The 144,179-nt window shown below is 46.3% G+C and overlaps 1 protein-coding gene across 1 annotated transcript; it reads right to left on the bottom strand.

Annotated features, from left to right (window-relative positions):
- Nucleotides 1–28,213: 28,213 nt before the first annotated feature.
- LOC137643212 (transmembrane protein 256 homolog) lies at nucleotides 28,214–141,493 on the bottom strand. Its single transcript, XM_068376062.1, has 4 exons — nucleotides 141,322–141,493; nucleotides 94,666–94,813; nucleotides 59,730–59,848; nucleotides 28,214–28,834 (listed from the first exon to the last, which is right to left on the bottom strand). Exons 1-4 carry the CDS (start codon nucleotides 141,394–141,396, stop codon nucleotides 28,691–28,693), a joined length of 486 nt encoding a protein of 161 aa, XP_068232163.1. The 5' UTR covers nucleotides 141,397–141,493; the 3' UTR covers nucleotides 28,214–28,690.
- Between the last annotated feature and the right edge of the window lie 2,686 nt (nucleotides 141,494–144,179).

Raw genomic sequence — 144,179 nt, 5'->3', positions numbered from 1 at the left:
ATTTGCTAAGGAAAGATGTTGAGCTTTTTAGTGAAAAAACGACTATGAAATGTAAAGAAGACTTTAATAGTATGAATCACCTAAAGGAAATTCCAGCAAGTGCACTGTACAACAGAGAGCAAGAGTTATTAGTAGAAATATGCCTGACTAGTATTATTTTCACAACAGTAGATTGTGAATTTGAAAAAGAAAATGAGGACATAATAGACACGAGAGGATTACTTATTAATGAGATAGGGGAAGACAAGAAATTGATACCCGAAGTAATAGAAGAAGAATCTCTTCGTTATATTGGAAGTTATGTTGTGAAGTTTTCATGAAAATATCTAATTTTAGAAGTTAGGCCTCAGATGCAAACGAACAAATGTCATGGCTTTGCACAATCAACAGAGGTTGATTTCGTGCCCCCTCTGATCATTTCATGTCTCGGTTATCAATCTTGAGAGATTTTCATAACTGCTCATGGTGAAACATAAAGAGAAGGCAAAGACTGCATAAAGTCTCTGATTTCAGAAATGGAATTATCAGAAGTTGATGTTCCCAAAGATGTGATAGCATTTTTTGCTAAAATTTCTGTTCTTTAGGATTAAACATCTGAATAAAGCTATTGCTTTATTCAGATGGAGTAAAGGCTTCGTCTCACTGACCAGACGAATACTACAGAGGGAACTATCCTCCATTCCCGAGTCACCTCAGAATTCAAACCCATTCCAACATTCTGATGGAAGATTAAGACACCGGCCAGAGCTTGAGGCTGAAGTGGCACAGTCAGGTGCATCTAACCTGAACGCTACAACACTGTTTCGGTCGACCGAAGCACAACTTTGCCCTGAGTCATCGCCTGATTTTTCGGGATTTTTATTGTTCTCTTCCGAGTCTACGGATTCTGTTTCTGGTTCACTTCAGAGAATGTCGATAACCCACAAATACCAACTGTTATGCGAGGTTATCGTTCGATTAAAGACACCCAGCTTGTACCTGGAGTCGCCGGCTTAGCCCGTCTCTGGTGCGGCGAGAAATTAATATGGCTCGCCAGCAAAGTTTTTACAGTAATTACTTTTTTTTATTAGTCATGTTCTGATTTCCACATTGGGGTAGTTAAAAGGCTGTAGAATGAGACAAATTGTGTGAAAAAATCTTTATTTATTCACGGTTTGTGTAATTGTTGTAGATTGACCTTGACTGTGACAGAGGTATGTTAGATTCAGTAAACTTTTATTGTTCTGTAAAACCTGTAGTCCAGGGTCAATAAGTTTTGTATTCTTTTAAATTGATTTTGGACTGCAATTGTTTTTTCTGGATAGTTTCATGACGGTGTATACCTGTAATACTGAAATGTTTCCTGTAAATATTTTAATTTATTATATTGTATGGTTATTGGAGCATTGTTGGAAGGAATGGATGATAATCTAATTTTCAGTTGTAATGTACTGTATATCCACTGTGTTTCATGGTTTATCGTCTATTCTTATCACATTTTTATCATGAAACTGTCAAATAATGTACCTAATGTAATATATATAATTTGATAAGTAGCTGAAGGGACAGATGATGAATTAAATTTTTTTAGTTGATCATCCTACCTTTCTATTAAATTTATTTTTGTGATGTAAAATTTATTCACTTGAATGTACAAAGTTTGTGTGGAGTGGGAAGGTCTACCATAGGACCGAGATATCATGGCCCTATGGAAGAGAGAATCGTTGGATGATTTCCTCCATCGCTCAGCAGCCCTCTCTATCTCTTCCGGAACAAAGAGAGAAAAGCCCTCGAGGGTGCAGTTCTTCAACCGAGAGACCACTTTTGGCACCTGCTTAAGGAACCTTCCTATGACAGTATCCCTCCTCTTGAGTATGGTATTCGCCCACAAGTTGACTACGTGGTGCCATAGGAACTCAAGAGTCCAGGTACCTGACAGTAGGAAGGACTCTAACGTCTTCCTAGCCGACTCCTTCGACAAGGAGTCGGCCTAACCATAGGTGCAGCCATGAAGCAGCCTGCATGGCATGCTTCGTGCCTCTCTCTATGTTTACGATCTCAAGCGCCGACAGTGAAGCTATCAGAAAGGAGAGGGTCTGAGTGAAGACACCCTTCATTAGGGACTCTATCGAAGGGTTGAGGGACATGGTGGAGTGTGGTTCCCCTTCAATCTCCTAATACTTCCTTTAAACACAAATAGGAGTGGTAGAGACCGAGAGGAGGAACCTGCCCTCAAGGAACTGGATGTTCTGGCTATCTGAGAGATAGCCTTCCTCTTGGCAGCTGTCAGGCCTTTGGACCAGGACAAGGCTGCAATGGACCAGGCAGGCTTCTGGGGTCTCGAAAATCTTGTCCAGCACCACATCCTTCCCTTCCTGGGTGGTTGAACTATGAGTAGATAGCTTGTTAATTGCCCTCATACAGGCGAGGACCTGCCAAATGGTATGTTCCGACTCTGTGCCTCAGCCTTCCTAGCTTCCCTTGCCACAGAGTTTTTTGGTTTCGTCTAAGAGTCAGACTCCCTTCACGTGGTACGTTCCTCTGCGATCTTAGGTGGAACCTGCGAGGCCTTTAAGGACTTAGATGAAACCTTGGCCTGAGGAGCTGGGGGCTCTTCCTCTGGAAGAGGAACAGAAACCGGACACTGGTTCGGGGGTACTACCTCGATGTTCTGAGGATTAAAGGGATGGATTGCGATCTCCCTGGGCGAACCTAAGTCCTTATTCGTCCTAGGATGGATGATATCAGAGTGAGGTGGAATCAGGCCTCTCATCCGTCTCCTCTGCTTCTTCGTAATGACCTCCTTTGCTTTCACTGGCATGAAAGGCAAGTTAGTCATGTACGAATCAGCAGGGGCTAGGCCTTCAGCACGTGATCAGGGTGAAGGTGATCTGCGCACTTTCTCTGCCGTCGATTTCCGTCTAGGGTCCTGACTCCCAATTGATGAACTTGACGAGGGTTCCAATGGTATCCTAGGGGTAGCCCTGTATAGAACAGTCGGTGATTGGGGCACTGCAGGTGCCAACTTCAGAGCCTTCAGGATATCAGCCATGAAGTCGATGCCCACCTTAGATCCACCTTGGAGGTCCCTAGACGAGTGTCTTCAGGATGAAACCCTAGCAGGATGTCCAGCCGACGGAGGAACTAACCTCTGAGGCAGAGGAATACGTTCCTTTGGGCGCGGATTAAGGTCCGGTCTAATAGGAATGTTTGCGAAACTTATTCGGTGGCTCCTTAAACTCTTCTTGGAAGTGTGTTGGTCTTCCGGCGGAGGTGGAAGACGTAAAAGGGCGAGAGGAAGGTGTTGGATTCGCACTTGCTCATGATCCCGACACATCGTCTCTCGAAATGCTCGCGAAGTTCGCTGGTTTGATAGAGATATCACAAGATTCACGCACAAACTCGCGAACTCCACGCGTCAACGGATGCGTTTCGCGAGCAAAAGTGCTTGCAACAGGACCACTAGGAGCCATCCAGGAAGAGGAAGGTCTCACGACTTTCTACTGCCCCAGAGGAGCATCTACGTCCAACGAAGTCAGTAGAGGAGGCCTCTGAGTAGGAACTACTCTTGAAGGAGAACGTGCCACATCGGGACGCCTCTCCAAGCGTCGCGTAGGCAAGCGCTTAACTAAGACTCCCCAGGCTGTGAAAGGCACTGAGAGTATAGCTGGATGCCTGTCTGAGGAGTGTTCAAGCTCATCATCAGGTTCGGTTCGAGTTCGTTTGGAACGTCTGGTTGAGGGGATATGAGCTGATTGACTGCGCGTACGCTTACCCCCTACCTCTAGACAAGGAACGTCTACACCTTGATCGCGAACACGCGGTTCGTGATCTTGATCTTCGTGAACGCGAGCGTCTAGCTCTCGTTCGAGAACGGCATGAACGTCGCGAATGCCTATCTTGCAAACGTGAGCGTCGGTCTCGCGAACGAGCACGTCTTTCTCATAAACGATACCCTCGCGAACACCGCCCATGTGATTGTGAACGTCGTCTTCGCGAGCGAGAGTACTGTCCTCGTGATCTAGATCGGGACGATCTAGAACGCAAGTGTCTGGACTTAGGTCTAGACCTGTCTCGTGATCGTGAAGATCGCAATCACGAGACTCATCCTTGTGAAGAGAGGAACGCTTCCTAGGAGAGCATTAAGACCTAGTCTCGTGAGCACGAAGTTCTAGAGCGAGAGCATCTTCTAGGCGAAGAGTGCTCGGATCATTACGATCTTCCCAGAAGGGTGAGACGATGGCGATGCTCGACCTCTGGAGCTGCTGATGGAATGCGCGCTATTCCCCGGAAGATCATCACCTGCAACCTGGAGGTTCCTGTGGGAAGAAACAGAGGGTTGAGGATTAAGGAACGACGAGGTTCCTAGGATGGAGAGAGGGTTCGTCGTCAGTAGAGGGTCGTTGGAGAGGCAAACGCAAACGATCACCTCGTCCACGCAGGGAATAACCAGAGAGTCAGGTGTCGACGGCTCCGGAGAAGGTTCTCTCGGGGCACCATGCTGAAGAAGGCGCTGCAGCTCCTCCTTCAAAGGGGGTCCCAAAATCCCCAAGGACGACCACACCTGAAATAAATCTGCAAGGGAAAAAGGCTTGCCAGCAGCTGGAGGAGAAGATGCTCCTCTAAAGGAAGCAACCTCACCCAGTACCCCGGGGTTGCCTTCAAGATGAGCGATCTGCGCTCCTGCTCACTCGTCCCTCGTGAGAGCGCGTGCTAGAAGGAGCTTTTGAAAGCGATTTGAGGGTGAGGGAAGGAGAACAACGGGTCCCGCTCGCCCCTGAGGGAGAACGATCCCGCTTAGCCTTCTTCTTCCTGCGCCTTCCAAATCTCTCTCAGTGGGAGGCAGACCACTCCCTACACACTACGCAGGGCGAGCCCTGCTAGCAACGATGCCCTCGACACGTAGGACATAGAGAATGCGGGTCGGTCTCCAACGACAACATGAAGGTCCCGCACGCGGTACCCTCTCGCCATGGACACGTTCGCATGATGAAGGCGATCGTAGGACTAGCACACCTGAAAAGAGAAAGCAAACAAATTAAAGAGACCAATGACAGTCAGGAGGAGAGCAGACACGTCCAATCTCTACTGAGTCAAAAGAAAAAGTGACGTCTCTCACAGCTGTGTCAGGATATATAAAGGCGGCCAGCCACCCCCTGCCTACCCGCTAAGCGGTTAAGCAGGGTTGCTACCTTGCATTTAAAGTCTAATGGCTACCTCCGGCTGCCGCTGAAAGAATATCCACATAAATAACGGAAAATTTGTTAGTATGGGAACAATTATAGTTTATGAAGCTGTACTCTAGTAACCTCTGATTTTGTGGTTCCCGTTCCTTTTAGAGACTGCCTTTAAAAGGCTGCAGCAATTATTGTAGGTGCAAAACCTTAAAACATTGCATTCAATTGAATCAACTCAGATAGACTAGTTTAAGCAGACATTATTGCATTCTAAAAAATCAAGACTAAAAAGATAATTGTGCTTCATTAAAGTATTTTTGTACTCCTTGTTTTCAATTGCAGGTGCATTTCAACCATCAATTATTAATGACTTTTTTTTACTCTCCTGTATCATTGAGTATTGTTAGATACGAAAATGTGTTTTGTGTTAGCTTATATGAAGCAAGGTGTGGCAATGACTTTCGTTTTATGAGTCATTTTACCTCATAATAAGCTGAACAATTATCCCTAAAAAATAGTATGTACTATAAAACCATTGATAGAAAGCCCTGAAAAGAATGTATTGCTTTACTGTACAGTGAGTTACTTAGTGCATTAGTCAACCACAAGGAGGCAATGGTCAGTGAGTTGGTAGGTTGTGAGTTTATCCACCCTAAAGCAGCAAGTATTCATGGATTCTCGTTCTTCACGCTTGTCTTTGTCACATAACCCCCACGAATATCGAGACCCAACTGTACCTATTTTAAGGTGAAGTTTACACTTATGCAATCCATGACTTGGCCTACTTGAGCTATCTTCTCTAATAAATATTCTTTCTAGAAAATACTGATTCTTGGATACCTATGCTTAGTTTAAACAAATTTGAGATACTCGGACATCTGTGCATTAAATAAACTAGAAGACTCGGGGCATCGGTAGTCTAAGTCATAAACATCTTTCTGGCATGGAGAACAACGGAAATGAGAATCTAAAGTACAGTAACATGCATATCAGACAAAACCTGGGTTTATTAAATGAAGACATAAATGATTTGCCTTGCTACTGGTATCCACAAAAAAAGAAAGTTTTAGAAAATTAACATTTGTAGATATTAAAACAGATCTTCACTTTACAACAACTGTAATTAAGCTTATAATTTTTGGCTGACTTTGTTTTGTATATAATCATGCTCTTGCTACAGTATGCTTGTTATTTTTTGTTGCAGGATCTGTCTTAGAGTTTTTGAAGGAGAAATGGGAAGGTGCGGGAAAAATATTTCCTTTTTTATGATTCAAAGGCAATTATGGTAATGGTATATTTTAGCATCAAAATACTGTTACTAAGACTTAAATTTTCATGAGTCTAATTCTGGTTCAGAAAAATATTTAACGAGAGCATTGTCTTATGTATGGGAATACGAGTATAATTTGGTATTTAGTTACCAAACAAGCCACTGGGTCTGCATGGTTGTATCTTCTCTAAAAGAACTTTAAATATCCTGGTTTCATTTTCATGTACTTTCTCTAAAGTCTGATTTATGGGTACTGTATCTTACAGTTTATGCAAGTTTGTTACGTGGCTTCCAATTGCAGTTAAAAAAAAAAAAACTGCCCTATTCTATTTTAAAAACTAAATAGTTCTAGCACGGTATAAGAATTATAATGTCGTAGTCCCATTTTATTTATTTTTATTTGAATCTTCCTCCTTACCATGGCCAGCATATCTGTAATAGACTGAACTGAACAACCAAATTCCAAGCACAAAGTTTGACTTAGTCAGGTACTTATATACAGTACCTGTTAAGTCTACAGAGCTAATCTTGATCTGGTAGCACTGTATGTTGCCAGATCCATGCCTATGGTTTTTACAACATTGCTACTCATTCGGATTTCGGAATCCCAAAAGGGAAAATCGAAACTAGTTTCTTCTAAAGTGCCTCACGGAAACTTCCCTCAGAGGAAGAGAAATAAGATAAAATAGTTTGCCTGAATGTACCCTCAAACAAGAGAACTCTATCCTAAAACAGTGGAAGACCATGGTAGAGAGGCTATGGCACTACTCAAGACAAGTGAACAATGGTTTGATTTTGGAGTCCTCCTAGAAGAGCTGCTTACCATAGCTAAAGAGTCTCCTCTTCCCGTGCCAAGAGGAAAGTAGCCCAGAACAATTTCATTGCAGTAGTTAACCCCTTGAGTGAAGAAGAATAACTTTATGCCTAACTTCATGGTCTATACTTAGACACTTGGAACTTATATTGGTAGTTGGAAAATCAGAAAATGAGTGAAATCATTATCTCACCCATATTTTGATATAAAAAGGTCAAGAGAAGTAGTTTTATGCCAAATGAGATTTGGTCAAACCAGATTGACGCACACATTTTTGATGATTGGAGAATAGGAACCATTTTGTGAACATTGCTTGATGCCATTGACTGTTAACATATATTGACTGAATTTCAAGTTTCTTGACCAAGAGGATATGCCATTTCATAATTGTAAGGATAGCAATGGCATTTACATGGTATTATTGAATATTTTGGGATTGAAGGCAAAGTGGATTATCCTTTTAAATTTCTTGAGTAAATCAACTTATCTAATTTAGGCATTGTTGACATAAGGAGTATAATATTATTTTTGGGCTCGGCCATGTCGTCCTGATGGAAGATTCCTTTAGGTAGCTTTCTAAGGGATATTTGCTACAGTAATACTCTCAGAGAATTAATCATAGGTCTCCAGAATTCTAACTCCTGGTGCGAGTATCCTTAATATATCTTAAAGGATATCGCATAAAATCAGGGGACGTATTTTTTGATATGACACATAGCAATCTTCACCCCGAATAGATTTAACTCTTTGAGGGGGAAGAGTGGCGAATGAAAGGGGAGCCGTTATCAAGGTACCCGGTGGACCCCCTCCCTGTACTACTACGGCCCATCATTCCTTTCAACTGTAGCATTTAAGCCAAGTGCGCTCCCACGTTTCTCTTGGTGTTGTTATGGTTTGTTGGATTATTATGCAATCTCCAGCATCTTCATCCTCTGAAAAGTTGAGTATTTGATCTTTCCTGTGTATATTTTATAGCTCCCTTCTCACAGTTGAATTTGCATAATTTAAGTGTGTTAAGTGGTGCGCAGCCAACTCCGGAGGTGGCCATTTTGTGACCGCTGCCGCACGCCATAAATGCAAATTATTTAGTTAGTAGTGCAACGCTCCCGGTATTTAGCTATAAAGAAACTTTCAGCTAGTTAGGCAAATTATACTACTGTAGTGAAGATTGCATACATATAATATTTCCTCTTCCGATATGTAACGTTACTTTTGTATACGACGAGGACCCCGGTGGTATCAATCGTAGCCACGGTCCCCACCCGAGTTAGGCTAGACTAAACCATTCTGTATACCTTAGTAATATAAATCCCATTGTTTAACCTCTTGTATCATTTCTTATTAATTCGGTTGGGGATATATATCCCCTAGAATTTATTGGTATAATTCGATATGTTTCTCTTTTAGAGAAAAGAGGATAAACCCTTTCTCCCCCCTGAGCGCTGCCATCCCAAACGGCAACCCTATCTTTCGTCATCACCACCGAGTAGTTAACTCCGGCTTGACTTAGATAGTTTTACCGTCGATCTTCTTTGCCGCTGAGTATCCCGGCTTCGAAGTATGACGGTAACTCAAGGTGTATTGTCTTGCAGCCGACAGGGGAATCATGATTCCTCTGCTGTCCACGACGTTGTTGGCATGGGAAGCTATGCTTCCCTAGTTTACAACCGAAAGTAGGCGGCATAGCTGCCGCCGCCTTTCTCCCTTGTAGACTATAAGACATGTCTTATAGCCGACAGGGGAATTCTTATTCCTCTGCCGACCACGATGGCGTCGGCAGAGGAAGCCATGCTTCCTTGGTTTACAGCTGAAAGTAGATGGCATGCCTGCCGCTGCCTTTCTCCCCTGTAAACTATAAGACCCTTTTCCCTCCCCCCTCTGTCCTTTAGTGTCGGCCTAGCCGTCACAACATTCTTTCGGCCAGTATTCTACAATCATCCCGGCTTGCCGGGTTGACTAAATTGCCGGTCGGGACCCTACCAGCGGCGGTTAGGTTGCCGCCTCGGCCAACTCCCCATTATGTCCTTCCTTCACCGGAAGCGAATGCCCCGGGGGAAAGACTGAGCCGGCCCTGATGGCTGCCGGTGGGAAACCCATTATACTGTTGAGAATTCTTCAGTCCTCTCTTGGACTGCCATCCACAAACCTCGCAACCGGCAGTACAGCCGGCAGCAAAATTTGTGGCTGGATGGGAGCTAGAATCAGATGCATTCCTCCCCTTCCATTAGAACTCTCATTCTGGCAAGGAGACAGTGGGCGACAGTAGCCCTCCTACACTTCCAATTATTGTGCTAAACCATAATAATAGGAAATCCTCCTTTCCATTCTTTCTCCCCATCAGTGTGCCGCCAGGCACTGGCCTAACCCCGGTAGTATACCGGTAAAACTACAGTATACAACAATATAGTAGCCAGTATAACTACAGTATATAACAATACAGTAGTTAGAAAACTACAGTATACAACAATAGAGTAGTACAAGTATTTCTAACATATTCTGTGTATCCTTTCACAGTCTATTGTTGGGACCGTATAATATGTTGAGGTGAAGTATTCCCTCAACACCCTGATGAATCCTTTGATTATCGAGACACTTATAAATCACCGTTCAGTATTAATATTCTACAGGTGGAGGAGTTAGTGTAAATATTCACTGACTCCGGCTCTACGTACTGGAGTTATTCCACTCTGTATTTTTCCTTATAAGGAAATTAAATATTGACGGAGGTCACAGCAATTGTCTGGGAGAGGAAACACAGATATGTGTCTCCTATTTCCTTTCTAGCTTACTATCCTAAGCTAATAAATATAATAGTAAGTATTACTATTTGATAAGTATGCATTTATATCAATGATATAAACAACTCAATACTCATTTCACCTTTTCTTTCCTTACAGGAGGAGCCAATGGTGAAGTGTGCAGTCGTGTTCTGCAATCACAAGAGCAAGGACTTTTGTGAGCATACGATGTGTAGGTCTCATGCCCCCTGCTGCATCGTATCTGGATCCCTGAGGTATTGGGACCCGAAGGGTTGCTCCATCTGCTCGGCCCTTATGACCGAAGGCTTTGGAGAAGAGATCCCTGACACTACGGAGTCTAGGGATACAGCAAGAGAAACTCTTTGGAGGTGGGTAAGAGGGTTCCAGAAGAACTCTCTGGGACCTTACCTACCTAAAGAATCTTTAAAGTGCCTTCTGTTCCCTAAGGCTCAATCCAGTGTGATTGTGCCCCAGGTACAAATCAAGCCTCCCTTCATCCAACTGACAGTGGACGCGGACATTAACAAGGCACTGGAAGGCATGGACATCCACCAAGAATGGATGTCGGAGGTGTCTACCGACATCAAAAAGGACCTTCTACAAGAAGACCTTGAAGGAGATGTGGTTCAACCACTTACGGAGGAAGATGGATCCGTTTCGACGGTAACTGAGGACCCTCAGTTCACCATGACGGCATATCAACCTGTGCCGTCAACCACTTCAGCTCCAACTCCCCAACCGGATGTGCAGGTCGGCACTAGAGTCGATCCAGCAGATGTTGGTAGTGTTCCGGAAGGAACAGCAGGAGATAAAACGAGATCTCAAAGAGACGAAGAGAGAGGTAAGGGAAGGGAAACGCTCTGGCGCTTCCAGATGCTAAGCCCCTTAGAGTATCTGACCTACCTCACTGCTCCAAAACCAACACCTGGAGGTACACGAAGCACATGCCCAAGATGAATGGGATGCGCTATATCTCCGAGAAGTTGGGGGCCAAACCCCTTGAAGATCTCCAATTCTGGCCCAGCTTTTCAGCATACCCAGATTGTTACGTCAGACTGCGGGATGAACCAGCATCCCGTGAGGAGATGGTACCGAAGGAAGTCATTGTCTTCGAGCATGACAAGGCACAGGCTATCCTATCCAAGACCCTAAAAGGAGCCGGATGTACCAACTCCAAAGTCTCAGCATTGAGCAAGAGGCATCCAACCTTCATTGCTCCTTCCTCCAGAGCTTCCCCCTTTTCGGTGAAAGCCCTTGACTGTATCATGAGAGCAGTCGATGAGGGCAAATCATGCCCAGTCCTAGAGGAATGTAAACCATTATCTCTAGCCATGCCTACCTGCGAGGAGATGTGGAATGAAGTTCATCTAACCTTCTCCGTCTCTAAGTTGGATCCGGAGATAGCAGGTCAGCAGTTCAATGAGAACCTACCAAAGCTCCCGGAGCATCTTTTGAGAAGGGAACAGGAGACAAAAGAGATACTAGCCGCCTCTGTCTCATCAGAACTGCCTGGAAATGTCTGCAGGCCTTACCAACGCCCCAGACATGTATATGGTCTTTCCACATGGGTACCCTTGTGAAGGACTTGTATGCCTTCATCAGGTCCAGGAGGGCCTGTAGAGAGCATGTGTTTGCCGCAGCAACGGTCAAATACGAACCCAGGAAGCTAATCACTTCATGTATCGGGGGCAAAGACCTCTTCCCACAAGATGTGGTTCAGGAGGTTATCGCCAAAGCTGCCACGGAGAATAGGAACCTTCTCCAAAAGTGGGGCATGTCTTCCAAGACGAAATCATCCTCAGACAGTGGTCCCCAACCTAAGAACAGGAAGACAAAAAAAAACCACACAGACCTGCACAACTTCCGACCGTGACCATGGCCACAGTGCCTCAAATGGTAACTCAGTCGCAAACCACCTTCCAGATGGTCCCTCAGCAGCTAGTAGCCCAATCATTTGTGTTCAACCCAGGTTTTGAGAGGCACACAACTACCTTTCAACCCTACAAAGGTAGAGGGTCAAAAAGAGGCTCCTTGAGAAACCCCTCAAGGGGTAGAGGAGGACGCGGTCACGGAAACAAGTCCTCAGGAACCTCTCAGCAATGAGAGGCTCCAGGTAGGAGGGAGACTCTTCCACTTTCGGGATCATTGGACCTTCAATCCCTGGGCCCACAGCCTAATCAAGAATGGACTCGGTTGGAAATGGAACAAAATTCCACCCCCTTTTCCAGAATTCTTCCAACACCCCTTGTTGGAAGATTATACCTCAGAACGCTTGAACAAAAAGGTAATAAAAAAAGCGAAGTCCATCAAATTCCAGGGAAGGCTGTTTTGTGTTCCCAAGAAAGACTCGGACAAACTCAGAGTCATTCTAGACTTGTCTCCACTCGGCAAGTTCATCGAGAACAACAAGTTCCGGATGCTTACCTTACAACACATAAGGATCCTTTTACCAAAAGGGGCGTACACAGTCTCAATAGCCCTGGCAGATGCTTACTGGCACCTATCAGTCAGCTGCCCCCTTCTCCTCCTACCTAAGATTCAGGATATAGAAGACAAAGTATGTCTTCACAGCCATGCCCCCAAGGATATTCACAAAACTTGCGGATACAATCGTCCAACAACTACGCTCAGAAGGAATTCAGGTAGTAGCATAACTTGACGATTGGCTGGTGTGGGCAGCATCCAAGACGACTTGTCTACAAGCAGCCAGAAAGGTGAGCCAGTTCCTGGAGTACCTAGGCTTCAAGATCAACCGCAAGAAGTCTCGCCTTTCTCCAGCTCAGAAGTTTCAATGGTTAGGAATCCATTGGAACTTACAGTCACACCGTCTCTCCATTCCACTGAAGAAGAGGAGAGAGATAGCGGGATCTGTCAAGAGACTAATGAAACACAAGAGGATTTCAAGACGCCAACAGGAAAGAGTATTGGGTTCTCTCCAGTTCGCAGCAGTGACAGACCCAGTGTTAAAAGCACAGTTGAAGGATGCGTCAGGAGTCTGGAGAAGATACGCATCAAACGCTCGAAGAGATCAACAAAGGTTGACACCGACCCGATTGCGCACGCTACTAAGGCCATGGTCAAGAGCCTAGTGTGAACAATTCCCTTACAACCACCTCAACCATCAGTGGTAATACACACAGATGCCTCCCTAGAAGGATGGAGAGGCCATTCACAAGGAAGGAAAGTGCAGGGGAATTGGTCGCACCAGTTCAAAACCTTTGACATCAACATCTTGGGAGGCTATGGCAGTCTCCCTGAGGTTGAAGAAACTATCCCCTAGCAGGTCAGTCGACATCAGACTGGTCTTGGACAACGAGGTGATAGTTAGATGTCTAAACCGACAAGGCTCGAGATCACCTCTCAACAATCACATGATGTTGGCCATCTTCTACCTGGCAAGGAAGAGAAGATGGCATTTATCAGCAGTTCACCTGCAAGGGTTCCGCAATGTGACGGCGGATGCTCTATCCAGGCGAAAGCTGATAGAGACGGATTGGTCCCAAGACACACTCATTCTGCTTTCATCCTGGAAAAAGTCCCAGAACTGCAGATCGACCTCTTCGCATCGAGCGACAACAAGAAACTACCTTGTTATGTAAGCCCCTTACGAGGACCCTCAAGCAGAAGAAACAGACGCCATGTCTCTCGATTGGAACAGATGGAATCGAATCTACCTGTTCCCACCAACCAATCTCCTACTGAAAGTCCTCAACAAGCTAAGATCCCTCAGAGGAACAGCGGCAGTAGTGGCCCCCAAATGGCCCAGAAGCAATTGGTTCCCTCTAGTTCTAGAATTGAAACTGAAGCAGGTTCCTCTGCCAAACCCAGTCTTATCCCAACTGGTTCAGAAGTTGACTGTCTACGTTTCATCCTTGAGAACCAACAACCTACATCTCATGATTTTCTCACCCTAGCAGCCAAGGAAAGGTTTGGGATCTCAAAAGACAAGATCGACTTCATCGAAGAATACAAGTCAAGTTCAACTAGGAGACAATATGAATCGTCTTGGAAGAAGTGGGTTTCCTTTGTGAAAGCAAGGAAACTGACGGAAATATTAATACTGTAGATTTCTCTTTCTCCTTCTTCATCCACCTACATGAAAAAGGTCTTGCTTCCACCACAATAACTGCGTGTGTTGGCTTTGACTAGACCTCTTCTTTACGCCTTTCAGGTGGACCTTTCAGGTGAAATCATCAATAAGATACCAAAAGCATGTGCTAGACTCAAACCAGAACCCTTCCAAAGCCCATATCATGGTCATTGAACAAAAAGGATCTAACACAGAAAGTGATTTTTCTGTTTGCTATAGCCTCAGGGGCTAGAGTTAGTGAAATAGTGGCCTTATCCAGGAATGAAGGCCATATTCAGTTCACGGAAACTGAATCTTTTCCCTGATCCTACCTTTCTCGCCAAAAACGAGCTGCCCACAAAAAAGGTGGGGTCCTTGGAGAATCTGCCCTCTGAAGGAAGATGTCTCTCTATGCCCAGTAGTGTGTGTTAAGGTCTATCTTCGAAGAACTTCAGACTTCAAGGAGGGACAGCTCTTCCGAGGCAAAACCTCAGGATCAAACTTATCCCCAAGACAACTGACGGCAAAACTCACCTACTTTATTCGCAGAGCGGATCCTGACAGCACACCCGCAGGTCACGATCCAAGAAAAGTTGCTTCTTCGTTGAACTTCTTTCAACTCGTGGACTTTGAGAGGCTCTGCTCATATACAAGGTGGAAATCATCCAGAGTCTTCTATAAACATTATGCGAAGCAAGTGCACAAGATAAAACAATTTGTGGTGGTGGCAGGTAGCGTCATGAAACCTGTTGTCTAGTGCTGTGATGAACAGTGGACTGTTTTGGGACTCAACAGTGTATCGGGTGACTAGGTGTTAACACCCTCGAGTGTAATACCTTCTAGTGAAAATCACTATGGTGATTAATGGACTGTTCTATACAGGTGCAGAATCTAACCGATAACACCAGTGCCGTGTGAACATTTGAACACAGTGTTGAAGCATATCCAACATCTAAGTGAAACTAAGCAAAATTAGCTTCACATTTATTGAGTGGCATTTTAACAAATGAATTAACATATGTATATTCTTCCCTTACTGGTCAAAAATATATATATTACCATGATGTTCACATATGCAAGGCCAGATTCCTTCTCATGATACATTATTATTATTATTTTATTTTGCTTATGAAAATAAAAAAGAAAAATGTATCTGCGTCTTCTTTTATCCTCAGTATTACAATAAAAGATTCCAGAGTTTTTCTATTTTTCCTTAAATAGATACAGTATCTTGATAGTATTGATTTCCAAAGTACAACTAAGTAATCTCAAGAGGTTTCCCTTATGTCCTTACGGAAATACAAACTTTGAATCCTTATAGTTGAAGTCGACAATTTCCCTGCAGGGGGAAGGATGCCCTAAGCTAGTTCCAGGGCACCAGCCACCCGTTGAGATACTACCGCTAGAGAGTTATGAGGTCTTTTGACTGGCCAGACAGTACTACATTGGATCCTCCTCTCTGGTTACGGTTCATTTTCCCTTTGCCTACATACACACTGAATAGTCTGGCATATTCTTTACATATTCTCCTCTATCCTCATACACCTGACAACACAGATTACCAAACAATTCTTCATCACCCAAGGGGTTATTGCACTGTAATTGTTCAGTGCCACTTTCCTCTTGGTAAGGGTAGAAGAGACTCTTTAGCTATGGTAAGCAGCTCTTCTAGGAGAAGGACACTCCAAAATCAAACCACTGTTCTCTAGTCTTGGGTAGTGCCATAGCCTCTGTACCATGGCCTTTCACTGTCTTGGGTTAGAGTTCTCTTGCTTGAGGGTACACTCGAGCACACTCTCCTATCTTATTTCTCTTCCTCTTGTTTTGTTAAAGTTTTTATAGTTTATATAGGAGATATTTATTGTTGTTACTCTTCTTAGAATATTTTATTTTCCTTTTTTCCTTTCCGCACTGAGCTATTTTCCCTGTTGGAGCCCCTGGGCTTATAGCATACTGCTTTTCCAACTAGGGTTGTAGCTTAGTAAGTAATAATAATAATAATAATAATATATAAGGGTCTAGGAGACCATATAAGGAACTCATTCAAAGTAAAGGCCCTTATACAAACCCACAGATATAGTACAGTGGAACCTCTACACACGATTGTCTTTACATACGATTGTTCCAACATCCGAAGTAAAATTCCATCAAATTTTTGTCTCGACACCCGAAGTAATGCTCCAACATCCAATGTAGATCTTGTTTACGCCGGTAGATGGCAGAACGTAAGAGGGACGCTATTGAGCGTCGAGTGCTCTGTTCTCTGTTCTTGTGTGTATCGTGTGGTTGTCCTCTGTTTGGTCTGTTATTAACAGTGCTTATTTTCTTCCTTTTCTCACATTTCCTTTTTGATTTTACCTACAATCATGGTGCCTAAGAAGCTAAGTTTCAGTACAGGTAGTGGTGAGAAAAGGAATAAGGCAATTCTTTCATTAGAATTGAAGCAAGAAATTATAGAAAAACATGAGACCAGTGTGCATGTGAGTGATATGGCTAAACAATATGGCCGGAATGGGCCTATGATTTCGACGATCATCAAGCAGAAGGCAGCCATTAAAGCAGATAAACCATCGAAGGGGATCACCATTATTACAAGACATGGTAGCAATACCTTTGAAGTGATAGAATGCCCGTTTGTTGATAGGGATAAAGGACAAAGAGATTGTTGGCAACGATCATTTGTGAGAAGGGCCAGCGTGATGAACAGAAAGAAAGAAAAAAGTGAATCAAAGAAAACCAAGATAGCATTAACAAGCTCTTTTAAAAAAGTCCTCTCTCTATTTCTGTTTCTCTCTAAACATAGCATTAACATGTTCTTTAAATAAAATCTCTCTCTCTCTCTCTCTCTCTCTTGTTCTTCTTTGCTGTTATAGTGTTAGAGACTTCTATTATTTTTTTTCCGAGAGAGAGAGAGATTAAACAAAAATGTGTTTAGAGTACATATGATTTTTAACAGCGTCAACGAGTTGAAAGACAATTAAATGTAACTAAGAAAGTAATAACAGCAAATCTGAATTCCTTTATTAACTAAAACATATGCTGTTACAAACACACTCGTGTGCGTATGCACAAACACGCACACACAGGTGCAGGAATTGCCACGCAGTAAGAGAGACGGTTGGGGAGGAGGTAGAGATGGTGACTGCGATAACATACCGTAACTCGTCACTGAAAGTGATGAAAATTAAAAATCAAAAGAAAAAAAAATGTAAAAAATATGAAATATAAAAATAAAAAAAAAAATAAGTAAGCTACGTTAGATTAACCCTGGAAAGGTATGATGGGTCGTTTGCGACCCCTTCAGCATTTTCAAAACCTGTTTTTTCCCCATAAATCATCAGCTGTCTCGAATATGGAAGTGATCGACCTGCAAGGGGTGACTAGTCTACATGCCATTGTCTGCTTTAGGACTGATTTTCGTCTAACTTCCCTCCTTCCCCGTTTTTTTACCCCCCCAGGGGTCGACCTCGACCCTGACATACCTTTATAGGGGTAAGTGATCAAACAGCAAAGTTATTACATAATTATAAATTGTCGAACAGTGTTGATACTTGTTGGGTTCTTTATAGTTGGAAAGTGTGGATGGATGGTGTGTCTACCACTTGCATGACATTGGTTTTGGCTTAGATGCCATATATTGCCATGAGGTCCATTTTCCCTCAAATGCTAATTTCTGAATTTTTCTTATTTTTTTGCAAATTTGATTTTTTTTCTATTTATTTTGATTTTATCTTCAATAATGGCCAGCAGGCAGTATTCCCTCGGCATGGATGTCATCAACACACTTCTAATGGAGTTAAAAAGAGATGTTGATGATAATATGGAGCTTGCAACCCCATTCTTCATTTCAAGTGGTAGATTGGGCTGTAAGAGTTGTTGCGGTCTGCGGCCATTTTGTTGACATACCCGAAAGGTAAGTTAGCATATCTCTATATATTCTTGTTCTGTATAGAATTCGTGATATTTTGGTATATTTTAATGCATAAATATCATATTTTATAGGAGATACAATGATTTTCATAAGAAATTTACATTGTGAAACTAGGCCGTCAAAAATGACCTTTAAATTTCGCCCCTGTTATAACAGTAAATTACATCTTAGTGCACATTTTATTATGTATTTCTGTTCTAAGATAATATGAGTTTATTCTATAAAAAAATTAGCCTCTTCCTATTTCATTTGGGTACCCAATAAAATTCATGAAATTTGGACAAATTGTTTTAGCCAAAAAAAAGTTACCCTTTTTTTCTCATTTCAAATCTTGACTTCTATGGGTCCAACTCATTTACAGCAATTACACGCTGTTGCTTTGCCATCTAAGAAGGTGTCCCTAGAGGGATTTATGTGTATATGTATATTTCTATTTTTTGTGAATATTTACGTCTTTTTTTTTGTATACTTAAATTTCTAATATATTTCCAATAAATAGTTATTTTGTAGATGGGTATCATTTATATTTTCAGTAGTTTTTAGCATTCTTTGAAGTATTTTTAGCAAGTCAAACAATACAGATTGATGCATAACTAAATTTTTCCTGAATTTTTTTCGGAGTCGGGGTCGTGCGCGACCGAGTATACCCTTAAAGGGGTGTCCGAGGAGCGTACCTATCCAGGGTTAAAGTTTCCGTAGTGTAAGTTACGGTACATTATCGCAGTCACCATCTCTACCTCCTCGCCGATCGTGTCTCCTCCTGCGTAGGAATTCGTACACCTGTGTGTGTGTTTGTGCATACGCACACGAGTGTGTTTGTATCAATATTAATTTTAGTTAATAAAGGAATTCAGATTCGCTGATATTGCTTTTTTAGTGACATTTAATTGTCTTTCAACTCGTTGACGCTGTTAAAATCATATGTACACAACACATTTTTGTTTAATCTCTCTCTCTCTCTTTCTCAGAAAAATCAATAGATGTCTCTAACACTAACAGTGAAGAAGAACAAAAAAAGAGAGAGAGAGAGAGAGAGAGAGAGAGAGAGAGAGAGAGAGAGAGAGAGAGAGAGAGAGAGAGAGAGAGAGAGAGAGAGAGAGAGAGAGAGAGAGAGTATATTTATTTAAAGAACATGTTAACACCATGTCTACCTTCTCGCCGATCGTCCGTCTCCTCCTGGCGTAGCAAATCCTACACCTGCGTTGGCCTGTCTCTAAGGTAAAGTGACAATAAAAACACATTTTTTAGTTATTATTTCTTTATAATTATCTTTTTTACATCCTTCTTTCATATTATGCAATTATGTTATTGTTATGTGTAATTATATGTAGTAATTTATTAAGGTGTTATCAATGGATTTTTAGCAAAGTGAAAAATCTATTTTTGGGTGAGATAGCCATGTCGTCCTGATGGACCCACCCTTCTGTCTTAAAATGACCCCACCTGAAACTACTCTATCTGCGGCTATGCCTGCTTAAATGCAACTAGGAATGATGGGCCGTAGTAGTACAGGGAGGGGATCCACCGGGTACCCTTGATAATGGCTCCCCTTTCGTTCGCCATTCTTCCCCCTCAGAGAGTTAAATCTATTCGGGGAGAAGATTGCTATATGTCGTATCAAAAAATACGTCCTCTGATTTTATGTGATATCCTTAAAGATATATTAAGGATACTCGCGCCAGGAGTTAGAATTCTGGAGACCTATGGTTAATTCTCTGGGAGTATCACTGTAGCAAATATCCCTTAGAAAGCTACCTAAAGGAACCTTCCATCAGAACGACATGGCTATCTCACCCAAAAATAGATTTTTCACTTTGCTCAAAATCCGTTTTTTAGCTAAATCTAGAGGCATCAAAGGCCTTCACTGTAGTGATGCCAGATATCTAATAATCAATTAATCATTCCTTCCACACATCATTGTCTGGTAACAATGTTTACCAATCAGACATTGCCAGGTAGTGTGTATGCACTTGCAAGTTCCTAAGATCTTCTGTCTCTTCTGAAACCTGTCCATGTACCACAGCACGGTGGTCATCTTTGCCATTTGTCCTAATCATACATTAAAACCTTTTGAAATTCTACAATCTATTAATATTTTGTCAATCTAAGTATTTCTTGTTACAATACTGTACATTAGACACAGTATATATAATTCATTTAATCCCTACTATTCTACCACAATATCCCCTTGCCCATTTTCCTGACTGTAGTTTCTTCATTAACTCTTATTTCCCTTTAAGATACGTATCCATTTTAGTTAGGGTAATATGGATTTGATAAAAATAATAAGATTTACACCTTTAATAAAAAATGACAAATTCGAAGATAATTTGTATTTTTCCTAACCATACAAACCTTAGCTATTTACATTGGGTTTACCTTTTAGCGTAGCTGAAATGGCGAGCCATTAGAATTTAACGAGGGTGTATTACCCCCGCGCTAGTTAGTGGGGGGGTAGGGGAGTGGTAGCTAGCTACCCCTCCCCCCCTTACACACCAGTGAATGCTCCACTTTCACTTAGAGGTAGGACTTGTCTTGGGGGGGAACAGGGCTGGCGGGCAAATATATGTAAATAGCTAAGGTTTGTATGGTTAGGAAAAATACAAATTATCTTCGAATTTGTCATTTGTTCCATAACCGAAATACAAACCACGCTATTTACATTGGGTGACTTACCCTTAGGAAGTGTGGAAAGTCCCCAGCCATACTGGCTTTGGCTTTACCCGGGGACTCAGAATCCGAGTGAGTCGCACTCGAGAAAAGGAGTCCCTGCACCTCACAAGTTCCATGCTCCGCAAGGAACCGTGTGGCCTACATAAGCTTGTGTGTGAAGGAAGAAGTGTGACCCGTCCTAGGCAGTTGACCTGGAGTTCCAGAGGGAACTCTGGGTTAGGACGTTCCCAATACCACCTCGTCAGGGTATGGGGGACGCGACAGTATTGACTCAATACTCGGAACACAAGGAAGCATGGTTTACCTGCAGAGGTTCGAGGTCAGCTATGCAGAGACCAGGATGCTGCTTCCCAGTAGAGGGGATAATGAAGAAAGAAGTAAGGGCCAGACATACTTCTTTCGTTCATGCAGACTAAAACCTGATAACAATGCCCTCAACCTTCTGCTACCTGTCCAAAAATGAGCCTGAGGTTAGACCAGCTGTTGTGTAGCCACCACAGAGCGATAGAAACGTATCGAAACTCCTGTGGGTCACGCCCTGCAGGAAGTGGGCTGCGAAGGTCATTAGACGCTTCCAGACTCCAGCTTGTACCACCTGCGTCACAGAGTAGTATTACTCGAAAGCGAGGGACGTTGCGATGTATCCGACATCGTGTTGTAGGGCAACGTGACGGGGGAGGGTCTGGATTCAGGTCGAGATGAATGTCCTTGAGTACGAGCTGAAGAGGTATACTGGTGACTCTCCCCCGTGTCCTTCTTGTGCTCCCAACCCGGCTGCACGTGAGGACAAACTGCAGCTGTTCCCAAAGCTAACCTCTCGATTCCTTTACTGGCAAGAAGGAGAAGGTTTTGGGACATCAGATACAGAATGGTGACTCGAAATCTTGAAGGAATTGGACCGAAGGGCCGGGACCCCAAGATTCTGAGTCTAGCCAACAACTCAGGAGCGAACCTGAATGTTGCCTTCCCCCATTCCTTAGAAAGGGCGGAGTCGTACGAGACCAAGAAGATTGCTTACACACTGGCCGCGGACAGAGTGAGCAGGAGACCCAAGACGGCATACGATCAGAGGCCTGACGTAAAGGGTCTTGAGAAGATCTCTTAAGGGACTAAAAAGTCCGAGCCATGCTCCATGTTGGAGGTCTCACTCCGACTAGGGCAGGGACGTTCGCAGCTTCGCATGAGCGAGGAAAGGTCCAGCGGGAAGGAAAAAGTTATTCCTTTAAGCCTGAAGGTCAGGGAAAGGCTGAGCGACAGGCTTCATTGCCGAGAGCGGAAAGGAGTTTCCCCCCGCCGAAAGGCAATAAGTTCGTTATTGCTGGAGAAGAGGCCTCAAGGGAAGAGGTATATCTCCCACGACACCAACCACCGAAGACTCCCCACTTCACCTGGAAGACCCCTGCGGATGACTATGACGCGACCTCCGCCCCGCGACTGTAGCGGGTTGTCTCTTCTTGAGGAGGAGGCGTAGTGTCTCCAGGCATGAAGCCGAAGCGACGCCCCGGCTCGTGAAAGATGTTGCAGTGTGGTTGTTTGAGTAGCCTGTGCCGTGGGAGAAGCTCTCCCGGGAGTTCCGTCAGGGGAAGCAGAGGGTCTGGAAACCATTCTGCGTATAGTCCCAGTGGAGCTCTCCGGGCCATTGAAAGGTTGACAGACAACCTGGTCTTGTTGAGACCCATTCTCAACAGACAACAAAGGAGGGAAGACGCATGCGTCAATGTTGTCCCACCATCACCGGAATGCATCTTGCCAGAGTCTCGGGGTCTGAGACTGGGGGGAAGAACAGCGGAAGCTTGAGGTTCCAAGCTGTCGCGATCAGGTCCCCCAGGCCAGGACTTGCTGGTTACTCAAGGCCAAAGACCCCAAGGAACACTCTCTCTACGAGGCTCTGCTCGGATAGTCGGAGAGAACATTCCTCTGCCCAGAATGAGAGAGCCGAAGGTGGTATTGAGAGGATCTCAAATCATCTCAGTATCTCTACTACAAGATGCGAAGGTATGAAAATGCGTCCCTTGCTGGTTAGAACACGCCAGTACCATGAAGTCGACGCGCACGGAGCGACTCGGCAGGATCTGTAGGATCTGTAGAGGGGCCAGACTACGGCCCCTAAGCCTGCCTGAATGATGGAGAGGTATCCTTCAGGTCCTGACCATAGGCCTGGACCGGAACATGCTCCCCCTCCTTCTTTTCTTTGACGAGTCCGAGAACAGCATCAAAAATGTGGGGAAAGGACGAGAAAATCCACTCCCATCAAGAGGTTCCATAGGTCAACACCCATTGCAGGTCTAATCGTTCCGCTGGTCCCATAGGGGCCAGAAAGTCCGGTTAATCGTTGCTTTGAAACCACCGGAACTTGGGCCACCCCACAAGGAACTTATCCTGAGGCGACCGTTCGGAACTTTAGACGAGTCAATGAGGAAAAGAGACCTAGGAAACGTTCCAAGGTAGGGCTGAAAGCTCTGCTTGACTGAGAACAGGTACTGCAACTCTCCTCAGCCTTGCCACAGTCAACTGAAGGGAAGGCTCGGAGGAGGCGGCAACAGAATCTGGCGTCCCCAGGCGGTCACCCATCCAAGTACCGACCAGACCCGACGTTGCTTAACCTCGCTGGACGGACAAAAAGCGGGGTTTCCAACGTGGTAAGGCCGTTAACTCAATATCATGGCTAGATACTCCAGATGTTGAGGCAGAAGAAGAGAAGGCTCCTAGCAAAATACCATGAAACCCCACTCATGGTAAGGATCCGGAAGCTTGTCCCGGCGCTGAAGAAGGTCGAACCCGAGCCTACCGGAGTTGACCAGACCTCCAAAAGGCAAAGGAGGCGGAAGCCTGCACCTGAGCGGCCATGAGGAAAGCAGGGAGAGTTCTCTAGGGAAAAACCTGCGATGCCACGGCGGGATCGCCACACTGCATCTTAAGCAGGAATACCTGTAGTCTAGGCTGAATTCCACGAGCTTCCTGGAAGATGGATGGAATGGAAACTGAAAGTACCCGTCCTTCCGATCCAGGGCCTAAGGAGTCCTGTCGCCTCGTTACCAGTCTGATTGATTCTGCTGTTCCACGCTGGACGAAGTTTGTTCGACAAACTTGATCAGAGCTGAGAGGTCGACTACGGAATTCCCGTCTCAGATACTTCCTTACGAGAAAGGATCGACTGAAGAAGCCGTGGGGTGAAGCCGTCGACGATCCTATGGAGGACTTTCTCCTAAGGCATGGATCATTCTGCCCAAACGGGAAAACTCTTGCCGACCCTATGGCATAGAGGTTCAGAGACACTGAATTCACTGACAGAGACGGCAGGCGCGATATCCTTGGCTGATCACGGAGATCGTGCAGGAATAGGCATCGGGAAGCTGTCATCCGGATGAGTAACCTTAGGCATCCTCCCAGCATGAAACCTGCAAGGGGGGGTGCCAATCCTAGAGTTCGTGAACTCTGCCGCTCCCTCTAGGACTATGCCCCCCCCCCGGGAAAGCCTCCCGTGCCACGTGTTCCTGACAGGAGGGAACTGCTATTAGACACCTTGTCTCAGTTGTCGTAGCCGGTCCGATAACTTAGGCCGACATGGCTGAAAAAAAGAGGCGCTGGAGCCCTGCAGGGTCTGGAAGAAAGCGCCTTGGAAGAGTGAAAACGGAAGTCGACTTCCTCCGCACAACCGCTGTCTATATCTCTGTCCTTGGGCACAAACAAACTCTTCCCAAGGATGGAAGGGTGTCTGAGGCTATCGACATCCACGGATGAGACACCCGAAAGGAAGCCCTCGGTCATTGCGTCCAGATGGTCCAATGTCGAGCTTGCCCGCGAGTTCGAAACTTGATGACGAAACGCCAAGGTGCTTGAGCCCGAGAGGAGGAAAGTACCCATGACCTTCCAGTAGCTTCCTTGAACAAAACCTCGGGTCGCAACCGAGGAGGGAAAGGACCTGGTAAGCCCCTTTCACGAGATGGAGAAGAGGAGGGGGTAAACCAGTCACCCCTTGGCCGATGGAGAAATCTCGAACGGAAAGCCCCCTGGCAAAACCCTTCCAGGGAATGACGGGGAAGGGCTAACCCAGGTTCTGGAAAGAAGAATGTTGCTCAGACCTCCCTGAAGATTCTTCCTGCTCTTGCATGTGCCATGCTCTGCGTTTACGGGGTGAGGCCGTGTTCTGGAAATACGCTCCAAAAGACTCGCCAGGCTGGCCAGCTGCGAAACCCCAACGGGAATCGCGGTTGCAATCGCCCTGGTGCTCGCGCGATGGTAAATCAATGGTTTGCGCGTGGCCGAACGTGGAAGCGCCCATGCGCGGGCACGCAGGAACGCAAACGAAGGTGCGCGAAGGAGGGCGAGCGTGGTAGGAAGGGCGAGAGCTGGAGGTCGGCGAGCGGTAACCCATAGGCGAGCAATGGATACTGCAAGAATTAAGCCGACGTTCGCGCGATGAAACACCGTCGGTTCGCGCGATGGAACACCGTCGGTTCGCGCCACGGAACACCGTCGGTCCGCGCCACGGAACACCGTCCGTCCGCGCCACGGAACACCGTCCGTCCGCGCCACGGAACACCGTCCGTCCGCGCCACGGAACACCGTCCGTCCGCGCCACGGAACACCGTCCGTCCGCGCCACGGAACACCGTCCGTCCGCGCCACGGAACACCGTCCGTCCGCGCCACGGAACACCGTCCGTCCGCGCCACGGAACACCGTCCGTCCGCGCCACGGAACACCGTCCGTCCGCGCCACGGAACACCGTCCGTCCGCGCGATTTAATACTGTTGGTTTGCGCGCGGGGCGAACATTGGAGAGCATGTGCGCGGTCGCGCATAAGCGTAGGCGTGCAGGCACGTGGGCGTGCGGTCGCGCGGGCACGTGGACGCGCAGGCGGTCGGGAGACCTTAGACGCGTAGGCGGGCGATGGCGCGTTCTGGCGAGCGATAGCCCGTAGGAGAGTGAAGGCGCGTTGGCAAGCGATGGCGCGTCGGCAAGTGACAGCGCGTTGGCGAGCGGTGATGCGTTAACAAAACGCTAGCGCGCAGGTGAAGAATCGCGCGGGCGCGTAGGCGATTGCCAACGCGAGAGAGACTAGTGATGGTTAGTGCGCATCGCGCTAACAGAAGGCGCGCAGGTGCATCAGGAAGGTGAGCGCTGAGGCAAGCTGTTAATCAGGCGATCCTAGACGGTCAGAAAACCGTTGGCGCCCATTGGTGCGTGGCAAAAAAGGGGGCGCAGATGTGCGCTGGCGATTGAAGAAAGCTGGCGCACAGAAGGACAGAAGTAAAGGTGAGCGCTGGCGAGCAGGAGGAAGATCTACGGCAAGACTCAGCTACCGGAGATCGTGGTCCACAGCAGGCGAGTGCTAGATCGCTACTGATGATGTCCAGGGGAACTGACACGCGTGGCAGATCGATGGCGATCGTTGACGCATAGGAGATCGCTGACGAGCAGGTGAACGTTGACGCGTCTATGGTCGCTGGCGAGCAGAAGGCAACGCGTGGAAGTCTGTGCATAGAAGAAGAGTCCTTGTCCATGACCTGAACCGAAGTTCTAGATCGCGAGGGCGAACGTGGGCGCACAGGGCGCGTAACAGGAACCAACAGGAACACAAGAGATGATCATCATGAGAGCGCTGGCGATCAGGAAAGCGCTGATGAACAGAAGAGCGCCTGTGCGCTAACACTGAGCAGGAGCAGGAGAGCGCCTGTGCGCTAACACTGAGCAGGAGCAGGAGAGCGCCTGTGCGCTAACACTGAGCAGGAGCAGGAGAGCGCCTGTGCGCTAACACTGAGCAGGAGAGAACACAGCAGAAGGGCGATCAGGGGAACCCTGATACGCAAGGGAAGAACCCCTGTGGGAGGCAACCCTTTGCCCCGAAGGGATCGTTGTCCGTCGGGAGACTGATGTCCGTCGGAAGACCGTTGTCTGTCCGCCGGGAGACTGATGTCCGTCGGAAGACCGTTGTCCGTCGGGAAGACCGTTGCCCGTCGGAAGACGAGGTCAGACTGCTGTCCATCTGCACCAGGGGCGGAAGATCAAGACGAAGGAGTTGAAGGCTGCATATGGAGATTCAAAAAGGCGCCTCTTAGCACCCTTATAGGGAGATGGGAGGCCCTTACGACGAGGCGGACGGTGAGCCTTACGGCGAAGGAGGCCAACAGCAACAACAGCAGAAGAATCCTCCAAAGAGGAGTCTCTATGAGTGTACTCTCTCGCGAACGAAAGAGAAACACTTCGTAGAAGAGACTGGTCAGCCAGTGACCTAAAAGGAGCAATCCTCCGAAAAGGGGCTCCTGCAGTTGCCCAGCCCCTTGAGCGAAACTGCAGGTGCGACCGCTCAGCACCAAGAGCATAGTCGCACGAAAAAAAGGCAAGAGAAGAACCCCCCAAAAGGGGAAAAACTCAAGCCTGGACAAGAAAAAACTTCCCTCGGAAGAAAAGTTCTCCACCCAAGGAGGCGAGCCTCCTGAGAGTTCTAAAAATGAACTGGAGAGCTGTCAATCGTCACGGGAGTACTTCCAGAAGAAGGAGACACGCCCCTGACGAAAATCCATAGGGGAGGCAGCAACAGCCGAATCCCCAGGCCTCAACAAGACAGCTCACACCGTTGCCATATTACAGAAACGAACTAGATCGGTAACTGTAAAAAAAAAAAAAAAAAAAAAAAAAAAAAAATCATTAGTACACATTCATTCCCCCGGGAAGGCTCCGAAGAGGAATCCCGAGGGAAAGGAACACAAGAATTACACAACAGGCACGTGCCCTCACAACCACTTACACTCACGGAAGGAGAGCTGTAACCAACACAGAATTATAACAATTATAATTATGTAACTATGTAATTATGTAAATTAAAAAAGAATGAACACTAAAGAAAGAACGAAAACCCCGAAAGGAATCGTTCTACAAAGCTGAAAAATCAACAAATACAATTAGATTCATAAACTAATTGAGACAAAACGTACGGCGTAGCAACCCCCCCACACGGGAAGGAAGCTCCAAAAGGCGTAGTAACGTAGTAAAAGGGTGAACGACCTCAAGAGATAGAGAGAGAAAGACCGAAGTCAAACTCGATCGCGACTCATAAAATTACACCATGGTGGCCTAAACTGCCGAGGGCTCCACGGAGATATCGTACACTACACACACAAGCACAAACTCTGAAAAGGAAACTTACTGATTTCTATACTCAAATATATACATAAACATAAGAAAAAGTTCACATATATATTGAGTAAAAGAAAAGTAAGTGATTAAGTAATGACAAAACAAACAATGGCTGCCAATCGAGGACAAAGACAGAGACATCTATCCATGTCCGAGCCAAAAGTGAAAGTGGAGCATTCACCGGTGTGTGAGGGGGGGGAGGGGTAGCTAGCTACCACTCCCCTACCCCCCCCCCCCCACTAACTAGCGCGGGGGTATTACACCCTCGTTAAATTCTAATGGCTCGCCATTTCAGCTACGCTAAAAGGTAAACCCAATGTAAATAGCGTGGTTTGTATTTCGGTTACGCAACAAATTAAAATTCTAAAAGTTTCTTATTAAAAACGAGAAATTATAAACAAAGCAAGATAAAATATGATTTATTGAAACATAGCTTGCTTCTTACATAATTAGATATTACTTAAAAATCATTATCACTATGACCTATATACACAATTGTACATATAAATCAAAAGAAATCATAATGCAATAACAAATGGATCATAGGAAATTTAATTGAATCAGTCTACATAAAAAGCATGCAATGTATACTGTAATTAAATCTAAATATGCAAGATTCAAAAAATAGCATTTCACTTCTTGATTGTTATAGAAAAGATAACGTATACAATTCACTATACAATAGCCCAAATATAATTATGTACATAAAATGTGGTAGTTGAGGAAGTTGAATCAAAATTAAATTCTATTAAACTTTATGATAGACCAAAAAAGATCAACACTCAAGAGATTAACTTAAAGTATTAAATAAAATAAGATAATGCTTTTTAACTTTAAAAGTCCTCAACCACATACTGTAATTAAAGTTTAATTATAATATCTATAAGATCATAGATAACCATCCAATAATGAGTAGCATCCCTCCATATGGCGTGTACTGCCGAACATTCTTTGATCCCGTCAGGGCATAGTAATAACAAGTACCACAGAAAATAGCAGTGCCAGTTACAATAAGAGTTCCAGCCTGAGGAAAAAACAATAATTATTATAAAATAATATAAAAGTTGTAAAAAAACTACATGATCTCTATAATAACATTTGCATAGGAACTGGACTGTACCTTTATATTTTTACAAGAAAAGTAAGTCAATATCTGAAAAGTCAAATCTGATACAGTATAGTAAAAAAGAAATCATTCTTATGATTCCCTAGAAACTTGATTTTCATAAACATTTTAACCATTATGAAAAATCTGCAATAAACTACTGTTGTGATACTTAATATGCAGTGAACAAATAGCTATTGCAAACATTTTAGAGTTGTGGTGGCCGATGTGGTAATGTCCCTGACTGGTGAACGCCAGACTGGGGTTTGAGTCCTTCTCAAACTCTTTAAACTCTGGTCACTGCAACCTCACCATCCTTGTGAGCTAAGGATGGGGGGATTTGGGGGATCCTATAGGTCTATCTGCTGAGTCATCAGCAGCCATTGCCTGGCCCTCCTTGGTTCTAGCTTGGGTGGAAATGGGGCTTGGGTGCTGATCATATGTATATATGGTCAGTCTCTAGGGCATTGCCCTGCCTGATAGGCAATGTCACTGTTCCTTGCCTCTGCCATTCATGAGCAGCCTTTAAACCTTTAAATAAGTATAATGAATGCTATAAGAAAACTAAATACAATAAAAGACACTTTTTTTTATGCTCAAATAGATTTTAAGGGGATACTGTACCAATGAAATCAAGATCCATATATAGAGAACAATGCTCTCATCAAAAGCTTGTCCCACAGACCCAAATAAAAGCAATCTATGGGTCATAAGTTCAAGGCCCACTTTTGGCCCAATGTATTATAACAGCTAACTCCACGACTTTCTATCCCTGTGACCAATGGGTATTGGGGTTGGTATGTCCCATAGGTTTACAGGACTACTTATCATGTATTGGCTGTAGCCATTACAAGCCATTCCTGATTCTGACACTTACTCTCATATGAAGAACTCTTAGGAGCGCCACTTACAAGAAATCCCATCAAATTTCTCTTTCATGGGTGAGGGCAACCATATTCACCTGGTAATTGCTACTTTCATAGTCGGTTGGATAGAGCGTTAGCGATGTGCGCCAGGTACCACTAGCAGGTGAATGATCTCGCCTGAGAAAAAGTAACGGCACCATTGTCCAGATGAAAGTGGAATATGTGCGTCCACCCTCTCTATTCCCTTTTGGACATTGGAGAAGTAACTGTGTTTTCCCCATTTCTTGGCCAAAGATGACATGACATAACAAATTTCTTGATGGGATGAGTAGTCTTGTGCATAACCATTCCCTAGTCCGCCATGGTTCCAATCATTGAGCTGGGCTGGATACCTACACCTTGTCACGACAGTGAAGGGAACACGGAACCTCTTCTGTAACTGCGTTTACCTACAGTGACATGAAAAGTCCACTGTCAGCCTCTTGAGTACAAGTTCCAGGATCTCTCCTCAAATCCAAGCGTTTATATTTTAGGGGAGAGAACAGTCCCCAAATTGGATTGAGGGGCCTTCATTTGTTTAGAGAATTTCTTGGCCTAAAAGGACCAGACTCCAATCAGGTACCTGCAGAATCCTTGAATGATGGAAGGACCTTTTGATTTGCAGAGCGCTCAATGAAGATCAACCTATTTTCTAAACAAGAGGCTCACAGTATTTTTGGTCCCTCATCCTGGTTCCATAGGCAGTATTCAATCAAGTTTTTCAAAACCCAAGGGGATAACCTGGATGCCTACAAATTTCCTTGATTGGACCTGATTCGGCATCTGATTAATCAAGCGTTGATCTCATTGGGTCTCAAAAGGACCCTGATGACACCAGGATGGTCCCAGATTGAGTGGTATCCAATCTTCCTGCTTTTCTAGTCAAGATCCCAAGCGATACCATAGTGACCGACTCTTCTATCAGCTATACATCAAGGGCTAACACAAAATGACAATTTGTCCTAAATTGTATTTTTCCTAGCCATACAAACCCGTAAACATTTAATATAGGAATTCGCTTCAGCGCAGCTGAAACAGCCGAAGAGAAAGAAAACCAAGCAGTTGTGCTAATTGGTTGGCTGGCGGTAACTAAGCTCGGCCCCCTCACCGCCAGCCCACTTTCCTCATTCAAACGCTTTAGGCTCAATGTGGATAATGAGAGGGGTGGTAGAGGCGGGCATTTATATTAAATGATTACGGGTTTGTATAGCTAGGAAAAATACAATTTAGGTCAAATTGTCATTTGTTCCGATGCGATATACAAACCTCGTAATCATTTAATGTAGGAAGACTCACTGGTTGGTGGGAGGTCTGCCTTTGCTGCTTGTGAACAGCTAACTGCCCGAATATAGACCTGGTCTCGAATGAGAGCAGAGGACCAAATCCACCTACCCGTTTCTCGACCCGACATGATGATGGTGGGGTCTGAGAGACTGGGAGCCAGGTCGCGTGATGGGTAAGAACATTGCGCGACCTGAGAGCGTGAATGTAAGAAAAACTCGACCCTACGGTCGCAGTGACTGGAAGAACCTCCATCACCAAAGGCAAAGGGTTTATACATCCACCGTCTTCCCTGTCTAGCAGAAGACGGGGGGAGAATACCTGTAAACAAACTCTAACAATCTTACCTGGGAAGACTTGTCTTGATGTATGGGACTCCAAGGGAGGAGACTGAGAGAAAGGCGGAGCACAAGCACACTGCTTTCACACTATCAAACATACCATAAAAATCAACACCAGAGACTTCTCTGTCCCGGAAGAACTGAAGAGGTCAGACAATAGCTTGAGCCGCTACCACAAGGCCAAGAACAAAGGTGTCCAAGGACAGTAGACCCGCCATACGACATTAATCCGTTCTGGAGTTGGTATTGTATGGTGAAAATGTAATATGGCGGGCAATAGAATAGCTAATGCGTGCAAAACCCCAGGTAAAAACATTGAAAATTAGTACGTAACAAAATAGTACAGTAAGCACTGTACTACAGTATACTTATACTGTATATAATATACATGTACTGTACAGTACGTGTATATAATTAAAAAAACATTACAGGTATAAATAAAAATTAGATACTGTACTGTAAAGGAAAAATTAAATTTTATTTACCTTTGGAGTGACGTGACTTGAGCTGGTAGTGGGTGGAGGCAGAGGGGGGAGGAGACGGTAGATATAAAAACGTATCAATGCTCATTATGTTATGTACACTTAATAATAAATTTATTCTTACTATTACTGTAAACACTTAAAATTAAAAGCGTTTTTTGTTATTATTTTTGTCTTTTAAATTTTTTTTTTTTTTAGAACTTGAAAAATTACTCTTTTTTAGCTTTTTTAATAGAATCACTTATATCATCTTTGCTTTCTGACACTTCTCTTTTGGAGAAACATCTATCCAAAGAAACCTGTTTCTGACGATTCCTCAACATATTTCTAAAATGACTCATACACTTGTCATTACTGTAACACACTCCATAAGACGACCTGTTCAAACAAAGTATTAACATGTGTGCGCTCTCTCTCTCTCTCTCTCTCTCTCTCTCTCTCTCTCTCTCAGTGTTAGAGACATATTTTTTCTGAGAGAGAGAGAGAGAGAGAGAGAGAGAGAGAGAGAGAGAGAGATTAAACAAAAATGTGTTGTGTACATATAATTCTTAACAGTGTCAACAAGTTGAAGGACAATTAAATGAATCTAAAAAAGCAATATCAGCAAATCTGAATTCCTTTATTAACTAAAACAAATAAACAGTATATACAAATACACTTGTGTGCGTATGCACTAACACACACACACAGGTGTAGGAATTCCTACGCAGGAGGAGACACGATCGGCGAGGAGGTAGAGATGGTGACTGCGATAACGTACCGTAACTTACACTACGGAAACTTTAATCTAACTTGGCTTATTTATTTTTTTTTTCATTTTTATATTTCATATTTTTTACTATTTTTTCATTTGATTTTTAATTTTCATCACTGAGTTACGGTACGTTATTGCAGTCACCAATCTCTCCCTCCTCCCCGACCGTCTGCGTAGCAATTCATACACCTGTGTGTGTGTGTGTGTTTGTGCATACACACGAGTGTGTTTGTATCAATACAGTACAGACGCTCCCCAACTTACGAACGAGTTACGTTCCGAACGATCGTTCGTAAGTTGCTTCAGTGCTATATTTTGTATTATAATTTATGTTTAAGGCCTATATAATTATATTGAAGGTTTATATAAGTATGTTTAAGGCTTGTATAAGTAACCTGTATTGGTTTGTACTGAAAAAAACATTTAATAAAATGGAGAGAATACATACAGTACTGTACTACGTATGTTAGAGAGAGAGAGAGAGAGAGAGAGAGAGAGAGAGAGAGAGACACACACAGTATGTACATGTACGTAATAAGATAAATAAAATGAAGTTTAACTTACTTTTGGAAGATGTACTCGATGCTTAAGGAGATGATGGAGGAGGAGGAGGAGGCAGAGGAGGATTTTATATCATGAGAGGGTCTTCGTCGTCGCTGGAATGGGCTTCAAAAGTTACTTCCTCCTCCGTAACTTCAATGTAGGAAGAAGTTGAGGGTCGAGGAGAAGAAGATGAGTGTTGATGAGTATCTTCCTTGGAGGATTTACTAGAAACTGGCCGAAAGAAGCGATCTAACGACGATTGCACAGTTTTCTTCTTTTTTTCATCATAAATGATGCGGTAGCACTGTATGGCATCATTCAATTGATTTGCAACCTTTGTGCAACGTTCAATATCTGGGTCTTGCTGCTCGAAGAGTGCGATGGCTTTATCTATGAGCGAAAACCCCTCGGCCAAGAGTTTCGTCTCGAATTTCTTCATGGGGACAGGCGTTTCTTCCTCCTCCTCCTCCTCGACACGTTGCTGAGCCTCCAACTCCATGAGGTCTTGGTTACTCATTTCCTCCCCATGGGACTCAAGCAATTCCTCGAAGTCCTCCTCCTGCAGGTCAAGCTCGAGTTTGTCACTTAGGCCGACAAGAGTGCTGAGAATTTCTTTATTGATGCCCTCCTGATCAAAGCCACGGAAGTCGTTGACGAACTGAGGGCATAGAGGCCTCCACACGGCGTTGAGGTTGACCTCGGTAACCTCACGCCATGATGCATCAATGTTTTTTACGCAGTTAAAGATGTTATACGACTTCCAGTAGTTCCGTAAGGTCATCTCAGGGTCAGAATCCACTGCTTTCAAGGCCATCCTGTACGTACATCGGGTGTAATATTTCTTGAAATTGGCGATAACGCCCTGGTCCATCGGCTGCAGAAGTGAAGTTGTATTTGGCGGCAGGTACACAACTTTGACATCAGGATGAAAATCATCCAAGTGCGGGGGGTGGCCAGGGGCATTGTCCACCACCAGCAGGATCTTGAATGGAATTTACATTTTCCCGGCAATACAACTTCACTTCTGGGATGAAATGGTGGAAGAACCAGTCCTCAAATACAGCGAGTGTCACCCATGCCTTCATGTTTGACATCCATATAACGGGGAGAGAGCTTTTCGTCACGTTCTTCAGGGCTCGAGGGTTAGCTGCCCGGTAAACTAGCAGCGGCTTCAGCTTGTAGCTCCCTTCAGCATTCGCCCCAAGCATTAAGGTTAGGCGGTCTTTAGCCGCTTTATATCCGGGCATCGTCTTCTCCTCATGGCTAATGTAGGTCTTCTCTGGCATTTTCTTCCAAAAAAGACCCGTTTCGTCGACATTGAAGATCTGCTTAGCCAAATAGCCACCCTCCTCAATGATCTCCTTCAACACTTGGGGGAATCGCTCGGCAGCCTCTTTGTCCGCAGATGCTGCCTCTCCGGACACGGACACATGGTGGAGATTAGCCCTCTTCTTGAAACGGGAAAACCACCCGTGGCTGGCAGAAAACATTTCTTCGGCAGCGCTTTCCCCAGCCTTAGCCTTGACACCCTCAAAGATAGATTTGGCCTTCTCCTGAATGAGCATAAGGCTCAGAGGAATACGACGCTGCTGCTGATCCTCGAGCCAAATGGTGAGAAGTTTCTCCATCTCTTCTATGATTTTCCCTTTTCTTTTGCTAATGATCATCGATTGCATCGGCACTGCACCTTTCACGTGTTCCATTATACGATCTTTCTGTTTATAAATGGTACCGACGGTCGAACGATTCAAGTTGTATGCCCGTGCAACGCTCACCATTTTCTCACCCGTATCAAGCTTCTTTATTATTGCCACTTTCGTTTCAAATGAAATGGCTTGCCTCTTCTTTGCACTACCACTCTCACTAGAAGCCTTTCGCTTTTCACCAACCATATTGAATAATGGATGCACAAGATATTTAATGATAAAAATGAAAAAAGTTCTTTGCGCACTGGAGATACGTTCACGCACTTACGCACTGCAATGAACTGGGCAGAGGAAGGTGGATGCTGGGTGAGCTCTCACAGCGCCAAGCGTCGGTATTAGCGGCGGAAAGAAGCACTACTCGGGAAAAGGCGCACAATACAAAATCTAACTTACAGCATCTCTTTCCGAACATTTTTCGACACGCGCAGACATGTTCGTATGTACCGTTGTTCGCAACTCGAATGTTCGTAAGTAGGGGAGCGACTGTATTTGTTTTAGCTAATAAAGGAATTCAGATTCGCTGATATTACTTTCTTGGTTATATTTAATTGTCTTTCAACTCGTTGACACTGTTAAAAATTATATGTACTCTAAACACATTTTTGTTTAATCTCTCTCTCTCAAAAAAAAAATAAAAAAAATAATAGACGTCTCTAAAACTCTAACGCGAAGAAGAACAAAAGAGAGAGAGAGAGAGAGAGAGAGAGAGAGAGAGAGAGAAAGAGAGAGATTTTATTCAAAGAACATGTTAATGCTGTTTAGAGAGAAACAGAAATAGAGGGGACTTTTTTAAAAGAGCTTGTTAATGCTATCTTAGTTTTCTTTGCTTCACTTTTTCTTTCTTTCTGATCATCACGCTGGCCCTTCTCACAAATGATCGTTGCCAACAATCTCTTTGTCCTTTATCCCTATCAACAAAAGGCATTCCATCTCTTCCAGGGTATTGCTACGATGTCTTGTAATAATAGTGACGTATGCAGTGACGTATGAGCGTGGTGGTAGGCTAGTGACTCGCACAGTCGTACGCGTAAAAACTGCCAAGTTTGCATTTTGGAATTCGATGCCGTAAGGTGAGGAAAATTTTGTAACGAGGGGACGAAAAAAACTCTGTATTCCACTCCGTAACGTGAAAAAAACGTAAGCAGGGGACGCCGTATCCCAGGGGTCTACTGTAACACGTGCATAACGAACGACAGCGCCCATGGCGCCTCCGGTGACAGGCCTAGCTCCCTAACACAAAAATTTTCTCTAATTTCACTGTGAAGCAGGAGCTGAAAATTATACACTGTAAAAAATAAATATGACAAATTCGTAGATAAATTGTATTTTTCCTAACTATACAAACCTTAGCTATTTAAAGTGGGTAATTACTTTCGCGTAGCTGAAAGGACGAGCCATAAAATTTTAACAAGGGATTAATACCCCACCGCTAGTTAGCGGGGGGTAGGGAGGGTAGCTTACTACACTCCCCCCTCACACACCTGTGTTGTAGCTCCACTTTTGCTTAGAGGTAGGACTTCATGGGGGACAGAGCTGGCGGGCAAGTTTGATTAAATAGCTAAGGTGAGTATACAGTGAACCCTCGTTTATCGCGGTAGATAGGTTCCAGACCCGACCGCGATAGGTGAAAATCCGCGAAGTAGTGACACCATATTTGCCTATTTATTTAACATGTATATTCAGACTTTTAAAACCTTCCCTTGTACGTAGTACTGTTAACAAACTACCCTTTAATGTACAGAACGTACTACAGTACCCTAAACTAAAACAGGCACAAATATTAAAGGTGACTTTATATCATGCGTTTCCTAAACACGCCAAAAAGCACAATAAAAAATGGCAACCAATGTTTTGTTTATGTTTATCTCTGATCATAATGAAGAAACAAACGCATTTACACATCTGTGTATAGGTTAGTTTTTGCATCGATTATATTGATTATTCAGTACAGTATGTTGATTTTGTTATTACTAATGTTTTACTTAATTTTTCTTAGGACTTCCAAATGAAATGTTTTTCTTTATGACGCCGCCTGAAACGACGGCATCATAAAGTACGCTCAGTAAACAAACGAAGGCATTTAACGCGCATGATGAAAGTGATAAATAATGATATTACAGTAAAAGCTTTTATAAAATATGTTATTACAAATATTATTTACCGTATCTATATAAAATCATACATACGTAGCAAAGCAGGAAAACAATTTACGAGAGAGAGAGAGAGAGAGAGAGAGAGAGAGAGAGAGAGAGAGTTGTTTTACATACGTAAATGTAAATTTTAAACAAAAAAAAAAGCCCCATTTCATATAAAATAGATTACAAATATTTTACTTTATCATATTACAGTAGTCTGTATAATACTGTAAAGTTCAGTACAGTATGTTGTTGTTATAGTCGTGGCGATGAAATTCTCACGAAACAAAAACACGCCATTTGATTACAACAGCTGATTTATTCTCTCTCTCTCTCTCTCTCTCTCTCTCTCTCTCTCTTCGTGTTATACAATACTTACATTTAGATGAAGAAACTAAAATTAGTTTTCTTAGTGTCAATTAAATACGAAACGAAAAAATTATGCCGAGTCTACATCCATTTCAATCATAGCTAAAAATATGGCATCCGATTTCATCAGCAAACCACTATTTTTTGGGAAATATCATCTTATTCTAGAAAATTGCTACTCTTTAAATAGTTAATTGCACATTAAGAAAGCGTGTACTTTTGTTTTTAAATTTCGGGTGTGTTTTAAAAATCGAGTATTGTTGCCTTCTTTTTGTTTTACTTTTGGCTGTGATTAGATCAGCTGACATCTAGCTGCTGCTCGAGAGTGTACGAATACACTAACAAAGTATCGTTTATACCATTTCTTAACTTATTCAAACTGTCTATACAGTTGATATTACATAAGCACCAATGTGTTATAACCTATCAAATTTTTTTGTTTATTACATTTAAATCTCTCTCTCTCTCTCTCTCTCTCTCTCTCTCTCTCTCTCTCTCTCTCTCTCTCTCTCTAACAAATGATATCTTTGTTGCTCCTCAAAGTTTCATTTATATGGAAAATCAATCATGATTCAATTTTCCTTACTTTCTCCAATCTCGCACCATCGGTCACATCGCGGTATTTTCGAAATTTCCGGATAATCCGCGATATATGTATATACATGGGTTATGAAAAAAATCTGCGAAGTGGTGAATCCGCGATGGTCGAACCGCGAAGTAGCGAGGGCTCACTGTAGTTAGGAAAAATACAAATTATCTACGAATTTGTCATTTGTTCCGTAACTGGAATACAAACCATGCTATTTAAAGTGGGTGGCTTATCCCTTAGGAAGGGTGGAACAAGTCCCAGCCATACTGGCTTTTGGCTTTGCCCAGGGACTCATTATCTGAGTGTGTCAGCACTCAACAATAAAGAGTCCCTGCACCTCGCTCGCACCTTGCTATGCAAGGGCTGCGGCCTACGTAAGATATGTGTGAAGGAATATGTGTGACTCGTCCTAGGAAGTTGACCTGAAGTTCTTTAGATGGAAACTTAAGGCTAGGACTCTCCCAATACCACCTCGTCAGGGTATGGGGGCGCGACTGTATTAACCTAATACTAGGAACACAAGGGAACATGGTTTACCTGCAGAGGTTTAAGGTCAGCTGTGCAGAGAACCCAGGATGCTGCTTTCCCCAAGAGAGGGGAGGATAAAGAAAAGAATAAGGGCCAGGCATACCTTTTCATTCATGCAGACTAAAACCGGGTAACAATGACCTCAACCCTCTGCTAATTGTCCATTAAGGAGCCTGAGGTTTAAACCAGCTGTTGTGCAGCCACCACAGGGCCGATAGAGAACGTATCGAGCCTCCTGTGGGTCACGTCTTGCAGGTAGTGGGCTGTGAAGGTCGTCTGACGCTTCCAGACCCCTGCTTGCAGAACCTGCGTCACTGAGAAGTTTTTCTTGAAGGCCAGGGAGGTAGCTACTCCCCTGACATCATGAGCTCTAGGGCGACGTGACGGAGGAGGATCAGGATTCAGGGACAGATGAATGGCCTTGCGAATCCATGCTGAGATGGTGTTCTTGGTAACCCTCCTCTTCGTTCTCCCAGTGCTGACAAACAAAGCCCGCACTTGGGGACGAACTGCATCTGTTCTTTTCAGGTATAGCCTCAGACTCCTTACTGGGCACAGTAGGAGATGGTCTGGGTCATCTGTTACGGAACGAAGACTCGAAATCCGGAAGGAGTCGAAGCGAGGGTCCTGCACTCCCGGATTCTGAGTCTTAGCAATAACCTCAGGGACGAAGCTCTTGAATGGGCGATGTCATACAAGAGACCATGAAGTTCGCTAACTCGCTTGGCTGACGCCAAAGCTAGTAGAAACACCATCTTCCAAGTCAGGTGGCGATCTGAAGCCTGACGTAATGGTTCGTAGGGAGGTCTCTTAAGAGACCTGAGGACTCGAACCACGTTCCATGGAGGAGGTCTCACTTCCGACTGAGTGCAGGTAAGTTCATAACTACGTATGAGTAAGGAAAGTTCTAGCGAAGAAGAAATGTCCACTCCTTTGAGCCTGAAGGCAAGACTTGAGGCTGAGCGATAGCCTTTCACTGCCGAGACTGAAAGGCGCATTTCTTCTCGCAAATACACGAAGAACTCTGCTATAGCTGGAATAGTGGCATTGAGTGGAGAGATACCCCTTCCACGACACCAACCACAGAAAACTCTCCACTTCGCCTGGGAGACTCCTGCGGATGACTTCCGCAGGTGTCCAGACATCCTTTCTGCAACTTGTTGCGAAAATCCTCTCTCTGCGAGGAGATGCTGGATAGTCTCCAGGCGTGAAGCCGAAGCGAAGCTACGGCTTTGTGAAAGATGTTGGCGTGTGGTTGTTTGAGTAGCTCGTGTCGTGGAGGGAGTTCTCTCGGAGGCTCCGTAAGGAGTTGCAGAAGGTCCGGGAACCATTCCGCGTGATGCCACAGCGGAGCTATGAGAGTCATCGAGAGGTTGACCGATAGTCTGGTCTTGTTGAGTACCCTCTTCATCAGACAGAACGGGGGAAAGGAGTATACGTCGATGTTGTCCCACCGTTGTTGGAAAGCATCTTGCCAGAGAGCCTTGGGGTCCGGGACTGGGGAACAGTACATCGGCAGTTTGAAATTCAACGCTGTCGCGAAGAGATCCACAATCGGGGAACCCCACAAAGTCAGGACTTTGTTGGCTACTTGACCATCCAAAGACCACTCAGTACTCACTATCTGAGACGCTCTGCTCAGACTGTCGGCGAGCACATTCCTTTTGCCCGGAATGAAGTGAGCCAAAAGTGGAATCGAGTGGACTTCGGTCCATCTCGGTATCTCTACTGCAAGATGGGATAGCTGTTCTGAAAAGGTACCTCCCTGCTTGTTGATGTAAGCCACTACTGTGGTGTTGTCGCTCATCACCACCACAGAGTGACCCGCCAGGTGCTGTTGGAACTGTTGAAGGGCCAGAAAAACGGCCTTCATTTCTAGCAGATTTATATGGAGGCACTTTTTTGATTCTGACCACAGGCCTGAGATCCTGTGGTTCAGAACGTGGGCCCCCCACCCTTTCTTTGAGGCGTCCGAAAACAGCATCAACTCCGGGGGGAGGACGAGAAGATCCACTCCCTTTCGTAGGTTCTCGTCTGCCACCCACCACTGTAGGTCCGTCTGTTCCGCGAGACCCATAGGGATCAAGACGTCCGGGGAATCGTGTCCTTGACTCCACCGGGACTTGAGTCGCCATTGCAGAGATCTCATTCTGAGGCGACCGTTGGGAACTAGACAGACCAAGGATGAGAGATGGCCGAGGAGACGTAACCACAATTGGGCTGGGAGTTCGTCTCGTCTGAGGAAAGGACTTGCGACCTTCCTCAGCCTTGCTATCCTGTCGTCTGATGGGAAGGCTCTGTGGAGATTGGTGTCCAATATCATGCCTAGATATACCAGTCTTTGGGAAGGAAGCAGAGAAGACTTCTCGAGATTTACCATGATCCCTAGATCTTGGCAAATTCCCAGAAGTTTGTCTCGGTGTCGAAGAAGGGTTGACTCCGAGTCTGCTAAGATCAGCCAGTCGTCCAGATAACGGAGGAGACGGATGCCGATCTTGTGTGCCCACGAAGATATCAGGGTGAACACTCTGGTGAAAACCTGAGGTGCTGTGGAGAGACCGAAGCACAGCACCTTGAACTGGTAGATCTTATTGTCCACGCTGAATCTTAAGTACTTCCTTGAAGACGTATGGATTGGGATCTGGAAGTACGCGTCCTTCAGATCCAGTGTGCACATGAAGTCTCGCGGTCTCACTGCGAGTCTGACCGTGTCTGCCGTCTCCATGCTGAACGGGGTCTGCTTGACAAACCTGTTCAGAGCTGAGAGGTCGATGACTGGTCTCCAGCCTCCAGACGCCTTCTTTACAAGAAAGAGTCAACTGTAGAAGTCTGGGGACCCGTCGACGACCTGTTGGAGAGCGTCCTTCTTCAACATGGTCTTGACTTCTGCCCAAAGGGCTTGCCCTCTTGCCGATCACATGGCAAGAGAGCTCAACAACACTGGATTCGCTGTCAGGGGAGGAAGAGATGTTATGAACGGGACGCGATATCCTTGGCTGATCACGAAGATCGTCCAGGAATCGGCCCCGAGTTGCTGCCACCTGGAGGACTTCTTGCCTCTCCTGTCCTTGATGGGAAAGGGCTGTTTGGACACCGCTGCCTTTGCTGCTATTGCTGGTTTTGTCGTCTTTGCAGGGCGAGGTTGTTGGGGTGCTGGAGGCTTATAGGGCTTTGATGTTAAAGCCCTCTGGAGGAGGGAGTCTTGGTTGGACTTCCTCCACCTCTCAGCTGCCTGCTCTACATCTTTCGGCTCAAACAGGCTACTCCCCAAAAGGGAGGAATGTCTGAGCTTACTGACCTCGGTGTTGGGGACCTTCGAGTTGAATCTTTCAGACACTGTATCACGGCATTTCAGGATAGTGTTAGCCCACAAGTTCGAGACTTGGTGGGCCAGAAACTCGATGGTACAAGTGCCTGAAAGAAGGAAGGTCTCCAAGGCCTTCCTGGTACTCTCCTTAGACAAGTCTTCGGATCGTATCAGGGCATTTCAGGATAGTGTTAGCCCACAAGTTCGAGACTTGGTGGGCCAGAAACTCGATGATACGAGTGCCTGAAAGGAAGGTCTCCAAGGCCTTCCTGGTACTCTCCTTAGACAAGTCTTTGGATCGTATCAGGATGCCAAGAGATCCCAGCCAGATATCCAGCCACGAAGTGGCCTGCATGGCACACTTCGCTACCTTCTCCTGGCAGAGAGTCTCCGAGGCCGAGAACGATCTTGGAGAGTCTCTCGAGAGGGACTCCCCTGGAGAGCTCTTCCACCGAGTGGTGGAGGGGAAGAGCTAAACAGGACTCCTTGATGATTTCAAAGTACAGGTACCTCCTTTGATGGACACGAGGAGGTGGGAGGAGTTTGTTTCCGGCGCTGGAACGGCTGGAGGAGGCTAGCTCGGAGAGCTGGCTCTCGACCTTATCTCTGGCACTCTTTACCCCCTGGGACCAGGGCAAAGCCGCGCTGGTTTTAGGGGGCTTTTGAATACCAAAGACTCGGTCCACAACCGTGTCCTTGCCCTCTCGAGGAGGAATCTCCGGATCCGAAAATCCGTTAAAGTTCCTCATTAGAGCCAAAACTTGCCAAAAGGCATGCTCCGACTCCTGCAGCTCTCCTCCTGAAGTACTAGCAGCAAGGTCTCCAGTCCCCAAAGGCTCTTCTTGGGGGGACTCGTGGACCTTCTCCGCGGGCTTAGCTGGTTCTGGTCTGATCCTCGACGAAAATTTCGGAACCGTCTTGGAGTCCTTCGACTCCCTCCTGGGAGGGATGCAGGATTCCAACAAAGATGGTGGGGGCTCTTCTCCGCCTCCACCCGAGGAGACTTCTCGGCGCAAGGTGGGGTTTCTCCCATTAGTGCGATGGGAAAACGCCTCACCTCATGAGAATCCCGAGGACGTAAAACCCTCGTCCATGGGGGATGGAGAGAAAGTCTGGGGAGGGGAAGGAGCCTTCCTCGACGGCTTCCGAGGAACCAGTTTCGCCCTTGGAGAAGTAACCACGTCGTCCACTCCTCTCTTCCTCCTCAGGGGGGGCTGAGATAGCCGCTGATTTGAGGCCTAGTTCAGAGAAGGGGGGCTTGAAAGCCTGCGCAACCGCTCTGATCAAGGGCCCAAACCGGGGCAGCTGACTGATGAAGATGAAGATGACCTGACGTGTACTGCCGGATCCTGTGTGGGCACGCGCTGGGCATCGCGTTGGGCATTGCACTGGGAATCGTGTTGGGCATTGCACTGGGAATCGCGCTCGCATGATAGGCCATTGCCTTGCTCGGGGGGCGATTGCTAGCACGCGCGTGTGGGCGAGGGAGCGCGCGGGTGAGCGGGCGATCGAGGGCGCGAGGGCGAGCGATGGCGCGTAGGCGAGCGGTGGCGCGTCGGCGAGCGGTGGCGCGTCGGCGAGGGGGCGCATAGGAGAGTTCGCGCGTTAGCGCGTGGGCAAACGATGGCGCGCAGGAGAAGGAGCTCGTGGGCGCGCAGGCGACAGGGCGCCTGGGCGCGTAGGTGACGGGGCGCGTGGCCGCGTAGGTGTCTGGGCGCGCAGGCGACAGGGCGCGTAGGTGACGGGGCATGTGGGCGCGTTGGTGCGCGTTCCGGAGACCTCGGATGGAGTGCAGCCACAGGATGATGAAGGGCCCGTAAGGGCGAAGCCGTAGGGCGCGTGCGTGCAGGGGGAATATCCCTAGCGCGCGGGCGCGCAGAAGGGCGCTCGTCAGGAACCTAAGTTCTAGCAGTGGGCGCGTGGGCGCGCGATGGAGACTGCGGGCGATGGCGCGTAGGCAAGGGATGGCGAGCAGGCGAGGTCTGATGGCGAGTCGGTGATCGTGGAGAAGAGCGCTGGCGAGCAGGAGAGGAAGAAGGTTTCTCCTTGGAGCCCTGATCCGAAGATCGAGGGCGAGCAGGCGAGCGATGACGAGCAGGCAAGCGTTGGCGAACAGGAGAGCGCTGGCGAGCAGGAGAGCGCTGGCGCGCAGGATATCACTGACGAGCAGGAGACCGAGGGCGTCCATGGCGTGTATCAGGCCGAGGGCGCGCAGTCTCTGGAACTGCAGGGTGAACAGGAGATCGTGGGCGTGCAGGAGGGCGCTGGTGAGATGAGGCAGCAACCGGTGAGCGCTTGCGCGTAGGCGAACATTGGTGCACAGGGGAAACCTGGCGCTTAAGGGACTTGCACACAATGTGTGAAAGCCCCTTTTGCCCCGAAGGGACCGGTGCCCGTTTGAAAACGGGATGAGTGGGCGCCCACAGCGTGTCAGCAGCCAGGAAAGGTGAAGGCAGGTCTGGCAGGCGTAGGATATCGCGAACGATCTGCGGACAGGTCCAGGTCCAAGGAAGTAGCAGGAACGGTAGTTGAAGGATGAGGTTCCTCTGCGGGGGACTGCGAGGATGAAGATCCGAAGAGGTGCCTCCTAACACCCTTGTGAGGAGAAAGAAGACCTCGGCGACGTAGAGGAAGGCGAGCCTTACGTCGGATGCGTCCTCTGGGAGCAGCAGGCAAACCATCGGAAAGTCCTCCGAAGAGGAGTCTCTGTCAGTGAACTCCCCCCGGGGGGGGGGGGGGGGGGGAATCACCCGCAGGAGAGACCGTTGGACTTAGATCCTCCCTCGAAGGATGTTCGGAGGGGGGAGCTAAGCCTTCAGCTACTACAGGAGTAGGGGTTTGAACACTCTCATTGGAAGCGTCTGCCACAACAGCCTCGACAATAGACAGAGGGTCAACCTCTGCTACCGCCGGTGACTGTTTGACAGCTGCTCCCAACCTGATCATGTCAAACAGGGCTTCCTTGGAGGGCGAACCCTGAAGCCCCAAGGAAGCCCAAAGCTGCAAAAGATCATCATTAACAGGGGAAATAATTAAATCCTCCCCCGGGGGAGGAGGAGGAGCTGCCTCGCTATGGGAGGCAACTCCCTCTCCCAAACCCCGAGATCGGTCAACAACATTACGGCCTACGCTACCACTCGACGGCCTCTCACGAAAGGCCGACCGAGTGGGAGCTTCGGAGGAGGTTTGGGCTACGGAAGAAGAGTCCTTAGGATTTTCCTTCTTCAAAGCAACCTTAGAAGGAGAAATATCCCGTCTGGACTTTTTCTTCCGGCGCCGAGAAAACCTCCCCCACTGGGAGGTAGGCCACTCCCTACATTCCATACAAACATTATCACTTTCACACCGCTGACCCCTACAATAAGGGCATAAGGTGTGAGGATCCGTCTCGATGGAAGACATGAAGGTCCCACAAGGGCAGTCAGGTAACCCAGGCACTTCCGCATTGTAGAGGCCAACTTCACAACACTCTGAGAAAAAGAAAGAAAAAGCAATGATTAATGGCTGTCAAAAAGGCAAGGGTGAAGGCGGACACGTCCGATCACCACCCGAGCCGAAGTAAAAGTGGAGCTACAACACAGGTGTGTGAGGGGGGAGGGTAGCTAGCTACCCTCCCTACCCCCCGCTAACTAGAGGTGGGGTAATAATCCCTTGTTAAAATTTTATGGCTCGTCCTTTCAGCTACACGAAAGTAATTACCCACTTTAAATAGCGTGGTTTGTATTCCAGTTACGGAACAAACTCAACTTTCCAGAGGAAAAAGAAGCTAGAGATTGCATAGTAAATCCTCACAAAAGCGATCAAAATGTTAGATCAACAGGGAACACTACAGTGTGAAATCGCTACCAAAATAGGAATGGGCGCCATCTCGGATACAGCGCCATCTAGATACTCAATAGTAGTACGGGAGGAAGGGTAACCTTGATAACGGCTCTCCTTCTATTTTTGCCACTCTTCCCCCTCGAAACGAAAACGCTATTCGGGGTGAAAATTGCTATGTGTTGTATCAAGATATACGTCCCCTGATATTATGCGATATCCTTAAGAGAAATTTTAAGGATATTCGTGCCAGGAGTTAGAATTCTGGAGACCTAAAGGTTAATTCTCTGGGAAAATCACTGTACAGTGAACCCTCGCTACTTCGCGGTTCGACCATCGCGGATTCACCACTTCGCGGATTTTTTCCATAACCCATATATATACAGTAATATATATATATATATATATATATATATATATATATATATATATATATATATATATGTATGCATGTATTTATGTATATATGTAGGTATGTATATGTGTATACATATAAATATATATATACAAATATATATATATATATATATATATATATATATATATATATATATATATATATATATATATACACACACATATATATATATATATATATATACACACACACATATATATATATATATATATATATATATATATATATATATATATATATATCTAAAGTAGGAAGATGTGATGTAATTCTAAGGGAAAAGTATGGGAAATATGTCTGGGTAATAAGCAAAGCTCTACCTCCAGTTTGTTTCTACATTATGATCAGAGATAAATGTAAACAAAACATTGGTTGCCATTTTTTATCGTGCTTTTTAGCATGTTTAGGAAATGCATGATATAAAATCACCTTTAATATTTGTGCCTGTTTTAGTTTAGGGTACTGTAGTACATGCATTAAGTGTTCTGTACATTAAAGGGTAGTTTGTTAACAGTACTACGTACAAGGGAAGGTTTTAAAAGTCTGAATATACATGTTGAATAAATAGGTAAATATGGTGTCACTACTTCGCGGATTTTCACCTATCGCGGCCGCGACTGGAACCTATCTACCGCGATAAACGAGGGTTCACTGTAGTCAAATATCCCTTAGAAAGCTACCTACAGGAACCTTCCATCAGGACAACATAGCTTGAGCCCAAAAACTCCAGTTCTTGTTACCTCACTGTTTCTCTCACATGTAAGAGGGAATAGATCAGTCAGTCTCTCACATGACTACTGTAAATTGGTTTTCCTAGAAATCTTCCATTTCTAATTTTCTCTTTACCTTCTTCTTACATGTAGCAGCATCTGAAGAATTTGATAAAGATGCTGAAGAGGAGAAGGAAGAACTAGAAGAGGAGGAAGAGCACATACGCTGCTGCTTCTTGGCTGACCAACCTTCTTAGGAATTGAGATATTGGAGGCCAATAATAACAATCCCACAGAGGACTCTTTAACAGCAGGAAAGACCACACAAGTGGAAACTAAAAACTCCAGTACCACCACAGGTGTAGCAGGAGATGGGACAGATATGGCAAGGGAAAGTTTAGAAGTACAGACAATGGTCATCACTTTCGGAAGATTTCCCGCCGATGGAGTACCAGCAATGCCAAAGGCAATAGTAATTTTTGGCATAAATATTAACATACATACATATACCAAGGCACTTCCCCCAATTTTGGGGGGTAGCCGACATCAACAAATAAAACAAAACAAAAAGGGGACCTCTACTCTCTATGTTCCTCCCAGCCTGACAAGGGACTCAACCGAGTTCAGCTGGTACTGCTAGGGTGCCACAGCCCACCCTCACCCGTTATCCACCACAGATGAAGCTTCATAATGCTGAATCCCCTACTGCTGCTACCTCCGCGGTCATCTAAGGCACCGGAGGAAGCAGCAGGGCCTACCGGAACTGCGTCACAATCGCTCGCCATTCATTCCTATTTCTAGCACGCTCTCTTGCCTCTCTCACATCTATCCTATCACCCAGAGCTTTCTTCACTCCATCCATCCACCCAAACCTTGGCCTTCCTCTTGTACTTCTCCCATCAACTCTTGCATTCATCACCTTCTTTAGCAGACAGCCATTTTCCATTCTCTCAACATGGCCAAACCACCTCAACACATTCATATCCACTCTAGCTGCTAACTCATTTCTTACACCCGTTCTCACTCTCACCACTTTGTTCCTAACCCTATCTACTCGAGATACACCAGCCATACTCCTCAGACACTTCATCTCAAACACATTCAATTTCTGTCTCTCCATCACTTTCATTCCCCACAACTCCGATCCATACATCACAGTTGGTACAATCACTTTCTCATATAGAACTCTCTTTACATTCATGCCCCACCCTCTATTTTTTACTACTCCCTTAACTGCCCCCAACACTTTGCAACCTTCATTCACTCTCTGACGTACATCTGCTTCCACTCCACCATTTGCTGCAACAACAGACCGCAAGTACTTAAACTGATCCACCTCCTCAAGTAACTCTCCATTCAACATGACATTCAACCTTGCACCACCTTCCCTTCTCATACATCTCATAACCTTACTCTTACCCACATTAACTCTCAACTTCCTTCTCTCACACACCCTTCCAAATTCTGTCACTAATCGTCCAAGCTTCTCTTCTGTGTCTGCAACCAGTACAGTATCATCCGCAACAACAACTGATTTACCTCCCATTCATGGTCATTCTCGTCTACCAGTTTTAATCCTTGTCCAAGCACTCGAGCATCCAGTATACTTGTGTAACACTTGTGATCTCACATATTCTGCAAGCACCAAATGTTCAACTCATAGAAAATTATTTTACCATGCATCTCATGTATCATGATTGTTCCTTTTTAAAAACATATTATAAGAAACTAACCTCTTTATACCAACATCTATAGTCAATTTTTTTTATCAAGGCATATTTGCACCGACTCGCAAGGGTGCCCTTTTATCTCAGAAAATTTCCTAATAGCCGATTGGTCGGAAGTATTTTTGTTCGAATACCATCGTTTTCAAATGATTACCAAGTACTGTAATGTGAATCAAAACCTATTTACTAATCTAAATTTCTCTCTTAGATATAGGTTTTGACAATAAATAATGTTAAATAAATAGATATATTATAAAGTATCATGATGGTAAATCTAAATTTAATAACAACGCCGTCGAAGTCAACGACAGGAGCTTGTTTTCAGATGCATGCTGCAGTTTTGTTACTTTTCACATATTTCAACACAAATTGAGACAAATTACACTAAGAATAAAGAAAAACACATTATAAACTTACTTTGAATACCAGAATCTACTAAAAACGTGGAATTGATAAAATTAACTCATGGTGAAAATAGCGGTTCGGTTAAAGCAAGGCTCACGTAGAGTGGGTCCTGGGTAAAACGAGCATTCTACTGTCAAGCACCAGAGAGAGAATGGAAGGGAGATTGTAACTCGGCGATGAAATTATGAATTTGTTTAATTGTGATTTTTATGCAATTTATGCAACACTATAGTATCCTGAAACCAAAAATGTTGCTATTAATAAAATCTAAACCTTTAAAAAAAAACGACCAATTTCTATACGGACTTACATCATAGGTCTATGATGTACAATAAGCCGGCATAGAAAGGGTTTTCTATTTTTTCGTAAATGTTTAGAATCTAGTGTATTGTGTAAAATATGTAGCTTGTACACATGCTAAATAAATCAGTGATGTCACACACGCATGCATATGGGTGTGTTCCAACATCTCGAGTGACGTCGCTCTCTTATCCCTTTTAACACCATAGGCCTATGATGGAAGTCCGTATAAAAAGGGTTTGTTATTTTTTTTTGTAATGTTTTAGATTTTATTGATAGCTATATTTTGGGTTAAAGATACAGTAGTGTTATATAAATTGCATAAAAATCACAATTAAACAAATTCATAATTTCATCGCCGAGTTACAATCTCCCTTCCATTCTCTCTTTTTGGTGTTTGACAGTAGAATGCTCGTTTTACCCAGGACCCACTCTACGTAAGCCTTGCTTTAACCGAACCGCTATTTTCACCATGAGTTAATTCTGTCAGTAGATTCTGGTATTCAAAGTAAGTTTATGTTTTTCTTTATTCTTAGTGTAATTTGTCTCAATTTGTGTTGAAATATGTGAAAAGTAACAAAATTATGCAGCGTGCATCCAAAAACAAGCTCCTGTCGTTGACTTCAGCGGGTGTTGTTATTAAATTTAGATTTACCATCACGATACTTTATAATATGACAAATTCGAAGATAATTTGTATTTTTCCTAACCATAAAAACCTTAGCTATTTACATTGGGTTTACCTTTTTGCGTAGCTGAAATGACGAGCCAATTGTTTTTAACGAGGGTTAATTATCCCCGCGCTAGTTAGCGGGGGGTAGGGGAAGGGTAGCTTGCTACCCCTCCCCCCCACACACCGGTGATTTGCTTCACTTCACTTAGAGGTAGGACTTGACTTGGGGGCCAGGGATGGCGGGCAAATATGTGTAAATAGCTAAGGTTTGTATGGTTAGGAAAAATACAAATTACAGTATCTTCGAATTTGTCATTTGTTCCGTAACCGAAATACAAACCACGCTATTTACATTGGGTGACTTACCCCTTAGGAAGGGTGGAAAGTCCCCAGCCTTACTGACTTCGGCTTTGCCCGGGTACTCAATCCCTCAGTGAGCAGCAATTGAGAGAAGGAGCCCCTGCACTTCACAAGTTCCTTGCTTCGCTAGGAACGAGTGGCCTACATAAGTTGTGTGTGGAGGAAGGTGTGACTCGTCCTATGAAGTTGATCTTGAGACCTTTAGATAGGAATCTAGGATAGGACGTTCCCAATACCACCTCGTCAAGGTATGGGGGACGCAACAGTATTAAGCTTAATACTAGGAGCACAAGGAAGCATGGGTTACCTGCAGAGGTCGAGGTCAGCTATGCGAGGACCAGGATGCTGCTTCCCCAAGAGAGGGGTGAATGAAGAAAAAAGTAAGGGTCAGACATACTCTTTCATTCACGCAGACTAAAACCGGGTAACAACGCCCTCAACCCACTGCTACTTGTCCATAAAGGAGCCTGAGGTTAGACCAGCTGTTGTGCAGCCACCACAGGGCCGATAGAAAACGTATCGAGGCTCCTGTGGGTCACGTCTTGCAGGTAGTGGGCTGTGAAGGTCGTCTGACGCTTCCAGACCCCAGCTTGAAGTACCTGCATCACAGAGAAGTTTCTCTTGAAGGCCAGGGACGTAGCAACACCCCTGACATCGTGTGCCCTAGGGCGACATGACGGAGGAGGGTCTGGATTCAAGGCATGGTGGATAACCCTTCGAATCCAAGCTGAGATGGAGTTCCTGGTGACCCTCCTCTTCGTCCTGCCTGTGCTCACAAAGAATGCTTGCACTTGAGGACGGACTGCAGCCGTTCTCTTCAAGTAGTGCCTCAGACACCTCACTGGACATAGTAGCAGCTGGTCTGGGTCGCTTGTTACAGAGCGGAGACTCGCGATCCTGAAAGAGTCGAACCGAGGATCCGGCACTCCAGGATTCTGAGTCTTGGCTACAAACTCAGGGACGAACCTGAACATTACCTCCCCCCATCCCCTTGAATGGGCGATGTCGTACGAGAGACCATGAAGTTCACTAACCCGCTTGGCCGAAGCCAAAGCGAGCAGGAAAGCCGTTTTCCAAGACAGGTGGCGATCGGAGGCCTGGCGTAATGATTCGAAGGGAGGTCTCTTAAGAGCCCTGAGGACCCGAACCACGTTCCAAGGAGGAGGTCTCACTTCCAACTGGGGGCAGATAAGCTCATAGCTATGTATGAGTAGAGAGAGTTCTAGCGAGGAAGAAATATCCACGCCTTTCAGCCTGAAGGCCAAGCTTAAGGCTGAGCGATAGCCTTTCACTGCCGAGACAGAAAGGCGCATTTCCTCCCGCAGATAAACGAGGAAGTCCGCTATTGCTGGAATAGTGGCATCGAGTGGAGAGAGACCCCTCCCACGACACCAACCACAAAAGACTCTCCACTTCGCCTGGTAGACTCCCTCAGAGGACCTTCGCAGGTGCCGAGACATTCTCTCCGCAACCTGTTGCGAAAAGCCTCTCTCCGTGAAGAGACGCTGGATAGTCTCCAGGCGTGAAGCCGAAGCGAGGCCACGGCCTTGTGAGGGACGTCAGAGTGGGATTGTCTGAGAAGCTCGTGTCGTGGAGGAAGTTCCCTCGGGAGCTCCGTCAGGAGCTGCAGAAGGTCCGGGAACCATTCCACGTGATGCCATAGCGGAGCTACCAGAGTCATCGAACAGTTGACCGATAGTCTGGTCCTGTTGAGCACCCTTCTCATCAGACAGAATGGTGGGAAGGCGTACACGTCGATGTTGTCCCACCGTTGCTGGAAAGCATCTTGCCAGAGTGCCTTGGGGTCCGGGACTGGGGAGCAGTACAGAGGCAGCTTGAAATTCAACGCTGTCGCGAACAGGACCACAGTTGGGGAACCCCACAAAGTCAGGACTTTGTTGGCTATCTGAGGATCCAAAGACCACTCGGTACTCACTATCTGCGAGGCCCTGCTCAGACTGTCGGCGAGCACATTCCTCTTGCCAGGAATGAAGCGAGCTGATACAGTAGTGTTATCGAGTGGACTTCGGTCCACCTCAGAATCTCTACTGCAAGATGGGATAGCTGCTGCGAAAAAGTGCCTCACTGCTTGTTGATATAAGCCACTACCGTGGTGTTGTCGCTCATCACTACCACGGAGTGACCCGCCAGGGTCCGTTGGAACTGCTGAAGAGCCAGAAAGACGGCCTTCAATTCTAGCAGGTTGATGTGCAGGCACTTTTCTGATTCTGACCAAAGGCCTGAGGCCCTCTGGTTCAGAACGTGCGCCCCCCACCCTTCTTTTGACGCGTCCGAAAACAGAGTCAATTCCGGGGGGAGGACGAGAAGACTCACTCCCTTCCGCAGGTTCTCGTCGACCAGCCACCACCGCAAGTCCGTCCGTTCCAAAGATCCTATCGGGATCAGAAAGTCCGGGGAATCGGATCCTTGATTCCACCGGGACTTGAGCCGCCACTGCAGGGATCTCATCCTGAGGCGGCTGTTTGTAACCAGACGAGCCAGGGAGGACAGGTGACCTAAGAGACGCAACCATGACTGGGCGGGGAGCTCTTCTCGCCTGAGGAAGGGTTCTGCCACCCTCCTCAGCCTTGCTATCCGGTCGTCTGATGGAAAGGCTTTGTGGAGATTGGTGTCTATCAGCATGCCTAGATAAACCAGTCGTTGGGACGGCTGCAGAGAGGACTTCTCGAGGTTTACCACGATCCCCAGATCCTGGCAAAGACCTAGAAGCCTGTCTCGGTGCCGAAGAAGGGTCGACTCCGAGTCTGCTAGGATCAGCCAGTCATCCAGATAACGAAGGGGACGAATGCCGTTCCTGTGCGCCCAAGATGAAATCAGGGTGAACACTCTGGTGAACACCTGAGGAGCTGTGGAGAGACCGAAACACAGCACCTTGAACTGGCAGATCTTGTCGTCTAGGCAGAATCTTAGGTACTTCCTGGAAGACGGATGGATTGGGATCTGGAAGTATGCGTCCTTTAGATCCAGTGTGCACATGAAGTCTTGTGGTCTCACCGCAAGTCTGACCGTGTCCGCTGTCTCCATGCTGAACCGGGTTTGCTTGACAAACCCGTTCAGAGCTGAGAGGTCGATGACAGGTCTCCAGCCTCCGGACGCCTTCTTTACAAGAAAGAGTCGACTGAAGAAGCCTGGGGAGCCGTTGAAGACCTCCTGGAGAGCACCCTTCTTGAGCATGGTCTCGACTTCGGCCCGAAGGGCCAGCCCCTTTGCCGACCCCGTGGCATAGGAGCTCAACGACACTGGATTCGCTGTCAGGGGAGGTTGAGATGTTGTGAACGGGACGCGATAGCCTTGGCCGATCACTGAAACCGTCCAAGCATCGGCCCCGTGTTGCTGCCACCTGCGGACGCAACGCTGAAGGCATCCCCCCACAGGTGGACACGCAGGGGGACTGCCACCCCTAGGGTTTGCGGCCGCGGCCGCTACCCCTAGGAGTCTTGCCTCTCCTGGAAGACTTGCAGCCCCTCTTGACCTTGGCTGGAAAGGGCTGGGGCTTAGACACCACTTTCTTAACTGCCGGTGCCTGCTTCGGAGCCTTACGAGGCTGCTGCTGCTGTTGCGGCGGAGCTGGAGGCTTATAGGGTCAAGCTGTAAGGGCCCTATGGAGGAGGGAGTCCGTGCTAGATTTCCTCCACCTCTCAGCCGTTCGCTCCATATCCTGTGGCTCGAACAGATTCTCCCCAAGAAGGGAAGCGTGTCTGAGCCTACACACATCCACGGCGGGGACCTTCGGATGGAATCTCTCGGTCACCGCATCGCGCCGCTTCAACACCGAGTTGGCCCACAGGGTGGTAACCTGGTGCGCCAAGAACTCGATGGAGCGGGTGCCCGAGAGTAAGAAGGTCTCCAGGGCCTTCCTATTGGTCTCCTTAGACAAGTCCTCGGAGCGCAATAGGATGCCCAGAGTTCCTAGCCATAAATCCAACCACGAAGTGGCCTGCATGGCGCACTTCGCGACCTTCTCATGGCTCAAGATCTCCGACGCCGAGAACGACACCTGCCGGGCAGAGAGCTTCTCAAGGGGAACTCCCTTCGCCAGCTCCTCCACGGAGTGATGGAGAGGAAGAGCGAGACTGGACTCACCCAAGATCTCAAAATACCTCCTCTGCTGGAGACGAGGAGGAGGGATGAGTTTGTTCCCGGCAGAGGAACGACTGGAGGAGGCAAGAATCGCGAGCTGGGCGTTGGCCCTGGCTCTGGCACTCTTCAGATCCCGAGACCAGGGCATAACTAAGGGGCTTTCCGAACGTCGAACACTTCATCCAAGACTGTGTCCTTGCCTTCTCGGAGGGCAATCACGGGGTCCATGAACCCGTTGAGTTGCCTCATCAGGCTCAGGACCTGCCAGAAGGCATGTTCAGACTCCTGCTGATCTCCTCCTTGCAGGCTGGCAGCTAAGTCTCCTGTCCCCGGAATCTCTTCCTGGGGTGAAGCGTGGACGTCCCCCCGGGGAGCCGCGGGTTCCTGGCGAATCCTCGAAGATGATTTCGGGATGGTCTTGGAGTCCTTGGATTCCCTCCTGGGAGGGATACAGGATCCCAACAAAGAGGTTCGAAGAGCCCCTTCCGCACGAGACGATTCTCCTCCATGAAGAGAAGGCTCCCCCCTTGGTGCTGAGGGGAAGGCTATCGCTTCACTGGGCTCACCCGAGGACGGAAAAGCCTAGTCCACGGGAGAAGGAGAAAACGCTCGAGCAGGGGAAGGGGCCTTCCCGACAGACCTCTTAGGAACCAACTTCTCCCTGGGGGAAGTCACCACGAAGTCCACTCCTCTCTTTCTCTTCAGCGTAGGTGAGGCAGCCGTTGGTTTGTTGCCCTGATTGGCGAGTGCTGGTTTCATTACCCTCACTAACGCCCGCATTAGAGGACCAAACCAAGTCTGTTGTTCCACGGACACAGAGTCCGAAATCCTCGCTGGAGGGAAAGGGATCGGGCGATCCTTCGGAGTGGACACCACTGGACCTGCCTGAAAAGGAAAGGGGGAAGAAAGATGCACTGACCTCTCTGAAGTGTCTTCCTTGTCCTGCACAACATTCCTGCGTTTTGATGGAGGCGATCCAGAGTGCTGTCTGGGAACACGCGTTCCTGCTGCTATCACTGGCTGTAAAATTCGGCGCGAACGGTGGTCGCGCGAAAGCGAACGGCCGCGCGGGCACGCAGGCGAGCGGTCGCGCAGGCGAGTGGGCGCACAGGCGAACGAGCGCGTGGGCGAGCCAATGAACGAATGCGTTGGCGCGATGGCGAGGGAACGCGTTGCCGCGTGGGCGAGTGAGAACGTTCCGAAGATCGCTGGCGACGTTAGTCAGGAGACCTGTAGCGCGAGGGAGAGCGATTGCGAGCAGGCGATCGGTGATGCGCTGGCGAACGCTGGTGCGCAGGTGAGCGATTAGCGCGTTGGCGCATGGTGACGCGTTGGCGAGCGATAGTGCGTAGGTCGCGCAGGCGAACGATCGCGCGAGGGCGAGCTAGCAGAGGGCGAACCATGTCCTTCCAGAATCTCTGGGGGACGGCGCGTTGGAGACCGCATGTGTGCAGGCGATAAGTCACGAGGGCGATCCGGAAATCGCCGATGATCAGGTGTTCGCTGACGCATAGGAGAACGCTGACGAGCAGGCAATTGTTGAATCGTCTGTGAACGCTGGCGAGCAAGAGGGCGACGCGTGAAATCCTGTGAAGGAACAGTTGGCGCGGCGCGTTCACGAACAGGAACAGGAAGCGCGTAGGCGCGTTCACGAACAGGAACAGGAAGCGCGTAGGCGAACATGTGCTTTAGAAACACGCGCTGGAGAATGCGGGCGATGTTGTGCAGGAACAAGCTGAGGATCGCGAGAGCGCTCAGGAGACTGATGGCGCGCAGGGAGCCCGAAAGGAACTGCAGGATATTCAGAGACCACAGGGGAGCACTGGCGAGCAAGAGGGCGATGATCCTCAGAAGAACGCTGACGAACAGGAGAGCGCTGACGAGCAGGAGAGCGCCTGTGCGCTAACACTGCAGAAGGGCGAGCAGGGGAACGCTGGCGCGCTGAGCGCTCTTCAGGAACAACAGGTTGAAGGATGTCCTCAGGAGAGCGCTGGCGAGGAGGGCAAACATCAGGAGAGCGCTGACGAGCAGGAGAGCATTGACGAGCAGGAGAGCGCTGACGAGCAGGAGAGCGCCTGTGCGCTAACACTGCACGTGTAAGGGAAGAATCCCTTTGCCCCGAAGGGACCGTTGCCCGTCGGGTGACGAGGTCAGGTTGCTGAACATCTGCCCCAGAAGGTGAAGTTCTAGCAGGAGTAGGAGACCGATCCCCAGAGAGGTCTAATGAAGCTGGAGCTGTAGGCTGTTTACGACGAGGAGAGTCCCCTTCGGAAGAAGAAGATCCAAAAAGGCGCCTCTTAACACCCTTATAAGGGGATGGGAGGCCCTTGTGACGCAGCGGACGGTGAGCCTTACGGCGAAGGCGGCCACGAGGAAGATCATCAGGACCATCAGTCCTCTGAAGGGGAGTCTCAGTCAAGGCACTCCCCTTAGAGGGAAGCTGGACAGCAGACGAGCCCGTAGGACTCCCTTCCCCCTTCGAAGGATGTACGAAAGGGGGAGGAGAGCCGTCAGCACCAACATCCCCAACTGCACCTGCAGAGGATTGCCCCGCCCCGTCGGAGGCCTCTGCCACCACGACGTCGACGATAGACAGAGGGTCTACCTCTGCTATCACCGGCGACTGCTTAACGGCGGCCTCCAACTGGACAAGGTCAATCAGGGCAACCCTGGAGGGCAAGCCCTTAAGCCCCAGGGAAGCCCAAATCTGTAAATGATCATCATTAGACAGTGATTCATCAATAACCTCCCCCGGAGGAGGAGGGGGAACCGCCCCGCTATGGGAGGCGACGCCCTCTCCCCCCACCCAAGGTCGGGAAACAGAACTAGGGCCTGCGCTACCACTCGGCCGACTCTCCTTAGGAGCCGAACGAGGGGGAGCTTCGGAGGAGGTTTGGGTGGCGAAAGAAGAGTCCCGAGAACCTTCCTCCTTCAAGGCAACCCCAGAAGGAGAACGGTCTCTCTTGGACTTCTTCTTACGCCGGCGGCCAAACCTCTCCCACTGGGAGGAAGACCACTCCCTGCACTCACTACACATATTTTCCTGACCACACCATCGGCCTCGACACTGCGGGCAAAGGGTTTGAGGATCCGTATCCGTGGCCGATATAAAGGTACCACAAGGGCGGCCGGCAATTCCAGGGCACGTACGCATAGCAATAATAAAGGTGGTCAACTTCTAACACACACACACACTGTAGAGAAAGAGCAGAAAAAAGATTAAAGGCTGTCAACGAGGATGATGGACAGACACGTCTGTTCATCGCCGGAGCCAAAAGTGAAGTGAAGCAAATCACTGGTGTGTGGGGGGGAGGGGTAGCAAGCTACCCTTCCCCTACCCCCCGCTAACTAGCGCGGGGGTAATTAACCCTCGTTAAAAACTATTGGCTCGTCATTTCAGCTACGCTAAAAGGTAAACCCAATGTAAATAGCGTGGTTTGTATTTCGGTTATGGAACAAATATTTATTTAACATTATTTATTGACAAAACCTACATCTAAGGGAGAAATTTAGATTAATAAATAAGTTTCGATTCACCTTACTTGGTAATCATTTGAAAACAATGATGGTATTCAGACAAAAATACTCCCGACCAATCAGCTATTAGGAAATTTTCCAAGGTAAAAGGGCACCCCTGCGAGTCGGTGCAAATATGCCTCGATAAAAAAAATTGACTATAGTTCATTAAGTTAAAAAAAACAAGAGAATGAATGATAAAGTATTGTTAGTAACACATGTAGCTATAAACAACTGAACAAAAAAAAAAGCGGTTTTGTTATGAATGGCCGATTCAGATGACAGCTGCTTTGCTTGTACTGTATTTCAACTTCTGTACCAGAGTAAACAATTACCGTAGTTGTTACAAATAACAACCACAAAAAATTACCTAAGAATTTGAAGAAAAAGTAATTAATTTCCTAAGATTTGTGATCACGCATCGTAAGGTAGACTATAAAACCATGGTGCATTGGTAACAGGGATGAAACTCCTCTAAACTTTAATATGCCATTAATATCAATAATAAATAAAAGGAGAAAAGTACTTTTACTAAAAACTACGTACTTTTATATCTTTAAGTAAAAGTTAAAGTTCTAGTAATAATTGTCTGTTTTAGCATAAGAAAAAAAAATAATTCTGTAGTTTAAAGGTTTAAAGGCCGCTCATTAAAGGCAGAGGCAAGGGACAGTGACATTATCTTATCAAGCAGGACAATGCCCTAGACTAGAGACTAACCATATACAAATGATCAGTGCCCAAACCCCCTCTCCACCCAAGCTAGGACCAAGGAGGGCCAGGCAATGGCTGCTGATGACTCAGCAGATTGACCTATACAACCACCCCCTTCTTAGTTCACAAGGATTGTGAAGTTGCACAGACCAAAGAAACTAACGAGTTTGAGCAGGGCTCGAACCCCAGTCTGGCGATCACCAATCAAGGTTGTTACCATATAGGCCACCACAACTTTTTTGGAAAGTCGGTAGTCTCGAATCTTACAAAGATAAACAATGAAAGAGACATACATTAGCTGTATTTTTATTTCATAATACCATGCTATTATGTGAACATTACATTCATTATCATTGAATAAAATTAATTTAAACACCATTGTTATGAAAATCCTGTTTAACAGATACAGATGTATTTTTTTGGCCACAGTAAATGGACATCCTGTATAGTTTGGTTAACAGTGTAGCCTGACTGAGCAGTACATACGTTAATGAGTGTGCGAATTCAATTTTTTCATTTTATATGTACGGATGAGCCTACAGTAAAAGTAAGTTTTGGCTTTAAAATGTTATAAATGTGCTTTAAGAAAACTATGGAGACATACTGTACAGTACAACAGACAATCCAGATCTCTTGGAAAAGACAAACCCCCTAAATCATAAGGGAAGATAAATTACACCAAAAATATGGGAACAATAAAAATGTATGAGTGACAGGTTCTGGTGGCCGGATGAAGAGTATAGGGGAGATATGTCCCAAGCAATTGACACCCATCACAAGAATAGTTATGAACCATCTTGCCCACGAAGAGGCAGCAAGGAGAAAACAACAAGGAGCAGTCCAAGCAGAAGGGGTCAGTGGCCTAGCAATGGACTCAGCAAGAAACATAAGAGGATGAGAGAAGTGTATTAACCCAAGGCAAAGAGAAAGAACCTTCCTATTTCAGATGTGCGTTTATTAAAACAATTAGTCTTAATTCATGAATATTATAAATTAACTCACACAAGCTGAGGTCAGAGGTAAGTGTAAAAGTACCCCATAAATTATTAAATTCCAGATCATTACTCAACACAAGGTTACATAAGCATATAACTTTAAGCATTACTAGTGAATACAAAGATGAAATCAGGTTCTTACCAATTTTGGATGTTTACACAGGGGAACTCCCAAAAGGGCTAAGGTGTGCAGGAAGTGGTATCGATTAGCCGTTTCATATACTTGCTTTAGTTCCTCTGGATACTCTCTTCGATAAAAAACTGCAAAATTGAGACAAAGCACCTATAAGATTTTCAAAAATTATCCTAAAACTTAAAAAGAAAATAATGTACAAAGCCAGATGCTAACTGTGTATTATCAGTAAACATACAAAATATGCATCCGAGGAAATATTTGTAAGAAAACTCATATTACTTTCACTGAGGAGAACCACGAAATTCTAAATAGAGAATGCATAGCCTACTGCTAATCATTCCAAGATTACCAGATATGTTTTACCATAGTCTATATAGGAATATGACATACTTCTATGAACAATATTATTATTAAAAGGGGGAAATTATCCAGCCCTACAAGTCAACTCGACTCTTACAAAGCTGGTTCAAACAATTTCAGGATGGAATATACAGTAACATAAAATATAAAATCTAATTGATGAAAAAATGAGAAATAAAAGTGCTATAAATAAAAATAAAAATCTTATCTATTAAATGTTTCTTACAAACAATAAAATCTGAAATAAACATGAGAAACTCAGAATGCTATAAAATGTCAGACTTAGTTTTCTGACTGAAACATAGATCTTTTTGTCTTCTAAAAGCTCTGTAATCATAAAACTTGTCTTATGGTTAATATAGTGTTACACCCACTGCACTCATTAGGTGTGCACATTAAAAACCCTATCCATTTTGTATGACCAATATGTAATCATGCTAAAATGATTTCAGTTCTTTTATTACCATTATCTGCTAATTCCCATGGAGAAACAATTGATTTGATTTTCTCTTATTTATCATTTATAGATTTATTATCCCACAAAGTTTGCCATTCTTTTATTATGAAAGTTCAATGCCAAGTTGTGGTACATTTATTTCTGATTTAGCAGCAGCATTTGCTTTTCATTACCAATAACTTTAACATAGGTAGGACTGAAGCATATTCCAATATTTACCTCTCAAAGAATAGAACTTATTAAGGAGCTCTTACTTTTTATTAGTTTAACTAACCTTTGAGGGCTTCTATGGCACTTCTCAAATCGGTATAAAAGACGAATTGAAGATTCACTCTATATTCAATTGCTTTAACAAAATTTATTGCAGGCGAAATTGCTGAAATTCAGATGTAAATACTAATGCTTCGCTAAGTAATGAAAATAACAAAGCTTTAGAGCCATCAGTATAAAGAGCATAGTAAGGTAATCTCCTAAGAATATGTTCAAAAGCATGTTGTTCATGGTGATTCAGTGTACCGTATAACTTATATTTCTTTGATAAATAAGAAAAGATTTGAGCATACTCTCATTTCCTTCATGATCTAAAATTAAGGAAAACAAAGCGAGATGGCTAAAGTTAATCCTGATTTTGGTAGATTGCAATAGCCAATTCACTCTAATTAGGAATGGAGCTTCATATCATTTATAAAGACATCACTTTGCTTAAAGAGCTTCATTACTAGAGAATTGATGGATAGGATATTAGCACTTGGAATTGTTAAAAAGTTTTGATGCAAGTACAATAAAAAGATAACTACTCAATGCCACATTTATGCCTTATTGATGTGCTAATACCTGCAACATCATAAAAATCAAGTAAAACAGAACCATCATGTGATGAGTGATTACCAGGTTTATTCATCAGAGGACAGAGAGTTGTAAAACGGTACGAGAGCCCGACCGTCTCCGAGACTGATTTTAAAATTTGTCTGCCATTAGCCCATAAACTCGCCACCATCCTCCCCAGCTCCCATTGATTATCTCCCTACTCAGATTCTAGTAACTGCCATAAAATCCCACTCGCTTATTGGTCAGCATCTACTATACTGTATCCCATCATGCATCTACGCATTGGCGTTCCTCTTCCATTTTGTTTTGGAAGCAGTATCATACGCATTAACTTCGTATTTGTGATTTTGCTTTTGTGACTATTGTAATGCATTGTGTTACGATATTACGTTAGTTTATTAGCCATGGGTCCCAAGAAAGTTGCTGATGTGCAGGGAAAGAAGAGGATGATTTCAATAGAGATGAAGATGGAAATAATCAAGAAGTACGAGGTTAGCATGCAGTCAAGTGTGATTGCTCAGGAATATGGCTGAAATATATCTACTGTACAATAGGAACGATCTTAAAACAGAAGGAAGCCAATAAAAGAGCAACACCTTCTCAGGGCGTGACTGTTTTCTCCAGCATGAGGAGCCATGTCCACTATGAGATGGAGAAACTGCTGCTTGTTTGGATTAAGGACATGGAAGTTGCAGGAGACAATCACTGAGATGATAATCTCTCAGAAAGCCAGCGCTATTTTAGAGGATCTCGTGGGTGCTCAGGCCGAAAACTGAAAAGGGACATCGAAGCAAGCACCTCCAGTGTTCAAGGCTTCTCGGGGGTGGTTTGAAAAATTTAAGAGACGGTCTGGCGTTCATTCAGTGGTGCGTTATGGGGAGGCTGCAAGCTCAGACATGAAAACGGCCGAAGCCTTTGTTAAGATGTTTTACGAGTTGACTGTCCAGGAAAGCTACAGCCCCAGCAATCTTCAACTACGACGAAACAGGGCTTTTCTGGAAGAAAATGCCTCGTCGGACGTACATTACGGCGGAAGAAAAGAGGCTACCTGGGCATAAGCCTATGAAAGACAGACTTACCCTTGTACTCTGTGCAAATGCCAGTGGGGATTGTTAGGTGAAACGCCCCTTGGTGTATCACTCAGAGACTCCTGGGGCCTTCAAGGCCTACAAAGTAATTAAAGAGAAGCTTCCAGTGATGTGGAGGTCTAAAGCCAAAGCCTGGGTAACAAGAACCTAGTTCACCGAGTGGGTAAACCTTTGTTTCGGCCCGACTGAGAAGAAATATTTGGGAGAGAAGCGCTTCCCCCCTGAAATACCTACTGGTGTTGGACAATGCCCCTGCTCACCCTCCAGGAAGATATCTCAGCAGAGTATTCCTTCATCAAGGTTCTCTATCTTCTGCCTAATACCACCCCTCTCCTCCAGCCCAAGGACCTGCAGGTGATTTCAAACTTTAAGAAACTCTACACAAAATATCTCTTCAAGAGATGTTTCAAAATCACCGAGAGCACAAACCTCACCCTTCGTGAATTTAGGAAGGAGCATTTCAATGTTGTGATATGCCTCAAATTCATAGATACAGCTTGGCGGGAGGTTTCGAGGTGCACCTTGAACTCTGCATGGAAGAAGTTGTGGCCTGATGCTGTCTCCGCACATGATTTCGAGGGCTTCCACGTAGGACAAACTGGAGCCGAAGCTGATGACGAAAAAGTTGATGATCCTGAACCTATTGTTCAATCTGCGGTTGTCGAGATCGTTACATTTGAGACGTCCATCGGTCTGGAAGCTGATGAAGACGACATTAATGAGCTTATTGAGGAGCACCACAAGGAACTTACGGCAGATGACCTGAAAGAGTTGAAGGCATGCAACTGAGCAAAGTTCAGTAACAGTTCCCTAGTGGCGAGGAGGAGGAGGAGGATTACCCTATGATCACTGCAGTAATCAAGTAGGCTCTAGCTTGCTAGTATAAAATGGCGACTTTTGTCAAATAGACACAGAAAAAATTTGCCTGAGTCATTTCAGGAACATTTTAAGAGGCAGGCAGAAACAAGCTTCCTTGTTTATGTTTTCTGCCACTAGTTAATGTTTTTGCCGTTTGTCATCCTCCTCTACCGCCTCGCCAATTCGCTCCCTGACATTGCCCCACTACAAAGGTAAGGTTCCACATTTTTGTTAATGTATTTTCCATTTAATATTACTTTGTTTTACTGTTTGCTCTAATTATACATTTACTTTACAGATTATTAACAGTTACGTTGTTATTGAATGATCCAAATGGTACTATTTCATTGAGTTTAGCCTTATCATAAACATGACAAATTCGTAGATAATTTGTATTTTTCCTAACTATACAAACCTTAGCTATTTACATGGGGTAATTACTTCGGCGTAGCTGAATGACGAGCCATAAGAATTTTAACGATGGTTTACTACCCCGCCGCTAGTTAGCGGGGGGTAGGTAGGGGTAGCTAGCTACCCCCCTCTCTCACACACACCGGTGAATGCTTCACTTTGCTTAGAGGTAGGACTTATCCCGGGGGACAGGGCTGCCAGGCAAATATGTGTAAATAGCTAAGGTTTGTATAGTTAGGAAAAATACAAATTATCTACGAATTTGTCATTTGTTCCTTAACTGAAATACAAACCACGCTACTTACATGGGGTGACTCAACCCTTAGGTAGGGAGGTAAGTCCCTGCCATACTGGCTTTGGCTTGCCCAGGGACTCCAAATTCGAGTGTGTAAGTACTCAAGAAATAAGGAGTCCCTGCTCCTCGCTAGCATGCTGTGAAACTGCTGCGGCCTACATAAGCTGTGTGAAGGTGAGAAGTGACTCGTCCTAGGAAGTTGACCTGGAGTTCTTCAGATGGAAATCTAGGCTAGGACTCTCCCAATACCACCTCGTCAGGGTATGGGGACATGACAGTATTACACTTAATACTAGGAACACAAGGGAGCATGGCTTACCTGCAGTGGTTCGAGGTTAGCTGTACAGAGAATCCAGGATGTTGCTTTCTCCAAGGGAGGAGAGGATGAAGAAAAGAATAAGGGCCAGACAGATCTTTTCATTCATGCAGACTAAAACTGGGTAACAATGCCCTCAACCTTCTGCTACTTGTCCATTAAGGAGCCTGAGGTTAGACCAGCAGTTGTGCAGGCACCACAGGGCCAATAGAGAACGTATCGAGCCTCCTGTGTGTCACGTCTTGCAGGTAGTGGGCCGTGAAGGTGGTCTGACGCTTCCACACCCCAGCTTGAAGGACCTTCATCACTAAATAATTTTACTTGAAGGCCAGGGACGTAGCTATGCCCCTGACATCATGGGCTCTAGGGCGACGTGACGGAGAAGGGTCAGGATTCAAGGCCAGATGTATTACCTTGCGAATCCAGGCCGAGATAGTATTCCTGGTGACCCTCCTCTTCGTCTTCCCGGTGCTCACGAACAGGGCTCGCATTCGGGGACGAACTGCAGCTTTTCTTTTAAGATACAACCTCAGACTCCTCACTGGCCACAGTAGGAGATGGTCTGGGTCATCTGTTACAGAACGGAGACTCAAACCTGGAAAGAGTCGAACCTAGGGTCCGGCACTCCCAGATTCTGAGTCTTGGCAACAAACTCAGGGACGAAGCTGAACGTTACCTCCCCCCATCCCCTTGAATGGGCGATGTCGTACAAGAGACCATGTAGCTCACTGACTTGCTTGGCCGAGGCCAATGCTAGCAGGAAAACCGTCTTCCAGGTAAGGTGGCGATCTGAAGCCTGGCGTAATGGTTCGTAGGGAGGTCTCTTCAGAGACCTGAGAACTCGAACCACGTTCCATGGAGGAGGTCTCACTTCCGACAGAGGGCAGGAAAGTTCGTAACTCCGTATGAGAAGGGAAAGTTCCAGCGAGGAAGAAATGTTCACTCCTTTAAACCTGAAGGCAAGACTTAAGGCTGAGCGATAGCCTTTGACTGCCAAGACTGAAAGGCGCATTTCCTCCCGCAAATACACGAAGAACTTCGCTATTGCTGGAATAGTGGCATCGAGGGGAGAGATACCCCTTCCACGACACCAACCACAGAAGACTCGCCACTTCGCCTAGTAGACCCCTGCGGATGACTTGCGCAGGTGACCAGACATCCTGTTCGCAACTTGTTGCGAAAATCCTCTCTCCGTGAGGAGATGCTGGATAGTCTCCAGGCGTGAAGTCGAAGCAAAGCTACGACTTTGTGGAAGATGTTGGTGTGTGGTTGTTTGAGTAGCTCGTGATGTGGAGGGAGTTCTCTCGGAACCTCCGTGAGGAGTTGCAGAAGGTCCGGGAACCATTCTGCATGATGCCATAGCAGAGCTATCAGGATCATTGAAAGATTGACCGATATTCTGGTCTTGTTGAGCACCCTCCTCATCAGACAGAACGGGGGAAAGGCGATGTCCCACCGTTGTTGGAAGGCATCCTGCCAGAGAGCCTTGGGGTCCGGGACCGGGGAGCAGTACAGCAGGGGCTTGAAGTTCAGCGCTGTAGCGAACAGATCCACCGTCGGGGAACCCCACCAAGTCAGGACTTTGTTGGCTACTTGAGGATCCAAAGACCACTAGGTACTCACTATCTGCGTCGCTCTGCTCAGACTGTCGGCGAGCACATTCCTTTTGCCTGGAATGAAGCGAGCCGCTAGTGTGATCGAGTGGATTTCGGACCATCTCAGAATCTCTACTGCAAGATGGGATAGCTGTTCTGAAAAGGTACCTCCCTGCTTGTTGATGTAAGCCACTACTGTGGTGTTGTCGCTCATCACCACCACAGAGTGGCCCGCCAGGACTTGGTGGAACTTCTGAAGCGCCAGGAACACGGCCTTCATTTCTAGCAGGTTTATGTGAAGGTACTTTTCTGATTCTGACCCCAGGCCTGAGGTCCTGTGGTTTAAAACGTGTGCCCCCCACCCTTTCTTTGATGCGTCCGAGAACAACATCAAATCCGGGGGAAGGACAAGAAGGTCCACTTCCTTTCGTAGGTTCTCATCCGCCACCCACCACTGGAGGTCCGTCCGTTCCGCAGGACCCACAGGGACCAAAGTGTCCGGAGAATCGTGACCTTGATTCCACCGGGACTTGAGTCGCCACTGGAGAGATCTCATTCTGAGGCGACCATTGGGAACGAGACGGGCCAGGGAGGAGAGGTGGGCGAGGAGACGCAGCCACATTTGGGCTGGGAGTTCTTCTTGATTGAGGAAAGGCCTCACGACCTTCCTCAGCCTTGCTATTCTGTCGTCTGATGGGAAGGCTTTGTGGAGATTGGTGTCTATGACCATACCTAGATATACCAGTTTCTGAGAGGGCTGCAGAGAGGACTTCTCGAGATTTACCATGATCCCTAGATCCTGGCAAACTTCGAGGAGCTTGTCTCGGTGGCGAAGAAGGGTTGCCTCCGAGTCCGCTAGGATCAGCCAGTCGTCCAGATAACGAAGGAGATGGATGCCGATCCTGTGAGCCCACGAAGAGATGATGGTGAATACTCTGGTAAACACCTGAGGAGCTGTGGAGAGACCAAAGCACAGCACCTTGAACTGGTAGATCTTGTTGTCTAGGCAAAATCTTAGGTACTTCCTTGAAGACGGATGGGCTGGGATCTGGAAGTACGCGTCCTTCAGGTCCAGTGTACACATGAAGTCTTGTGGTCTCACTGCAAGTCTGACCATGTCTGCCGTCTCCATACTGAATGGAGTCTGTTTGACAAACCCGTTCAGGGTTGAGAGGTCGATGACTGATCTCCAGCCTCCAGACGCCTTTCTCACAAGAAAGAGTCGACTGTAGAAGCCTGGGTACCCGTCTACAACCTCCTGGAGAGCGTCCTTCTTCAACATGGTCTGGACTTCTCCCCAAAGGGCTTGCCCTTTTGCCGATCCCATGGCAAGAGAGCTCAACGACACTGGATTCGCTGTCAGGGGAGGTAGAGAAGCTGTGAACGGGACGCGATAACCCTGAGCAATTACGGAAATCGTCCAGGTATCTGCCCCGAGTTGCTGCCACCTTGCCGCGCAACTTTGTAGGCATCCCCCCACTGGTGGACATGCAGGGGGACTGCCAACCCTAGCGTTTATGGCTCCTGCTCTTGGCAGGAAAGGGCTTAGACACCTTCAGCTTTGCTGCAATCGTCTTCTTCGTGTCCTTAGCCGGACGGGGCTGTTGGGCTGCTGGAGGTTTGTAGGGCCTCGATGACAAGGCCCTATGGATGAGGGAATCCTGGTTGGACTTCCTCCACCTCTCAGCGGTAAGCTCCACGTCCTTAGGCTCAAACAAACTCTTACCGAGCACGGAAGAGTGTCTGAGCCTGCTAACATCCGAACTAGGAACCTTCTGGTGGAATCTCTCAGCCACAGCGTACCGTCGTTTGAGAATCGTATTGGCCCACAAGCTCGAGACTTGGTGGGCCAGAAACTCGATGGTCCGCATGCCTGAGAGCAAGAAAGTCTCCAGTGCCTTCCTGGTGCTTTCTTTGGAGAGGTCTTCAGACTGCACCAGGATGCCCAGAGACCCCAGCCAGATGTCAAGCTACTAAGTTGCCTGCATGGCACACTTAGCGACCTTCTCCTGGCTTAGGATCTCAGTAGCTGAGTAGGACACGTGCCAGTTGGAGAGTCTCTCTAGAGGGACTCCCCTGGTGAGTTCTTCCACGGAGTGGTGAATAGGAAGACCTAAACAAGACTCCTCAAGGATCTCAAAGTACCTCCTCTGATGGACTCGAGGAGGAGGGAGGAGCTTGTTACCGGCGCTGGATCTGCTGGAGGAGGCAAGCTCAGAGAGCTGGCCCTCGACCTTGTCCCTGGCACTCTTCATCCCCTGAGACCAGGGCAAAGCCGCACTGGCCCTAGAGGGTTTCTAGGTGCCATAGACCTTAACCTCACGAGGAGGAATCTCAGGGTCTGGGATCCCGTTGAGGTTCCTCATGAAGGTCAGGACTTGCCAGAATGCGTGTTCTAACTCTTGGCAGCAAAGTCTCCTGTCCCCAGTGGCTCTTCCTGGGGGGACACGTGAACATCCTCGGAAGGTCTAGATGCCTCCTGTCTGATCCTTGTTGACGACTTGGGGATCGTCTTAAGAGTCCTTCGGTTCCCTCCAGGGAGGGATACAGGACTCGAGTAATGATGGGTGCAGGCTCTTTTCCACCCCTGGGCGAGAAGACTTCTCAGGGAGAGGCGGAGTTTCCCCCAATGGTGCGATGGGGGAACGGTCTGGCTCGTCCGACTCTCCTGAGGATGGGTAATCCTCATCTGCAGGGGAGGGAGAGAAAGTCTAGGGGGGGGAAGGAGCCTTGCGCAAGGATCTGCGAGGAGACAAAATAGTCCTTGGAGGTGTTTCCACTGGAGGGACTCCTCTCTTCCTCTTCAGGAGGGAGGAAGCCGCCACTGATTTGAGACCCACGTCAAAGAGGACGGGCTTCATCGCCTGCACAAGAGCTCTGACCAGGGTCCCGAACCAGGGGTGCTGGCTGACTGTCGCGCTGTCAGATACTCCCTCTGGAGGGAAGGGGATCATTCGATCCCTAGGAGAAGTCGACAAATGCGGGTTCGCCTGAGAAGCTGAAACAAAAGAGTCCTTAGACCTGTCCGGGAACCGGCCCTCCTCCGGCGAGCGCGCTGTTCTGCGCTTGCGGGGAGAGGAACGAGACGATGACCTATCCGCCTGGCGACACTCGCGCTGGAGGTCGCGCGATGGGCCCTGACCAGGATCGCGCGCGAAAGGATCGCGTGACACAGGAATCTCGCGGGCGCGCGCGTGAGAGGTTGGTGGAGCGGGCGTGAGGGTGCGGTGGAGCGTAGGCGCGGCCACAGACGTGTGAGCGCGATGGCGCGCAGGAGATGGAGCAGGCGCGCGTATGAAATGGGCGCTGATCCGAAAGAACAGGCATATTAACCTGTGGGCGCGCATGGCGCGCATCAGGATGTGGGCGCGCTGGCGTGCGCTGCTGCGGTGGGCGAGCAGGGCGCGCGGTTGGATTAGAGCGCACAGGTATGCGCTGGAGGGTTGCATGGGGCGCCTTGAGAACTGGAACCTGGCGCGGAACCGGAGTGTCGCGTGTGGCTGGAACGCGTGCAGGATCGCGCAGTCTGGAAGGAGAGTCCTGGGGTGCCTATGAGCGCCCGTGCGCTAGCTTAGGCACCTCCTAGACTGCGCGCTATGATGTAGAAGCGCGCTGGCGCGTTGGCGAGCACTTGTGCGCTGTAACTGAAACTGCGCGTGATGGGCGCTCTTCGCGCCTAACTCCAGATGGGCGCTGCGAGTCCAGAGGTACCTGTGAGCGCCTGTGCGCTAACCTAGGAGCCTCTTGGACTGCGCGCGACGAGGCAGGAACCGGGGAACGCTGGGGCGCAGGTGGGCACTGGCGCGCTGGATCAGGAACTGCTGGCGGGCGCCGGGGCGCAGAAGGATGTGGGCGCGCAGGGGAACCCTGGCGCGTAACAGTAACAGGGGCGTGCACGTGCGCAGGTGAGCGCTCTGGCGCTAATACTAGAACAGCGGCAGCAGCAGCAGGAGGGCGCGCAGGTAGAACCTGGCGCTTGAGGGCAAGAGGTGCGGATTTGCGCTCAAGGTCCTTAAGCCCCGAAGGGCCCGGTGCCTGCGCAGTGGCAGGATCAGGTGGCGCATAACGCGCATCCGCATCATCGAAAGGTGACGGCAGGTCAGCAGGTCTGGAGGGAGACTGGTCAAAGAGTCCTGAAGGACGACCATCATCGGAAGGGGATCGCGAACGATCCCCGGAGAGGTCTAAGGTGGTAGCTGGCAGGATCGGCGAACGGCGAGTCGTCTCCTCCGCAGAGGATTGTGGTGACGACAAGCCGAAGAGGCGCCTCCTAACTCCCTTATGAGGGGAAGGAAGGCCTCTACGGCGAAGGGGAGGACGAGCCTTCCGCCTTATACGCCCACGAGGGGCCGTGGGGTCAGCAGGCTGACCATCAGAGGGCCTCTGCAGAGGAGTCTCTGTCAGTGAACTCCCACGTGGGGGAGAATCACCGGCAGGAGAGACCGTAGTAGGACTTAGATCCTCCCTCGAAAGGTGTTCGGAGGGGGAATCTAAGCCTTCAGCTACCTCAGCAACAGGAACGGGGGTTTGACTAGACCCACGAGATGCCTCCGTCACAACAACGTCAACAACAGACAGAGGATCTATCCCTGCTGTAGTTGGCGATTGTTTGACAGCTGCACCAAGTTTGATCATGTCAAACAGGGCTTCCCTGCAGCCCCAAGGAAGCCCAAAGCTGCAACAAATCATGATTAAACACAGGTAAATCAATATCCAAATCCTCCTCCGGGGGAGAAGGGGCAGCCGCCTCGCTGTGGGAGGCAACTACCTCTCCCGCACCCCGGGATCGGTCAACAGCAGTACGGTCTACACTACCACTCGCCGGCCTCTCGGAAGAGACCGCTCGAGGGGGAGCTTCGGAGGAGGAAAGGGCTACTGAAGAAGAAGTCTTGGAATTTTCTCTCTTCAAAGAAGCCTCTGAAGGAGAAAGATCCCTTTTAGACTTTTTCTTCCGGCGCCGGGCAAACCTCTCCCACTGGGAGGTAGACCACTCCCTACATTCGATACATACATTACCACTATCACACCGTTGGCCCCTAAAGTGAGGACACAAGGTGTGGGGATCGGTGTCGAATGCCGACATAAAGGTCCCACAAGGGCGGCCCGGAAGTCCAGGGCATGTACGCATAGTCAGTAGAGGCCAACTTCAAACACACTGGAAAAGAAAAAGCAAAAACAGATTAAATATGGCAGTCAAAGTGAGGGAGAGAGCAGACAGGTCTGTTCTCTGCCCGAGCCAAAAGTATAGTGAGCCTTTCACCGGTGTGTGTGAGGGGGGGGGGTAGGTAGCTACCCCTCCCTACACCCCGCTAACTAGCGGCGGGGTAGTAAACCCTCGTTAAAATTCTTATGGCTCATCATTCAGCTACGCCGAAGTAATTACCCAATGTAAATAGCGTGGTTTGTATTTCAGTTACGAAACAAATTTAATTTGTTTTTGTAGGGCCTGGAACAAATTAGGCTATTTACATGTAAAAGGTGACTCACAATGCAAAAAAATGACGGTACGAAAGCCACCACGGAACCAATTAATTTCGTCTTATGAGGCATTACTGTACTTATCTTATTCTAATTTCTTTCAACTAATTCACAAAAACCATAGAGCTACCTGTTAAGGTACTACTGCTAGAGAGTTATTAGGTCATTTGACTGGCCAGACAGTACTACATTGCATCCTTCTCTTTGGTTACGGCTGATTTTCAGTTTGCTTACACATACACCGAATAGTCTGGCCTATTCTTTACATATGTATTCTCCTCTGTCCTCATACACCTTTGACAACACTGAGATTACAAAAAAATTCTTCCTCGCTCAAGGGGTTAACTACTGCAATGTAATTGTTCAGTAGTTACTTTCCTCTTGGTATGGGTAGAAGAGACTTTTTAGCTATGGTAAGCAGCTCTTCTAGGAAAACGACACTCCAAAACCAAACCATTGTTCTCTTATCTTGGATAGTGCCATAGCCTCTGTACCTGGTCTTTTACTGTCTTGGGGCAAGTTCTTTTGCTTGAGGTACACTCGGGCACACTATTCTATCTCATTTCTCTTCCTCTTGTTATTTCTAAATGTTTTTATAGTTCAGATATGAAATATTTATTTTAATTTTCTTAATTACTTTTCTTGTAGTTTCCTTATTTCCTTTCCTCACGGGGATATTTTTCCTGTTGGAGCCCTATAGCTTATAACATTCTGCTTTTCCAACTAGGGTTGCAGCTTAGAAAGTAATAATACTGTAATAATATTACTGTATTAACCAAGACTAACCCACGTTCAATAAATCAACAAGGCAAAACAGCAACTTAAGTTCATTTATATAAGGTTGAGACTTGGAGATATAAGATTTGTTGCTATATTTTCTTAAGCGAAATACTATAAACTTTATATAATCTGTACTTTTCCTAGCTATACAAACCAGTCATTCAATGCTTTCTACGACCGGTCAACAAAATTTTGGTTGATTGCGTCATTCTTTGTGCTGGATAAGTAGCGCATGCACAAAGATTGAGCAGGAGGTTGCTCACAGCGTCTCTTCACAACACTCACCTGGTTAAAGGCTTGAGGTGTGACCTAAGAAAAATACAAATTACTTTATATAAAACTTGTAGTTTATTCCTATGCAGATACAAACTTCTGAGCCGTTTAATGGGGAGTCTTCCTTAGGAGGGGAGGAAGTCTCAGTGGAGTTAGGAGATAAATCCTTCCTCTCTGGACAATCTAATTACTATAAGTAACAGCCAGGGATCAATCAAGAATCATATAGGATAGTGTGGCCGGCTCGAAAAGAGGCAATGCTAATCTCCCGATTCTTAAGAGGTAAAGACTTTCTCTGATCTAGATACTAGTAACAACAATAAGAGATCAAGAAGAACCGTCAGGGAATATCATAGCTGGTTGACAACACGGCAAGGCTGATCAATCAGTTTCCAAAAAGTAATCTTTGCCAGGTGGGAAGTAATATGAACATCAAGTGTTACATAATAAACAAGAGAGCAATTTAGTATGACAATAAAATCTAAATATATTGAGATATTTATTTGCTTTAGGTGGAAAAAAAAAAAAACCAGGGCAGGCTTCCAGTGTAAAGATCATCATCTCTTCTTCCGTGGTCTTTCTAAGCAGGAAAGTCAATGTAATGAACCCAGTGGCTGGAAATTGGTCTAATTCCTATGAGACTGCCAGTTAGTTCATCATAGTGCTAGTACCATGGCACCCATTTTAAAGATGTCCACAGACTTAAATGTGACTTTTAAAGGTAATCATCCAAGAGTGTGTTTCTTCCTATTCATCAGTTGTGGATTGTAATAAATGGCGGTCTTGCGGAACGCTAAGGTTGCAGCAAACCCACACGTATCATATGCTCAAGGGGGTTCCTAGCGATGCTTCCGCTGAGAGTATAGGGTCTTATTTTGTCTCTCTTTACAAAATGAGATGGGGCACTTGAATACATTGCATCAGGGCATGCAAAATGCTCACTAACAATTCAGAAGCCATGTAACCAAGTGGCAAAACCATCTACATCATATGCTCAAGGGGGGGTCCCTAAAAGTGCTTCCCTTAAGGATGTAAAGGATCTTCTGATATGAACTACTTGGGGAGAAAGGAAGTTTACAACTACCGTACCCTCTTCGGGAGCAGTCACAAAAGAGGGGTGGAAGCAATCTGTCCCAGCTATTGTTCTTTCAGAAACTCATAATGCTCTACGGAACAAACCATTTAGTTGTTAGTGTGATTAGAAAACTTTTTGAGAGGCCATGTCATGAAAGAGTTTACCAGGGTTCTTCTAGCCAGAGTCTTGAGCAGGGGCAGGCGGAAATTATGATACCTTGGCATTGGTGACCCCCACCCATAATGGTAGTAGATTTCGTGTTAGTACTGTTCACAGGGAGTCCGTGTTGAGGATGGAGAACTTATTTCTGGCCACTGGAGAAGGCTCTTTGTCTCTGTGGGCAAGGGTGTCAGAGGATTAAGTTGCTCTTAGGCTTTGAGACAAGTTCGTGAAAGTTGTTAATGTAGAGTTCTAATCATTCTCAGACTCTGGGAGGCGAACACATCAAGTTTCGGTACGAACTCCTCAGATCTGATTCTCATACTCAAAGGAAAATAAGATTGTAATCAGCCCCAAACACTGGGAGGTTAACTTACCAAGTTTCGGTATGAAGTCTTTTGATCTGGTTCTCGTACCAAAAAGGAGAATAAGATCGTCACAGGAAATATAGCCTGCCTGTCTTAAGAATCATGGTAAGGCTAGGCCCTGTCCATGGGCTTATGTCTTGCTGAAAGGCAAGAGGTCAGAGTGAAGGTAATTAGCTCCCTAACTAAAGCTCTACTGTCCAGTATCATGTAGATAACCTTAGAGGATTAAAGGAGACCTTTCCTCCCAACTCAATACTGTAGTAAAGGAGGGGGGAATTCTTCATATGAAAACCGTATAGTCCCCTTGTGGCTTTGATAACAAGGGCATCGATAGTTCCTCTAGGTAGGAACCCTAGCTTTTCAGGCTGGATCTCTTAACTAGATCTGAACCTTCAAGAAGAGTAAAGGAACTGCTTTCAAGATGTGAAATGTCTTTATACAAAGGGGTGGGGTCTTAGAAATCTCTCCGTACTCAAGTTAATCTAGTAGGGGCTCTCTATGACTAGGACAGCACTCTTGCTGATGGGAAGATGTTAGGTTAGGATTCTTCAGCGACTTGTCAAGCCAATTCATTGCTACTGGTCTGAGAGTGATCCTTTACTTGGTCTCACGGGTTCTTCTGGCTTATCACGAAACTAGGCCTGTTGATCTCTCTTAACCAAAGTAAGGAGAGGTCTACATCTGACTCCCTTGAATCTCCTGATCTAATTTTAGAGATGAGGGAGGACACTGGTCACTATCATAGTACTAGCTAAGATTGAGTTACCGAGAAGATTGGCATGATAAAGGATTCATAGCAGGGATATCATTCAAGGCCCAGCTTCGTTAAAAGGAATGGAGGACATAGTTCTCCTACTCCATTCCTTGGATAGTACTCAGGTACTGTAATTGTGACCAATTCTATTCTGTGCTGTCCTGACTCTTCTGGGGTAACATCTACATTATACCTCATCATGGACCTCCTTGTCAGGCTTACTAAATAAGGTAGATGTAATTACTGCCCTTAGGTCATTATACCTAAGTGGTTCTTTCCTAGAGAGTCTTTTAGCCTTTCTAAATTAGGAAAGAAGTACTGTACTGAAGTCCTGTATTAAACTATGAACGAGAAAAACAGGAGGGCAACTTTTGACTCCTCAATGGGTCAATTCTCAGGGCATTGTCAACCCAGGGACATGGAAAGTCCAGTTTCTTCTGACCAGGGAGGGCCTCTGCGTAAATCTTACGACGTTAAACACCACTCATACCCCGGATATTAAGGTAAGCCTTGTTTTTCAGGATGGGTAATATCTTCCTGGAGAAAGGGTTCTGGCACCAATCCTGGTTTGAAAGGGAATAACTGCTTGAAATTGATAAAATCCATTGGCTCAAGGCCAGACATTTGGTAATCACTGGATGGAGCTGTCTCCTTACCAACGTGCAGCAGGGAAGATCTATTTCATAGATTAGTCTCCCTCTCTTAATATCACAAATTTTAAGTAATATGTTATTTTTATTAGTAAAATAAATTTTTGAATATACTTACCCGATAATCATGTAGCTGTCAACTCCGTTGCCCGACAGAATTCTATGGAGGGATACGCCAGCTATCACAATACTAGAAGGGGGTGTACTTACCAGCGCCACCTGTGGCCAGGTACTCAAGTACTTCTTGTTGACACCTCCTCAATTATTCCTCGGTCCACTGGTTCTCTCTGGGGAGGAAGGGAGGGTCGATTAAATCATGATTATCGGGTAAGTATATTCAAAAATTTATTTTACTAATAAAAATAACATTTTTCAATATTAAACTTACCCGATAATCATGTAGCTGATTCACACCCAGGGAGGTGGGTGAAAACCAGTGTACAAGATTAAAGGATAGCTAAGTATCCCATATTTCATATAACAGTTATCTCAAATAACAATGAAATAATAAGTACCTGGTAAGGAAGTCGAATAGAACCGTTACTCTGCCTCTTTATTTAAAGTTCGTCTTCCTTACTGAGCGCAGCGTTCCTCTTGGAGGCTGAATCAACCCAAAGGTGCCAAAGTACACGGGGTTGCAACCCCTACTAAAGGACCTCTACCAAACCTTTAACCCAGGCGCTTCTCAAGAATGAATAGACCACCCGCCAAATCCAAGGATGCGGAAGGCTTCTTAGCCTACCGTAACAACCATAAAAACAACAATAAAAGTATTCAAGAGAAAGGTTAAAAAAGGTTATGGGATTAAGGGAATGTAGTGGCTGAGCCCTCACCTACTACTGCACTCGCTGCTACGAATGGTCCCAGGGTGTAGCAGTTCTCGTAAAGAGACTGGACATCTTTCAGATAAAATGATGCAAACACTGAATTGCTCCTCCAATAGGTTGCATCCATTATGCTCTGCAGAGAACGGTTTTTATTAAAGGCCATCGAAGTAGCTACGGCTCTTACTTCGTGGGTCCTTACCTTCAGCAATGCAAGGTCTTCCTCCTTTAAGTGAGAATGTGCTTCTCTGATCAGAAGCCTTATATAATACGAAAGCCCATTCTTGGACATGGGTCTCGAAGGTTTCTTGATGGCACACCATAAGGCTTCTGACTGTCCTCGAATAGGTTTAGACCTCTTAAGATAATATGTGAGAGCTCTGACAGGGCAAAGAACTCTCTCTAGTTCGTTACCTACCATGTTGGAGAGGCTAGGTATTTCGAACGATCTAGGCCAAGGACGTGAAGGAAGCTCGTTCTTTGCTAGGAATCCAAGCTGAAAAGAACATGTTGCAGATTCGGTTGTGAAACCAATGTTCTTGCTGAAGGCATGAACCTCACTGACTCTCTTAGCTGTTGCAAGGCAAACGAGAAAAAGAGTCTTGAGGGTAAGGTCCTTGAAGGAAGCTGACTGGAGAGGTTCGAACCTAGATGACATAAGGAACCTTAAGACTACGTCTAGATTCCAGCCTGGAGTGGAAAGACGACGTTCTTTAGAAGTCTCAAAAGACTTAAGAATGTCTTGAAGGTCCTTGTTGGAAGACAGGTCCAAACCTCTGTGGCGGAGAACTGAAGCCAACATACTCCTATATCCTTTAATCGTAGGTGCTGAAAGGGATCTCTCATTCCTAAGATGTAGAAGGAAGTCAGCTATTTGGGTCACAGAGGTATTGGTAGAGGATATTGAATTGGCTCTACACCAGCTTCGGAAGACCTCCCACTTAGACTGGTAGACTCTACGAGTGGAAACCCTTCTTGCTCTGGCAATCGCACTGGCTGCCTCCTTCGAAAAGCCTCTAGCTCTAGCGAATCTTTCGACAGTCTGAAGGCAGTCAGCCGAAGAGCGTGGAGGTTTGGGTGCAACCTGTCTACGTGAGGTTGACGTAGAAGGTCCACTCTTAGAGGTAGAGTCCTGGGGAAGTCGACTAGCCATTGAAGTACCTCTGTGAACCATTCTCTTGCAGGCCAAAGGGGAGCAACCAGCGTCAGCCGTGTCCCTTCGTGCGAGACGAATTTCTGCAAAACTTTGTTTATTATCTTGAACGGTGGGAATGCGTACAGGTCGAGATGGGACCAGTTCAGTAGAAAAGCATCCACATGAACTGCTGCAGGGTCTGGAACAGGGGAACAATACAGCGGAAGTCTCTTGGTTATGGAGGTGGCAAACAGATCTATGGTAGGTTGACCCCACAAGGTCCAAAGTCTGTTGCACACACTCTTGTGGAGGGTCCATTCCGTGGGAATGACCTGATTCCTTCTGCTCAGGCGATCTGCTGAGACGTTCATATCGCCCTGAATGAACCTCGTGACCAGAGTGAGGTTTAGACCTCTTGACCAAATGAGGAGGTCCCTTGCGATCTCGTATAGGCTCCTCGAATGGGTCCCTCCTTGCTTGGAGATGTAAGCCAAGGCTGTGGTATTGTCTGAGTTCACCTCCACCACTTTGCCTAGCAGGAGGGACTTGAAGTTCAACAGGGCTAGATGAACTGCTAGCAGCTCCTTGCAGTTGATGTGGAGTAATCCTTGTTCCTCGTTCCACGTTCCCGAGCATTCCCGTCCGTCCAAGGTTGCACCCCAGCCCGAGTCCGATGCATCTGAGAAGAGATGAAGATTGGGGGTCTGAATGGCCAACGATAGACCCTCCTTGAGAAGGAGGTTGTGCTTCCACCACAGGAGAGTGGTCTTCATCTCTTGGTTGATAGGGATAGAGACTGCTTCGAGAGTCGAACCCTTGTCCCAATGAGCTGCAAGATGGAATTGAAGAGGGCGGAGGTGGAGTCTCCCTAGCTCGACAAACAGGGCCAGTGATGAGAGGGTCCCTGTGAGACTCATCCACTGTCTCACTGAGCAACTGCTCCTCTTCAGCATGCTCATGATGCACTCTAGGGCCTGGCTTATCCTGGGGGCCGATGGAAAAGCCCGAAAATCCTGACTCCGAATCTCCATTCCCAGGTACACAATGGATTGGGAGGGAATGAGTTGAGACTTCTCTATATTGACTAATAGACCTAGGTCTCTGATTAAGTCTAAAGTCCAATTGAGATTCTCCAGACAACGACGACTCGTGGAGGCTCTCAACAGCCAGTCGTCTAGGTAGAGGGAGGCTCTGATGTTCGACAAGTGTAGGAATTTTGCTACATTCCTCATCAGATGAGTAAAGACCATAGGAGCTGTGCTTAGGCCAAAACACAGGGCTTGGAATTGATAGACAACCTTTCCGAAAACGAATCTCAGGAAAGGTTGGGAGTCTGGATGAATAGGAACGTGAAAGTATGCATCTTTCAAGTCCAACGAGACCATCCAGTCCTCCTGTCTGACCGCTGCTAAGACCGACTTGGTCGTCTCCATCGTGAACGTCTGCTTGGTGACATACTCGTTGAGAGCGCTGACGTCCAGCACCGGTCTCCAACCTCCTGTCTTCTTGGCCACAAGAAAGAGACGGTTGTAGAAGCCCGGGGATTGATGGTCCCGGACTATAACCACTGCCTTCTTCTGCACAAGTAGCGACACCTCCTGGTGCAATGCTAGCCTCTTGTCCTCTTCTTTGTAGTTGGGAGAGAGGTTGATGGGCGATGTGGTCAGAGGTGGTTTGAGGCAGAATGGAATCCTGTAACCGTTCCTCAGCCAACTGACAGACTGGGCGTCTGCACCTCTCTTCTCCCAGGCTCGCCAGAAGATCTTGAGTCTGGCTCCTACTGTTGTCTGGAGATGCGGAGAGTCAGTTTTTTCCCTTAGATGTCCTGGATCCTTTCCTAGACTTGCTCCTGTGAGAGTCTGGACGGGAGCTTCCTCGGCTGGGGGCTCTACCACGAAAGGGCGGTATGAACCTCGTAGCAGGGGTATCAGCCACTGGGGAGCGATAAGTCTTGGGGACTGAGGTAGCAACCTTAGACTTACGAGCCGATGAGGCTACAAGATCGTGTGTATCCTTTTGTATCAGGGCAGCAGACAAGTCCTTAACCAGCTCTTCGGGAAAGAGGAACTTCGAGAGCGGAGCAAAAAGGAGTTGTGACCGTTGGCAAGGTGTAATGCTGGCGGAAAGGAAGGTACACAGTTGTTCCCTTTTCTTCAACACCCCTGATACAAACATCGACGCTAGCTCACCCGATCCATCTCTAATGGCCTTATCCATGCAGGACATTAATAGCATGGCAGAATCTTTGTCCGCAGGAGAGGTTTTCTTGCTGAGGGCCCCCAGGCACCAGTCGAGAAAGTTGAACATTTCAAATGCTCTAAACATCCCTTTCAGTAAGTGATCCAGGTCTGAGAAGGTCCAACAAACCTTAGAGCGCCTCATAGCAGTTCTCCGAGGCGAGTCTACCAGACTTGAGAAGTCAGCCTGGGCAGAGGCAGGTACTCCCAAGCCTGGTGCTTCCCCTGTGGCATACCAAACGCTCGCTTTCGAAGTGAGCTTCGTTGGAGGGAACATGAAGGAAGTCTTGCCAAGGTGTTGCTTAGACTGCAGCCATTCCCCTAAGATCCTTAAAGCCCTCTTAGAGGATCTAGCTAGGACTAGCTTAGTATAGGTGGACTTAGCTTGTTGTACGCCCAGCGAAAACTCAGATGGTGGAGAGCGGGGAATAGCAGAGACAAAGTGGTCTGGGTAAACCTCCCTAAGTAGAGCCAAGACCTTACGAAAATCAATAGACTGAGGAGAAAGCTTGGATTCATCCACATCTGATGAGGGATCCAGGTGTGCCTCCTCATCATCCGACACCTCATCACCAGAGTGTAGCGAAGAGATCTGACAAGAATGCTGAACCGCAGAGTCAGAACGAGTAGGAACAATAACAGTGGTTTCCTCTTCAAGTAACTGTTGAGGGAAAACCTGAGGCTCAGACTGCAAAGGCTGAACAACAGACGAAGCAGAAGGAAGGCGCATGGGTGGAGGAGGCTGACTCCTAGCATGAGAGGTTGAACCCAAGGATTGCGCTTGCTGAGCGGTGGACGGAGGCGGAGTAGCAAGTTCCTGTTCCTGTGGTATGAGCGGAGCATGATGAGGTTGAGGCTGCGCAGAACAAGGTAAAGTTCTCGCAAGCTGAGGCTCCTGAGGCGCAAGTCCAGGGTGTAGAGGAGCTTGCCTTGAGGAGGGTTGAGCTCGCTGCAGCGAGAGCTGAGGAGACTGACTCATGGACGGGAGAGGTTGTTGTACCTCAACCGAGAGTTGCACCACTGGTGGAGCAGCAAGGGGAGGCGGAGGAAGAGTGGAATAATCCTCCTGATCCCAAAGTAAAGGTTGCCTTAAAGAAGGCTGAGGCTGAACACCACTGGGAACAGTGAACTCAGAAAGTGGCTCAACATCGTACGCCTGGCAGAAGGTGCTGCGACCAGGCGGAGCGAGCGCAGGCGGGGCGAGCGCAGGCGGAGCGAGGGCAGGCGGGGGGAGTGTAGGCGGAGGCGGAGGTGCAACACTCTCAGCCCGACACTCACGCATCAAGTCCGAAAGCTGTGCTTGCATGGACTGAAGAAGAGTCCACTTGGGATCGGCAGAAACGACAGTAGACTGAGGTAAAGCCTTAACAGTCGAGCTCTGTTGTGGCAGAACCTTACTCCTCTTGGGCGGAGTACAGTCGACAGATGACTGAGGCGAGTCAGAGCTGAGCCAATGACTGCAACCTGGCTGAGCACTCGCGGACTGGACTCTACGTTTAAGCGGTCTCGAAACCTGAGACCAACGTTTCTTCCCTGACAGTTGATCAGCGGACGAGATAAAGACGGGCTCAATCGTCTGCAGGTGGGAGTGACGGTCTTTGGAAGACACGCCCGCAACCACCGAGGATAATTCTGTGCGCCTAACAAGGCCTGCCGAACCCTTATGCCCTTCGACATTGCTTCTCCCCTGGGCTTGGGAGCTTGCAAGAGGTCCCGGACTGGGAGGACGACTGGCTCGCACAGAAAAATCCTCACGCACCACACTGGCACTAACACTAGCACTTGGCACTGCACTGACACTAGCACTCGTCACAGCACTGGCACTAACTCCACCCACTGCACTCTTGACCTTAAGCTCTTTAACTTCGGCCATCAGAGACTTATGGTCACTTACCACTGACTCTACTTTATCGCCTAAAGCCTGAATAGCACGCAAAACAACAGACATATCAGGCGGAGGGCAAACAGTAGGTTCGGGGGTAGCCACTACAGGGGTAGGAAAAGGTAGGGGATCATGAGGTGAGGAAAACAGTGAAGAGTGAGAAGAACTCCTCCTAACTCTACCTCTCTCTAACTTAGTTGAATATTTCAAAAGACGGACAAATTCCAATTCCGAAAGTCCGGCGCATTCCTCACATCGATTTTCTAACTGACAGGGCCTGTCCCTACAGTCAGAACAAGCGGTGTGAGGATCTACCGAGGCCTTCGGAATACGCCTATTGCAAGACCTACATCGTCTATGGGAGGGGGCTTGCGAAATGTCAGACATCTTGAATCCAAAGAGTTAGCCAAAGGGGGTTCCAAAAACAAGCAAAAAATCGTTAACCGTTAATCAGGACTATATAAAAGCTATCTAGCTAATATAAGAAGGTTTCCAGTAAAGCGACAGCCGTTAATCTGAGAGAATACTTCACCAATTAGCCGTGAATAAACTCGAAGACCATAAGCGTATCCCAGAACGTCTTGCCGGAAGCACGACAGAGGAATAATTGAGGAGGTGTCAACAAGAAGTACTTGAGTACCTGGCCACAGGTGGCGTTGGTAAGTACACCCCCTTCTAGTATTGTGATAGCTGGCGTATCCCTCCATAGAATTCTGTCGGGCAACGGAGTTGACAGCTACATGATTATCGGGTAAGTTTAATATTGAAAATTGTATTTTTCCTAACAGTACTTACCTCGAACTACTTTCTTAGGAGTATCTGGGATCTCCACCCAACCGACCAGAATTTTGTAGTTTACCCTACTCCCGTTTTCTATGCAGGGTAACCTCTGGCGGAGTGATACTCGCCATGAGGCGACCAGAGGTCAGAGAGCATGCTCGCTCAGGTCTCGAGCTCCAGTAAGTTTTTGACAGATAGGTTTCTACGAAGTCCTGTAAGGCACTCGGGGCAGGATGGGCGGGCCATAACCCGAAAGTAGTTCGAGGTAAGTACTGTTAGGAAAAATACAAATTACTTAAAATTTGTGATTTGTTCCAACACGGAGTACTTACCTTGAACTAGTTTCTTAGGAGACTTACATCTTAGGAGGTGGGAGTGGCCTTCCGGACCTAGAGACCGTGATGAGAGAAAAGGAACCTAGATAGGAGGCTAGGTTCTGCTGACCCCCAAGGAAACACGAGAAAATAGGGAAAACTACGCAAAAAACTCTCTAGTGTCTAAGTAACTCACCTCTGCAAAAATCCTTGGAGATGCATTCTTCCACTGACAGTATATCTCATGGCAGTTAAAAAGATTTAAGGGTCATAAAGGGGAAGGTGATAGGGGAAAAAAGGGGTAAGGAAGGAACCTGTGTCTCTTGGCCTTACCGCCTGTGGCTTCCCCGGGGCTACACCTTTGCATCTTTTGGGGCGTGGAAATGATGGGACCGAGAGAGAACCCGTCCAAGGATCTCCTAGAACAATCCTTTAAGTAGTGAGTCGTAAAGGTAGACTGTCTAGACCATGTACCTGTCCTCAGGATTTGGCCCACTGCCATGTTTCTTTCAAAGGCCAACGAAGTACTCGGTCCTCTAATGCCTTGGGGGCTAGGCCTTCCTGGAAGGGGGACCCCTGCACTACTGTAGGCTTTCATGATCACCTGGCATAGCCAGGAGATCATATTTTGGAGACCGGCTTCTTCACCAGTCCTGAGGAGACAAACAGACTCTTGGTTTCGGGGCGAAGTTTGGCCGTCCTCTCTAGGTACTTCCATACTGCCCTGACTGGACACAGAAGCAAGTCCCTCGGATTGTCCAAACGCGGGATTGCTGGCACTGAGAACTCTTCAAACTTGGGGTCCCAAACAGCTGGATTCTGAGTCTTGGCTACGAAGGAGGCTAAGAATCTGAAGGTAGCTTCTCACCAGCCCTTCGGGTGTGAGATCTCGTAAGACAGGCCATGAATCTCACCTACTCTTTTTTGCTGATGCTAGAGCTAACAGAAAGACTGTCTTGAGGGTGAGCTCCTTGTCTAAAATGTCTTTGAGAGGTTCGAAGGGAGGTTCCGAAAGCATCTTCAGTTCCCTAGCCACATCCCACTGGGGCACTCTAGGGGCTTAGGGGGAATACGACTGCTCGAAGCTCTTGATGAGCATCAAGATATGTCTGGAGGTACCTAGGTCGATGCCCTTCAGGAGGAAGACTTGGCCCAGCGCTGCCCGGACTCCTTTAATGGCTGGGATGGACGTGCCCACTACGTCCCTGAGATAGACCAGGAAGTCTGCTATCTCGTGAATGGAGGCCTCTAACGGCCTGATGTTCTTCGAGGAGCACCCCTTAGTAAAGGTAGCCCACTTCGCCTGGTACACTGCGATTGACGAACGTCTCGGGTACCCTGACATCCTCGATGCCGTCCTCGACGAATATCCTTCCTTTTTCAGGAGACGCTCGATAACCTCCACGCGTGAAGGCGGAGGGACCGAGGGTTTTCGTGGAACCTTTAGAAGTGAGGCTTCCGGAGAAGGTCTGGTCTGTCTGGAAGTGGCAAAGGTGGAAGGCGTGCCAGTTCCTTTAGATCCGCGAACCACTCTCTCTCCGGCCACCAGGGCGCTACCAAAGTCATCCACAGGTTGGCCGCCCGTCTCACCCTGTAGCGGACCAGTCTGAGCATCCCGAAGGGAGGGAAGGCGTAAACGCCGAGGTTGTCCCAAGGGTGTTGGAAGGCGTCCTTGAACGCTGCTGCTGGATCTGGCACAGCAGAACAAAACATGGGGAGCTGTGCGTTTAGTCTCGTGGCGAAGAGGTCTATCACCAGTGAGCCCCACTTCAGGATGAGAGTTTTGGCCACTTCTGGGTGTAGGGACCACTCGGGCCCTACCACTTGACCCATCCTGCTGAGGCCGTCGGCCAAGACGTTCCTCTTCCCCGGAATGAACCTGGCTGAAATATTGATTTGTTCCACTTCGGCCCATTCTAGGAACTCCAACATGAGACTGCACAGTTCCTTCGACTTCAGTCCTCCTTGCTTTTTCACGTGGGCCACCACCATGGCGTTGTTGCACATCAGAGCCACGGCGTTTCCCCAGAGTAGATGGACGAACTCTAGGTACGCCTTTTGTACGGCTATCATCTCCAGCACGTTTATGTGCAGGTTTGTCTCCTCGACTTCCCATTTCCCTTTTGCCGTTTTGTCGAGAAGATGGGCACCCCCGACCTCCTTGGATGCGTCCATGAACAGGAATATCTCCGGAGGGTCGGCTGCGAAGGGCATCCCCTTGAGGGTGTTCGTTTTGACGTGCCACCACTCCAGGACTTTTTTCGTCTCCGGGGACACGTCTCCGGGGACACCTGGACTATCAGTCTTTGCCAGACCTTGGCTCTCCTGGGCTGCCCTGACAGGGAGGGCCGGAGTATCTGTTCTAGGTTGTCCAGTCACTCCGCGGAGGGGAGGGCTCTCGCCCACCGGGAGTCTAGGACCAACCCTAGGTAGGCCATCCTGGTGGAGAGTATCAGCTGGGACTTCTTCAGGTTGATGATGATACTCAAGACGTTGCAGAACTGCAGGCGCTTCACGCCTTGCTCCCTCAGTAATTCCTCCGAGGCTAAAAACAACAACCAGTCGTCTAGGTACCGAATCAGGCGGGTACCCTGTTCGTGTGCCCAGGCCGAAACTGTTGCGAAAACCCTCGTGAAGACCTGAGGGGCTGTCGACAGTCCGAAGCAGAGGGTTTTGAACTGCAATGTTTGGGAACCTCATTGCGCTACAGAGGTACTGGAAGAGGAAATAGAGGAGGACTTGCACCACTCTCTAAAGACCTCCCACTTCGACTGGTAGACCTTGATAGTAGATGATCTCCTAGCCCTCGCGATCGCTCTGGCTGCCTCCTTCGAAAATCCTCGAGCTCTTGAGAGTCTTTCGATAGTCTGAAGGCAGTCAGACGAAGCGCGGGGAGGCTTTGATGAAGTCTCCTTACGTGAGGCTGCCGTAAGAGATCCATCCGTAAGGGCAGACTCCTTGGGACGTCTACCAGCCATAGAAGTACCTCTGTGAACCACTCTCTCGCGGGCCAGAGGGGAGCAACCAACGTCAACCTTGTCCCTTCGTGAGAGGCGAACTTCTGTAACACCTTGTTGATGATCTTGAACGGCGGAAATGCGTAAGCGTCCAGGTGAGACCAGTCCAACAGAAAGGCATCTATGTGGGCCGCCTCTGGATCTGGGACTGGAGAGCAATAAGTTGGGAGCCTTTTGGTCAGCGAGGTTGCAAAGAGGTCTATGGTGGGCTGACCCCAAGTCATCCAAAGACTCTTGCACACATCCTTGTGGAGGGTCCATTCTGTAGGGATCACCTGACCTCTCCGACTGAGACAGTCCGCCAAGACGTTCAATTTCCCTTGGACGAACCTCGTCAATAATGAGATGCCTCGATCTTTTGACCAGATGAGGAGGTCCATTGCGATGACGAACAGAGTGTGGGAGTGAGTGCCTCCTTGCTTGGAGATGTACGCCAAGGCCGTGGTGTTGTCCGCATTCACTTCTACCACCTTGTTTCGAAGTAGACTCTCGAAACTCGTCAGTGCTAAGTGAACAGCCAACAGCTCCTTGCAGTTGATGTGAAGGCTCCTCTGATCTGTCGTCCAAAGACCCGAACATTCCAGACTGTCCAGAGTCGCTCCCCAACCCAAATCCGACGCGTCTGAAAATAACCCGTGGTTTGGGTTCTTGACTGCCAGGGACAGACCTGGTTCGGAGATCGGGATCGAGACCGCCTCCAAAGTTTTGTCCTTGTTCCAATGGGAGTCTAAATGGAACTGGAGAGGGCGAAGGTGAAGTCTCCCTAGAGAGATAAACTGTTCTAGGGATGAAAGCGTCCCTAGGAGGCTCATCCAACTTCTCACAGAGCAATGGTCTTTCTCTAGCATGAGACGGACTTTGAGCAAGGCTTGCTCTATCCTGGTGGCAGACGGAAAAGCCCGAAAAGCTAGACTCTGTATCTCCATCCCCAAATAGAGAATCGTTTGGGAGGGAGTCAGCTGAGACTTCTCTATGTTCACCAACAGGCCCAACTCCTTTGCAAGATCCAACGTCCATTGAAGGTCCTGCAGACAGCGATGACGGGACGACGCTCTGAGCAGCCAGTCGTCCAGGTACAGGGAGGCTCGAATCCCCGACAAATGTAGAAATTTTGCTACATTTCTCATGAGCCTTGTAAAAACAAGAGGAGCAGGGCTGAGGCCGAAGCACAGTGCTCGGAATTGGTACACCACATTCCTGTATACAAACCTCAGATACGGTTGAGAATCCGGGTGTATAGGAATGTGGAAGTACGCATCCTGCAGGTCGAGAGAGACCATCCAGTCTCCCTCTCTGACTGCTGCTAGAACGGATTTGGTGGTCTCCATCGTAAATTTTGTTTTGACAACAAAAACGTTGAGAGCACTGACATCCAGCACCGGCCTCCAACCTCCTGTATGCTTTGGAACTAGGAAGAGACGGTTGTAAAACCCCGGTGATTGAAGGTCCGAGACTTTAACCACCGCTCCCTTCTCTAGCAACTGAGACACCTGCAGATGTAGTGCCTGTCTCTTTGACTCCTCCCGATACCTGGGAGAGAGGTCTATAGGGACTTTTACTAGAGGAGGTCTCCGTACAAAAGGTATTTTGTACCCCTCCTTTAGCAACAAAACAGACTCCCGGTCTGCACCCCTCTTCTCCCAGGCCTGCCAGAAGTTGGTTAAACTCTGCCACGGGAGGACTTAGATCCTCTCCTCTTACCTCTCTTACTATCGGCACGATTGCCTCCCTTACTGGGAGCTCTGCCACGAAAGGGCGGGATAAATCTCGTCGCTGGAGTATCGAAACTTAGGTCTAACGACATAAGAGGATGAAGGAGCAGCCTTACGCGCTGACGTAGCCATCAAGTCATGGGTATCCTTTTGTACTAGAGACGCTGCGATATCCTTAATCAACTGCTGTGGGAACAAGGCAGACGATAACGGCGCAAATAGCTCTGACCTTTGACAGGGAGTTACTCCTGCAGACAGGAACGAACAAAGAGTCTCCCTCTTCTTAAGGACTCCTGCCGTAAACGTAGCAGGCGAGTTCATTAGAGCCATCACGGATAGCTTTGTCCATGCAGGACATAATTTGCACAGATACATCACGGTCGGCTGAAGAGATCTTCCTGCTCAAGGCTCCCAGCGACCAATCCAAGAAGTTAAAAACTTCAAAGGCCCTATAAACCCCTTTGAGGAGATGATCAAGGTCCGAAGAGGACCAGCAAACTTTTGAGCGTCTCATGGCCAGACGACGGGGGGAGTCTACGAGGCTTGAGAAGTCTCCCTGGGCAGAGGCAGGTACTCCCAAGCCGAGAACTTCTCCCGTGTCATACCAGACGCTCGCTCGAGAAGCCAGTTTAAAAGGGGGAAAAGCAAAGGCTGTCTTCCCCAAACTCCTCCTGGTCATCAACCAGTCGCCTAGTAAACGCAAAGCTCTCTTAGAAGAGCGAGAGAGCACTAGCTTAGTAAACGACGGCGTCGAAGCAGCTAGGCCCAGCGTGAACTCTGATGGAGGCGAACGAGGAGCAGCAGTCACAAAATGGTCAGGAAAAAGTTCCTTAAAAATCAGCATGATCTTTTTAAAATCAAGAGAGGGCTGAGCAACTTTAGGCTCCTCTCCATCTGAAAAAGTCCCCAAAGGCATATCAGTTGGAAGGGGATCAGCGACTTCCTCATCCGACGGAACTTCGTCCGACAACTGCCGAGTCTCGTGATACGGAGAGACATGCCGAGGAGGCAACGCTTGACAGGCAACGTCTGCGCTGGCAAAACGTTGCCTCTACCGAGACCCTCGGACTCCGTGTTACGCTTTCGTTTAACAGGCAAACAGTCATCCGATGACTGCAAGTGGTCAGAGCAGTCCCAATGGCTACAGCCAGGACGCTGGACCTGTCCTGAAGGGACTGACTTGCGCTTTAAGGGCCTAGATACCTTGCGCCAAGGTTTCTTATGCGACAAGTCATCGGAGGACGAGGAGAACTTAGTCTCACCCGTCTTATGGTAAGGACGTTCTTGACGAGAAACGTCTGATACCAAAGAGGGAACGTCTGTACGCTGGTTTACACCTCTCGCCCCCTTAAGTCCTACGACATTACTTCTCCCTGGTGCAGGGGAGCCTGAAAGAGGTCTCGGACTAGGGGAGCGACAAGCACGAACAGACGAACCCTCGGTTGCAACACTAAACACATTTTGCGCACTTTTCACTTTACCACTTAGATTTTCTGCTTTACCACTCTGACACTTCAACAACTTAACATCTGACATAAGTTGGTTTCTGTCCGAGGCTAAGGACTCAACCTTTTCGCCTAATGCTTGAATCGCTAAAAACATATCCCGCATAGACGGTTCATGAGTGCCAGCAGGGGGTTCAGGAACAACCACTACAGGGGAAGGATTAGGTTCAGGGGCATGGGAGGAGGAAAATTCCAAGGATCTAGATGAGCTTCTCCTCACCCTATCTCTTTCGAGCTTACGAGTATACTTTTCATACTCAAGCCATTCGAATTCCGACAAGACCACGCACTCCTCACACCGATCTCCTAATTGGCAGGATTTACCCCGGCAATTAGAACAAACAGTATGAAGGTCGATAGAGGCCTTGGGAAGACGTTTGTTACATTCTCTCGCACACTTGCGATATACAGGAGAAGGGTCAGCCTTTTTGAACAACCAGAGAAAATCCAAGTCAAAGCCAATTTCATCAACAAGAAACACAAGCCAAAAAAGGGTTTCAAGAGTTTTATTGAAGAAACACACCAACACAGCGAAAGCCAATAAAACAACCAAAACAAAGTACTTCACCAATTCGGTAGAAAACTCGAGGTCTAAAGCGAGCGGAACCAACGTTGTCGGCGAGACCGACAGAGAAGAACTGGAGTGGTTGAGAAGTATATGCGGTATCTGGCCGATAGTCGGCACTGGTGGGCACACCCGCAACCTTCATGGCGATCGCTCGCGAGTTTTTGGAATCTGTCGGGCCGTCGGAGACGTCAGCTATTATATATTCACCGGCTAAGTTTAATATTTAAAACTGATGTTTTCTGTATAGTATAATGGAAATTGTTATGTTGTATACTATTGAAGCATTGTTGGGAGGAATAGACAATAATCTAACTTTTTATTTGTAAGTACTGGATCTCCATTGTGTTTAAAAGGTTGTCTATTCCTATTGCTTTTTGCTAAGTCATGAGTCTGTGGAAAAAAACTTATTGTACCTAAGGTAAAAATTTTTTTCACTTGAATGTATGAAGTTAGTGTAGGGCGTTGTTGCTAGTCGTAAGACAATGTTGAGTGGACCAAAAAATCTAGAGGGGGGGAATGTGGGAAAAAATAATAATAGTTGGGAAAAATACAAACCATTTCCACATATAACAAGCTTGGGTTATATATGTTTTAAAGTAACTCTCATTATCAATTCCCTTTTGTCATAATGTCTGATATTCTGCCCCAGTACTGTACTATAACATTTTATTCACTGTAAAGATTTCAATTTTTCTTAAATAGGTTTAAATGTTTTGCAAGCATAATGTATATGTTTCAGGGGTATATATATATTTTTGTTTGGTCCTACCAACTGTCTTAACAACATTTGTTTTTGCAGCACGCCCTACTCTCTGTAGGGTTTGAATGTGTAATCAGAGTTTGAGTAAATAGAAGTACTGTACTTTACAAGAATAGGTTCCTTCATCAAGAAAAGAAAAAAGAACAGATACGGCAGACATTTATGTTGACAGAAGTTCCCAATTGTAAGGGAAATTTACTCGAGACCACTGTATGTACAGTATATAGGAACAGAGTATCTGTCTAGTACTGCTCATAACAATTATGAATGTGGTTGATGGCCTGTTACCAGTGTGTAGTGGTGGGTGTGTCTGCTCTGTATTCATTTTTCACTGCCTGTGAACTGTAAGTACCATCATGTGTTTGACTGAATAACACCACAACCAATGTATTATAAGGCCATTGGCGATTGCTCGTGTTGTTGACAAAATTTTTGAGACATTGTTATTGTGGGCCTGCAGAGACCTGCACGGCATCGTATGCGGCCTTACCGGTTAGAGTATGATAACTTTAAGTGACTTTGCAGTTTAGTGGTGAACTGGATATTGAAAGGACAGTAGTGATTCAGGGGAAAGTATTGTAGTTCAGTAGTCTCACAGATTTATATATTTCTTATGGGTGGTTGGTTTGAGATGGCTTAGTAAACCTGAGTGACCAGTATGTGAATAATTATTTTATTCTTTTTCAAAATTTTTTTATCTGGTTATCCTGTGGCTGAAGCTTGATGTAAAGGGATGCTAATTTTGCCTTTAATTTTCTATTTGGATTGATGGGTCAATGTAATTGTAATCCCAACAGTTTTGGTTAAATAAATATTTTTTTCTTGTTTTTTATAATACAGCATCTCATTCCAGTTCCTTAAACCACTGAGTTCCCCTACTCAGCCACTGTTTTTTTAATCTTTCAAGTAACTTATAATAATCCCTTTCACCTAATGTTCTATACCTTTATTTATAATCCAGCTAGCCCAATGAAAGGTATGATAAAAACCAAGATTCAAGCTGGGTCCCCTTGCCCAGTATAAATCAAGGGGTGGTGCCCAGAGCTCCGTTCTCTTGACCTGTTACTTAGGTTTTTTGGGTATTACACCATTGTATATTTGTTGTGTAGTGAACGTCGGGTTGTGGTCGGCATTCGGACACTAGGCAGTTCGGGTGCTACCTCTGGCCACAGTCCGCAAACCACTACAACGGATGGAGCCGTCGGGACGGGGGTAGCCGTCATGGGTCTACCCCCTCCCGGGGAAATCCGTAGGGTGTAAGTACCCTGTCATGTCAGCGGCCGCCTCCGATGCTTGGAAGAGGCTGGCCGGGACGATGGCGCGACTGGCTCCATCACGGATGGAGCCGCCGGGATGGAGGTAGCCGTCATGGGTGTGTCACCGGCCGCCTCCGATGCTTGGATGGGGCTGGCCGGGACGATGGAGCGGCTGGCTCCATCACGGATGGAGCCACCAGGACGGAGGTAGCCGTCATGGGTCTACCCCCTCCCGGGGAATCCGTGGGGTGTGAGTACCCTGACATACCACCGGTTGACCACGAAGCCTGAATGGAGCTGTCGTGGTACGGGGTATGGATGCCATGCTGCCGGGTCGAGCCAACGGCTGCCTCCGCTGGACGGATGGAGCTCCTGCGGAGATCCATGGAGCCGCGGGCTTCCCCGTGCTGGCTGGTTGGTTCCTTCATTCAGGGCAGGCCATCGAAGAACCGGAGGCCGGGAGAAGGCTGCCAGTCCGAAGGGGCGACTCTCTCCGCTGCGCGGGATAAGTCGGAAACTTCGCGGGTTTATGCCTGTCGACCGAGACCTGGAGCGATGACTTCCGTCAATGATTGGGTCTGCTGGAGGAGACGTACCGCGAGGATGGCGAAGAAGCTCTAGGAAGCCAGCCAGTGAGGGCCTCTGCTGCACGGGGGTATCCACCAACCTGCTGAGGCCCGAGAGTCAGTCCTCATTCATCGCGGGCTTCGGTTCGTCTAGCCTGTGGTGGCGTCTGATGAGGGCTAGTACTTATCTGTACGCGGAGGGCTTGTCCGCGGAGCCTTCCGCGCTATCTCTTAGGCCTTTTGTCGGATGCTCCTCTGCCTGAGAAGGTGCACCTACGACGGGGGGCCCCACTTGGGGTGGAGGCATCCTTTTGTCGTGGTACGACTTCGGCGGTTCTGGATGGAGGACGGGCATCGCCGCTGGGACGGAGGCCTCCGTCCTGGACTAGTCTCTCCCCACGGAGGACCAAGCTGCTGCGGGCTTCCTCGTGGCTGCTGGTTGTCTTTCCCGTTCTGGCCAGCTTGTCAAAGTCTTGGAGGCTGGGACATGGCTGCATGACCGAAGGGGCGACTCTCTCCGCCAGGCGGATGGAGTCGGAACCTTCGCGGACTTATGTCTGTCTGCCGGAGCCTGAAGTGAGGACTCCCTCCGACGTTCGGACCTGCTGTAGGGGACGTACTTCGGAGCGGGAGAACGAGCCCTTGGGGGCCACCCAGAGGTACCCGGAACTGCTGAAGCTCCCAGGAGGTGGCTGCGTGGGATGGCGACACGCACCCATTCCTCCCTAGGGGAACGGCTTCTTCTGTGCCTCCTTCTGGGGGATCTAGCGTGCCTCGTGGCGTGGCGAGATCTGGAACGGGAACGGGACCTCCTCCTGCGGGACCTCTCTCGCCTCCTCTACTGGTTCCTCGGCGCTCCATCCTCCGAGGAGAAAGAGTATGACTCGAAAGAGGAGCCCGAAGATTTGTAGGACAGCACTGAAGGGTCCGAGTCGTCCCGCGTCGCTGGTGGTTCCTCATGTCAGTCCATAGGTGACGAAGGCTCCAGGAAGACGGGAGGGAGCATTGCTGAAGGCGCTGGGGGAGAGCGAGGTAACTTCTTGCTTGGGAACCACGCCTCGAACTCTTCCTCCAGTGTCATGGGCAACCTGAAGGGCGTCCTCGGCGGCGCCCATGCGAGGGGATCCAATGATGGTGATTCCTTCTTCTTGGCGTCTCCCCCGGCTGCCGACGTACCTGAAATACAGGCCCATGAAGCAGAGGAAGAGGCTGCAGCAGCCTTTCCCTACATAGGATCATCGGAAGAGACAGGCCCCGCTGGGACCAGGACTCCGTCCTCCGAACACACTCCCGTCCCTCACTCAGGCCACCCACTTGCCTGGACCGACAAATATCCCCACTACCAGAAATCTCAGACTCCTAGGGAAGAGCAATGGGCCTCTTCCCCGCAACTGACTTACCTCGTCCCCTACTCTGGGTAGGGGAAGGCAGCTGAGAAGCTCTATCCGACGAGGTATCGGGAGAAGCAAGCGGCGAGGAGAGGCTCGGCTTCCTAGGTGACCTCTTGGACGTCTTCTTCTTCTTGGTGCCGTAGCGCACCCACTGTAACTCATTCCAGGACTCGCAATCCGGACACGTGGCTGTAGGAGAACATAAGCTGCCCCTACATGACAAACACAGAGGGAAAGGGTATGGAATGAACACAATGGGACCACGTGGGGTACCGCGTGAGACACAAAGGGTCGCACTGGGTAAGGAGAGAGCGTCGAGATGTTATCGCGACGTGACCAAAAAACTTACTGGAGCTCGAGACCTGAGCAAGCATGCTCTCTGACACCGGGTCGCCTCATGGCACGTATCACTCCGCCAGAGGTTACCCCACATAGAAAATGGGAGTAGAGTAAACTACACAAAATTCTGGTCGGTTGGGGGGAGATCCCAGATACTCCTGAGAAAGTAGTTCGAGGTAAGTACTCCGTGTTGGAACAAACAACATTTCATGTTGAGGTCAAGTGACTTTGTCAAGTGAAGAGGAGCAAGGGAGGAGTATCCCTCCCCCCCTCCAACATAGAATGACAATTTGTCTTAAGTGTCTTTCTCCTTGTTCAAAGTCAATCCTTTTGGGAAATGAACCACGCACAACATTCATCTCAAGGAAATTCATTGAACAGGAATGACACTTGCATAATACACAAAAATAAACTGAGGATCAAAGGAATACCCACATATAAATTTACAGCAAGTTCTGCCAATCCTACAATACTTTAGCATACTAAATTTACACTTATTACCATAACTGATACAGCACAAACAGAAAAGCACACAAATGACCAAAGGCAAGGTGTTAAGATATTTCAATGGTGAAATAAATCAATGAACAAAAGGAAAGCTAATCTGAACTCAATGACTGTCAAAATGAAAAGGGCTGGGTAGTACTTGGTTAGCTACAAGGAATTAACCCAAATGATTGATTGATTTGAAGTTTTCTGACATCCTGATATCTAAGGTCATTGACGCCAAGCCGCAACCTCCCGGCAACAACTTAACCCCAGTTTTGCGTTCATTGGTCATCTAGTTGATGATGAATGAATATATTTTATTTAGGAGACATGGTTTGTAGCAGCATAGGAAGAAACACAAAATTTACATAATGCATCCAAGCTACCAACTACAGCATTAATTACGATGAGAATAAACTTACCATGAGCCCCATAAGCTCCCAGTGCAACAGCAGATGCCCCTGAAATGCCAGCTAGTCTAACAAACCACCTGGCATACGATGGGATGTTGAGCATATCTACAGGAAGAACTTCCACTACTTTGGTTACTACTTCCGGACCACGTTCCCCCTGTTGATATTGTAAACATTTAATGACAGACCTTTTGTTAATATTGACAAAAATAAGAACATAATGCATAATATATATGTATGTATGTATTTATTTATATAAGGGATTTTGACGTAGGAAAAATCTATTTTTGGGTGAGATAGTCATGTTGTCCTGATGGAAGTTCCCTCCGGCAGCTTCCTACTGTATAACATTTCTGCGATTGATATTATAAGAGAATTACCGTCAAGTATCACAGGGTTCTAACCCCTGGAACGACTGTCCGAAGATATCATGTATAATATGGGACGTATCCTAAGATAACCGTAGATATCTGCACCCCGAATAGACCTTACCCAGTCTAAGCCTCTTAGGGGAAGGATAAGTAAAACAAATTCATAGATAATTTGTATTTTTCCTAACGGTCAAACCTTACCTATTTCTTAGGGGTATTACTTTCAGCGAAGCTGAAATGACAAGCCATTAAAGTTTAGCGAGGGTTAACTACCCACGCCGCTAGTTAGCCGGGGGGGGGGGGGGGGGGGGGGGTAGCTTGCTACTGCTCCCCCTCATAAACCTGTGATTTAGCTTACTTTGCTTAGAGGTAGGACTTCAAGGGGGACAGGGCTGGCCACGCTATTTATTAGGGATGACTCACCCATTAGGAAGGGTGGACGTCTCTGCCAATCTGGCTTTTTGGCTTTACCCGGTGGCTCCTTATCTGAGTATGTCAGTACTCAAAAATAAGGTGTCCCTGCACCTTACTAAAACCTTGCCGCGGCCTACACAAGGTCAGCCGCCTACGCAAGCTGTGTTGAGATATATAGAAATGTGACCGTCCAGATAAAGTTATTCAGAGTCATTAGAAGGAAAAAACTGTTGTAACCAAAACTTTCCCAATATGAAAAATTCGTAGGTAATTTGTATTTTTCCTAACTATACAAACCTTAGCTTTTAATAGGGGTTATTACTTTCAGCGTAGCTGAAATGACGAGCCATTAAAATTTTAACGAGGGTTTACTACCCCACCGCTAGTCAGCGGGGAGTAAGGGGGTAGCCTGCTACCCCGCCCCCCACCTCACACACACCTGTGCTTGAGTTCACTTTGCATGGAGGTAGGACTTCAAGGGGGATAGGGCTGGCAGGCAAGTTTGATTAAATAGCTAAGGTTTGTATAGTTAGGAAAAATACATTTTACCTACGAATTTGTCATTTGTTCCGTAACTAACATACAAACCATGCTATTTAATAGGGGTGACTCACCCATTAGGAAGGGTGGAAAGTCCCTGCCAGTACTGGCTTTTGGCTTTTCCCGGGGACTCAATATTTGAGAGTATTCGCACTCAGCAATAAGGAGTCCCTGCACCTCGCTAGAACCTTGCTACGCAAGGACTGCGGCATACGCAAGCTGTGTGTGAAGGTATAATAAAGTGTGACTCGTCCTAGGAAGTTGACCTGTAGTCCCTTAAAAGGAAACTTTAGGCTAGGACTCTCCCAATACCACCTCGTCAGGGTATGGAGGCGTGACAGTATTATCTTAATACTCACAACACAAGGAAACATGGTTTACCTGCAGTGGTTTGAGGTCAGCTGTGCAGAGAACCCATGATGCTGCTTTCCCCAAGAGAGGGGAGAATGAAGAAAAGAGTAAAGGCCAGACAAATCTTTTCATTCATGCAGACTAAGACCGGGTAACAATGCCCTAAACCTTCTGCTACTTGTCCACTAAGGAGCTTGAGGTTTTAAACCAGCTGTTGTGCAGCCACAACAGGGCCGATAGAAAACGTATCGAGCCTCCTGTGGGTCACGTCGTGCAGGTAGTGGGCTGTGAAGGTCGTCTGACGTTTCCACACCCCTGCTTGAAGGACCTGCGTCACTGAGAAATTTCTCTTGAGAGCCAGAGACCTGTAAGTTTACTTGTGAACGAAGGTTCTGGAGTGGGAGGTGAGACCTTCCGGACTCACCAGTGGTAGCTTATACACCCCCCCCCCAAGCGGCGGCGCGAGCCCTAAACCACGCCCCCTTGGGCGGAGTTACCAGGGACGAGCGGGTTGACTCGGCAATGGGAGTCACATTTTTGAAGTTGTAATAGAACAAAAAATAACACAGAAGTGGTTGAGCTTACCTTGGTTGTGCAAGTTATGAAGGAATTACTGTGAAGGTGCAAATTGTTGGACATAAAGGTCTTTTTACTAGTAAATTCAATCTTCTTGTGCTCTCTTGGTTGATATGAATATTGAAAGATTCCAGTTAGTTTGTTTTCTGTGGAATAATAGTGATTGTATGTGTGTGTTCTTGTATATAACCTACTCTGTTGAATTATGAAGTTGTTAGAATATTCCCTCCTAAGTACATGGTCTCCTCGGCTCACGGGGGAAGGGTTGGAGGGTGACCCAGACCTTGAGTCCGGAAGGTCTCACCTCCCACTCGAGAACCTTCGTTCACAAGTAAACTTACAGTTCTGGAGAGGGAGGTCTCAACCTTCCGGACTCACCAGTGGTAACTAGGCAGATGCTTCAGCGGGCTTGAAGATGAAGTCCAGCGACCACAGCATCGAAAGCTCCCTGTAAGCCGAGGAGAGCATAGTAAGAGCTGAAGACAGAGTCGCTTCTCCAATTCATTCTGGACATGATTTCTTGTATAGATACTCCATTGTATAGCAGTCTTGATGAATCTTGACCCCTTATAGAGTGGAAATTCGTTGACTGTTTAGTTGCATTTGGGTCGGCTCTGAAAATGCACTCCCTAAAAAGTTGTCTCATTTTTTGTAGAGACATTATCTTGAAGTGTTCATCTAGCCATATGTGGTCTTTCCTGTCTATGTTTCTTTCCATACAGACTTTGTTTGTGTATTCCAAATAGAAGTTCAATTGTCTGACTGGACATATATTTGGTCTGTTAGGAAGCTTCCTAAAGCTGATCTCTATTGGCGTGTAGTTGTTCTTTTGGTTTTTGGCCATGAAGGAAGGGTGGTTCCGTAAGACAATGTGTTCTAGGGTGAAGGTGCTCCTGGAAATGCAGAGATTGTTAAATTGATTTGCTCTTAAAGGGCAAGCTAAGGCTACTAGGAACAAGGTTTTCTGTGTCAGTAGTAAGGTAGAGTTATCTCTCGTGGTGTTGAGAAACGAGATTACTTTGTCTAGATCCCAGCCAGGGAACTGGTGAGAATTTCTAGGTTTCCTTCTATTAACTCCCGATATCATTGCTTTGACATATTTGCCTTCTGCAAGACAGTAACCTGGGAAATAACCTGACAAGATAGGACCTAAAGCTGCTCTGTAGCTCTTCAGGGTGTTGTAAGACAGTCCCTTGGCTATAAGGTGATTGAAAAATAAAATAATTGCTAACAGGGGGAATTTGTTGTCTCTTCCATACTCTTTGTGAATGAAACTTTTAAAAATGTTGTATAGGTTTTCATACTTGTGCAAGGAGCTGTCCCTCAAGCTGACAGTAATTTTGGAGCAACCCTCAGGAGGAAAGACGTTAGGGAGCTGATCCTTTAAATTTTGAAGGCGATCAAAGTTGAGAACTATCTGGTAGTCTTCGATCTTCACAATATATCGTTTGTGCTGCTTCGCGACTGACCTCACTAATGGAATCCATGGTTCCGTCCCCTGCGATATGGTGCAGAAAAGCATATTATTATTGCATTCTTTATAGATTTTAAAAACTACTTTGTGTAGTAAGAATCCTGGTGGAAAGGCATAGAGAGATGTTGATCCCTTCCAGCTAATCGTAAGTGCATTATTGCTGATGGCTTTTTGGTTTGGAAGAGATGAACAAAACTTTTTGCACTTAGTATTGAAGCCATTTGAGAACAGATCTATTTCCGGGGTGAAATTGAAGTCAGAGCAGATTAAGGAGAATAGATTGTCACTGAGGGAAGTTTCTGTGTGAATGGAACCCAGGTCCCTGGAAAGTGAGTCTGCGATGGTGTTACTTACTCCCCTGATCCATCTGGAATTTATCTGTATGATGTGATCCTTCATGGTACTAAGTATTTTCCTGACCAGTTCATGAGCTAACTTGTTTCTGATACTACCCTGTTTCCTTAGCCAACAATTAGTAACCTTTGAATCAACATGTATTAAGACTACCTTGTTGTATAACCTTGTGATGAAGTGTTCCAAGGAATAGAAGCAAGCTAATAACTCTCTTACATTGATGTGAAGGGAGGATTCTTCATTTGTCCAAGTTCCATTTATTGAGAGCATATTACCCGCTATTACTAATGCACCTCCCCAACCCTGGTTGGAAGCGTCAGTGAAAAGTTCTGCATCTATTCGTGGTTTTGGAATGTTAACCTCTCTGTACATTTGTCTCTGTTCCCATGGCTTTAGGTATTTTTTGAAGGTGTGGGGAATGATTTTGTACCCTGAATTAAAATAACTGTGGTATCTGTGGAGATATTTAAGATGGAATCTTCCCAAGCTTGTATAGGATGGACTGAAATTTAAAGCTCCGATTAACATTTGATAGGAATGCAGGTCAGATTTAACAGAGTTGGAGAAAGCTTTGGCCAATTCGACACACTTCTCTATGTTTTCCCCACTGGGATTCATAGTTTTCTTAATCATATTGTAATGCACTCCTAAAAATTCAATTCTTTGAGTCGGTTCAATTGTAGATTTTTTAAGTGAGATATTCCATCCTAAGTCTGATAAGATCTTAATGACTAGCTGAATGTGATTTTTACATTTCAAATAATCTTTTGCTAATATAAGAATGTCATCAATATAATTGAATATTAAGATGTTATATGAAGTTCTAATATACTTGATCACCGTGTACATTATCTTTGAAAAAATATAAGGTGCTGTCTTTAGTCCAAAGGGTATCACAGTCCATTTGAACTTCCTTTTACCTAGTTTGAAGGTTAGAAATTTCTGGCTACTTGCATTTAATGGAATGTGCCAATAAGCATCTTTTAAATCTAGTTTGCAGGCCCAAGAGTTTAGATGTAGATAGGGAAATATAGTATTGGCCTTGAGCATGGTAAAAGAAGGTTTTTTAATCATGGTGTTGAGCACCTTCATGTCAAAGATTAGTCGTACTGTTCCATCTGGTTTGAATTTATAAAATATGTGGTTGGAGTAGTAAAAGGAAGTTCTGGGGATCTGCTCTATGACACCTAGTTTTAGCAGTCTGTCACATTCTCTTTCCAATATTTTACGATTGTTAATTGAATAAAATCTATCTTTACCTGTTTTTTTTTAATGACCTCTGGGCTTTAAGTTTATTATTAAACGGAATTCTCATCCCTTCATTGATAATTTCACAAGCAAAAGAGGCATTGGGAAGCTTTCTCCAACTATCAATATTCTTTAGTAATGACTTACCTATCCTATTCTCTGGGGGGCTCTGGGAGGAGTTATTCATTGGGTTTGAGGCCAAAGGCAAGGTCTCTTTACTTCTATCTTGATTTATAGCATTTGGCCCAATGTCATGATGGTCTGGTGCAGAGCAAAGCTCGTTATTATCTGGTGCTGAGCAAAGCTCATTAACCACTGGTGCTGAGCAAAGCTCGTTATTAACTGGTGCTGAGCAAAGCTCATTAACTGGTGCTGAGCAAAGCTCATTATTAACTGGTGCAGAGTAAACGTCGTTATCAACTGGTGCATAGAATACTGGTGCTGAAAAAATCTCTTTGAACTGGTGCAGAGCATGGCTCAATTTCTAGGGTCTTTCTTTTCTCTGGCTCCTGAACTATTAGCTTGTCCATTTTGTGACCTCCCCCCCCCCTGTACCCACCTCGCCTATTACCTATTCTAAGCGGCTGAGACTTGAATCTAAATTTAGGGTTACCTTTGAGAAAACTGAACCTTCTTCCCTGAAATCTGCCCCCAAAGTTGAATTTCCTACCCCTGAAGTTTGCTGCCCCTCCTCTGAGGAGGGGACCCTTGTGAAAGCAGGCAGCAATGGCTGATTTTTGGTCTTCAGTTAAATTCCAAACTTCTTTAATGTCTGCTTTGATTATAAGATATCTTATCTCTTCCTTGAGGTATCTAGGAAGTGCTCTGCTTCTGAAATTTCTTATCAAATTTTGTATGAGGTCTATGCTCCTTCTTAGGGGACCAATAATAATCTTGGACAAAAAATCAATGTCATTTACTTTGGAGGGGTATACAATGTGTGCCAGTGCTGCATGCCCTTGAAAGGCAGAAATACTCATTTTAATATTTTCTATGTCATAAAAAAATTTTCTCTTATAGCTGTCATCAAATACCTTACCTTCAGGCCAGAAATTCAACTTTGGAGTATTAATTAATTTAAAAAAGTCTGAGAAATGTTATTTTGATTATAAAATAAATTTTTGAATATACTTACCCGGTGATTATATAGCTGCAACTCTGTTGCTCGACAGACAACTCTACGGTAAAAACTCGCCAGCGATCGCTACACAGGTTGCGGGTGTGCCCAACAGCGCCATCTGTCGACCAGATACCCAGTTCTCAATGTAAACAAAGACTCAATTTTCTCCTCGTCCCACTGCGTCTCTATTGGGGAGGAAGGGAGGGTCATTTAATTTATAATCACCGGGTAAGTATATTCAAAAATTTATTTTATAATCAAAATAACATTTTTCAATATTTAACTTAGCCGGTGATTATATAGCTGATTCACACCCAGGGGGGTGGGTAGAGACCAGCAATATATGTTTACACTTTTATGAGCTAAGAGTTTTTATTTCATTTTAGAAGTTATCAAAATAACAAAAACAAAATAAATAGGTACCTGGTAAGGAAGTCGACTTGAACAATTACTCTGCCTTTTAAGTACGTCTTCCTTACGGAGCCTCGCGATCCTCTTAGGATGCTGATCGACCCCTAGGATCTGAAGTATCAAGGGTTGCAACCCATACAACAGGACCTCATCAAAACCCCTAATCTAGGCGCTCTCAAGAAATGACTTTGACCACCCGCCAAATCAACCAGGATGCGAAAGGCTTCTTAGCCTTCCGGACAACCCAAAAAACAACAATAAAAACATTTCAAGAGAAAGATTAAAAGGGTATGGAATTAGGGAATTGTAGTGGTTGAGCCCTCACCCACTACTGCACTCGCTGCTACGAATGGTCCCAGTGTGTAGCAGTCCTCGTAAAGAGACTGGACATCCTTTAGATAAAAAGACGCAAACACTGACTTGCTTCTCCAATAGGTTGCGTCCATTATACTTCGCAGAGATCTATTTTGCTTAAAGGCCACGGAAGTTGCGACAGCTCTAACTTCGTGTGTCCTCACCTTAAGCAATGCTTGGTCTTCCTCACTCAGATGTGAATGAGCTTCTCGTATTAACAGTCTGATAAAGTAGGATAAAGCATTCTTTGACATAGGCAAAGATGGTTTCTTAACTGAACACCATAAAGCTTCAGATTGGCCTCGTAAAGGTTTAGTTCGCTTTAAATAGAACTTAAGAGCTCTCACAGGGCATAAGACTCTTTCTAGTTCATTGCCTACCATATTCGATAAGCTGGGAATATCGAACGATTTCGGCCAAGGTCGAGAAGGCAGCTCATTTTTGGCTAGAAAACCAAGTTGTAGCGAACATGTAACTTTTTCTGACGAAAATCCGATGTTCTTGCTGAAGGCATGAATCTCACTGACTCTTTTAGCTGTGGCTAAGCATACCAGGAAAAGTGTCTTTAAAGTGAGATCTTTCAGGGAGGCTGATTGTAGCAGCTCAAACCTGTCTGACATGAGGAATCTTAGTACCACGTCTAAATTCCAACCAGGTGTAACCAAACGACGCTCCTTCGTGGTCTCAAAAGACTTAAGGAGGTCCTGAAGATCTTTATTGTTGGAAAGATCTAAGCCTCTATGCCGGAAGACCGATACCAACATGCTTCTGTAGCCCTTGATAGTGGGAGCTGAAAGTGATCATCCTTTTCTCAGGTATAAGAGAAAGTCAGCTATTTGAGCTACAGAGGTACTGGTCGAGGATACAGATACTGACTTGCACCAGTTTCGGAAGACTTCCCACTTCGATTGGTAGACTCTAAGGGTGGATGTTCTCCTTGCTCTAGCAATCGCACTGGCTGCCTCCTTCGAAAAGCCTCTAGCTCTCGAGAGTCTTTCGATAGTCTGAAGGCAGTCAGACGAAGAGCGTGGAGGCTTTGGTGTACCTTCTTTACGTGTGGCTGACGTAGAAGGTCCACCCTTAGAGGAAGACTTCTGGGAACGTCTACTAGCCATCGAAGTACCTCGGTGAACCATTCTCTCGCGGGCCAGAGGGGAGCAACTAGCGTCAACCTTGTCCCTTCGTGAGAGGCGAACTTCTGCAGTACCTTGTTGACAATCTTGAACGGTGGGAATGCGTATAGATCTAGATGCGACCAATCTAGGAGAAAGGCATCTATATGTATTGCTGCTGGGTCCGGGACTGGTGAGCAATATATTGGGAGCCTCTTGGTCATCGAGGTTGCAAAGAGATCTATGGTTGGTTGGCCCCAAGTGGCCCAAAGTCTCTTGCATACATCCTTGTGGAGGGTCCATTCTGTTGGAATTACTTGCCCTTTCCGACTGAGACAATCTGCCATGACATTCAAGTTGCCTTGGATGATCCTCGTTACTAGTGATATGTTTTGACCTTTTGACCAGATGAGCAGGTCCCTTGCGATCTCGTACAACGTCAGTGAGTGGGTCCCTCCTTGCTTGGAGATGTACGCCAAGGCAGTGGTGTTGTCCGAGTTCACTTCCACCACTTTGCCTCGAAGGAGAGACCTGAAGCTTTTCAAGGCCAGATGTACTGCCAGCAGCTCCTTGCAGTTGATATGCATGATCCTTTGACTCGAGTTCCACAGTCCCGAACATTCCCGACCGTCTAATGTCGCGCCCCAGCCTACGTCCGATGCGTCCGAGAAGAGAACGTGGTTGGGAGTCTGAACAGCCAGGGGAAGACCCTCTCTTAGGTTGATACTGTCCTTCCACCAAGTCAGGCAAGACTTCATCTTTTCGGAAATGGGGATCGAGACCGCTTCTAGCGTCTTGTCCTCTTTCCAGTGAAAAGCTAGATGGTATTGAAGAGGACGGAGGTGTAGTCTTCCTAATGACACAAATTGTGCCAGGGATGATAGCGTCCCTACCAGACTCATCCACTTCCTGACTGAGCATTGTTCCTTCTTCAGCATGTTCTGGATGCATAACTGGGCTTGGCTTATTCTGGGGGCCGACGGAAAAGCCCGAAAAGCTAGACTGTGAATCTCCATCCCTAAATACACAATAGTTTGGGATGGGACCAGTTGTGACTTTTCCATATTGACAAGGAGACCCAATTCCTTGGTCAGATCTAGAGTCCACTTTAGATCCTTCAGACAGCGACGACTGGAAGAAGCTCTGAGAAGCCAGTCGTCCAAATAGAGGGAGGCTCGGATGTCCGCTAAATGAAGAAATTTGGCTACATTCCTCATCAGCCTCGTAAACACAAGAGGAGCTGTGCTTAGGCCAAAGCACAGGGCTTGAAACTGGTAGACAACCTTTTCGAAAACGAATCTCAGAAAAGGTTGGGAGTCCGGGTGGATGGGGACGTGGAAGTAGGCGTCCCTTAGGTCTAAAGAGACCATCCAGTCTTCCCTTCTGACCGCTGCTAAGACTGACTTTGTGGTCTCCATGGAGAACGTCTGCTTTGTGACAAAGACATTCAGAGCACTGACGTCTAGCACCGGCCTCCACCCTCCTGTCTTCTTTGACACCAAGAAGAGTCGGTTGTAGAATCCCGGAGATTGAAGGTCCGAGACTTTGACCACCGCTCCCTTCTCTAGTAAAAGAGACACTTCCCGTTTCAAGGCTCGTCTCTTGTCTTCCTCTCTGTACCTGGGAGAGAGATCGATGGGAGACGTTGCTAGAGGGGGTTTCCGTACAAAAGGGATCTTGTACCCCTCTCTGAGCAACTTCACAGATTGTGCATCTGCGCCTCTCTTCTCCCAGGTCTGCCAGAAGTTCTTGAGTCTGGCTCCCACTGCTGTCTGAAGATGCGGGCAGTCAGACTCTGCCCTTATAGGACTTGGATCCTTTCTTCTTTCCTCGTTTCCCTTCGGCACGAGCACCTCCTCTGCTGGAGGCTCTGCCACGAAAGGGCGGAATAAAACGGGACGCTGGAGTGTCCATCCTTGGTCTAGCTGACAAGGTAGGCAAAGGGGGAGCTTTGCGAGCGGAGGACGCAACAAGATCGTGAGTGTCCTTCTGCACCAATGAAGCGGCTATTTCCTTAATCAGGGCTTCTGGAAAAAGGCACTTGGAAAGAGGAGCAAAGAGAAGCTCAGATCTCTGGCACTGTGTAACTCCAGCTGAAAGGAATGAGCATAGGTTTTCACGCTTTTTAAGGACTCCGGACACAAATGATGCAGCAAGCTCATTAGACCCATCACGTACGGCCTTGTCCATGCAGGACATAATGAGCAAGGAAGTCTCTTTCTCTGTCGGAGAGATCTTTCTGCTTAGGGCTCCTAGACACCAGTCTAAGAAATTAAAAACTTCGAAGGCCCTAAAGATACCTTTCAAAAGGTGGTCCAGGTCCGAAGATGACCAACATATCTTTGAGCGTCTCATGGCAAGGCGGCGGGGAGAGTCTACAAGACTTGAGAAGTCGCCCTGGGCAGAGGCAGGAACTCCCAAGCCGAGAACTTCTCCCGTGGCATACCAGACGCTCGATCTAGAAGAGAGTCTAGCAGGGGGAAACGCAAAGGCTGTCTTCGCTAAACTCTTCTTGGACTGCAACCATTCTCCTATCACCCGCAAAGCTCTCTTGGACGAGCGTGCGAGGACGAGTCTAGTAAAGGCAGGAGTGGTAGACGGCATGCCTAACACAAACTCTGACGGCGGAGAACGAGGAGCCACAGAAACAAACTGGTCCGGAAACAACTCTTTGAAGATGGCCAAAACTTTTCTAAAGTCCAAAGAGGGTTGAGTAGACTTAGGCTCGTCCAAATCTGATTGTGGTTCATCTATGTGTGCAGCAACATCATCATCAGAAAGTTCCTCATCCGACAACTGATGAGGAAACAGCAACGGAGTGGGTAACGGCTGGTTCGCTGAGTCCGGTCGCACGGGTGCATGCGTGACTGAGCCGGACGCAACGTCATGGGACTGCTGCCCAGTCTGTGAGCTGGCAACAACCATGGCAGCGCGGGGACGCACAGCGTCTACTCCAGACTGTCTGGACTGATGTGGGTGCGCAGTGGAAACCACACTGGGTTGCGGAGGTTGACGCACCGCGTCAAAACAAAGCAACTCTGACGGTTGTTGAACCTCCTGAACGTCAACGGCAACCTCCGTGCGTCTCTTAACGTCAACATGCGGCTGGCAGATCACACTGGAACGCATGGGTGGAGGAACTCTCTCAACTGGTGTGCGTGAGAAGGTTACCTCAGCGTCCACAGGACGCACAACCGATCGTGTGGAAGGTTGTAGGCTAGGTACTGCACTAGCTGGTGCGGCAGCAACCTTCTCCGCACGAAAGTCCTGCATTAGAGACGTCAGTTTAGACTGCATGTCTTGCAGTAGAGACCACTTAGGGTCTACGGGAGCAGGTGCGGCAACAGACGGGGTTACTGTCCGAAGCGGTACCGCTTTGCCTCTCTTAGGCGGTGAGCAGTCATCGGATGACGGCAGCGAGTCCGAACTGACCCAGTGGCTACAACCGGGCCGTTGGACTTGCGCTGAAGGGACCGACTTGCGTTTTAACGGTCGTGAGACCTTGGTCCAAGGTTTCTTGCGAGAAACACCTTCCGAAGACGAGGTATAAATGGGCTCTCTCGTCTTAGTTAGGTAGGAGCGATCTTGGGTAGATACGCCCGATACCACGGAGGGAACGTCTGTTCGCTGATTAAAGCCTCTCGAACCCATTTGTCGTACGACATTGCTTCTCCCCTGAACTTGGGAGCTTGCAAGAGGTCCCGGACTAGGAGGACGACAGACACGAACAGACGAACCCTCAAGCGCAACACTATCCACAACACTATCACTCGGCACTTTAGCACTTCCCACTGCACTTTTGCACTTAAGCTCCTTCACATCCGCCATGAGCTGATTACGGTCACTAGCAAGGGACTCAACTCTCTCACCCAGAGCCTGGATGGCACGCATCATATCAGCCATCGATGGTTCCTGAGTGCCAGGAGGGGGTTTAGGAGCAACCACTACAGGGGAAGGAATAGGTTGTGGGGCATGGGGAGAGGATATATCAATAGAACGAGAAGAACTTCTCCTAACTCTATCTCTCTCTAGCCTACGTGTATACTTTTGAAATTCGATAAAATCGAATTCCGAAAGGCCAACGCACTCCTCACACCGATCTTCCAATTGACAGGTTTTATCCCGACAATTGGAACAAACAGTGTGAGGGTCGATAGAAGCCTTCGGAAGACGCCTTGAACAGTCCCTAGCATTGCACTTCCTAAATTTGGGGACTTGTGAAGGGTCAGCCATTTTGAATTGGTCAAAGGGAAATTCAAAAAACTATCAAAAAGTCATCAACAAAGAATCCGTTATCAAAAAGAGTTCAAGGATTTGTGTGAAGAGAAACCCTGCACAGCGAAAGCTCAAAACTAGAATAAAGTACTTCACCAATTAGATGTGAAAAAACTCCAGTTTAGCAACAGCGAGTAAGTACGTCTTGTCGACACCTCGACAGAGAGAAAATTGAGTCTTTGTTTACATTGAGAACTGGGTATCTGGTCGACAGATGGCGCTGTTGGGCCCACCCGCAACCTGTGTAGCGATCGCTGGCGAGTTTTTACCGTAGAGTTGTCTGTCGAGCAACAGAGTTGCAGCTATATAATCACCGGCTAAGTTAAATATTGAAAACTCCTTATTTTGACTACTAACAAAGAATTTATCCCGGTTATCACTATGGCCTTCACTGAAAGTTAATGCTACTAGTGAATTATTCAATTGAATTTTCCCTTCTCTAAAAGATGGTTCAGCTTTGAAATTGGTGGAAATATATGAAGGAATGGGTTTATGGAAGGTAAGAAGGTTGAAATCCTCGTAATCACTTTCATCTCCATTATTATAAAAGGAAAAGAGGTCTAAAATGATATTTTCATTAATAAAATAAATTTTTGAACATACTTACCCGGTAGTTATATATATAGCTTACGTCCTGACGTCAACGGCAGAAAATTCGAAACTCGCGCCAACCGCCAGTTGGATAGCCAGGTGTACCACCCCTGCACCCTAGCGAGGTACCTGGGAACCATTCCAGTGACCCTCATATATTCCATGCCTCTAGTCTCTAGAGGGGAGGAGGGTGTGACTAAAATTATATATAACTACCGGGTAAGTATGTTCAAAAATTTATTTTATTAATGAAAAATGTTATTTTCATTAGTAAAATAAATTTTTGAATATACTTACCCGATAATCATGTAGCTGTCAACTCCGTTGCCCGACAGAATTCTACGGAAGGGATACGCCAGCGATCGCTATACAAGAGGGGGGTGTACTCACAAGCGCCACCTGTGGCCAGGTACTGCAGTACTTCTTGTTGACACCACCTCAATTTTTCCTCGGTCCACTGGTTCTATGGGGAGGAAGGGTGGGTCAATTAAATCATGATTATCGGGTAAGTATATTCAAAAATTTATTTTACTAATGAAAATAACATTTTTCAATATTAAACTTACCCGATAATCATGTAGCTGATTCACACCCAGGGAGGTGGGTGAAAACCAGTGTACATGTATATCAAGAAGCTAAGTATCCCGTATTTCATATTATCAGTTATTCAAAATAACAATGAAATTACAAGTACCTGGTAAGGAAGTCGACTTGAGCCATTACTCTGCCTTAAATAAGTTCGTCTTCCTTACTGAGCGCAGCGTTCCTCTTAGGAGGCTGAACAACTCTAAGGTGCTGAAGTATCAAGGGCTGCAACCCATACTAAAGGACCTCATCACAACCTTTAACCTCGGCGCTTCTCAAGAAAGAATTGACCACCCGCCAAATCAACAAGGATGTGGAAGGCTTCTTAGCCGACCGTACAACCCATAAAAAGTATTCAAGAGAAAGGTTAAAAGGTTATGGGATTATGGGAATGTAGTGGCTGAGCCCTCGCCTACTACTGCATTCGTTGCTACGAATGGTCCCAGGGTGTAGCAGTACTCGTAAAGAGACTGGACATCTTTGAGATAGAATGATGCGAACACTGACTTGCTTCTCCAATAGGTTGCATCCATAACACTCTGCAGAGAATGGTTCTGTTTGAAGGCCACTGAAGTAGCCACAGCTCCCACTTCATGTGTCCTTACCTTCAGCAAAGCAAGGTCTTCTTCCTTCAGATGAGAATGTGCTTCCCTAATCAGAAGCCTGAATAGTAAGAAACTGAGTTCTTAGATCTTGGGAAAGAAGGTTTCTTGATAGCACACCATAAGGCTTCTGATTGTCCTCGTAAAGGTTAAGACCTTTTTAGATAGTACCTAAGAGCTCTAACTGGGCAAAGTACTCTCTCCAGTTCATTCCCCACCAAGTTGGACAGGCTTGGGATCTCGAACGACTTAGGCCAAGGACGTGAAGGAAGCTCGTTTAGCAAAAACCGAGCTGCAAGGAACATGTAGCCGTTTCAGATGTGAAAACAATGATCCTGCTGAAGGCGTGGATCTCACTTACTCTTTTAGCTGTCAAGCACACGAGGAAAAGAGTTTTTAATGTGAGGTCCTAAAAAGAGGCTGATTGGAGAGGTTCAAATCTTGATGACATAAGGAACCTTAGGACCACGTCTAGATTCCAGCCTGGAGTGGACAACCGACGTTCCTTTGAGGTCTTAAAAGACCTAGGGAGGTCCTGTAGATCTTTGTTGGTGGAAAGATCCAAGCCTCTGTGGCGGAAAACCGCTGCCAACATACTTCTGTAACCCTTGATCGTAGGAGCTGAAAGGGATCTTACTTTCCTTAGATGTAACAGGAAGTCAACAATCTGGGTTACAGTGGTACTGGTTGAGGAAACTGCATTGGTCTTGTACCAGCTACGGAAGACTTCCCCTTGAGACTGATAGATTCTGAGAGTGGATGTTCTCCTTGCTCTGGCAAACGCTCTGGCTGCCTCCTTCGAAAAGCCCCTAGCTCTTGAGAGTCTTTCGAAAGTCTGAAGGCAGTCAGACGAAGAGCGTGGAGGTTTGGGTGTACCTTCTTTACGTGAGGTTGACGTAGAAGGTTCACTCCTAGAGGAAGAGTCCTGGGAATGTCGACCAGCCATTGCAGTACCTCTATGAACCATTCTCTCGCGGGCCAGAGCGGAGCCAATCCACGTCAGCCGTGTCCCTTTGCGAGAGGAGAACTTCTGAAGTACCCTGTTGACAATCTTGAACGGCGGGAATGCATACAGGTCGAGATGGGACCAATCCAGCAGAAAAGCATCCACGTGAACTGCTGCTGGGTCTGGAATCGGAGAACAATACAACAGGAGTCTCTAGGTTATCGAGGTAGCGAACAGATCTATGGTTGGCTGACCCCACAGGGCCCAAAGTCTGCTGCAAACACTCTTGTGAAGGGTCCACTCTGTGGGGATGACCTGACCCTTCCGGCTGAGGTGATCTGCCATGACATTCATACCGCCCTGAATGAACCTCGTTACCAGCGTGAGCTTTCGATCTTTTGACCAGATGAGGAGGTCCCTTGCGATCTAGAACAACTTCCACGAAAGAGTCCCTCCCTGCTTGAAGATGTAAGCCAGGGCTGTGGTGTTGTCAGAGTCCACCTCCACCACCTTGTTAAGCTGGAGGGACTTGAAGTTTATCAAGGCCAGAAGAACCGCCAACAACTCCTTGCAATTGATGTGAAGTGTCCTTTGCTCCTGATTCCATGTTCCCGAGCATTCCTGTCCGTCCAAAGTCGCACCCCAGCCCGTGTCTGATGCGTCCGAGAGGAGACGGCGGTCGGGTTTCTGAACAGCCAAATGTAGACTCCCTTGAGAAGAAAGCTGTTCTTACACCACGCGAGAGAAGACCTCCTCTCTTCGGAAACAGGAACTGAGACCGTCTCTAGCGTCATGTCCTTTATCCAGTGAGCAGCTAGATGATACTGAAGGGGGGGGAGGTGGAGTCTCCCTAACACGATGAACAGGGCCAGCGATGAAAGTGTCCCTGTTAGACTCATCCACTACCTGACTGAGCATCGGTTCCTTCTCAGCATGCTCTGGATGCATTCTAGGGCTTGGAAGATCCTTGGGGCCGACGGAAAAGCCCGAAAAGCTCGACTCTGAAGATCCATACCCAGGTAGACAATGGTCTGGGATGGGACGAGCTGAGACTCCTCAAAATTGACCAGGAGGCCCAGTTCCTTGGTCAGATCCATAGTCCATCTGAGAATCTCCAGACAGCGACGACTTGTGGGAGCTCTTAAAAGCCAGTCGTCTGACGGAGCCGGACACAAGATCATGGTACTGCTGCACAGTCTGTGAACTGTCAACCATGGGGAAGCGAGGAAGTACAGTGACAACCCGAAGCTGTCTAGACTGTCTGGGTCGTATAGACAACTCCTTATCGGGTTGCTGAGGTTGCCGCACTGCGTCACAACAAGTCACTTCTGCTGGTTGTTGAACGTCTTCCCAGTGACACACTGACTCCGTAAACAAAAAATCCTTTAACAAGGACTAAGCTTGGACTGCATGTCTTGCAACACAGCTCAAGGTCTATGGGAGCAGGTGTGGTAACAGACGGGGTTAGCGACTGAAGTGGAACCATTACCTTCCCTGGAAGCATGTTATGCTTAAATAAAAGTCCATAGGAGGCTACGCAGCTAAAGGCTCCTCTCCAAATGACAGAGTCCTCAAGGGAATATCAGAAGGAGGGAGAAAAGCACTTTCTCATCTACAGGGACCATATCCGAGAAAAGCTAAGTTCTCTCAGTGAGGGTTTCACTGGTGCAAAAGCAGCAGACTAGAAGGCAACGTTATGAAACTGCTTGACAGTCTAGTGAGTTGGCAACAACCAAAGATGTGTGACTGAGAAGCATGCGGTAAGGTAAGTAGAGCATGCTGTATGTAGAGCATGCTGTATGCAGAGCATGCTGTATGTAGAGCATGCTGTAAGAGAAGCAGAGCATGTTGCATGGCGTGTAACATTTCTCAGAAATTCCATGACCAGTGCTAGATTGAGTAATATCGCATTACTGTCCATTGAAAGTGCACGTGCCGAGGGAATTGATTTAGACTGTTTTGTTGATGAATTTGATAGCCGGCATGATAATCGTAGAATTAAGCTGCACTAAATATACGATCTATAATCTACTTCACCTCAGGACAGGGAAACTCGCCCTGTTGGCAACACTGCATTACTTCATGCATGCTTGCATGGGGTTTTAATATCAACATAATATTTACATTACATTCATAACTCATGATTCATTTTTGTTTTGAAGATATTTTGCCATATTTGCGATTTGTTAAAAATATATTGCAAGGAATACATATATATTTTTTTATTTAAGTAATACGAATAACCTCCATTATCATAATGTTTGTGTAGGCATACATGTATATGATTACAAATGCAAGTTATGAAAGTAATGAGGTGTTATTATTGTCATTTGTTATTTCAAAGTTGAATGGGAAGAGGCTCAAGTTGAGGAGAAAGTGGCAGATGCATGCGTTGAGGTGGCTGACTCATAGCATGAGGTTCCTGCCTCAAGAGTTGCGCTTGCCTCAAGGGTTGAGGTGGCTGCGCAGAGAGAGGCTCTTGACTCATGAGTTGAGGTTCTTGAGGTGTGAGCTGCGAGAGTTGAGGTAGCGGCTGCGCAGAACGCAGTTCCTGTCTCACGAGTTGAGGTTCCTGAGGAGCTAGCCTCAAGAGTTGAGGCTCTCGCCTTGAGGAAAGTTGAGGTAGCAGCTGCGAGAGCTGAGGTGGCTGCCTCAAGGATGGTAGAGGTTGTCGTACCTCAAAAGGTTGTAGCCTCAAAGATGGTCTAACTGCAAGAAAATCTTGCCTCAAGGCATAAGACTCCTGCTCCCATTGTTGAGGTTGCCTTAAGGAAGGTTAAGGTTGCTGCACAACGCTGGTAACTGGCAACTCCGAACGCGGTAAGGTAGCTTGAGGAACCTCAACTTCGTACGCCTGGCAGACTGGACTGCGGTGAGGCGGAGCGCTCGCAGGAGGAGGTGTAACCTTCTCAGCCTGAAACTCACGCATTAAGACCGCAAGCTGCGACTGCATGGACTGCAGCAAAGTCATCTTGGGATCAACAGACGATAAGGTCTGTTGAGGCAAAGCCTTAACAGAAGATGAGGTCTGTTGAGGCATCGCCTTACCTCTCTTAGGAGGTGTGCAGTCACCTGATGACTGCGGAGAGTCAGAGCTAACCCAATGACTGCATCCGGGTTGTTGAACTCTAGAGGTCTGGACTTTACGTTTAAGAGGTCTTGAGACCTGAGTCCAGCGTTTTCTCCCCGAAATTTCTTCTGCAGACGAGCAAAATAAGGGCTCAATCGTCTGCGGGTGGGAGTGACGGTCTCTGTAAGACACGCCCGCAACCACCGAGGATACTTCTGTGCGCCGATCAAGGCCTGCCGAACCCTTTTGCCCTTCGACATTGCTTCTCCCCTGGGCTTGGGAGCTTGCAAGAGGTCCCGGACTGGGAGGACGACTGGCACGCACAGAAGTACCCTCACGCACAACACTGACACACTTTGCGCTAATCACTTATCACTTTTGATTTTCTGTTTGCACTTATTTCACTGAACTCGAAACTTTAAGTGGTTTGTACCTGAAACACGCAATTCTATCCTTCCTTAAAAGTTAGTAATTGCGAAAACAGAATTACAATGTAACAGAAAAATCTAATGAAAGATAAATAATTCAGTGGCTGGAAAGAGACTAAACACTAGATCAAATAAACTACGTTTAAAATCTCTCACCGCATAAAGCTTGAGAACAAGAATAAAACTCTAGAAACGTTTACCTTCTTCCCCTAAAGAGACTAGGGAGAAGAGCAAAAACGATAACAACGTTACTCGCTTGAACGAAACGTTTATCCAGCTCTCTCTCCCTCCGTCTCTAACTCTCTCTCTCTCTCTCTCTTGACTTAGAACCTGAGAGAAGAGCCCAATCATATATATCGTTAAAACATATTATTGTTAAAGGAAAAAAACTGAAATATTTCCCAAATAAAAAGTTCCTTTATTAGAATTAAAACCATTAAGCTAAGAAAGAATGAACAAAACGCTAGAAACGGTTACTCTTACTGCAACGTGACACCGTGAAAATTCTCTCTCTATCGTAACGATAGAGCGCAAGTTGAACGTTCTGAACGTCAACAACTGCAGAGACAAAACAAAACGTTAGTTTAACTTTGAAAACAGTACGAGACTATCAAAGAAATTCTTTCAAAAACATTAAAATAGCATAATATGTTAACAGGTAAAACCGAAATGACGGGCTCAATGTTAATTAACTTCGGTACCAAGAAAAGACCGCCTACTATTAGGAAAGGTCGAATATAAACAAATATAAAAATTAATTTTAATAAGTTTATAATAAAAGGAAGTTAATCGAAGAGGCCTATAAAAGGCGGAGAGATAAAAAATAAATCTATAACTTTTGTTAAGCAAAATTAAGAAAGAGAGTCTATACTCTCTTAGACACCAACACTTCCGTCTAAGGGAAGGGTCGGCCATTTAAAGGTGAAAGAGAGTTCATACTCTCTTCGTCACCATAATTAATCAAATTAATTCCAAAAGCTAGTTAAGCTAATAATAAAACTTCCTGAATAGCGAAAGCTGAAATCTTAGAGCAATACTTCACCAAAAACCGTGAACAAGACTCCAAAATTATAAGCGTATCCATGAACGTCTTGCCGGAAGCACGACAGAGGAAAAATTGAGGTGGTGTCAACAAGAAGTACTGCAGTACCTGGCCACAGGTGGCGCTTGTGAGTACACCCCCCTCTTGTATAGCGATCGCTGGCGTATCCCTTCCGTAGAATTCTGTCGGGCAACGGAGTTGACAGCTACATGATTATCGGGTAAGTTTAATATTGAAAATATCATTTTTAAACACAAGACTTACCCGGTAGTTATATATATAGCTGATTAACACCTTTGGTGGAGGGTTAGAGACAGCTAGCATATCTGGAATTCTACTTAAGAGTTAATTAAAACAAAACTTAAGGGTCCGTACCTGATAAGGAAGCAGACTTCAATGATACTCTGCCTCATTATGTCTGCTAGCCTTATGAGATCCAGCGATCCTCCGAGGGGGCTGAAGATCTCGAAGGGACTGTCAAACCGGTGTCAAAACCTCATCATGACAGAACCTCCTCCAATAACCAAATCCGGGTGCTCTCATGGCACAAACATGACCACCTGACAAAATCAATGATTGTGGAAGACTGACACAATCTCCACAAACAACCATAAAAACAATTAAAAGTACCAAGAGAAGAAAAGGTTATTGGGATTATGGGAACATAGTGGTGGATCCTTCACCCACTATTGCACTCGCTGCTACGAATGGACCCAGAGTGAAACAGTCCTCATAACAAGTCTGAACACCTTTCAAATAATACGACGCGAACACGGATTTGCTCCTCCAGAAGGTCGTGTCCATTATGCTTTGCAGAGATCTGTTCTGCCTGAAAGCAGCCGACGTTGCCACCGCTCTGACCTCATGCGACTTGACCTTTAAAAGCCCAAGGTCTGATTCATTACAATGAATAAGAGCTTCCCTAATTAAAAGCCTGACGAAATAAGACAAGGCGTTTTTAGACATCTGTAAAGAGGGCTTCCTGACTGAACACCACAAAGATTCAGACTTGCTCGTAAATCTCTTGTTCTCTCCAAGTAGCATCTTAGAGCTCTAACTGGGCACAAGACTCTTTCTACCTCATCTCCAACCAGATCCGTAAGATTTGGAATCTCGAATGCTTTAGGCCAAGGTTGAGAAGGGCGTTCGTTTTTGGCAAAAAAGCCTAACTGCTAGGAACAGACAGCTTTGCCATTACGAAATCCGACGTTTTTGCTAAACGCATGGATCTCGCTCACTCTTTTGGCCGTCGCAAGACTGACCAAAAACAAAGTCTTCATAGTGAGGTCTTTCAAGGAAGTTGAACCCAGTGGCTCAAACCTGTCGCTCATGAGAAATTTCAAAACAATATCCAGATTCCAGGCTGGAGAATCTTGGATCCGACGTTTTGAAGTCTCGAAAGACTTGAGAAGCTCTTGTAGATCCTTATTGTCAGAGAGGTCAAGGCTTCTATGCCTAAACACAGTAGCTAACATACTCCTATAGCCTTTGATAGTAGGAGGAGGAGAAATTGCATTTCCTTCGAAGGTAGAGCAGGAAATCTGCAATTTGAGCTACAGAGGTACTGGATGAGGAAAGAGAGTTGACTCTACACCACTCTCTGAAAACCTTCCACTTAAATTGATAGACCTTGATGGTCGAAGTCCTTCTTGCTCTCGCAATAGCTTGAGCTGCCTCCTTCGAAAAGCTTCTAGATCTAGCGAGTCTCTCGATAGTCTGAAGGCAGTCAGCTGAAGAGAGTGGAGATTTTGATGCAATCTTTCCAAGAGGGGTTGTCTGAGAAGATCTGCTCTTAGAGGAAGAATTCTTGGGGTGTCTATCACCCATTCCAGTACCTCTGTGAACCATTCTCTTGACGGCCAATAGGGAGCCACAAGGGTCATCCTGGTTCCTTTGGATGTCACAAATTTCTGTATTACCATGTACAGGATCTTGTAAGGAGGGAATGCATAGAGATCTAGATTGGACCAGTCCAAAAGAAACGCGTCTATGTGGACTGCTTCTGGATCTGGAACAGGGGAGCAAAAAGCCTCTAGCCTCTTCGTCTTTGAGGTTGCGAAGAGGTCTATGCAAGGACGACCCCAAAGACGCCACAGGCTCTTGCACACCTGAAGGTTGAGGGTCCACTCTGTTGGAAGGATCTGATTCCGTCTGCTGAGACTGTCTACCATAACGTTTTTCTCCCCTTGAATGAAACGCGTGAGAAGAATAATATTTCTCTCTCTTGCCCATATCAGGAGAGTCCTTGACGTCTCGTACAGAGAAATCGAGTGCGTTCCCCCTTGTTTCGAGATGTACGCCAATGCTGTCGTGTTGTCCGAATTGACCTGAACTACTTTGTTGGTGACTAAAGCCTCGAAACCTCTGAGGGCTAAAAGCACTGCCAATAACTCCTTGTGGTTGATATGCAAAGATTTCTGGGGTTCTGTCCAAAGACCCGAGACTTCTAATTTGTCTAGAGTTGCTCCCCATCCCATGTCCGAGGCGTCGGAGCATAACACAAGATCTGGGCTTTTCATTGACAAATCGAGGCCCTCCTGGAACTTGTCTGATTCTTCCCACCACCGAAGGCAGACTTTGATTGAGTTCGTGATAGGAATGGAAATCGACTCTTAAGTCCCTCTCCTTGTCCCAATGGCTGTTGAGATGGAACTGGAGAGGACGAAGGTTCAGCCTTCCCAGTGGGACGAACTGCTCCAAGGAGGAGAGGGTTCCAATCAGACTCATCCATTTCCTTGCTGAGCAAACTTGCTTGCTTTGAAACGAACTCAGTTTCAACTTGGCTTGCTCTATCCTTGAGGGAGACGGAAAAGCCCGAAAAATCTGACTCCGTATCGTCATCCTCAAATATAGAATCTCTTGAGATGGAACCAAGAGAGACTTTTCCTTGTTTACCAGGAGACCAAGTTCTTCCGCAAGGTCCAAGGTCGTCTGAAGATCCTTCAGGCAGTGATCGTAAGAGGGCCCTCTGAGAACCCAGTCGTCGAGATACAGGGAGGCTCTTATGCCCCTTGAATGTAAGATCTTTGCTACATTCAGCATGAGCTTCGTAAATATCTGAGGTGCTGTGCAAAGACCGAAGCATAGGGCTCTGAATTGGAAGACGTCTCCCATGAAAACGAACCTGAGGTAGGGTCTGAAGCTCGGATGGATGGGGATGTGGAAGTAGGCGTCCCGAAGGTCCAATGAGACCATCCAGTCGTCCCTCCTTACAGCTGTTAACACTGACTTCGAAGTCTCCATGGTGAACTTCGTTTTGATGATGAACCTGTTCAGCGCACTCACGTCCAGAACCGGACGCCATCCCCCCGAGTTCTTGGGTACCAGGAATAGCCGATTGTAGAAACCAGGTGAACGGATATCCTGAACCTTCTCTATGGCCCCTTTCTCTAACATAAGAGACACTTGGTTCGAAAGAGCTTGTCTCTTTGCCTCCTCCCTGTATCTGGGAGAGAGATCCACGGGCATTGAGACCAGGGGAGGGCTCCTAGAAAGGGGATCTTGTAACCCTCCCTCAAGATCTGAATAGACCACTGGTCTGCCCCTCTCTTCTCCCACGCTTGCCAGAATTTGAGGAGTCTGGCACCCACTGCCTGAAGGCGAAAGCAGTCAGACTCTGCTTCACCCTGCCCTGAAACCTCTTCTCTTACTCCTTCTAGCATCAGGTCTGGAGCTACCCCTACTAGAAGATCTTCCTCGAAAGGGCTGGGAAAACTTAGGAAAAGTATCTTCCTTAGACTTGTGGCTGACAAAAGAGGGAGGTAAAGCCTTTCTAGCGGACTTGGAGACAAGATCCTGAGTGGCCTTCTGAGCTAAAGCTGCAGAGATCTCCCTGATAAGTTCTTGCGGGAACAGTAACGGAGAAAGGGGAGCATATAAGAGTCCAAACTTCTGGAAGGGAGTCACCCCCGGCAAAAGAAAAGAGCAAAGTTGGTCTCTTTTCTTAAGGATGCTTGCGGAAAAAAGAGCTGCAAGCTCATTAGCGCCATCCCTTAAGGCCTTGTCCATGCACGACATCAAATGGACCAGGGCAGAGGTATCCCCCTCTTTAAAAGCCTCAACTTTCTTACCCAAGGCCCCCAGCGTCCAGTCTAGGAAGTTAAAAACTTCAAAGGCCCTAAAAATTCCTTTGAGAAGGTGGTCCATCTTTGAAGTGGACCAAAAAATTTTGGTCTTCCTCATGGCCGACCGACGAGGAGCGTCTACGAGGCTTGAGAAATCTCCCTGGGCAGAGGCAGGAATCCCCAAGCCGAGAATTTCTCCCGTCTCGTACCAGATGCTCGACCTCGAAGCCAGTCTAGCTGGAGGAAAGGAAAAAGACGTCTTTCCTAAGGCCTTCTTAGACTGTAACCAGTCACCCATTAATTTCAGAGCTCTCTTGGACGAACGTGACAGAACCATCTTCGTAAAACGGGCTTTCTTAGAGGCTTTCCCTAAAGTAAACTCAGAAGGAGGAGAGCGCGGAGCCATAGGCACAAAAAAGTCCGAAAACTCTTCCGTAAAAACTTTCATAAGTTTTTTAAGATCAGCCGAATGACGGAAAGAAACAGAGTCCTCATCTTCTGAAACGTCATCAAACTCCAAAGGAGAAAGCTGCGCTTCTACTTCCCTCTCCAGCGACGTTCCTCCGGGAGCAGAAGGGTTAAGAGCGGTATCAATATCAGAAAAAATCTGAGTGCCAACCGCAACAGAAACAGTCTCATTGCGAACAGTAACAGGCGGCAGAGTCGCGTGTCGCTCAACCGATCGCTCGCGATCAGTCCGATCGGAGGCGAGAAGTTCCTGTACATGAACCGCATCAATGTCTTGAAAAGGATAAGGCTCCTCCTCGTAGTCCAAACTAACATCCGAGATATGACCAGGGAAAGGACGTTCAGGATCATATTCAGAAACACGCTTGCCGTCAACCACTGGCAAGCAATCGGAACTACGAATCGCTCGTTGTTCAGCGACTCGTTCAACTGTAACCATCACAGAAAAGCGACCTGAAGGACGCTCACTAAAGTAATTGGCAGAGAGGGAAACTTCCTGAAGGATAGGACGTTTGGCAGCCTGTTTAAAAGGACGTTCGGTAGCCTGTTTGCAAGGACGTTCGGAAGTCTGAACCTGAGGATCGGCAGCCTGTTCAGGAGCCTGAGTCGAAGGGCGATCAAAAACCTGTTTAACAGGACGTCCGACATCCTTCTTAGAAGAACGCACAGGCACACAGTCTCGAACACGTTCAATAGAAGAACCGTGGACCGCGGACTTAGGAAAACGATCACGATCGCTTCCTAAAGGCTGTTCGAATCGGCTAGCAGGAAGCTTCGAACCCCGAGTACGAGGCCGCTCGGAAACATGACCTGGCTCACTTCTCCGATCACGATCGCTGATACAAGATTTGTCGTTACGCTGGTATGATTGCATAAAGGAAGAGAGCCTGCTTTGCATGTCTTGAAGAAAAACAAAGTCAGGATCCGAACGTTGCGAAATCGGAAATGAGGTCATAACGTTCTCCTCACCTCTAAACGGAATAGAGCCAGAAGGATCCTTGGAAACGTCCAGAGTCCTAAAAGGACGTTTGGTCGGGGGGCTTTCAAAAGGCTCTGGAGAATCCCAATGACTGCATCCAGGCTTAGAACTAACAGGACGTCGATAGGCTGTATCATAAGATCTCTTAAGAGGCCTGGAAGCGAGCTTCCAGCCTCTTTTAGGCAAGGGGTCATCCGAAGACGACGAAAAACACTTAACCTCACCTTTCCGATGGTGAGGGTGAACGTCCTGGGAGGCGCCCACAGGTACGTTCGAGGGGACGTCTGCTCGTTTGTTAAAGCCTCTCGACTCCTTTCGCCTTTCGACATTCCTTCTCCCAGGGGTTGGGGAACTTGGAAGAGGTCTAGGACTAGGAGGACGACAGACACGAGCAGGCGCACCCTCCACTGCACTTAACTTCACTGCACTTGCACTTGCACCTTCACCTTTCAAAAGACGCACATCGGACATCAACTGTGTCCTGTCCGCAGCCAAAGATTCAACTTTAGCGCCAAGAGCTTGAATGGCCACTAACATATCCTTAAGGGAAGGTTCATTAGCAATGGCAATAGTGGGATCAGGATCTACCACTACAGGTGAAGGAATAGGATCAATGACATGGGAGGAGGAAATATCTCTAGAAGAGCGAGAAGAACTAAGCCTCAATCTATCCCTTTTAAGTTTACGCCTGTATTTATCAAAATTAATCCATTCATGCTCTGACAACAAAACACATTCGTCACAGCGATCACCTAAATCACACTCTTTACCCCTACAAGCAACACAGAGAGAATGGGGGTCAAGAGAGGCTTTAGCCAAACGGGTCTTACACCCACTAGTCACACATAATCTAAAAGTAATAGGGGGGGTGGCAATTTTGAAAATTTAAAGAGAATTAAGACAAGCAAAGGTCAAAAATCATCTAATCCCAACAAAACCAAGAAATATCCAAAGCAAGATAAAAAACAAGCGGGAGTCAATAACCAAAGATTTGTACTTCACCAAAAAAACGATCAGTAATGACGGAGTAGAATTCACGTGTCACCGCTAGCGACGGCAGGGAATATATGAGGGTCACTGGAATGGTTCCCAGGTACCTCGCTAGGGTGCAGGGGTGGTACACCTGGCTATCCAACTGGCGGTTGGCGCGAGTTTCGAATTTTCTGCCGTTGACGTCAGGACGTAAGCTATATATATAACTACCGGGTAAGTCTTGTGTTTAAAATTTGCACTTTCAGGTAATTCAGATGATCGTCTTGAGCGCTTAGTAGGAGGGGGAGCCTCATTCTTCTTAGCAGGTGAACCACTTCTGCCGAGATGAATGTTTAATATCAGTGAATTATTTACCATAGATTAATTTAAATGTTTGTTCAACAGGTATAGTAAATATGGACAGCAGCGGACCTAGAAGGCTGAAGTCAGGCAATGGGGTTCACAACTCAAATAGCCCTCTTAGGTTAATTCAGTGCCATATTTAAGTGAATGATAAGTTTACAGTGAACCCTCGTTTATCGCGGTAGATAGGTTCCAGACGCGGGCGCGATAGGTGAAAATCCGCGAAGTAGTGACATCATATTTACCTATTTATTTAACATGTATATTCGGACTTTTAAAACCTTCCCTTGTACGTAGTACTGTTAACAAACCACCCTTTAATGTACAGAACACTTAATGCATGTACTACAGCACCCTAAACTAAAACAGGCACAAATATTAAAGGCGATTTTATATCATGCGTTTCCTAAACACCTAAAAAGCACGATAAAAAATGGCAACCAATGTTTTGTTTACGTTCATCTCTGATCATAATGAAGAAACAAACTCATTTAGTGTACAGTACACATATATGTATAGGTTAGTTTTTGCATCGATTATATTGATTATACAGTACTGTATGTTGATTTTTTTATTACCAATGTTTTAGTTTACGTATTTTTCTTAGGACTTCCAAATGAAATGTTTTTCTTTATGACGCCGCCTGAAACGACGGCGTGTACGCTCAGTAAACAACCACGCTCAGAACAAACAAGGCATTTAACGCGCATGATGATAGTGATAAATAATGATACAGTACATACAATATTTACAGTAAAAGCATTTACAAAATATGTTACCTTACAAATATAAATTATACAGTATTGTACGTAGCAAAGCAGGAAAACAATTTACGAGAGAGAGAGAGAGAGAGAGAGAGAGAGAGAGAGAGAGAGAGAGAGAGAGAGAGAGAGAGAGAGAGAGAGAGAGAGAGAGAGAGAGAGAGAGATTGTTTTACGTACGTAAATGTAAATTTTAAACAAAAAAAATATGATAGGTTACAACATGTAGACTTTTAAAACCTTCCCTTTAACTTAATGCATACAGTACGTACAGTACTAAACTATAAAACAGGCACAAATACAGTTTTAGAATGTACAGTAAGAATATTTAAGTAAAAAATAAAGATTGTTACTGTACTCACCACGAAAGAAGTTGAAGAAAAACTTGAATGGTGATGGCGATGAATTTGCTGCACAGTAGAAATGATGATGATGAAGCTGATGATGTGTTCTACTGTGCAGCCAATGATAGTATTTTACGTCTCTTCAGACGGAGGTGTCTTTTCCTGGGACACCTCTTCAACTTCTTCCTGGGAAACTTCTTCAATTTCTTCCGAAGGCGTACTAGCAGGAGGAACTGGCTCTTTTTTGCGAGGCTGGAAGAACATTGTGATCGGAAGTTGTTGCCGCTGCTTCTTTTTTCGATCCAAGAGCATTTTGTAGGGAGTCATGTCTTCATCGATCTTGTTGCAGAATTGCATCGAGCGAACCATATCCTCGTCCCACTCTTGCAACATTTCTTTCAACTCCTTCGCATGGTTGCAGGCCTTGGCAAGCCGTTCTAATGTTAAGCCCGTTTCTTCGACATTTTCTTGGGTCTCTTCCTGGGTATCACTCTCTTCCTAACTTGCCGATTTCGTCAGGTCTTCGAGGTCTGCGTCAGTTAGGGGCTGGGAATGGCAGTCCAACAACTCGTCGACGTCTTGTCGTCATGTCGCCAAACCCGTCACTTCCAATTATGGCAGCCAACTGCACAGATTTCCGTATTGCAGAGTGTTGGATTTCCGACGGAGTAAATCCCTTGTCGTCGTAAACAATATCGGGCCACAACTTCTTCCAGCTCGCATTCACGGTTGCAGGTTTCATCTCTTGAAGTGCCTTCTGAATATTCTGCAGGCACGTGGCTATGGTATACTGCCGCCAGTACGCCTTCAAGTTAAAATCTTCATCCTCGTCATCTTGGGCAGCATCCACACACGCAACGAGGTCCGCCAAGGTATTCTTCGTGTAGAGGGCCTTGAACGCCCTGATAACCCCCTGGTCCATCGGTTGAATTAATGACGTGGTGTTGGGTGGCAGGAACTCAACCTGAATGCCCTCATGCGACAGGTCAGTTGCGTGTCCACCAGCGTTATCCATAAGGAGAAGGATCTTGAATGGCAAGCCCTTCTCTAAGAGATATTTGCTGACTTGCGGGATAAAACACTGATGGAACCAGTTGGAGGTCAGCATCTTCGTAATCCATGCTTTTTGATTATGCATCCAGTACACGGGAAGGAGATTCTTATTTTTATTTTTCAAAGCGCGAGGATTTTTCGACTTATAAATAAGCCCCGGCTTTAACAAAAATCCAGCAGCATTGCCACACATCACGAGGGTAACGCGATCCTTGAATGCTTTAAAGCCAGAGGCTTTGGCTTCCTCTTTGAACAGGAAAGTTCGCGACGGCATTCTCTTCCAAAACAAGCCAGTCTCATCCATATTAAAGACTTGTTCCGGCTTGTATCCACCTTCGGCGATAATATTCTTGAACGTCTGGTTCACGTAAGTTTCAGCAGCGGCAGTGTCAGCGGAAGCAGACTCCCCATGCAGGGAAACGCTTTTCAGGGCGAAGCGTTTCTGAAACTTAGCGAACCATCCTTTGCTTGCGGAAAAACGTTTCTGAGGCTGGGAATCAGTGGATGTCCCTGGTTGAGGATCATCTGCATCATCATCATCTTCAGCATGGTTGCCGTCGTCGTCTTTAGGTTCCTTTGCAGCAAAATTCTCATATAAGCTCAAAGCCTTTGTTTGGATGGTGTTCGTATCCAACGCTATGTTCTTCTTCCGGCAGTCGGCAATCCACACAGCTAAAGCACCTTCCATGCGTACGATCGTTTTATTACGCGTTGTAACGACTCGCTTCGCTGATCTGCTAAAGGTGATTGCAGCCGTCTTTCTAATGTTCGCCTCGTCCTTCTTGATATAGCGAACAGTAGATTCGTTGATGCCAAAATGGCGGCCGGCGGCCGCGTAACTTCTACCATCTTTTAACATGTCGAGAAGCGTAACCTTCTCAGCTATCGTCATCATCCTTCGGTGGCGTTTAGGCTCACTACCAGCCTTAAGAGAAGCAGAACGATTGGGAGCCATTACAGTAGGATTTACAGTAACAAAAAGTTCAACTTAAAAAAGTCGCACACAGCACAGATTCACACACTTAAGAACGTCTACTCAGCGATACGCGGTAACAGAGAGTGGACGATCCAGCCCCGCGAGAACTTTGATGCTGCGGGTAGGAGATGCGGGCAAAACACCAATCACAGGCTAGATAACAAAACTTGAGTTCTGATTCGTCATCTATCAGCGCTTGAACCAATCACAACCCGTCTTACAGTACTATGATGCGTTGGTTACCTACTCATAGAAGATGCCCCGCGCATACCGAACGTACGTAGATTAAGTACAATACCGTAATAATAATAAATAATGATAATAATACTGTACAGTAATAATAATAATAATAATAATGATAATAATAATAACAATAATAATTTTATTAACAACAACAACAATAATAATAATAATAACAATAATAATAATACAGCTTTACGTACGCTATTTTACGCCTCTTCTCTCTCTCTCTCTCTCTCGTACGCTTATTCGAAATGTGATTTTTGCAACAAAGAATATTATTGGATGCAGTACTGTACTACGTACGTATACATACAAAAGATTCATGGAAAAAAAGCACATCCATTACAGTACACACACACCATTCTAATATGGTATGACTGCATCTGATTTGCGTTTCATGTTCGATTTAATTTTACTACGTACTGTATACAGTACTGAATTATCGTATGATCACATTCTCTTTTCGTGTTTTATTTCTTTCTGTGCTGAATTATATATCATATGTAATGCAATGAACAATCAGTAAGAACAGATATTACTAATTACAGTATTAATGGAATTACAGGTAACAAAATATCGTATTTGGTTGTCTTCAGATTTCGCGGTATTTTCGAATTTTCCGGAAAATCCGCGATATGTATATATATATGGGTTATGGGAAAACCCCGCGAAGTGGTGAATCCGCGATTGTCGAACCGCGAAGTAGCGAGGGTTCACTGTATATCTGTTATTATTAATAAACTAGACCTGCCTCATATGTAACCCTTATCAGATCGCCCCCCAGGGCCTAGGCTAGTGTCGATAGGTTTAAAGCGAGAAATGTAAACTCGAACTTACCTGTGGTCTAGCCTACTGCCTATTAATCTGCGTGCTTTTAATGTGTCAGGCAAGCAATTTGTTTTGTATACCTGATTATAATTTTGTTATATATATAAATTGGAGTACAGTATTTAGTTTATTTACTCCAATTATTCGTGTTGTAATCATGCACATGCTTTGCTTAAGCTACTTACGCTATGTTCGGAAATGCCTGCTCTAAGCATTCAAATCATAACAAACTTACATATGGGGGCCGCCATTTGCATTTGTGACGTCATTAGTCTAAATCAGCTGCTTTCCATATGACATTTTCGTTGTAAACAGAATTTAAAACCTTACCTTTTCTGAATGATTTTCATGAGTGTTTGATTCTGTTGTAGTAACATATTTATGATATCAGAATTAGAAGGCATATCACTTCCTGCAGTCGATTGTGTTCGTTTTTCGTTACTGATTACGTTCTCCTCTTCGCTGGAGTCTTCGCTAAGCCGATGCACCTCCACGGAAGTAAGAATTTGCCTAGCCATAATTAAGCCGTGGGCTGAGATATTACGCTGGTTGCTGAGTGCAGAATAATGAAAACCAGCAAATATGTTATTTTCCTTAGTAAAATAAATTTTTGAATATACTTACCCGGTGATCATGTAGCTGCAACTCTGTTGCCCGACAGAAAAAACCTACGGTCGGGATACGCCAGCGATCGCTATACAGGTGGGGGTGTACAACAACAGCGCCATCTGTCGAGTAGGTACTCAGGTACTTCTTGTCAACAAGAACCAATTTTCTCCTCGGTCCACTGGGTCTCTATGGGGAGGAAGGGAGGGTCCTTAAATTCATGATCACCGGGTAAGTATATTCAAAAATTTATTTTACTAAGGAAAATAACATTTTTCAATATTAATCTTACCCGGTGATCATGTAGCTGATTCACACCCAGGGGGGTGGGTGGAGACCAGCATACATGTTAACATTAGAAGCTAAGTATCCCGTATTTCATTTTAGCAGTTATTCAAAATAACAAACATAAAATTAATAAGTACCTGGTAAGGAAGTCGACTTGAACCATTACTCTGCCTTTTTAAGTACGTCTTCCTTACTGAGCCTCGCGATCCTCTTACGATGCTGAGCGACTCCTAGGTGCTGAAGTATGAAGGGCTGCAACCCATACTAAAGGACCTCATCACAACCTCTAATCTAGGCGCTTCTCAAGAAAGAATTTGACCAACCGCCAAATCAACCAGGATGCGAAAGGCTTCTTAGCCTTCCGTACAACCCAAAAACAACAATAAAAAGCATTTCAAGAGAAAGATTAAAAAAGGTTATGGGATTATGGGAATGTAGTGGTTGAGCCCTCACCTACTACTGCACTCGCTGCTACGAATGGTCCCAGGGTGTAGCAGTTCTCGTAAAGAGACTGGACATCTTTAAGGTAAAATGATGCGAACACTGACTTGCTTCTCCAATAGGTTGCATCCATTACACTCTGCAGAGAACGGTTCTGTTTGAAGGCCACTGAAGTAGCGACAGCTCTAACTTCATGTGTCCTTACCTTCAGCAAAGCATGGTCTTCATCATTCAGATGAGAATGGGCTTCTCTAATCAAAAGTCTGATGTAATAAGAAACTGCGTTCTTCGACATCGGTAAAGAAGGTTTCTTAATAGAACACCATAAAGCTTCTGATTGTCCTCGTAATGGCTTCGTACGTTTTAAATAGTACTTGAGAGCTCTTACTGGGCATAGTACTCTCTCTTGTTCGTTTCCAACCAAACTGGACAGACTTGGAATTTCGAACGATTTGGGCCAAGGACGAGAAGGGAGTTCGTTTTTAGCTAAAAAACCAAGCCGTAAGGAACATGTAGCCGTTTCAGATGTAAATCCTATGTTCCTGCTGAAGGCGTGTATCTCACTGACTCTTTTAGCTGTTGCCAAGCAAACGAGAAAAAGAGTCTTCAAAGTGAGATCTTTAAAAGAGGCTGATTGAAGCGGTTCGAACCTTGCTGACATCAGGAACCTTAAAACCACGTCTAAGTTCCAACCTGGTGTGGCTAACCGACGCTCCTTTGAGGTCTCAAAAGACTTCAGGAGGTCCTGTAGATCTTTGTTGTTGGAAAGATCTAAGCCTCTGTGGCGGAAGACTGCTGCCAACATGCTTCTGTAACCTTTGATCGTAGGAGCTGATAGGGATCTTACCCTCCTTAGGTGTAAAAGGAAGTCAGCTATCTGCGTTACAGAGGTACTGGTTGAGGATACTGAATTCGCCTTGCACCAGCTTCGGAAGACTTCCCATTTTGACTGGTAGACCTTGAGAGTGGATGTCCTCCTTGCTCTGGCAATCGCTCTGGCTGCCTCCTTCGAAAAGCCTCTAGCTCTTGAGAGTCTTTCGATAGTCTGAAGGCAGTCAGACGAAGAGCGTGGAGGCTTGGGTGTACCTTCTTTACGTGCGGCTGACGCAGAAGGTCCACTCTTAGAGGAAGAGTCCTGGGAACGTCTACTAGCCATTGCAGTACCTCGGTGAACCATTCTCTCGCGGGCCAGAGGGGAGCAACCAACGTCAACCTTGTCCCTTCGTGAGAGGCGAACTTCTGCAGTACCTTGTTGACAATCTTGAACGGGGGGAACGCATAAAGGTCTAGATGGGACCAATCCAGAAGAAAAGCATCTACGTGAACTGCTGCTGGGTCCGGAATCGGTGAGCAATAATTTGGGAGCCTCTTGGTCATCGAGGTAGCGAACAGATCTATGGTGGGCTGACCCCACAGGGCCCATTGTCTGTTGCAAACATTCTTGTGAAGGGTCCATTCTGTAGGGATGATCTGACCCTTCCGGCTGAGGCGGTCTGCCATGACATTCATATCGCCTTGAATGAACCTCGTTACAAGCGATATCTTTCGATCTCTTGACCAGGTGAGGAGGTCCCTTGCGATCTCGAACAACGTCATCGAATGAGTCCCTCCTTGCTTGGAGATGTACGCCAAGGCTGTAGTGTTGTCGGAGTTCACCTCCACTACCTTGCCTAGAAGGAGGGACTTGAAGCTTCTCAAGGCCAGATGAACTGCCAGTAGCTCCTTGCAGTTGATGTGTAGTGCTCTTTGATCCGGATTCCAGGTGCCCGAGCATTCCCGACCGTCCAGTGTCGCACCCCAGCCCGTGTCCGATGCGTCCGAGAAGAGAAGGTGGTCGGGGGTCTGAACAGCCAGTGGTAGACCTTCCTTGAGAAGAATGTTGTTCTTCCACCAAGTCAGTGCAGACTTCATCTCTTCGGATATAGGAACTGAGACCGCTTCTAGCGTCATGTCCTTTCTCCAGTGAGCAGCTAGGTGATACTGAAGGGGTCGGAGGTGGAGTCTCCCTAACGCGATGAACTGGTCCAGCGATGAAAGTGTCCCTATTAGACTCATCCACTGTCTGACTGAACATCGGTTCCTTCTCAGCATGCTCTGGATGCATTCTTGGGCTTGACTGATTCTGGGGGCCGACGGAAAAGCCCGAAAAGCTTGACTCTGAATCTCCATACCTAGATAGACTATAGTTAGGGATGGGACGAGTTGGGACTTTTCTATATTGACCAGGAGACCCAATTCCTTGGTCAGATCCATAGTCCATTTGAGATTCTCCAGACAGCGACGACTTGACGCAGCTCTTAAAAGCCAGTCGTCCAAATAGAGGGAGGCTCTGATGTCTGCCAAATGCAGGAATTTGGCAATATTCCTCATCAGTTTGGTAAACACTAGAGGTGCCGTGCTTAGGCCAAAGCACAGGGCTTGGAACTGGTAAACCACCTTCCCAAAGACGAACCTTAGGAAAGGTTGGGAGTCTGGGTGGATGGGGACGTGAAAGTACGCGTCCTTTAGGTCTAACGAGACCATCCAGTCTTCCTTCCTGACCGATGCTAGCACCGACTTCGTCGTCTCCATGGTGAACGTCTGCTTGGTGACAAAGACATTTAGAGCACTGACGTCCAGCACCGGTCTCCACCCTCCTGTCTTCTTCGCTACTAAGAAGAGACGGTTGTAAAAGCCCGGGGATTGATGGTCCCGGACTATGACTACCGCTCCCTTTTGTAGCAAGAGAGACACCTCTTGCTGTAAAGCTAGCCTCTTGTCCTCCTCTCTGTACCTGGGAGAGAGGTCGATGGGAGTAGTTGCTAGAGGGGGCTTGCGCAAGAATGGAATCCTGTACCCCTCTCTGAGCAACTTCACAGACTGTGCGTCTGCACCCCTGTTCTCCCAGGCCTGCCAGTAGTTCTTGAGCCTGGCTCCCACTGCTGTCTGGAGAAGAAGGCAGTCAGACTCTGCCTTTTGAGGACTTGGAACCCTTCTTCTTTTTGCCACGTTGACTATCGGCACGGGTACCTCCTCTGCTGGAGGTTCTGCCACGATAGGGCGGAATGAACCTAGACGCTGGTGTGTCCATCCTAGGTCTAGGCACGGAAGGTAAAGCTGTGACTTTACGTGCGGATGACGCCACCAGGTCATGGGTGTCTTTCTGGATCAACGAGGCAGCAATCCCCTTGATCAGCTCTTCAGGAAAGAGACACTTGGATAGCGGAGCAAACATCAGCTCTGACTTCTGACATGGTGTGATCCCCGCCGACAAGAAGGAGCAAAGGTGATCTCGCTTCTTAAGAACTCCAGACACGAAAGAAGCCGCAAGCTCGCCAGACCCATCCCGAATGGCTTTGTCCATGCATGACATGATGAGCATGGCAGAGTCCTTATCCGAAGGGGAGGTCTTTCTGCTTAACGCTCCCAAACACCAGTCCAGGAAGTTGAAGATCTCAAACGCACGAAAAACTCCCTTCAAAAGATGGTCCATGTCCGAAAAGGTCCAGCAAATCTTGGAGCGTCTCATAGCCAGTCTGCGGGGAGAGTCTACCAGACTTGAGAAGTCGCCCTGGGCAGAGGCAGGAACTCCCAAGCCGAGATCTTCTCCCGTGGCATACCAGACGCTAGATTTGGAAGCAAGCTTGGTCGGTGGAAAGATGAAGGATGTCTTCCCAAGTTGCTTCTTGGACTGCAACCACTCTCCCAGTACCCTTAAAGCTCTCTTGGATGAGCGCGCGAGTACGAGCTTCGTAAAGGCAGGAGCTGCTGACTGCATGCCTAAAGCGAACTCAGAGGGAGGTGAGCGCGGGGTTGCAGACACAAACTGGTCCGGATACAACTCCTTAAACAGGGCAAGGACTTTCCTAAAGTCTAAGGAGGGAGGCGTAGTCTTGGGTTCCTCTATGTCGGAGTGTTGATCGTCCAAATGCGCAGCTTCGTCGTCATCAGAGATTCCTTCATCCGAATGCTGAGGAGGAAGCGGCAAAGGAGGAGAAGAAAGCTGAACGGCTGAATCCGGCAGCACGGGTGCATGCGTAGCTGCACTGGATCCAACATCATGCCGCTGCTGGTCAGTCTGAGAGCTGGCAACAACAAAAGCGGAGTGATGGTGCGTGGTGGGGACTGCCGTGGGTTGCGGAGACTGCCGCATTGCGTCAAAACACGGCAGCTTGACAGCACCTTCCCACTGCTGATGCGGTAGCTCACGCATGTCAACGGAGGGTGCCGCACGTCGGCTAACGTCAACATGCGTCTGGCAGGGTCGACTGCGCATCGGTGGTGGAGCTCTCACAGCCGGAGTGTGGAAGCAGGCAGCCGCAGTGTCTGCTGAGCGCACAACCGTGGCAGGTTGTAGGTTAACGGGTGCAGTGTCAACCTTCTCAGCACGATACTCCTGCATGAAGGAAGCTAGCTGAGTCTGCATAGACTGCAGCATAGACCACTTAGGGTCTACAGCGGTTGGTGCGGCAACAGACGGAGTGATTGCCTGCTGCGGAACCACTCTACCTCTCTTGGGAGGTGTGCAGTTTTCGGAAGACTGCGGCGAGTTCGAACTGACCCAGTGGCTACACCTGGGCCGTTGGACTCGCTCGGAAGGGACCTTGCGCTTGAGAGGTCGTGAGACCTTGGTCCAGCGTTTCTGACGAGAAACTTCTTCCACAGACGAGGAATGAATGGGCTCACTCGTCTGTTTGTGGGTGGGACGATCTCTGCAAGATACGTCCGCAACCACTGAGGGTACATCTGTACGCTGATCAAGGCCTGTCGAACCCTTTGGTCCTTCGACATTGCTTCTCCCCTGGGCATGGGAGCTTGCAAGAGGTCCCGGACTGGGAGGACGACTGGCACGAACAGATGCACCCTCATGCGTAACACTGACACTGACACTTTTCACAGCACTCGCACTCACTACACTTCCCACTGCACTTTTCTCCTTCAACTCTTTGACATCGGCCAAGAGTTGATTGCGGTCATTCGCTAATGACTCCACTCTGTCACCAAGAGCCTGAATGGCATGCATCATGTCCACCATCGAGGGTTGCTGAGAGCTAGTAGAAGGGTCGGGAGTCACCACTACAGGGGAAGGAATAGGTTGTGGGGCATGGGGAGAGGAAAAATCAAAAGAGCGAGACGAACTCCTCCTGATCCTATCCTTCTCTAGCCTACGTGCATTCTTAAGGAATTCATTAAAATCGAATTCCGAAAGCCCAGCGCATTCCTCACATCGATCTTCCAATTGACAGGATTTACCCCTACAATTGGAACAAACGGTGTGAGGATCTATAGAGGCCTTCGGAAGACGCCTAGAACAGTCCCTAGCGCTACACTGCCTGTACTTGGGGACTTGAGTAGGGTCAGACATCTTGAATTAGTCAAAGGGGGAAATCCAAAATCTATCCAAGTCGTCAACAAATAATCCAAATCTAATCAAAAAAGCTTGATAAGGTAATGATAATAACTCCTGTACAGCGAAAGCTAATATCTAGAGAGAATACATCACCAAATAGCGTGAAAATCAACTCCAGAAACAACAGCGTATCAAGTAGGTCTTGCCGGTGGCACGACAGAGAGAAAATTGGTTCTTGTTGACAAGAAGTACCTGAGTACCTACTCGACAGATGGCGCTGTTGTTGTACACCCCCACCTGTATAGCGATCGCTGGCGTATCCCGACCGTAGGTTTTTTCTGTCGGGCAACAGAGTTGCAGCTACATGATCACCGGGTAAGATTAATATTGAAAAATATGTTGGGAGCAGCGGGAGGGAAAAGAGGAGAACGTTCTGTGCCGAAGTCAACTTCAGAAATGAGACTCCCATTGCCGAGTCAACCCGCTCGTCCCTGGTAACTCCGCCCAAGGGGTCGTGGTTTAGGGCTCGCGCCGCCGCTTGGGGGGGTTCAGGGGGGGGGGGGGGGGTATAAGCTACCACTGGTGAGTCCGGAAGGTTGAGACCTCCCTCTCCAGAAGTAGCTACACCCCGGACATGACAAATTCGGAGATAATTTGTATTTTTCCTAACCATACAAACCTTAGCTATTTACATGGGGTATTACTTTCAGCGTAGCTGAAATGACGAGCCATTAGAATTTTAATGAGGGTTAATTACCCCAGCACTAGTTAGCAAGGGGGTAAGGGTGTGGTAGCTAGCTACCCCTCCCCCACCTCACACACCGGTGAACTGCTTCACTTCACTTAGAGGTAGGACTTGCCTTGGGGGATAGGGCTGGCGGGCAAATACAGTGGTACCTCTACATACGAATTTAATTCGTTCCACAACCAACTTCGGATGTAGAAAATGTTCGGATGTAGAAACGAATTTTCCCATAAGAATACGTGGTAATTCATTTAATTCGTTCCTCAGCCTAAAAACCCATAATAAATCCTTAATAAATGGCTACACATAATTACACATAACAATAACATAACTGCATAATATGAAAGAAGCATGTAAAAAAGATAATTATAAAGAAATAATAAATAAAAAATGTGTTTTATTGCCACTTTACCTTAGAGACAGGCCAACGCAGGTGTAGGATTTGCTACGCCAGGAGGAGACGGACGATCGGCGAGAAGGTAGACAAGGTGTTAACATGTTCTTTAAATAAATGCTCTCTCTCTCTCTCTCTTGTTCTTCTTCACTGTTAGTGTTAGAGACATCTATTAATTTTTTCTGTGAGAGAGAGAGAGAGAGAGAGAGAGAGAGAGAGAGAGAGAGAGAGAGAGAGAGAGAGAGAGAGAGAGAGAGAGAGATTAAACAAAAATGAGTTTAAACAAAAATGAGTTTAAACAAAAATGTGTTGTGTACATATGATTTTTAACAGCGTTAACGAATTGAAAGACAGTTAAATGTAACTAAAAAAACAATATCAGCAAATCTGAATTCCTATATTAATTAAAACAAATATTGATACAAACACACTCGTGTGCGTATGCGCAAACACACACACACGCACGAGGAGACACGATCGGCGAGGAGGTAGAGATGGTGACTGCGATAACATACCGTAACTTACACTACGGAAATTTTAATCTAACTTAGCTTATTTGTTTTTTTTTATTTTTATATTTCATATTTTTTACATTTTTCTTCTTTTGATTTTTTATTTTCATCACTTTCAGTGACGAGTTACGGTATGTTACCGCAGTCACCATCTCTACCTCCTCCCCGACCGTCTCTCTTACTGCGTGGCAATTCCTGCACCTGTGTGTGCGTGTTTGTGCATACGCACACGAGTGTGTTTGTATCAATATTTTTTTTAGTTAATAAAGGAATTCAGATTAGCTGTTATTATTTTCTTAGTTATATTTAATTGTTTTTCAACTCGCTGACGCTGTTAAAAATCATATGTACTCTAAACACATTTTTGTTTAATCTCTCTCTCTCTCACTCTCTCTCTCGGAAAAAAAATAATAGACGTATCTAACACTATAACAGCGAAGAAGAACGAGAGAGAGAGAGAGAGAGCGAGAGAGAGAGAGAGAGAGAGAGAGAGAGAGAGAGAGAGAGAGAGAGAGAGAGAGAGAGAGAGAGAGAGAGAGAGAGAGAGAGATATTTTATTTAAAGAACATGTTAATGCTATGTTTAGAGAGAAACAGAAAAAGAGAGAAGTCTTATTTAAAAGAGCTTGTTAATGCTATCATGGTTTTCTTTGCTTCACTTTTTTCTTTCTTTCTGTTCATCACGCTGGCCCTTCTCACAAATGATTGTTGCCAACAATCTCTTTGTCCTTTATCCCTATCAACAAAAGGCGTTCTATCTCTTCCAGAGTATTGCTAAGATGTCTTGTAATAATGGTAATCCCCTTCGATGGTTATTTGTTTTAATGGCTGCCTTCAGCTTGATGATCCTCGAGATCATAGGCCTATTCCGGCCATATTGTTTAGTCATACAGTATCACTCACATGCACACTGCTCTCATGTTTTTCTATAATTTCTTGCTTCAATTCTAATGAAAGAATTGCCTTCTTCCTGTACTGAAACTTAACTTCTTAGGCACCATGATTATAGGTAAAATCAAAAAGGAAATGTGAGAAAAGGAAGAAAATAGACACTGTTAATAACAGACCAAACAGAGGACAACCACACGATACACACAAGAATAGAGAACTGAGCACTCGACGCTCAATGGCGTAATGTTTACTTCGTGTGTCGAAATAAAATTCGGGTGTAAAATCAATAATTTGCTCGAATTTTACTTCGGATGTTGGAAAATTCGGATGTAGATACGTTCATGTGTAGAGGTTCCACTGTATGTGTAAATAGCTAAGGTTTGTATGGTTAGGAAAAATACAAATTATCTCCGAATTTGTCATTTGTTCAGTAACCGAAATACAAACCACGCTATTTACATGGGGTGACTTACCCCTTAGGTAGGGTGGAAAGTCCCAGCCTTACTGGCTTTGGCTTTACCCGGGGACTCAGAACCCGAGTGAGCAGCACTCAAGAAAAAGTCCCTGCACCTCGCAAGTTCCTTGCTCCGCAAGGAACGTGCGGCCTACATAAGCTTGTGTGTGGAGGATTGAAGTGTGACTCGTCCTAGGAAGTTGACCTGAAGTCCTTTAGATAGAATTATAGGCTAGGACGTTCCCAATACCACCTCGTCAGAGTATGGGGAACGCGACAGTATTATCTTGATACTACGAACACAAGGAAGCATGGTTTACCTGCAGAGGTTCGAGGTCAGCTATGCAGAGAACCCAGGATGATGCTTTCCCCAAGAGAGGGGAGGATGAAGAAAGAAGTAAGGGCCAGACATACTCTTTCATTCATGCAGTCTAAAACCAGGTAACAATGCCCTCAACCTTCTGCTACCTGTCCATTAAGGAGCCCGAGATTAAACCAGCTGTTGTGCAGCCACCACAGGGCCAATCGATAATGTATCAAGGCTCCTGTGGGTCACGTCCTGCAGGTAGTGGGCTGTGAAGGTCGTTTGACGCTTCCAGACCCCAGCTTGTTGCACCTGCGTCACCGAGAAGTTTCTCTTAAAAGCTAGAGACGATGTGATGCCTCTGGCATCGTGTGCTCTGGGACGACGTGATGGAGGAGGATCTTGATTCAAGGCGTGGTGGATGACCCTTCGAATCCAAGCTGAGATGGTATTCTTGGTGATCCTCCTCTTCGTCCTTCCCGTGCTCACAAACAGGGCTTGCACGCGGGGACGGACTGCAGCCGTTCTCTTCAGATAACGCCTCAGACTTCTCACTGGACATAGTAGCAGATGGTCTGGGTCACTTGTTACAGAATGGAGACTCGAAACCCTGAAGGAGTCGAACCGTGGGTCCGGCACTCCAGGGTTCTGAGTCTTAGCTACAAACTCAGGGACGAACCTGAACGTTACCTCCCCCCATCCCCTTGAATGGGCGACGTCATATGAGAGACCATGAAGTTCACTGACCCGCTTGGCTGATGCCAAAGCGAGCAGGAACAACGTCTTCCAAGTCAGGTGTCGATCAGAGGCCTGGCGTAATGGTTCGAACGGAGGTCTCTTAAGAGCCCTGAGGACACGAACCACGTTCCATGGAGGAGGTCTCACTTCCGACTGAGGGCAGGTAAGTTCGTAGCTTCGTATGAGTAAAGAAAGTTCCAGCGAGGAAGAAATGTCTATTCCTTTCAGCCTGAAGGCTAAGCTTAAGGCTGAGCGATAGCCTTTCACCGCCGAGACTGAAAGGCGCATTTCCTCCCGCAAATACACGAGAAACTCCGCTATAGCTGGAATAGTGGCATCGAGGGGAGAGATACCCCTCCCACGACACCAACCACAGAAGACTCTCCACTTTGCCTGGTAGACCCCTGCGGATGACTTTCGCAGGTGTCGAGACATCCTCTCCGCAACTTGTTGCAAAAAGCCTCTCTCAGTGAGGAGACGCTGGATAGTCTCCAGGCGTGAAGCCAAAGCGAAGCTACGGCCTTGTGGTAGATGTTGCAGTGTGGTTGCTTGAGTAGCTTGTGTCGTGGGGGGAGTTCTCTCGGGAGTTCCGTCAGGAGCTGCAGAAGGTCCGGGAACCACTCTGCATGATGCCATAGCGGAGCTATTAAGGTCATTGACAGATTGACAGATAGTCTGGTCTTGTTGAGCACCCTTCTCATCAGACAGAACGGTGGAAAGGCGTAGACATCGATGTTGTCCCACCGATGTTGGAAGGCACCTTGCCAGAGTGCCTTGGGGTCCGGGACTGGGGAGCAGTATAGCGGCAGCTTGAAGTTCAAAGCTGTCGCGAACAGGTCCACTGTCGGGGAGCAGTACTGTATAGCGGCAGCTTGAAGTTCAAAGCTGTCGCGAACAGGTCCACTGTCGGGGAACCCCACAAAGTCAGGACTTTGTTGGCTACTTGACGATCCAAGACCACTCGGTACTCACTATCTGCGATCCCCGGAGAGGTCTAGGGTGGTAGCTGGCAGGACAGGAGAGCGGCGAGTCGTCTCCTCCGCAGAGGATTGTGGGGACGACGAGCCGAAGAGGCGCCTCCTAACTCCTTTAAAGGGAGAAGGAAGGCCTCTATGGCGAAGGGGAGGGCGAGCCTTCCGCCTTATATGCCCACGAGGGGCCGTAGGATCAGCAAGCTGACCATCATGGGGCCTCCGAAGAGGCGTCTCTACCAGAGAACTCCCCCGAGAGGGAATCTCAGTGGAAGGAGAGACCGTAGGACTCAGCTCCTCCCTCGAAGTGTGTTTGGAGGGAGAGACAGAGCCTTCAGCTACCTCAGCCACAGGAACAGGTGTTTGGACAGATCCATGGGATGTTTCCGAAACAACTACGTCAACCACAGACAGAGGATCTATCTCTGCTGTAGTTGACGATTGTTCGGCGGCCGCACCCCGTTTGACCATGTCAAACAGGGCTTCCTTGGAGGGCGAACCCTGTAGCCCCAAGAAAGCCAAAAGCTGAAAAAGATCTTTGTTAGACATAACTACCTCCTCCGAGGGGGGAGGGGCAGCCGCCTCGCTATGGTAGGCAGCGGCCTCTCCCTTACCACGGGATCAGTCAACAACATCAACATTACGGTCTACGCTACCGCTCGCCGGCCTCTCGGAAGAGGCCGCCCGAGCGGGAGCTTCGGAGGAGGAATGGGCGGTGGGAGAAGAAGACCTAGGATTTCCTCTCTCCCGAGAAACCTCGGAAAGAGACAATCACGTTTAGCCTTCTTCAGACGTCGCCGGGCAAACCTCTCCCACTGGGAGGTAGACCACTCCCTACACTCAATACACAAATTAGCACTATCACACCGTTGGCCCCTACACTGAGGGCATAAGGAGTGCGGATCTGTCTCCACGGCCGACATAAAGGTCCCACAAGGGCGGCCGGGAAGACCAGGGCAAGTGCGCATGATGATAATAGAGGCCAACTTCACACACAAACACTGCAAGAAAAAGCAAACAAAAATTATGGCAGTCAAAAGAGAGGAGAGCGCTGACAGGTCTGTCGTCTCTCCGAGCCAAAAGTAAAGTGGACGAATTACCGGTGTGTGTGTGAGGGTGGAGGGGTAGCAAGCTACCCCTCCCCCCCGCTAACTAGCGGTGGGGTAGGAAACCCTCGTTAAAACTTTATGGCTCGTCATCGGCTGCGCCGAAGTAATTACCCAATGTAAATAGCGTGGTTTGTATTCAGTTACGGAACAATTGTGGGTCACAGGAGGGTGAGATTGACGGATTAACTCGTAGACGACTATTCCCCAAAAATGTACCTTTATAGGAAGTAACGGTATAACCACAACGACGATTCTTCTTAGTTTTAGGTATGATGGATTCAGAATTACAATAAAACACGTGAATGACTTTCCTATAAGATAAAAGAGAACAGCACTTGGGGCACAGTAAACGCTGAGGAATTACATTGTGTGATTTCAGGAAATAATCAACATTGGCTGAAGAATCATAAAAATCACCATGGAATTTAGCCACTGCTTATAGGTACGGAATAGCGCAGCCGTTACAAGTTTCTATAACTTCCTCCATCGAAAAATACGACAAAATAAATCTCACTTGAAATGACGCACACCTTACTGGGTCAAAGGTTACAACGCAAAAGGGATTGGAGGAAAAGGCATGAACAGACAGCTCAAAGAGATAAAGGAAGGGGGGGTAGGGAAATATCTGTAGGCAACCCCCTTGTGCAAACTTTGAATAGGCATCGGTTGGTGATTGGTTAAGGGAAAAACAAAGGAGACTAGCGGGTAAACCTCGGAAAGAGACAATCACGTTTAGCCTTCTTCAGACGTCGCCGGGCAAACCTCTCCCACTGGGAGGTAGACCACTCCCTACACTCAATACACAAATTAGCACTATCACACCGTTGGCCCCTAAACTGAGGGCATAAGGAGTGCGGATCTGTCTCCACGGCCGACATAAAGGTCCCACAAGGGCGGCCGGGAAGACCAGGGCAAGTGCGCATGATGATAATAGAGGCCAACTTCACACACAAACACTGCAAGAAAAAGCAAACAAAAATTATGGCAGTCAAAAGAGAGGAGAGCGCTGACAGGTCTGTCGTCTCTCCGAGCCAAAAGTAAAGTGGACGAATTACCGGTGTGTGTGAGGGTGGAGGGGTAGCAAGCTACCCCTCCCCCCCGCTAACTAGCGGTGGGGTAGGAAACCCTCGTTAAAACTTTATGGCTCGTCATCGGCTGCGCCGAAGTAATTACCCAATGTAAATAGCGTGGTTTGTATTCAGTTACGGAACAATTGTGGGTCACAGGAGGGTGAGATTGACGGATTAACTCGTAGACGACTATTCCCCAAAAATGTACCTTTATAGGAAGTAACGGTATAACCACAACGACGATTCTTCTTAGTTTTAGGTATGATGGATTCAGAATTACAATAAAACACGTGAATGACTTTCCTATAAGATAAAAGAGAACAGCACTTGGGGCACAGTAAACGCTGAGGAATTACATTGTGTGATTTCAGGAAATAATCAACATTGGCTGAAGAATCATAAAAATCACCATGGAATTTAGACACTGCTTTTAGGTACGGAATAGCGCAGCCGTTACAAGTTTCTATAACTTCCTCCATCGAAAAATACGACAAAATAAATCTCACTTGAAATGACGCACACCTTACTGGGTCAAAGGTTACAACGCAAAAGGGATTGGAGGAAAAGGCATGAACAGACAGCTCAAAGAGATAAAGGAAGGGGGGGTAGGGAAATATCTGTAGGCAACCCCCTTGTGCAAACTTTGAATAGGCATCGGTTGGTGATTGGTTAAGGGAAAAACAAAGGAGACTAGCGGGTAAACATGAATGAACTAAATAGGGAAACTAGTCCAGAGAAAGTATTTATGTGAAACCGGGGAGTGAAAAGGAAATAACCAAAGAAATAAACCCAATATAGGAAGATAAAATGGAATGTATGATAAATAATATTGAATGGGAATATAATATGAGATGATAATACGATAATAAAAACAGTAATTGGGGGGGGGGGAAGCTTCTGCGCAGGGGGAGTGATACTTGCGCAGACCGAAAACTGGTATGCACGAACGAACGTACAAATGGGTGCTAATGTTAGCATGGAATGCTAACATTTGATCTACATCAGACGTTGGCAGCACTGGTTACTGTACTTTTTCATGAAATAATCTTTGCCACGGCTCCTCCAAAGTTTACCCAGTTATACTGTTTTGTATTTTCCTCCGGTTATAATACATACAAGAAGGTAATGTATAGAGAAGAAAAGGCTTGTTTTACGTTTATATATCGATTCCCCAGTATGTTTTCCCCACCCAAAACCCCGAGTTCCCACTGGGGGTCCCCCATTATCGTAGGATATAGATGTATATATATTTCTGAAACTATTCATTTGCGACGGGAACGAGTGTCATTTTCGGAGAGCGTAATTTTTTCTATAAGAAAAAGTAGTTGTTTTCCTAGGTTACATCGCCCTGTAATACACTACAAATGAAACCGAAAATATATGTTTTCCTGTAGGAAATAGCGTGATTTAACGGATTTTCACCTTCATTTCATCAGTAATAACAGCAACCAATTCGGCAACTTGAAGTTAGCCGAATTGGCTGATCTGTTTGTTTGCAGTTGAAATGAAGGTCAAATTCGGTTAATCACGTTATTTACTATAGGAAAACATATTTTCTGTTCGAAATCACACCCTGTAATACAATACAAATTTACCGATGTCCATTTTTTAATCAATACGTGAGGTACTGGCCACTGATATACAAAGGCTCCTCCTCATGAAATCTGGTTTTTAGTGTTTACCAATTGGATCTATCAAATTGTGCTATATATATGGGACATACATACGGCATCTTTAAACCAGCAATAAAGGCCTGAAATGTATAAATTACAATACAACTAGGCATAAATATACATGGGTCATGCATTCAACACGATATTGAAGTATCGTATAACTAACAATGATTCCACCCACTAACATAGAATGGGGTAACAAATAATGCAGAGTACTTTTGTTTACCTTTCGACCTATGATCACTTCCAAAACCTTTGTGGGGCAACGATTCCACAGCCAACTAACAGTGTCACCCAACATTACCAATGAAATATAACAAAATTCGTAGTCCTGAGAGAGGAGCCAAATGTTTCACGACTAGGCTCAAGTTAAACTATAGATTCCGTACCCAAATATCATTGCCCCTTGAGTCAGCGGCTAATCCCCTTTGCTTTCCTTTGAGTCTAAACTGTTTAAAGAGTTCTATTGTCTTTGAGACATTGGTGGCAAGATTTGTAAAGGATCATCGGAGGGTTAAATACAGTGATTAAAAAGACGTCTTCGATACTTTATATAACATCGAGGATTTTATTTTATCAAGAAAGAAAGAAAAGAAATGAATCCAATATCGATGTAAAAAGAAAAAAAAGGTATTTAAGGAAAGATATGATCAAAAGAAGAGAGAAGTGCAAGAAATGATAAAGAAGGAAATTACTAAATTTGAGAAAGGTAACGTTACAGAAGAAATAAAAATAGGTAAAAATAAAACTCTCGGAAGATAAGGAATAGACAGAAAGCCCATGGCAAATTTATACAACTTTATGGAAAACAAGGAACTATGTTAAATAAGGGAGTAACAAGAGAAGATTTAGTCAAATACTGGAAAACCATATATCGTAAGCATGAAAACAAAATAGACTTAGTTTGGAATGAAGACGGATAGAATATAAAAATAGGTAGTAGGTTGGCCAGGGCACCAGCCACCCGTTGAGATACTACTGTTAGAGAGTTATGAGGTCCTTTGACTGGCCAGACAGTACTACATTGGATCCTTCTCTCTGGTTACGGTTCGTTTTGCTTTTGCCTACACATACGCCGAATAGTCTGGCCTATTCTTTACATAATCTCCTCTGTCCTCATACACCTGACAACACAGATTACTTAACAATTTTTCGTCTCTCAAGGAGTTAACTTCTGCACTGTAGGCTAATCGGTCAGTGGTTACTTTCCTCTTGGTAAGGGTAGAAGGGACTCTTTAGCTATGGTAAGCAGCTCTTCTAGGAGAAGGACACTCTAAAATCAAACCATCGTTCTGTAGTCTTGGGTAGTGCCATAACCTCTGTACCATGGTCTTCCACTGCCTTGGGTTGGAGTTCTCTTGCTTGAGGGTACACTCGGGTACACTGTATTCTCTAGTTTCTCCTCCTCTTGTTGTATTAAAGTTTTTATAGTTTATATATGAAATATTTATTTTAATATTGTTGCTGTTTTTAAAACAATTTTTTTCCTTGTATCCTTTCCTCACTGGGCTGTTTTCCCTGTTGGAGCCCTTGGGCTTATAGCATCCTCATTTACCAACTAGTGTTGCAGCTTAGCAAATAATAATAATAATAATAATAATAATAATAATAATAATGATAATAATAATAATAATAATAATAATAATAATAATAATAATAATAATAATAATAATGAAACGGCGCACCAGGAAGACGTCACAAGAAAAGATGGATATAATATTCCGGACATACTTAGAGAACACGATGACCTTGTAATGGTAACAAAAGTGAAAACAAAACCAATGAAAAAAATCAAGAATCACAGTAGAAAAGGTAAATTGCCTGAGAAAACTAAAGGCAAAACAAGCAGCAGGACCTTAAACCTTACAGAAATGCTACCAAAATGAGTTGGACGAAAAAGAAAAACCAATTATGTTGAAGAAGTCAAGAACGACGATGGTTGAAAAGAAAAGATGACCAATGGCAAAAGACCTAAGACCCATAGCTCTATTAAATATTTCAAATAAAATATTCATGATGACGGTGAAAGAGGAAATAGAAAATCACATAAGAATGAATGAAGAAGATAAAGAATGGAAAACAGGTTTAACAGGTGGAAGCAGGACAGAGGACAATATCTTCATATTACAGTATTGTGCAGAAGAGAGCTATAAAAACAAGAAACCCCTGGTAGTTACTGTGATAGACTTTAGTAAAGCATTTGACTCTGTGAATATGGAAGTATTAATAAAAGTTTTTAAAGAATACAGAATTAACACCAAAATCTTAAAGTGCTATTGCAAATATATATCAAGGAGATATTACGGGCATTGACTTAGAAGGTACATAACAAGAAATGGAGGTTATGAGTGGAATAAAACAGGGTTGCACAGAATCAACTTTACCTTTTTGACTAATTACGTGTAGTCTATTGTCATGAAGAATATAAAAGACGAAGGGAACAGTTTCAGAAATCATTTAATAGCGATAGAATCGTTATTTGTTTTGCAGATGATGACCTAGTGATTGCATAGGATATACTATATATATAATGCAAAGCGAAACATTCAGCTATTAGTAGAAACTGGTAAAAAGTGTGTGTAAACAATTAATACAGAAAAGAGTAATATTATGCTTTACAACACGAAAGAAAAGACATCGCATAGACGGAATCAAAGTAGTAGAAAGTTTCTTGCTTGCTTATAGATTGCCTTGTCTTATACAACACACGGACTCTTGCGTTGGCACCCCGTAAGAGAAAGTTTAACATACTTAGGAATAAAGCTATTATTATTATTATTATTATTATTATTATTATTGTTGTTGTTGTTGTTGTTGTTGTTGTTGTTGTTGTTGTTGTTGTCGTTGTTATTATTATTATTATTATTATTATTATTATTATTATTAACATTATTATTATTATTATTATTATTATTGTTGTTGTTATTGTAAATTGCTAAGCTACAACCCTAGTTGGAAAAGCAGAATGCTATAAGCCCAAGTGCTCCAACAGGGAAAATAGCCTAGTGAGGAAAGAAAACAGGAAATATAAAATGTTTTAAGAACAGTAACATTAAAATAAACATTTCTTATTTAAACTATAAA

Source organism: Palaemon carinicauda, chromosome 1 (genome assembly GCF_036898095.1).
Source record: "Palaemon carinicauda isolate YSFRI2023 chromosome 1, ASM3689809v2, whole genome shotgun sequence".
Classification (NCBI taxonomy): Eukaryota; Metazoa; Arthropoda; class Malacostraca; order Decapoda; family Palaemonidae; genus Palaemon; species Palaemon carinicauda.
This window is presented reverse-complemented; position numbering and strand designations above follow the sequence as displayed.

Bases quoted from the DNA above. Each gene is read 5' to 3' on its own strand.
- LOC137643212 (XM_068376062.1), bottom strand. From the start codon at position 141,396: ATGTTGGGTGACACTGTTAGTTGGCTGTGGAATCGTTGCCCCACAAAG. The intron at 59,849-94,665 runs GTAAGTTTATTC...TCAATTTTGCAG, and splicing joins GGGAGCTTATGGGGCTCATG to TTTTTTATCGAAGAGAGTAT. The intron at 28,835-59,729 runs GTAAGAACCTGA...TTTTTTCCTCAG, and splicing joins TGTGTAAACATCCAAAATTG to GCTGGAACTCTTATTGTAAC.